At 43.3% G+C, this 121,896-nt stretch overlaps 1 protein-coding gene and 1 pseudogene across 1 annotated transcript; one reads left to right on the top strand and one right to left on the bottom strand.

Moving 5' to 3' along the window:
* The first annotated feature begins 6,506 nt into the window (after positions 1–6,506).
* On the top strand, positions 6,507–120,851 carry Pde6a (phosphodiesterase 6A). Its single transcript, XM_004664767.2, has 22 exons — positions 6,507–7,266; positions 28,365–28,517; positions 32,607–32,696; positions 34,327–34,467; positions 37,736–37,810; positions 46,021–46,085; positions 57,443–57,509; positions 62,716–62,763; positions 63,304–63,453; positions 72,038–72,181; positions 78,768–78,833; positions 78,993–79,139; positions 81,297–81,404; positions 85,304–85,413; positions 87,449–87,536; positions 87,650–87,750; positions 88,077–88,184; positions 111,857–111,920; positions 112,197–112,271; positions 115,433–115,516; positions 118,349–118,496; positions 120,417–120,851. Exons 1-22 carry the CDS (start codon positions 6,793–6,795, stop codon positions 120,491–120,493), a joined length of 2,583 nt encoding a protein of 860 aa, XP_004664824.1. The 5' UTR covers positions 6,507–6,792; the 3' UTR covers positions 120,494–120,851.
* LOC105944503 lies at positions 96,918–99,665 on the bottom strand (annotated as a pseudogene).
* Positions 120,852–121,896: the final 1,045 nt, after the last annotated feature.

A 121,896-nucleotide genomic window follows, 5' to 3' on the forward strand; every position in this document is an offset into this window, starting at 1 on the left:
GGGCCTCCAGACACATGTGCTACCTTGTGCATCAGACTTATGTGGGTCCTGGGGAATTGAACCTGGGTGCTTTGGCCTTGCTGGCAAGCATCTTAACCATTATGCCATCTCTCTAGCCCCGTTTTTCATTTTTTGAGGTACAGTCTCTCTGCAGCTTAGGCTGACCTGGAATTCACTATGTAGTCTCAGGGTGGCCTCAAATTCAGGGCGATTCTCCTCCCTCTGCCTCTGAGTGTGGGGATTAAAGGTGTGATCCCTACTCCCGGCCTTTTTACTGCTATCTCCATGCACAGCTGCATGCTTCTTTCTCAAGCTAGTCACTTTCTGCTTCTGGAAAACTTGCTTATAGCAGACTTAAGGTGCCTGGCACCAAACAGATGCTCTGAGGTCCACCAATAATGAAAAGAGGCTTAGATGATGTGTAGAAACTTTGAACTATCAGAGTTCACTATCCAGGCTTTGAGAGAGATTCCCCTGAGCCCATACTGGTGTGATAGTAAACACTCATCTTGATTTTCCACTCAGTCTCTGATGCAGGTTCTTTGTGCCTCAGTTTCCTATAACAGAGCTAGAGATCTAACTCGGGACTTCAAACAGGCAAGTACTTTATTACTGAGTTACAACTTCAGTCCTATTTTGCTAATAATATGAATAGCATTTTACATGAACTAGATATTTTTCTTCTGCCCCCTCACCTCCAGTCCTTAGGTGGGGGATGCCTTTCCAAGCTACTGTGTAGCTGGGCTTAAGAAAGTAATCATTCTCACTATTGGTATGGGAGGGAATTTTTTCCTGAATGGGAAAGAATGAAGGGCCAAATCCCAACCAAGGAACTTTTTGAGAACCTCCTGTACAATTGAGAAAAGAGTTGAAAGAGTGCCAAATCCTAACCACTAGATAACCAGGGAACATGAAAAAAAGAGTTGGAGGAAAGAAAGGAAAGAGCCAGGTGTGGTGGTGCACACCTTCAATCCCAGCACTTGGGAAGCAGAGGTAGGAGGATTGTTGTGAGTTCGAGGCCAGCCTGAGACTACATAGTGAATTCCAGTCCAGTCTGGGCTAGAGTAAGGACGTATATTATAAAAAAAAAGGGGGGGGGGAGAATTGGGCTTTGCAGGGTCCTTAAGTAAAAAGACCCTGGGTCTTTTCCTTCCCTAGCGAAAAAGAAAGGTCTTCTCTGTGGGTGGCCCACAGGGAGGGATCCTGGGAGTAGGAAAGCCTAGTCAGAGCAGACTCCTGAGCCCCAGCTCAGAGGAGACTGTTGGCATTTCATGGTCACACCATCTTGGGTAGGGGCATGCTTGTGGTAGCATAATGGCTAAAGCTCAGAGGTTCTTATGGGCTGGCCAAGTTGTACTAGCAGGCCATCACATGACCATATAGGGTGGGTCATTCATCATAACTATTAGGATTTAATACACTGTTATAACTATGTGGTAGAAATTTGGAACACACAAGATTTTGTTTATTTTAAAGCAAACACAACAGACTAGCCTTTTTATGCAAGAGAGAGAGAATTGGTATGCCAGGGCCTCCAGCCACTGCAAACCAACTCCAGACACGTGCACTACCTTATAAGCATGTGTGACCTTATGTGCTTGCATCACTTTGTGTATCTGGTTTATGTGGGACCTGGAGAGTCAAACATGAGTCCTTAGGCTTCACAGGCTAGCATCTTAACTGCTAAGCCATCTCTCTAGTCCTAGAACATATAAAATTTGATTTGGAGAAAGAAAATAAATGTGACTGTTACACCCAGGGTGAAGGAGCACAAAACACTCATAAATATTTAGGTACAGAAAATGATCTGTTATTTGACATCTCATGGCAATCACAATCCCAGCACCCCCCCACTTGTTCTTTCTGGAACATGGGCTAAAAACTGTGAGAGATGGATATTCAAAATGAAACATGATCTTTGCATTGAAATATTGATTTTCCCATTATTTCTTTATTCAAACCCAAATTGTTGAATAGCCAAGATAACACCCTAAAAGACTAGAAATGAATTTGTTCTATCTTTCTGGTCAAGCATTTGATTAAGAACATAAGAAAATAAGCAAACATTTCATGACTTATTGTTCATTAAATAGCAACAAGTTTGCCATATTGGTACATGACTATAATCCCAGCACTTGTATGGCAGAGCAGGAAGATTCCAGTTGAAACTAGCCAGGGCTACATCAAGACTCAGTTTAAAGCAAATAGCCAAACAAGGCAAAACATATCACATACAGAATGAAACAGCTTGAATAACAGTTGTTAATACTATGAATACATTAAGCTATGTTGCAGGCTATCTTACACCATGCAGTGAGACCCTGTCTCCAAAGATGGAAGGAAGGAACAAAATAAGGAAAGGAAAGGAAGGAAGGAAAGAAGGAAGGAGAAGAGGAAAGAAGAAAGGAAGGGAAATGGGAGGAAGGAAAGGAAGGGAAAGCAGAGGGAAGAAAAGAGCCTGACATGGCAGCACACACCTGTAATGCCAGCACTTTGGAGATAGAGGCAAGGAGGATCCAGAGGCCAGCCAGGGACTGTCTAAAAAAATAGAAAAATAGGTATATTATTACCTTTACTTTGCAATAAGTATTACTGCTTCATAACTTAGCTTACACTATCATTTTTTTTATTTCTTTATTTGATAGAGAGAGGAAGAGGCGGGGGGGGGGCACACCAGGCCTTCAGCCATTGCAAACAAACTCAAACACAAGTGCCATTTTGTGCATGTGGCTTATGTGGGTTCTGAGGAATCAAACCTGGGTTCTCTGGCTTCACAGGCAAGAAAGGAAGGAAGTGGCCTTAACTGTTAAGCCATCTCTCCAGCCCAACATTATCATTCTTCTTTTAAAATACTTTTATTTATTTATTTATTTATTTATTTATTTATTTAAAGAGGGAGAGAGAGAGAGAGAGAAAGGCAAGAGAGAGAAAGGCATGCCAGGGCCTCCAGCCACTGCAAACGAACACCAGACGCATGTGCTCCCTTGTGCATCTGGATAATGTGAGTCCTGGGGAATCGAACCTGGGTCCTTTGGCTCTGCAGGCAAACACCTTAACTGCTAAGCCATCCCTCCAGCCCCATTATCATTTGTACCACCTATATTTGGGAGCCAACTGTCAATGAAGTTCAAAGCATAACTCTCACAAAGTTCTATTCATAAGTATTATTGTAATCTACAATTTGCAAATAAGGAAATTGAGGCCATAGATTAAATAATTTTTCCCAAATAAAAATGTATAACTTGCATGATTTTTTAATTTTAATTTTAATTTATTTATTTGAGAAAGATGCAGAGAGAGAAAGATTGCGCGTGAGAGAGAATAGGCATGCCAGGGCCTCTAGCCCTCGCAAATGAACTCCAGATGCATGTGTCACCATGTGCCTCTGGCTTACATGGGTACTTGGGAATTGAACCTGGGTCCTTGGGCTTTGGAGGCAAGCACCTTCACTGCTAAGACATCTCTCCAGCCCTTTCATGACATTTTAGATTTATCTTGGTATGGTTTATATATGGTTTGAATGTACGTTTGATGTTATGGAAGACTGGTCTCTGGTGTGGTGAGGCTGAAAGATGTTTATGATCTATTGTAAAGAGGGAAAAACCATGTTAGATTCTGGTATGGATAAGTATTCTCAAAAAATTAAATATTCAAAACTTATTTGTCAGCCATGTATGGTGGTGCATGCCTCTAATCCCAGCACTAATGAAGCAGAGGTAGGAGGGCCATTGTGAGTTTGAGGCCAGCCTGAGAGTACATAGTGAATTCCAGGTCAGCCTGGGCTAGAGTGAGACCCTACCTTGAACCCCCCCCATATATATGTCATATGATTATGTTTGTTTATTTTTAAATTATTTTTTATTTTATTTGAGAGAGAGATAAAGATGCAGAGAGAGAGAGAATGTAGGTGTGCCAGGGCCTTCAGCTACTACAAATGAACTCCAAAAGCATGCACCATTTTGTGCATCTGGATTATGTGGTTCCTGGAGAATCAAACCTTGGTCCTTTGGCTGTGCAGGCAAGTGCCTTAAATGCTAAGCCACCCCTCCAGCCAGGATTATGTTTTATTTTTATTTTCTCCTTTGTATTTTCATATTTTTAGTCAAGAACACATAAGACTTATAGACAAAATTAAAATAAAATAAAGGTGTGGTGGCACATGCCTTTAATCCCAGCACTTGGAAGGTAGAGGTAGAAGGATCGTTGTAACTTCAAGGCCAGCCTGGGACTACAGAGTGAGTTCTAGATCAGCCTGGACTAGAGTGAAATCCTACCTGGAAAAAAAAAAAACAAAAAACAATCAACCAACCAAACAAAACCAAAGATATTCCAGATAGCATTTTAGGGACTGAGGGATCACCTCTGACTGGTCCCTGCCCTCACAAAGCTCCCCAAAGACAGACACAACCCAGATAATTTCTCATAGGAATAAATGTGATAAAGGAAATAAATAGGACATATGAGAGGCACAACTAGGAGATTTTCATTGGATTAAGAGAACTAGAGATCATAAGTAGGGCCAGAGGACAATGGAGAATCAGAGTTGTCCAATGTGGCTGAAACCTCACAGTCTGCAGATAGCGTGTGCAGAGCTGGGGAAGTGTCTGGATAGGGTGCTCAGGTTAGTTATGATGGCAAATTTGGAGTTCAAGTGGCTGTGTAGGCTGCCAGATAGAGACACTTTTCCCTTCCTTCCTTCCTTTCTTCCCTCCCTCCCATACTTCCTTCTTTCCTTTCTTCACTCTTTTTGTCTTTCTCTGTCTCCCTTACTTAATTCCCTCTCCCCTTCCTTCCTCCCTTCCTTCCCTCTTTCTTTCTTTCTCTCTTTTTATCTCCCTCCCCTCTTTCCTTCCCTCCCTCCATCTCCCTTCCCTCCCTTCCTTCCTCCCTTCCTTCCTTCCTTCCTTCTTTCCTTCTTTCCTTCCTTCCTTCCTTCCTTCCTTCCTTCCTTTCTTTTTCTTTCTTCCTTACGGATAAATAAATGATGACTTTTTCATTTAATGAATACTCTAAAACAAGAATGAAGTACTACACATAAGGATATAGAGGAATGTCACAAGTGTATATTGAATTAAAAATCTTGCAAAAGGGCAGGAGAGATGGCTTAGTGGGTAAGGCACGTGCTTGAGCAGCCTGAGAAACCAGGCTCAATTCCCCAGAACCCACATAAGCCAGATGCACATGGTGGTGCGTGTGTTTGGAGTTTGTTTACAGTGGCTAGAGGCCCTGGTGTACCCATTCTCTCTCTCTAATGAATAAATAAAAATAAAATATAAAAAATCTTGCAAAGCTAGTCTATGCCGAAGTCATAATGTTTACCATTGTGTGCGGAGGGGTACCTTTGTACACAGTGTTTAATGGGTGCAGTGATTCCAAGGATTTATTACAAAGGATAAAGGATAAAGTCACTTTACAAAGTTCAAAGGGCCAGCAGTTGCTTATAATGATGCATTCCACAGTGTTTAAAAGATTTGAAGCATAGAGATGTCATGGAACCTAAAACAAGGTTTGTCCAAAAGAAAGGTATTCTTTTCCACCTTCCTGGTGTGCAGAAGGGGCACATTAATGAGCATTCCAGTGTTTCCAGATTTATTCAAGTTGATAACCCCTGGATGTGCATTTCTGATAAACAACCCAAGAAAAATACATATTAAAGCACCGGGGAAAAGATTAGGTGGGAGAGAAATGGTTTTTAAAAATATATATATTTTTTAATATTTTGTTTTTCTTTCTTTCTTTATTTGATAGAGGAAGGGGGGGAGAGAGAGAGAGAGAAGAGAGAGACAGTGTATGGGCATGCCAGGGCTTCTTGACACTGCAAACAAACTCCAAACACATGTGCCACGTTTTTTTTTTTTTTGTTTTTTTTTTTTACATGTGCCAGTTTGTGCATCTGGCTTTCCTTGGGTCCTGGGAAATTGAACCCTGGCTACAGGCTTTACAAGCAAGTACCTGTAACTGATGAGCCATCTCCCCATCCCCAACAAACAGTTTTTTAAAGATAATTTTCCTTGGAGTGTACAACAACTAAAATGTTAACTAAAGGTTACCTCTGAGCAGCAAAGTTATGCGTGATTTTAGTTGTCTTCTTTGTGATATTTTCTACAGAGTACACATATTACTTTTGTAATAAAAGAAGAACTATGCAAGCATACTGTTATTATAAGGGCTCTTAGCATGCTAAAATTAGAATTATTGAAATCTAAAGCCAAGAAAGCCCTGTGTGTAGTGATCAGGAGCTCAGCATGAGGAGGCGGTGCCAGTTACATGAGCAGGCTGGGTAGCGGCCATGGAAACTGAAGCCCACGCTGGAGCCTTTCCAGAGGGGAATGAATAGAAGGCTAAAACAGGGGCTTGGGGAGTCAGTTAGATCCAGCTATTTCTGCATGAAGGAATATGAACAGAGTTGTTAGCTCTTCTGATTGTCCAAAAGGACCCATGAATAGGTGGCAGGCTGCTCTGCCCTCTCCGGCTGATTGCTGTTTAAGCCTGCTTCCTTCTCTGTGTGGAAGCCTCTTCTCAGCTCTTAGCAGACCTAAGTAGAAAGGGGTTACTTAGCTTCTCTCACCTGGGGCCCAGCAATGTCTGGAACCCCTGATCCTCATAATCCTTACCCTCGGGAAATATTAATAACTTAATTCCTCAGTTTGCTCTTGCTCCACTGTGAGGCCTTTACAGTGAGATACACAAGACAGAGAAGTCCACTTGAAGCAGAGTGTCACAGACCATAAAGTTACCAGTGAAAGGCTTCAGTCTCACCCCTGTGAAGAAGTGCTAGAAGGATCTCCAGCCATGGGAGACGTGACAGCAGAGGAGGTAGAGAAGTTCTTGGACTCAAATATTGGTTTTGCCAAACAATACTACAACCTCCACTATCGGGCTAAGGTCATCTCAGACCTTCTTGGGGCCAAGGAGGCAGCTGTAGATTTTAGCCACTACCACTCAGTGAACAGTGTGGAGGAGAGTGAAATCATTTTTGATCTCCTGCGGGACTTCCAGGAGAACTTACAGGCTGAGAAGAGTACCTTCAACGTCATGAAGAAGCTGTGTTTCCTCCTGCGGGCCGAACACATGAGTCTGTTCATGTACAGGACCCGCAATGGCATCGCAGAGCTTGCCACCCGGCTCTTCAATGTCCACAAAGATGCTGTCCTGGAGGACTGTTTGGTGATGCCCGACTCAGAGATCGTCTTCCCTCTGGACATGGGCGTCGTGGGCCACGTCGCACATTCGAAAAAGATCGCCAATGTCCCCAACACAGAAGAGGTACTCTCATTCCCATAAGAGTGAGACACAATGGCACTATTCCTGCAGTTCTGGGATTCAACTGGGCTGGGGGCGGGGGGTTGCTGGCCACCAAAACCAGGTTAATGATAACATGGCTCCTCTATTTTTATTTTATTTTATCTCTTAAGTTCCCCAAGTTTCAGTACTTAATTTTTTTTTAGTAGGAACCTTTTTTTTTTTTTTTGCATATGCATAGCATGTGTGGTGTGTAGTGTGTGTGTGTGTGTGTTTGTGTGTGTGATTTCTCACTGATTCTGGTGCTTGCTGTTCTCAAGCCCCTCACTATTCTCCCATCTCTGTTCCCCACCAGACTGGGGTTACAGGAGCACATGGCCATGCCCAACTATTTTTTTAAATTAATTAATTAATTTATTTATTTGAGAGTGACAGACACAGACAGAAAGACAGATAGAGGGAGAGAGAATGGGAGCGACAGGGCTTCCAGCCTCTACAGACGAACTCCAGATGCGTGCACCCCCTTGTGCATCTGGCTAACGTGGGACCTGGGGAACCGAGCCTCGAACCGGGGTCCTTAGGCTCCACAGGCAAGCGCTTAATCGCTAGGCCATCTCTCCAGCCCCCATGCCCAACTATTAATGGAGGTTCTGGATATTAGAATTCTAGTGGTCTCAAAAGCTCCTTTAAGAAGGTCCTCATGCTAGTGAAGGAAGCACACTCAACCCTTGAACCTCTTTACATTTATTTTTATTTTATTAATTTATTTAGTTGAGGGAGGGAGGAAGATGCAGATAAAGAAAGAGAGGGACATGCAAACTCCAGGTCCATGTGCCATCTTGTGCATCTGGCTTATGTGGGTTCTGGGGAATTGAACCTGGGTCCTTAGGTTTTGCAGGAAAGCTCCTTAACCACTAAGCAATCTCTCCAGCCCCTCTTTATTTTTTTCAATGTTTTGTTTATTTATTTGAGAGAGAGAGATAGAGAGAGAGAATATGAGAATGGATGTGCCAGAGCCTCTAGCCACTGCAAATGAACTCCAGACACATGTGCCACCTTGTCTATCTGGCTTTATGTAGGTACTGGGGAAATGAACCTTGGTCCTTTGGCTTTGTCTGTAAGTCCTTAACTGCTAAGCTATCTCTCCAGCCCCTCTTTACTTCTTATTAGTGTATATTGATTATACATAATAATGGGTTTTACTTGACATTTTCATACATAATGTTTTTGATCAGATTCTCACCCATTACTCCTTTTTGTTCCCCTTCCACTCTAAATGATCCTTTACCTGTTTCCAGCTAGACCCCCCTCTATTTTCTTTTCTTTTTTAAAAAAACTTAAAGTATTGATAACTTCCATAATTATAGACAATAAACCATGATAATTCCCTCCCTCTCACTATCCCCTTCACAACTCCACTCTCCATCATATCCCCTCCCCCTCTCAATCAGTCTCATTTTTTAATGTTTTTGTTTATTTTTATTTATTTACTTGAGAGAGACAGGCAGACAGAGAGAAAAAGAGGCAAAGAGAGAGAGAGAATGGGTGCAACAGGGCCTCCAGCCATTGCAAATGAACTCCAGATGCATTAGCCAACTTGTGCATCTGGTTTACGTGGTTACTGTGGAATCGAGCCTCAGACCGGGGTCCTTAGGCTTCACAGGCAAGCACTTAACCACTATACCATCTTTCCAACCCTATTCTCATTTATTTTGATGTCATCATCTTTTCTTCCTGTTCTACTAGGTAGTGCCATGCATTGGGAGGTCATGGATAACCAGGCCATTATGTGTCTGGAAGAGTGCATTATAAGGAGTCCTATCCTTCCTTTGACTTGTATATTCTTCCCACCACCTCTTCTTCAAAAGACCCTGAGCCTTGGAGGGTATGATAGAGATGTTTCAGTGCTGAGCACTCTTCTATCACATCTTCTCAAAACTGTGGTGCCCATCCCAGAGGTCATCACCATCTGAAAAGAAGCGTCTCTAACCAAAAGTGACAGCAGCATTAATATATGCATATGAACATTAAGAAACGTGCTTAGCAGGCAGTTTGGTGAGCATAACATAATGCATTTAGCCAGAAAACAGCAGATATTACACCCCTAGGGCTCATGGCTTGCTCTGTCATAGGTTTTTAGTTTCAGGCATATATTCCCTCTCATGAAGTGGGCCTCCAGAACAATTAGAGAGCAGTTGGTTTACCCCATGACAGACATGCCACTATTGCACCTGTTGGTTCATTTGGCCTGGCTGTCCCAACTTAAGGCTTGCAGTGTCTACTGCTACTTATCTTCACTGTTGACTTCTCTCTCTCTCTCCCTCCCATGGAACTGCATGCAGTGTAGATTTTTCCAGCTTTCTGTCAGCTGGTCTACAGGGAGGAGGTTTTCAACTTAGCTCCCACATGATTTCTCAGTGATATTGCAGCCCAAGCATGTGCAGTCTTCAGCAATAGGGTCTTACCATCTATTCCTGGTGGTAAACCAAGAGCCTTGGCAATGGCCTATACTTTTTTTTCTAGGGACCTTCTTGGACTTTCTTGGACCTTCATGGCACTGAAAATTTTCTAGTAATAATCTATGGGCTTCTGGATATACCATTGTCCAAAAAAGTAGGTTTCCATATGACTTACTCATACCTCCTTAGATTTTGATTAACCTTCCCTCTATCTTTCCTTCACTCAGTCTCTTCCCCTGACCTCACTTAGGTCTTTCCACCCTGAGTAATCTGTTTTTCTACTTACAGATATACAATATCATCCCTTTAAATCCTCCCATCTCCTCCCTCCCTTAAAGCCCCCTTTCCAGGTTACTGGCCTCTGCTACGGAGTTTTATTCTGACTCATATACAAAGTCCAAACATTTGTATCTAGGATTCACATATGAGAGAAAACATGTGGCACTTGTCATTCTGGGTCTGGGTTACCTCACTAAGTATAAATCTTTCCAGGTCCATCTGTTCCCCTGAAATTTTCATAATTTCATTTTTCTTTATGGATGAATTGAACTCCATTGTATAAATGTAACACTACATCATTAACCATTCATCAGTTGAGGGACATCTAGGCTGGTTCCGCTTCCTAGCTATTGTGAGTAGAGCGGCAATAAACATGGATGTGCAAGTATCTCTAAGGTAGTATGAAAAGCCCTTAGGATATATGCCAAGGAGTGGTATAGCTGGGTCATTTGGTAAATCTATTTTTAGCTGTCTCAGGAGCCTCCACACTGATTTCCACAATAGCTGGACCAGATTAAATTCCCATCAACGGTGAAGAAGGGTTCCTCTTTTTCTGCATCATCAGCAGCATCTATTGTCATTTGATTTCTTGATAATAGCCATTCTGACTGGAGTGAGATGGACTCTCCAAGTAGTTTTAATTTGCATTTCCCCGATGGCTAAGGATGTAGAACATTTTTAGATATTTATATGCTATCTGTATTTCTTCTTTTGAGAACTCTCTATTTAGTTCCATAGCTCATTCTTTAAAATTTAATTCGTTATTGACAACTTCCATATGGACAATAAACCATGGTAATTCCCTTCCTCCCTCCACTTTCCCCTTTGAAATTCCACTCTCTATCATATAAGTACTGCACACTAACCGATTGCACCACTGGAGCTCTGGCCTCTCCACTGTCTATCATACCCCTTCCCCCTCTCAATCAGTCTCTCTTTTATTTTGATGTCATCATCTTTTCCTCCTATTATGATGGTCTTGGGCAGGTAGTGTCAGGCACTGAGAGGTCATGGATATCTAAGCCATTTTGTGTCTGGAGGAGAATGTTGTAGGGAGCCCTACCCTTCCTTTGAATATTACATTCTTTCTGCCACCTCTTGTGCAATAGACCCTGAACTTTAGAAGGTGTGATAGAGATATTTCAGTGCTGAGCATTCCTCTATCACTTCTTCGCAGCACCATGGTACCTTCTTAGTTATCCTAAGGTCACCACCATCTGAAAAGAAAAGCTTCTCTAACCAAAAGTGAGCGTACCATTAATATATGGGTGTGAACATTAAGAGAAATGCTGGATTGGTGAGCATAGTATATACATTTAGCCAGGTACCAGCAGAAATTACAACCCTGGGGCTCATGACTACCCCTGTCATTGGTTTTTAGTATCAGGCATATATTCCCTCCCCCTGGAGCAGGCCTCCAGTCTTATTAGAGAGTGATTGGTTTCCACATAACAGACATGATGGCACTATTGCATCCATTGGCTCATTTGGCCTGGCTGGCCAAATTTAAGGCTTGCAGTGTCCACTGTTGAGTATCTCTACTGGTGGCTTTTCTCTCTCCTCCATAGACCTCTTTTTTTTTTTTTTAATTGGGCCGTTTGATTTCTTTCTTTTCTTTTTCTTTTTCTTTTCTTTTCTTTTTTTTGAGGTAGGGTCTCACTGTAACCCAGGCTGACCTGGAATTCACTATGTAGTCTCAGGGTGGCCTTGAACTCACAGTGATCCTCCTACCTCTTCTTCCAAAGTGCTGGGATTAAAGGCATGCACCACCATGCCTGGCTGGTTTCTTAGTATTTAGGTTTTTGAGTTCTTTGTTTGTCCTGGATATTAATCCTCTGTCAGATGTATAGCTGGCAAAGATTTTCTCCCATTCTGTAGGTTGTCTCTTTGCTCTATTCACAGTGTCCTTTACTGTACAAAAGCTTTTTTAATTTCATGAGGTGCCAGTGGTTGAGTAGCAGTTTTATTTCCTGAGTCACTGGGGTTATATTCAGAAAGTCATTGCCTATGCCAATATGTTGAAGGGTTTCCTCTACTTTTTGCTCTAACAGTTTAGAGCTTTGAGTGTGATATTGAGGTCTTTGATCCATTTGGGCTTAATTCTTATGCATGGAGAGAGATAAGGATCTATTTTCATCCTTCTACATATAGATACTAGTTTTCCTAGCACCATTTGTTGAAGAGGCTGTCTTTTCTCCAATGAGTATTTTTGACATTTTTGTTGAATATCAGGTGGCTGTAGCTGCTTGGACTTACATCTGTGTCCTCTATTCTGTTCCATTGATCTATGTGTTGTTTCTGTGCCAGTACCATGCCATGCTGTTGTTAGTACTATGGCTCTGTAATATAGGTTAAAATCAGGTATGGTGATACCATCAACCTTATTTTTGTTGCTCAAAATTCTTTGGTCCAGTTGATGTTTTTTGTGCTTCCAAATGAATTTTAGGGTTGTTTTTTCTATTTCTGCTAAGAATGCCATTGGAATTTTGATGGTATTTGCATTAAATGTGTAGATTGCTTTTGGTATGATTGAAATTTTCACAATATTGATCCTTCCAATCCAAGAACATGGTATGCTTTTCCATTTCCTAGTGTCTGCTGCAACTACTGTCTTGAATGTTTTAAAGTTTTCATTGTAGAGATCCTTCACTTCCTTGGTTAGGTTTATTCCAAGGTACTTTATTTTTTTCAGGCAATTTTGAATGGTTTCCTCCTCAGCATGCTTTTGGCTAGTATATGGGAAACCTACTCATTTATTTTGTTTGTTTGTTTGTTTTGGTTTTTTCGAGGTAGGGTCTCACTCTGGTCCAGGCTGACCTGGAATTAACTCTGTAGCCTCAGGTACTCATTTATTTTGTATCCTATTGTTGCTAAAGGTGTTTATCAGTTCTAACAGTTTGATGGTAGAGTCTTTAGGATACTTTATGTATAGAATCATATCATTTGCAAATAATGATAATTTGATCTCTCCTTTTCAAATTGTATCCCTTTTATGTGTGTCTCTTGCCTTATTTCTGTAGCTAAGACTTCCAGTACTATACTAAATAAAAGTGGTGAGAATGGACACCCTTGTCTTGTTCCTGATTTTAGTGGAAAAATTTCAAGTTTTTTAGATTTCTATTAATTTCTGTCCTAATCTTTATTATTTCTTAGTATCTACTGATTTTTTGTTTGCCTTATTCTTCTTTTTCCAAGGTGGACCATTAAGTTGTTTACTTGCAACCTTTCTAATTTCTTAGTAGAAGTATTTAAAGGTATACATTTCCCTCTTAGGACTGTCCTTATTGTGTCCCAAAGTTTTGGTATTTTGTGTTCTCATTAACATCTGATTCTATGAATTTTTTGATTTCCTTAAAAAAAAACCATTCATCATTTAGTACTGGAATGTTTAGTTTCCATGATTCTGTGTATGCTCTGCAGCTTTTCTTGCTGTTTATTTGTAGTTTAATGCCATTGTGATCAGATAGAGTGCAAGGAATTATTTCTATTTTCCTGTATTTGCTAAGGTTTGCGTTATGTCCTAATATGTGGTATGTTTTAGAGACTGTCCCATGTGCTGTTGAAAGGTATGTTGTATTCTGGAGCATTTGGGTGAAATGTCCTATAGATATCTGTTAGGTTCATTTGTTCCATGACTTCATTTAGTCCAGAAGCATCTCTGTTTATTTTTCACAGACATGATCTGTCAACTGATGAGATTGGGGTATTAAAGTCACCCACTACAACTGTGTTTGGTGTTATCTGTGACCTTAGTTCTTTTCTTTAAAGTTTTTGTTTATTTTTATTTATTTTATTTATTTATTTATTTATTTATTGAGAGAGAGAGAGAGATAGGGAGAGAATGGGAGCGTCAGGGCTTCCAGCCACTGCAAAGGAACTCTAGATGCATGCGCCACCTTGTACATCTGGCTAATGTGGGTACTAGGGAATTGAGCCTCAAACTGGGGTTCTTAGCTTCACAGGCAAGCCCTTGCCCACTAAGCCATCTATGCAGCCCCTGACCTTAGTTCTAGTAGTATTTGTTTGATGAAATTGGAAGCCCCGATGTTAGGTGCATATATGTTTAGGACTGTAATGTCCTCCTGTTGGAGTGTACCCTTAATCAATATAAAGTTACCCTATTTTTCCTCACTAATGTTGGACTGAAGTCTACCCTGTCAGACATTAGGATAGCAACGCCTGCTTGTTTTCTAGGCCCATTTGCTTTCAGTACCATTTTCCAGCCTTTCACCCTAAGGTAGTGCTTGTCTTTATGAAAAGGTGGGTTTCTTGGAGGCCACAAATAGAAGGCTCCTGCTTTTTAACCCAGTCTGCAAACATGTGTCTTTTGGTTGGGGCATTGAGTTACTACTGAAAGTTGTGTATTTATTCTTGCCATTCTTCTTGTTTTGTAGTTCATCCTGTTTGTCCTTTAATCTCTTTTATTAACTAGTATTTGACTATTGTTGCAGTCTGGTTCGCATTGCTGGTAGAAATCACTCAACCGAGCACAGTTTCTGGGAAAAAGAGGTTTATTTTGGCTTACAGGCTTGAGGGGAAGCTCCACGATGGCAGGGGAAAACGATGGCATGAGCAGAGGGTGGACATCACCCCCTGGTCAACATAAGGTGGACCATAGCAACAGGTGAGTGTGTCAAACACTGGCAAGGGGAAACTGTCTATAACACCCATAAGCCCACCCCCAACAATACACCATGTCCAGTAGGGGTTAATTCCCAAATCTCCATCAGCTGGGGATCTAGCATTCAGAACACCTAAGTTTATGGGGGACACCTGAATCAAACCTCCACAAGTATGTTTTTTCTTTTTTTCTTTTTTCGTGGTTCCTTATGTGTGTGCTTTCTTTCTCTTCCACATGAAGATCCTTCCAAGTATTTTCTGTAGAGCTTGTTTAGTGATCATATATTCCTTTGGCCCATTTTTGTTGTGGAATGTCCTTATTTCTCTGTCTATTTGGATGGATAGCTTTGCAGGATAAAGTAACCTTGTTTGACAGCTATTATCTTTCAGAACTTGGAATACATCACTCCAAGCCCTTCTGGCTTTTAAAGTTTGTATTGTGATCCTGATGGGCTTGCCTTTGTATGTGACTAGATTTTTTTCTGTTTTCAATATATTTTCTTTGTTTTGTTGTTTAATCATAATATGACAGGGAGAGATTCTTTCCTGATTTTGTTCATTTGGTGTTCTAAAGGCTTCCTGCATCTGCACTGGCATCACTTTCCCTATTTGGAGGGAAGTTTTCTTCTATGATTTTGTTGAAAATACCTGCTATACCTTTGGAGTGAATTTCTTTTCCTTTTATTAAGCCCTGAATTCTTATGTTTGATTCTCATTTATGTCTTTCTCTTTGTTAGCCTGTATTAGATCTACCACCTGGTCTTCTACTTTAGATATTCTGTCCTCTCCTTGATCTATTCTACTGGTGAGACATTCTGCAGAGTTTTCTATTTGATTTACTCTGTTTTTCATTTCTTCTTCTCCTCCTCCTCTTCCTCTTCCTCCTCCTTCTTATTTTGTCAGGGTTTTACTCTAGCTCAGACTGACCTGGAATTCCCTGTGTAGTCTCAGAGTGGCCTCAAACTCATGGCTATCTTCCTACCTCTGCCTCCCAAATGCTAGGATTAGAAGTGTGCACCACCATGCCTGGCTCTGTTTTTTATTTCTAATATTTCTGATTGGTATTTTTTCATTATTTCTATTTCTTTACTCATGTCTTTCATTAACCTCTTTATTTCATTAAGTTGGTTTCCTGTGTTCTTTTTCAGAAGCTTCTTTTCTTCTTTGATTCCTTTGATTTCTTCTTTAATTTATTTGATTATAGATATAATCATTTTTTAAAAATCCTTCTCAGGCAGTTCATCTAAAATAGTCTCACTTCAGGTCATTTCTGATGGATTTATATTTTTGGCAGGATTGTATTGTCTTTGATTTTTTTGTGTTTCTTATATTATAATGTACAGATTTTTGCATCTTGAGTTAATTTGATGCTTGGGTTTTGTAATTACCTGCAGGCTCTTAGCTGTGTAAATCTAACTTTATATATCTTCAGTGTAGTAGTTTAAGGTGCCAAGTGTAGCTCTTACACTGCAAGGAAACAGCAGGAATGATCATATGTATTGTTTGCCTGCTATTCAAGTGTCCTAGTAGACTGGGTGGAGCAATTTATTGGCAAATTCTAATATTAAACTGAGCAATATACACACACATTCAATTCAAACCACAGAGTATTTATGCAGTAGTGGGGATTAAAACAAACAGATAATCTAATAAAGTCAAAGTCCCTAAGGGTGTGTGTTGCCCCAAACCCTTAATCCTGTCAACTGGAGGTTAAGATTTCTGGTCTGAAATGTATGACAAAATGTGTGACAGATCAGCTGGAACCGACTCATACCCAGCTCCCCATGACAGAAGAAAAAGACAAAGGCTCTATGAATCAGGAAACATCAAAGGCAACAATAGTTAACCCCCAAATATAGCTTATTTGAGATTGGCAAAGCCAACCAAGAATATATAACACATAACCTGACCTGGCCTGGAAAAAGATTAGCACTTCCAATGCAGGCCTATGTACCTGTGTTTGTATAAGTAGGCTTTGTTACCTTTTGGGATGGTTTCCAATCTCACCAATACTGTGTACCCACCTCGATCCCTCTCTATTGCACTGTGGATCTGGTGTTCTGATCATCTGTGCTCAATGCCCTGTGGCTGGGGGTGAATGAGTTGCCCTGACAGTTGGGGATGGGAGGCTGTGCAAGGTGCCTGGAGTTGTACTGGAGCTGCTCAGCTGGTCCCTCTGTGTTTTCCCTCAGCTCCTGCTCAGCTGGTCCCTGCTGTCTTCCCCTTCAGGTTTCTTGACTTTGCAAGGAGGCTGCTGTGAGTGGAAAATCCCTCCACCTGGTTTCTGCTCCTGTAGCTCTGTGCTGGGCAGGCAGTGGGCGTGGACTGGGGCACCTTGGTAAGATTCTGGCTGGTTTCCTCTTTTCTGGAAGATCTTAGTCTCTCCTGCTTCTCTGCTGTGGTTGATGATAACTTCTACATCTTCACTTTTCAGTAGAAGAGTGCATTTTGTTCTTTTTCTGCTTATTTCCCTGTCGATACTGCTTTGGCATGGCTATACTATACCACCACCTTACTGGAAAGTTGATGATTCCTTTTCTTTTCTTTTTTGTTTTCTGGAGGCAGGGTCTCACTCTAGCCCAGGCCGATCTGGAACTCACTCTATAGTCCCAGGTAGGCCTCAAACTCACAGTGATCCTCCTACCTCTGCCTTCAGAGTGCTGGGACTAAGATGTGCACCACCACTTCTGGTTTCCTTTCTATTTTCATCTGTTTTCTTTCATCTAAAAATTTGTATATTTATTTACTTGAGAAAGAGAGAGAATGGGCATGCTAGTGCCTCCAGCCACTGTAAATGAACTTCAGAACTTCAGATACATGCACCACCTTGTGCATCTGGCTTACTGGGTCCTGAGAAATTGAACTGAGGTCCTTTGGCTTTTCAGACCAGCACCTTAACTACTAAGCCATCTCTCCAGCCCTCTTTTCTTTTCTTTTTTTAAAAAATATTTATTTATTTATTTGAGAAAGAAAGGGAGGGAGGGAGGGGGAGAGAGAGAGAGAAAGAGGCAGAAAGAGAGAGAGAATGGGCATATCAGGGCCTCCAGCCACTGTAAATAAACTTCAGACACATGCGCCACCTTGTGCATCTGGCTTTTGTGGGTCCTGGGGAGTTGAACCTGGGTCCTTTGGCTTTGCAGGCAAGTGCCTTAAGTGCTAAGCCATCTCTCCAGCCCCTTATTTTCTTTTTTTATATTTAATGGAGAGGCAGAGAGAAGGGGGGAGAGAGAGCTTTTCTTTTCTTTCTTCCTTCCTTCCTTCCTTCTTTCCTTTCCTTCCTCTTCTTCACCCTTCTTCTCTTTGGTGACCTAGTAGGTTTAACTGAGATCCGTTGAGTTTCAATGGGATAGATTACATGAACAAAGGTGAGAGGTTATTTACAACAACATGGGCAATTTACCAATGGCTACACCACTGAAAACAATATCTCCCTTCCTCAGCAAACATTAACTGCCAATAGCTCCACAGGGAAGGGTGGGGACTCATGGTATTCATAACAGAACGTTGATAGCCCCAATCTTCTGCAGGTGATCACAGCTGATGTGAGTTCACGATGTAATGGATATGGCCCCTCTCTTTATTGACTTAAAACTTTTTGTTTAGAAAAAAATTGAAAGTAGCAGGAGTTTAAAATAATGGAAAGATGGGATGGAGAGATAAGGACTCATATTCGATTCTCCAGGTCCCATGTAAGACAGACACTCAGTGAGTGACATAGGCACACAAGGTTGCACATGCTCACAAGGGGGTACACGTGCCTGGAGTTCAATTGTAGTGGCTGAAGCCCTGGCACACTAATTCTTTCTCTCTCTTACTCTCTTACATAAAAAGGCCAGTCTTTTGTGATTGCCTCAAAAATAAAATAATACAAAGAGAGCTAGAGAGTTAGTTCAGTGGTTAAGTCACTTGACTGCAAAGCCTGATGGCCAGGGTTTGATTATCCAATACCCACATATAGCCAGATGCACAGAGTGGCACATGCATCTGGAGTTTTTTTTGCAGTGGCATAGGCCCTGGTGCTCCTATTCTCTCTCTCTCTCTTTCTCCCTCACTCTCTCTCAGCAGTCCTCCTGTCTCAGCCTCCCAAGTGCTGGGATTATATGTGTGAGCTACCACATCAGGCTATTCCATATTTTTCATGGTTAAATTATTTTTTTGCATTCCTGACAAGAGTATCTCTAGGCAAATATTGTTTTTCTTTATATTCTACATTAGGAGACATGATGGCTGATGTCCTATTACTGAAAATGTTAACACTGATCACTTAGCTAAGAACCTACCTCTTTCTTCTAAGAATACAGTAGCCTAGCTGGGCTTGATGGCTTAAGTCTGTAATCCCAGCACTCATGAGACTGCACTAGAAGAATCATTACTAGTTTGAGGCCATAATGGACTACAAAGTGAGTGCCAAGCCAGCCTGGGCTACAGAGAGATCCTGCATCAAAAATACCAAACCAAACCAACTAAAACAAAATGAATTTAGCGGTCCATAGGCAGTTCTGAAAAAGACCTCTCCATTTTCTGGATATTAAATGAAAGACAACAATACATTTCTTCCCATAGTCCTCTGCCCAGTCCAACTCCTACTTATCCTAAAGATCTCAGCTTAACTTCTTAGTCACTGCACTGTGATACCTTCTGTTACAGTAGTTGGCTTCCTGAAATCATTAAGCAAAAAAGCTCTGGAGTCAGGCATTATGCCTGCCTTATTCACCAAACATTTATTCCAGGATCCAGAACAATGCCTGACATAAAGCAGATGATAGGCAAATAGAGCATGGGAGAATCACACTCAAGTAAGTGTGCAATGATTTCATATCTCACATCCTCAGAATTTGCCCCCAAATGTCAGGGCCCGTGTGGGTATCATTTACAGTTACACTGGCTATACCGAGAGCCTGTGTCCAATCATTTTCAAGATGTATACCCTGGAAAATCTGTAACCTTGGTCCTTACCTGACCTCTGGCCTTATTTCAGATTAAGAATCTTAAAATTGGGCTAGAGAGATGGCTTAGTGGTTAAGGCGTTTGTCTGCAAAACCAAAGGATCCCGGTTTGACTCTCCGGGACCCACGTAAGGCAGATGAACAAGGGGGTGCATGCATCTAGAGTTCATTTGCAGTGGCTAGAGGCCCTAGCATGCCCATTCTCTCTCTTAAATAAATAAATAAAATATATTAAAAAGTTGGGCAGGGCATGGTGGTGCATGCCTTTAATCCTAGCACTTGAGAGGTAGAAGTAGGAGGATCACCATGTGTTCGAGGCCACCCTGAGACTACGTAGTAAATTCCAGGTCAGCCTGAGCTAGAGTGGGACCCTACCTCAAAAAAAAAAAAAAAGGAAGAAAAAGATGGGTTGGAGAGATGGCTTATCGGTTAAGGCACTTGCCTGCAAAGTGTAAGAACTCATGTTCTGATCTCCAGTCCCATATAAGCCAGATGCACACTGATGCAATCGCACAATGTCACACATGTGCACCTGGGGGTGCACACATCTAGAGTTTGTTTGCAGTGGCTGAAGGCCCTGGAGCACCCATTCTCTTTCTCTCTCTCTCTCCCTCTTTCTCTTTCTCTTTCTCTTTCTCTCTCAAATAAAACAAGTTTTCCCACCCCAAAATAGAATCTAAAAGTTAAAAGGAGAGGAAGAGGCTGGATAGATGACTCAGCTGTTAAGGCACTTTTGTGCAAATCCTAAGGACCTGGGTTCAATTCCCAAGTACCCATGTAAGCCAGATGCACAAGGTGGTACGTGCATCTGGAATTCATTTGCAGTGGCTAAAGTCCCCTGGTACATCCATTCTATCTGTCCCCTCATAAATACATACATACATACATACATACTTTTAAAAGAGGGGAAGAAGGGGACCTCAAAGCTTATATTAAAAAAAAATTTATTTATTTGCAAGTAGAGAGAGAGAGAAACAGAGAGAGAATGAATATGCCAGGGCTCTTAGCCACTGCAAATAAACTCCAGACACATCTGCCACCTTGTGCATCTGGCTTTATGTGGGTACTGGGTACCTGGTCCTTAGATTTTGAAGGCAAGTGCCTTAACTGCTGAGCCATCTCTCCAACCCAGAGCTCATCTTTTTAACTGCCTTATTAATAGTTAAGGAAATGAACCTGGGAGATGTGTGTGTGTGTGTGTGTGTGTGTGTGTGTGTGTGTACACATGCATGTACTTGACACCAAGGGACTCTTCAGGTGTTGTTCCTTACATGCTATCCACCTTTCTTGAGATAGTCTCTCTCTGACCTAGAACTTACTAAATAGGATGACACTGTGGCCAGCAAGCTGATCTACCTGTGTCTGCCTCCCCCATGCTGGATTACAAGAGTGAGCCACCATATTTTTATATGGTTACTGGAAATCAAACTCAGATCCTCATGCTTAGAGGAAGATACTTTAGCACCTGAGCTATCACCCCCAGCTCTTAGATCCAGCAGTTCTTGAGAAGGGGCTTACCCACAGTCACCAGAATATTGCTTCCAAGCTAGGACTTCGAAGGGTCATCAAGCTCAGTTTCTATAGGAAACACCAGACAGATGCCCCCTCATAGGATGCCCTTGGCATCCGGGGCTGGGGCAGTAGCTCTGTACTCAGTAGCTTTCAGGAGGACTTGTTGGACTGGATGGAGTCTGTGTTTTTCCAGTGTTTAATTGCACCCAGTATGGTTTATCTCTCTCCCTTTTCCTTCAGAACAATGTTAGGTCATACTCTTATTATCCCAGTATTATAGATGATGAAACTGAAACCCTCGTTCAGGGTCACAGAGGAAAAAAGGTACAGACAAAAGGAATTTAACTCCAGGTGCTTTGACATTGAGTCCATGATCTTAGCACTCTGCTATTCCACACTTTCTCCTTGTCTATAAAGGGAAATCATGGAACCTAGTGTCATTTGGAAAAGGTCATTTCTAACCACAGACCAGGAGTTAAGACCTTATTCTTTGAACTTAGAGCTGGGTATGAATCATGTTACTTTCTAGGAACATGGCCTTGACAAATCATTTAGCTTTCCTGGGCTCACAGCATTGGAAGCATTGAACAAGAGAATTCTTTTGGATGTAGCTGTGTTCTTGGTGTATTGTGATGGCTCACATTGGCAGCACCTTTAATATCTCATGGTTGATGGAGAAGTTCTATTCTAAGTAACAGATGCCATTTCAGGTCTCTATGGAACATGGAAAAGCATTTAACCTTTCCTTCTGGAGCTCCCATTTGGACTCTGTGGTAAAACAGAGAGCACAAGTGCTGAGAGTTCCTTAGACCTTGGAAATTGGGATTGAGGATTTAGGAAGATTCTCTGATTCCACAAGATCCAGATCTAACAGCTCACTGAACCTCTATGTTGCCATATGGCATATTGCTATGTTCATCTCTCAAAGTTCACCCTGGAAGCCACACCTATCTCTCCCTGAAAGCCTATAGGCCTGGGTCACTGTCCCTGGCTGTGACTCAGGCATAGGTGTGAAGTTAGTCAAGGCCAAGAAGTCCTGTGTGCTCAGCATTTTCATAGTTCTGTTCTCCCTGGGAAATCCTACTCCATTCTTATCTCTGGGAAGGACATAGTTCTATTAATAGTAATTAGAAGTTGAGTGGAAGAGGAGGAAGATGGTGCGGGTTAGGATCTGTGTTGCCCCTGAATAACCACCAAGTCAGACTTTTAGCCTCCATTGCCTTCAAAATTCTGGGCAACAGTTACAATCCTGTGTTGTTGGGCTATGAAATGACAAAAGGAACTTCTAAGGGCTCTACTGAACTTCCATAGCCCTAGAAACATCCCTCTGATCTTTGGGCTCTCGTTAGAAGATTTGAGATAAGCACTACCAAATAAGATGGAAGATGATCAGCTACATTTGCCCTTTAAATATTTTATTATTTATTTATTTTTATGCAGACATAGAGGGAGAAAAGAGAGACAGAATGAGCACTCCATGGCCTCTGACCACTGAAAATGAACTCCAGATGTATGTGCCACTCTGTACATCTGGGCTTTATGTGAATACTGGGGAATCAAACCCAGGTCATTAGGCTTTGCAGGCAAACACCTTAACTGCTGAGCCATCTCTCCATCCTGTCATTTGGCTTTTAGATAAACAGAGAATGTTTTAGTACAAGTATGTCCCAAGTGGCACATACTTCATAAAATAATTTATTATTTACCTGAAAATCTAATTTAACTGGGCTTTTGTATTTTTATTTTTATTTTATTTTATTTTATTTTGACTATCTCATTTTTTTTTAATTTAATTTATTAGTTTTCTTTTCAGTAAATACAGGCAGTTTGGTACCATTATTTAGGCTCATCTGTGATCTACCCCCTCCCATTAGACCCTCCTTATTATTGAAAATGGGTCGTGCATTGTGGAGTTAGCCCCCAGTTATTAGTATGATAAATGTCTCTGAAAATCATGACCCAACATGTAACTCTGACATTCTTTCCGCCCCCTCTTCCGCAAGATTTCCCTGAGCCATGTTGGGTTCATTTTTGGTCTGCTTCAGTGCTGAGGTGTTGGGGGCCTCTGAGGCTCTGGCTCTCTGATTTGGTAGGAGTTGATTTTTCTCTGCATTGATCTCCTTCCCCTTTGTGCTGGTATCCAGTTCACAGGAAAACATCACCCTTGCTTATTTCGCCAGTTGTCCTTAGTTTCAGTTGGGCCCCTTCTGAGGTATGTTGGGGCAGCTCTCTTCTTAGGATCTGCATCTATCTGGAAAAGAGAAGCAGATTCTCCAACGGAGAGTAAGTTAGCACCCAGAAAATTGAGATAACACTTACTTTTTTGATAGACAGTTTGATAGGTGTAGGCCCTCTTATACCCCGTGATTGATGGTAGCTTGATATTGTAGAGTGGGCTTGTGTTTGGGTATGGTTCTGACTTGTTTCCCAGCTCCAGCTAAGGGTCTAGTACCACTGAGTGGATCAGTTAGCCAAATCAAGAGCAATTGATTCCTCACCATGGCTGTGTACCACTATTGCACTTGTGTGGGTATCACATCCGGTTAATTGTTGCTACTTAGGTTAAACAATATTCTACTTGCCAATCAATATTTACTTCTCCTAGCAGCACAGTCCATGCAGCTATCTGTCCCTTTGTATCACGTTCACTGTGTGTCTCTGACACCTAGTCTTGTGCCTGGGACTGAGTGGGTACTCACTGCAGTGGACTGAATGAGTGACTAAATAAGTGACGGCTCTTTGGGGCTCTGCTGTGGCTTACCAACTCCATTTCTGAAGGCTGAGCCAGGGAGGACTGCCAATTCCAGGAACTCTCTAGTCTGCCTCTGTTCTCCCTTCCTGGAGACCTCAAGAAGGACACCATCCATCACTCTGACTTTACCACAGGGGAAAGTGAGGAGGTGTCCTGAGAAGCCCCTGAAGCCAGTAATGACAAATTCTTTCCTTTCTAACACCCCAGTTTGTCACTTGACTCACACTATGGCTTGAATTGTGGGTTCATGTTTAACAGTACACCCAACTAAACGGAGTTCCTAATAAGAATAACCTCATAGAACTGTTCTTGACATATTCAGTGCTTGACACAGAGCCAAGGCTCAATCAACATGAAAGGAGTGGATGAATGAATCAATTGATGACTAATTCAATGATCAATTAATGAATGAGTAGCTGTACTACTTACCAACAAGGGGCTTGTCCAGAAATGAGGAAGAGAATATCTCTATGTGGCAGGGCTGGTGAGATAATATATGTGAGTTGTCTGGCTCTGAGCCTAGTATACCCTGATTATTCAATAGATAATGGATCTCACAATGGGGTTCAAAGAGCTTAGCACCATGAATGTATGAAAAGGAGAACTAGGGATTAGAGAATGGGAAATAGAATTGCAGTGTAATTTAAATCTAAACTCTTAAACCAGCCATAGTGGTCCATGCTTATAATTCTAGCAGTCAGGAAGTTGAGGCAGGAGGAAAGTGAGTTCTGAGGCCACTTTCAGCTACACCGTGAATTACAGGCCAGCTATGACTGCATAGTGATCCTGACACTAAGTTAATTAATTAATTAATTTACAAAACCATAGCCAGGTGCCTGGAGAAATGGCTTAGCAGTTAAAGGCACTGTTGCAACATATGATGTACCAGGTTTGATTCCCCAGTACCCACAAAAATGCACAAAGTGGCACATGCATCTGGAGTTTATTTGCAGTGGCAAGAAGCTATGGTGTGTCTATTCTCTCTCTCTCTCTCTTTCTCTCTGTCTCTCCTTCTATCTAAACAAATAAATTTTTTAAAAATCTAGCTGGGCATGGATACATACATACCTTTAATCCCAGCACTTGAGAGGCAGAGATAGGGGGATCACTGTGAGTTTTTAGCCAGCCTGGGACTACAGAGTGAAAGGTCAGCTAGGATAGAGTGAGACCCTACCTTGGAAGTACCAAAAAAGAAAAATATTGTTTGAGTGGAATAGTTGATCCTATGAGGTTCTATGACATGGTTGTCTAGAATGTATATTATATTGCAAATACAAGATGATAACAATTGTGAGGATGTCTGTCATTTGATAGCTGGAGTGCTCATGATGGAGTTCCCAGGCTCAGTGGATGTGATGATCAATATTATTGTTAACTTGATAAGTTCTAGAATCTCCCAGGAGACAGACCTCTGTGAGAAAAGTTTTAGATTGAGTTAATTTGTGTGGGGCAATCTACTTGTCAATGGGCTGAGATTCTAGATAGGTTACATAAAAATGAGAGCAAACTAATCATCAGCATTCACTGCTCTTTGCTACCTGACTATGGATGCAATGTCAGCTGCTGCCTCCTGCTCCTGCCCTGTGATTTCCCCACTGTGCTGGTATGTAATTCCTCCAACTATAAGTCAAAAGGAACCCTTCTTCCCTTAAGTTAGTTTTGTCAGGGATTTGATCATAGAAACTTGACAAGTAGTTACAGTAGGAAAAAAGATTCTGGTAGGTTTAAAAATATCTGCCTCAGATGCAAACGAGACCCAAGTATTTGCTTTGCCAGTTAGAAGTAAATATTGCAAAACTGAACTGACTTCATGAAATGAATCTGAGCATGTCCCATCTTGATCTGTGCCCAGGTATTTGTCAGTGTCCTTGGAGAATAACACAGAACACTCACTGTCCTTGGCTAATGCTGCTTTAGAGATTTTGTGTAATCCTCAAATGCTAATTCAAGTAGAGCATTACCAGCTCCTCTTAATGCCTTTACCCTCCCTTTGCTTTGGAACTGCTTCACTGACCACAGTGCTGTTGTCTGTTTATTTAATTCCACCGTACATGGAAGATAACCCAAAAACACAGAGCATAACATTCAGAATTTATGAACTGTGGGGGAAATTCTGCAGTCTTAGTTCTAGAAGGTGACTCTATGAAACACATTTCATTCTCAGGACAGCACTCACTGTGAAAGTGTGGGTAGGCTCATGTCCTTCGAAATGTGGGAAGTCAAGAAACAGAAAGGCGTATTCTTTCAAGCATAGAAAAACAATCTAGCCTCTGTTTCGTCCTCCTGACCACATGGACTGCACCACAGCCTCTACTGGCTTCCTAAGTGCTGAGGTGAAGGTGTGTCCTCCTCTGCATTCCACAGCTTTGAGCCAAACCCTTATGTTCTGTATTACTGTATTACTCTCTCTTGCATCATTGCAACCAATACAGTCAGGGACAATTGAAGGGAGGAAGGATTGGTTTTGGCTTGTAATTTCAAACCTTTCAGTTCATTAGGATGGGGAAAGTGTGAAGGGACATAGGTTTGTACCATGCTGGTCAGCAAGCAAAGAAAGGTAATGCCTGTGTTGACTTTCTCCTCTCCCCCTTTTACCCTCTCTGGATCCTCAGCCTATATGGAATGGTGCTATGCATATTCAGGGGAGAGCTTCCCTCCTTACTTAATCTCCAGTAGAAGTATCCTCATAGCATACCCAAAGGGGTATGTTACTCATCTCCTAGGCACTTCTCAATCCAACTGAGTTAATAATCAAAACTAACTAGATGGGTTTAATCCCAGTATGCGGGAGGCAGAGATAAGAGGATTGCTGTGAGTTCGAGACCACCCTGAGACTATATAATGAATTCCAGGTCAGGCTGGGCTACAGGAGAGACCCTACCTTGAATAAAAAACAATTAACTTCTGGTCTAGAGAGATGGTTCAGCAGTTCAGGGCACTTCTTACATAAGCATGAGGGCATGGCCAAGCACATTTGGAACCACAGTCCCACAGGGGAATAGTGACCTCAGAATGGAATTAGTAAAGATAGACTTCAGCGCAAAAACAAGACCAGGTGGAGAGGCAATGGGGTGACTCACCAGACATTCCTCTTAGGTATCTATCTACAGGCAAGCAACACCTGACGCAGGCAGCTCCCACAATGCTGGGACGAACCTCCAAACCAGACAGTTTATGGAAGGAAGTGATTTATTTCAGGCTTACAGATCCAGGGGAAGCTCTATAACAGAAAAAGAGAAAAACCACCACCAGCACCACCAAATGCCAGAACAAAGCCAATAGGGATGCTGGCAGAGCTCACTGCATACCTTAGGCTAGAATTCAGCCAGGGACACCTTAGGGCTGGACCCAGGATCTGCCCACAGTGATGCTTCTAGCCAGGTGGAGATCCAAATTACAAGGTTTAATAAAAACATCTGATTCTATTGGGGGACGTATGTTCAAATTATTACAGCTCTGAATCTTAGTCACTTGGCATAGGCCTGACATGTAGTAGGGCTTCCATTGAGATTTGTGGAATGGCTGTGTGGTACTACAACCAGACTTTTAGAGAAGATGTAAGTACCCCACCTATGGTCCTGCAAGCAACCTTAGTTAAATTCAGTTGATCACAAATACACACACACACACACACACACACACACACACACACAGACACACACACACACACTTACCTACTATGGGTAAATAAATAACAACAAAAGGGGGGAAAAAAGCTAAAAATACCAAATCATTTTGCTGAAGACCAAGTTTGAGCTAGACCCAAGCTTAGCCTTATCAAGAGTTCTGTGAGAGGCAGTAGAGCTGAGCACAGGTTATAAAGACACCAACAAGTGTGGCATTAACTTTGAATTATAGGTCCCACTTCTGTAGGATGAGATAATGGTACCTAACTCAAAGGTTATTGGGAGGGTGAAAATGAAAGCATGCTAGTAAGTTCAATGCACACTGCCTGCTAGCAATCAATATGCTGTGCCTTCTGAGGTGCTTCCCCTTACTCCCTCTCAGCTCCCACTCAACTTTCTCTTTTGGGCTTCATTGGCATGAGCTTAGCAAAGCATTCTCATACCCTCCCTTTCTAGTCACTGCCCCCCCCCCCCAAATAACTTTGTGTGCACTTCCTCCATACCCTGCTGGGCTGCCCCTCAGGCCTTCTTCTACTGGATTTTTCAGGCTTCTATAGTCACCTCTAGTTGCCCTACCCTTGCCCAAAGAGAGGACGTAGAAATGCTTTCATTGCTTTGTCAATACCTTCACCATTCTTTTATATTAATTAATTAATTTATTTATTTGAGAGAGAACGAGGCAGATAGAAAAAAAGGGAGAAAGAGAGAAGGAAAGAGAATGGGTATGCCAGGGCCTCTTGCCACTGCAAACAAACTCCAGATACATGTGCTACCTTGTGCATCTGGTTTTACATAGGTACTGAGGATTTGAGCCCCAGCCATTAGGCTTGGCAGGCAAGTGCTGTAACTGCCAAGCCATTTCTCCAGCCCTGCTTTACTGTTCTTGTACTTCATTTGCCCACCTGTGTTTGTCTCTGCCTTCCTTTAGGATGAGCATTTCTGTGATTTTGTGGACAACCTCACAGAGTACCAGACCAAGAATATCTTGGCTTCCCCCATCATGAATGGGAAGGATGTGGTGGCTGTAATCATGGCTGTGAATAAAATAGATGAACCTCACTTCACCAAAGGAGATGAAGAGGTAAGACTACTTGAGAAACTTCTGGGGTAGGCTATCTTATGAAATATCCTAAGTCTTGTTATTTGGCTTGGCTTTAGTTTCCCTGTGTGAAGAAGGGAGATAAGCTAGGCATGGAAGCTCATACTTTGTGGTGGCTTGAATGTGGAAGTATGTCCCACATAGCCTGAGATATTTTTTTAATGGCTTTTCAAGGTAGGGTCTTACTGTAGTCCAGGCTGACCTGGAACTCACTATCCAGAGAGAGAGAGAGGGAAAGAGAGAAAGAGAATGGTCTCACCAGGGCCTAGCTGCTTCAAACAAAGTCCAGATGTATGTGCCACTTTGTGCATCTGGCTTATGTGGGTCCTGAGGAGTTGAACCTGGGTTCTTTGACTTTGCAGGCAAGTACCTTAACTTCTAAGGCATCTCTCCAACCTCTGAGGCATTTTTTAGTAAGCTTGAAACTTATGTCTCCAGCAGCCTGCTGGAGGAGCTGTCACTGAGGGCAGATCTTTTAGTCCCTAAGCTGTGTACAGAGCCTGTTTGTGCTTGCTGACTGTTGGTCATGTCTCTTTGCTATGGATCTATGGAAGTGAGCCAGCTTCTTCCACCATGATGGAACTTTCCCTGAATCTATAAACCTGAAATAAACCTTTCCTCCTATAAGCTGCTTCTGGTTGAGTGCATGTTCCAGAAATGAGAAAGTAACTGCAACAGAAAATTGGTACCAGGAGTGAGGTTATTGCTACAGTGAATCTGACTATGTGGGTTTCAGTCTTTTGGAACTTTATTGCAGGAGAAATGATGAAAGATTTGGTACTGTGGACTGGAGAAACCTTGCAGTTCTATAAGCAGAGATTTATTAACTATTCTGGTAAGCATTTGAAAATGCTAAATACAGAGAGAATTGTGGACTGTGGAGACTTGGGTTATGAACTTTTATAGGGGAAATGTGATAGCTTGAATTTATTCCCCCAAAAGACTCAACAGTTTAGTAAAACTTATAACTTGAAGTTCCAGCTACCTGATTGGAAGAGGTGTCACTGTGGGCAGATCCTGGGGTCCAGCCTTAAGGTGTTACTAGAGGCAGATCTGAATTCCAGCCTAAGGTATGCAGAATGAGTTCTGGAGGTTCTGCTTCTGCACACTTGTACTCTTGCTTGTTTGTGGTGCTGGCTGGCTGGTAGTAGCTTTTTGTCTTTGTGTGGGTCTGTGAAAGGGGCCAGTTTCTTCCACCATCAATGGAATTTCCCCTGGATCTATAAACTTCAAATAAATCCTTTCCTCCCATAAATTGTGCCTGGTTTGGAAGTTCATTCCAACAGAGTGGAGCTGAACTATGACAGAAAGAGATAACTTTGTTGGAAATGGGCTACTGGTAAAAAGGCTGGTTGCATTCCACCTATGCCCTAAGAATCTGAGCAAGGTTGACTTTAAAAGTAATGGACTGGGCTAGGCGTACTAGTGCATACCTTTTATCCTAGCACTTGGGAAGCAGAGGTAGGAGGACTGCCATGAGTTTGATGCTGCCCTGAAAATACAGAGTGAATTACAGGTCAGCATGGGCTAGAGTGAGACCCTATCATGAAAAACAACAACAAAAAAATGTAATGGACTGGCTGGGTGTGGTGGTGCATGTCTTTAATCCCAGCACAAAGGAGGCTGATGTAGGAGGATTGCTGTGAGTTTGAGGCCAGCCTGAGACTACATAATGAATTCCAGGTCAGCCTGGGCTATAGCAGCAGACCCTACCTCAAAAAAACAAATAAATTAATTAATTAAATTAAAGGACTAGTGTGCTTGGCAGAAGGTATAGAACAGAAAGATATGAAAAATGTACAGTTTATCACAGGAAAAAAATCAAGACAGGTTTGAAATTACAGGCACAGAGACAGGTTTTAAGTTACTGGAGCTAAAATTGTTAAGTTGATTACCACCATTAAAGGTGGGCCAACTGCTTTGTATTAGAACAATGGAAATGATGCCAAGGTTGAGCCATTGAAGGGAGCCAGAAGGAAGACTGGTAAAATAGTATGCTACTCTTCAAGATCAAGGCTTATTCCCCCCTGGATTTACAAATTTGGCTATGCCTCATACCTGGTGCTGGTTTTGGAAGCATGGAAATTGCAGAGAGGTGGGTCATGAAGTGCAACAGTTTTGCTTTTGGGAATGGCCCCTGGGAAAAGTGAAGCAGGATTGAAATCCCTGTATGAAGACCCAGTAGAACCATCATATTAAGGTGAGCTAGTTTCAGAAGCCACTGAGATGTAACATGTGAAACAGGGTTGAAATCCCTGTGTGGAACCAAGTAAAGACATTGTATGGAGCTATAAAGATGAACTGTGGCTTGCAGTGTAGACCCAAGGATGTTTTGGATGTACCAAGACTGTGGAACAACTGCCGTGGAGCACTGCTGGTTTGAGATGGAATTTTCCCCATGGCTACTCAGCTCAGCTGGAAAGGCAGAGTTGAGAATCAAGAGACTTTTGTCACTGGTTATGGATGTTGAACTTGAAGTACAGATGTTTGATGTTTTCCTACTTGTTATTGATTTTGCACTGGTCTCTCCTTGCTATGCCTTTTAGCAAAGGAAATGTTTACTCTGTGCCATTATGTGTTGAAAGTGTGTAAATTGTGTTTTGAGTTTACAGGACTTACAGTTCAGAGACAGTCTTAAATCTCAGATGAGGTTTGAGACTTTTCAACAATGTTGAAGTTGGTAAAGGCTATGAGTGCCACATAACCTGAGGTATTTTTTAAATATTTAATTTAATTTATTTATGAGAGAGAAAGAATTTGTCAGGGCCTCCAGCTGCTGTAAATGAACTCCAAATGTGTGTGTTACCCTTTGAATCTGGCTTAAATGGGTCCTGGGGAATTAAACCTTGGTCCTTTGGCTTTGCAGGCAAATACCTTAACTGCTAAGCCATCTCTCAAGCCCAACCTAAGGTATTTTTGGCTAAGCTTTCAACTTAAGTCTCCAGCAGCCTGCTGGATGAGATGTCATTGGGAGCAGATCTTTCATTTCATGTATAATGAGCCTGTTTGCTCTGGCTACTTGTGCTTAATAGCTGCTGGTGGTGTCTTTCTGCCATGTATCTATGGAAGTAAGCCAGCTTCTTCTACCATGATAATCCTTCCTCTGGTTTCTATGAAGATGAAATAGAACCTTTTCCTCCCATAAGCTGCTTGTGGTCAGATGTTTGTTGCAGCATTGAGAAAGTAACTGCAATGCACCTATAATCTTAGCACTTGGGAGGCCAAGGCAGGAAAATCACCACAAGTTCAAGACCTGCCTGGGCTGCAGCTAAGACTATCCAAAAAATATTTTTAAAAAGCTGGGCATGGTGGTGTACACCTTTTATCCCAGTACTTGGGAAGAAGAGGTAGGAGGATTGCTATGAGTTTGAGGCCATCCTAGTATTACAGAGTGAGTTCCAGATCTGCTGGGCTAGAGTGAGACCCTAGCTCCAAAAGCTAAGGAAATGGGCTGGAGAGATGGCTCTGCAGTTAAGGTACTTGCCTGCAAACCTAAAGACTCAAGTTCAATTCCCTAGTACCCATGTAAAGCCAGATGCATACTGGTTTATTCATCTGGAGTTCAGTGACTGGAGGCCCTGGAATGCCCGTTCTCTCTTTCTCTGTTTCTCTTTGTATCTCTCTCTGCTTACAAATAAATAAATAAAATAAAAATATTTAGAAACAAAACAATAAACAAATGACAGGGAGTCCATCTGCTAATCTGTGGAGGCAGGAGGCAGGTAGGATGATGGTCTAGACACTGGGTTTATTTAGGTAATTATTCTTTTTCTTTTGGCATCTTGCTATTTAGCTTCACCAAATTGTTTAGGTAATATACATACACAACATCATAGGGGCATCAAATTCCATTAACATTAGCCGTCTATTAATGCATTCACTTTAATAAATCAACATGCTACACTGTGAGTTTACATTCACAATGCAGCATTTTGAGTATGTGTGCCATGTCCCATCTGTGCAAATTGTCTCTGTTGAAGCTGTGGAAATATTCAGACATTTGCTGGTGGTAGATGGGGTTACAAAGGATTTCTTTTTTCACCTGCCTCGTCTTGCTATTTGGTATTTTAGATTCTTCTCAAGTACCTCAACTTTGTGAATCTAATCATGAAGGTGTTCCATCTGAGTTACCTGCACAACTGTGAGACTCGGCGTGGCCAGGTAAGAAGCTTGGCTCCAGGGAATCGACTAGACTGGATATGTCCTTCTACTGACACATTCATGTGGTCAGGGCAAGTGGTAAGGAAAGTACCTGGGAACCATTGTGCATTGTCTGATAAGAGTCCCTAGCAGCATGAGGTGGTGGGTGCTTGTAAATGTTTGTAAGATTGTAGCCCAGGGTGTACAAGTTTTCAAGTAAGAATATTTGGATTTGAATCCTTGCTCATTAACTAAGCACTTACACTCTAAGCAAGCCATTTAGCCTCTCTAAAAGTGGGAAGCTATGAGTGGTGACACAAGCCTATAATCCCAGCACTTGAGAGGTAAAGGCGGGAGGATCAATGAATTCCAAGTCAGCCTTAGAGGCACAGTGATTTTTTAAAATATTTATTTATTTATTTTAAATAGCTTTATTATTTATTTGCAAGGAGAGAGAGAAAGAATGAATGAATGGTTGAAGCTGGGCACACGGGAGCCTCCAGCCACTGCAAATGAACTCCAGATGCATGCACCACATTGTGCATCTGGCTTTAAGTAGGTACTGGGAAATCATACCCAGGTCATTAGGTTTTGCAGGCAAGTGTCAACTACTGAGCCATCTCTCCAGCCCTTATTTATTTAAGAGAGAGAAAAGGAGACAGACAGGGAGAGAGAGAGAGAAAAGAACATGCCAGGGCCTTCTGTCACTGCAAATGAACTTTAGCCATATGCACCAGTTTATGCATCTAGCTTTATGTGGCTACTGGAAAATCAAATCCAGGATGTCAGGCTTTGCAAGCAAGCACCTTTAACCACTGAGATATTTCTTTAGCCCCTACACAGGGAGTTTGATGCCAGGCTGGGCTACATGAGACCCTGCCTTAACAAAAAAAAAAAAAAAAAAGGATATAATTACATTCTACCTTCAAAAGATTGCTAGTAGGGCTGAGATGGGTCAGTGGTTATAAGCTATTGCTTACAAAGCCTGACAATCTGGGCTTAATTTCACAGTATCCACATAAAGCCAGATGCACAAAGTGGCAGGTGCATGCATCTGGAGTTAATTTGCAATAGTAAAAGATTGCTAGCAAAGTAATATAATATATGTAGGGCACTTTTGGTCAATTAATGTTTGTTACTTATTGTAATTTTACAGTTTTTGCAATGTTAGACATCAAACTTAGGGCCTTGTGTATATAAGGCTATCATTCTACCACTGAACTACATTCCCAACCCCTTGTTTTTTGTTTTTTTTTTTTGTTGTTGTTTGAGGTAGAGTCTCACTCTAGCCCAGGCTGACCTGGAACTCACTATGGAGTCTCAGGGTGGCCTTGAACTCATGGCAATCTTCCTACCTCTGCCTTTCAAGTGCTGGGATTAAAGGCGTGCACCGCCACGCCTGGCTCCCTTGTTCTTTTTTATTTCAATTAATAATATATGAGATACAAGAAATAGGAAAGAGTTGAGCCTAATGTAAGCCAGGTAGCTACTGTATCTCTACAAGCCTCAGTTTCTCCAACTCTAAAATGGGGCCAGTGAGGCTATTTCCCTAGGTTATTATGAGAATTAAATGAATAAACTCTACAGAATTTTATAAAATTATTATTCTCTAGCTAAGTGAGCTACTGATTTGTACCATTTTTTTTTTCAGATACTGCTATGGTCTGGGAGCAAAGTCTTTGAAGAGCTCACAGACATTGAGAGACAGTTCCACAAAGCCCTGTATACAGTCCGTGCCTTCCTCAACTGTGACAGATACTCCGTGGGTCTCTTGGACATGACCAAACAGAAGGTGAGAAAACTTCATAAACAGACCTTTCCAATAAAAAGCTAAAAAGCTGGGTATGGTGGTATACTCAGGAGGTAGAGGTAGGAGGATCACCGTGAGTTCAAGGCCACCCAGAGACTATATGGTGAATTCCAGGTCAGCCTGGGCTACAGCTAACCCTACTTTGAAAAGTGTATATATATATATATATATATATATATATATATATATATATATATATATATATATATATATATAACATAGACAGAGACCAGAGCACAATCAATCTTTTCACACATTCAGCTAGCAGGAATTTGGACAGCTGAAAGTGGTTTTACCCAGGTCTTTACCGAAGAGAGGCATACAGCCTTTAGAGGGGAAAGTCAATCTAGAGCCTGGGTGAGTACAAACAAAACCAAAACCTAGACAGAAGAAAGTATGTTCCTTCATCACTGGTGGAGAAAGCATATGTGAGGAAAAGGTGGGTGAGGTGGTAAAGGTGAATGATGGAGAAGTTTCTAACCAGGCACTTGGGAGGCAGAGGAGGACAATTGTGCCACTTTGAGGCCAACTTGGTCTACAAAATGAGTTTCAGACTAGCCAGAGCTACATAATGAGAACCTGTGTCAGAAAATAAACAAACTGGGCTGCAAAGATGGCTTAGCAGTTAAGGCAGTTAAGGCACTTGCCTACAAAGCCCAAGGTTCCAAGTTCAATCCCCAGTGCCCATGTAAGCCAGATGCACATGGTGAAACATGCATCTGGTGTTCATTTGCAATGGCTAGAGGCCCTGGTGCACCCCTTCTCTCTCTCTCTCTCAAATAAAGAAATAAATATAAATATAAAGAAAATAAACAAACCAAGTTTCTGAGCAAGTTGAAAGTCCAGAGAAAGTTGCTGCCTTCAGAAATTCTTACATGTACTGAAGGGCTGGGACAAGGGCTAAGCAGTTAAAGATACTTTCTGTTCGAGGCTATTTATCTCTGTGATAGAATACTTGATCTAAACAATGTACAAGGGGAAGGGTTTATTTTGGCTCCAAGTTTCAGAAAAAGGGCATGGTAAAGTAGAGCAGGTGACACATTATGGTGACCGGAAGCAGAGAGTGAAAGAGAATGCCTATGTTATTGGTTTTCTCCCTTTTCCTAATCTGAGACCCTCAGACTAGGGACAATACCACCCCTTCAGGGTGGGGCCCTCTTAGTTCATCTCTTTTTTTGTTTGTTTCTTTATTTTTATTTATTTATTTGAGAGGACAGACAGACAGAGAGAGAAAGAGGCAGAGAGAGAGAGAGAGAGAGAGAGAGAGAGAGAGAGAGAAAGAGAGAGAAAGTGGGCCTCCATTCTCTCAGTGTCTCCAGCCACTGCAAATGAACTCCAGATGCATGTGGCACCTTGTGCATCTGGCTTATGTGGGTCCTGGAAAATCGAGCCTCGAACTGGGGTCCTTAGGCTTCACAGGCAAGCGCTTAACCACTAAGCCATCTCTCCAGCCCTTAGTGCATCTTCTGTAGGGCATGCACTGTGTCTTACTCATTCCTGCCTATTGAGTGGCTAATGGGATATAGGTCTCAGATAGACCTCCAATTCACAGTCTCACTAAAACTAAGTTTCTGTCTGTTGTGAGTAATCTAGAAAAAGAGCCCACCTGGGCAGAAAGCTGAGGACATTGAGTCTGAATTTCATGTGGACTCCCTTCTGCTCATACTGTGGATGGTTATTGGACTAAGCAAATCATTGTGATAAACTGTTCCAAAATGAGTAAATAACTTGACTGACTACAAGTTAGACATCTGCTGTGTTTAGGTGTGATTTAGTCCATGATCACCTGTGATTGGCTGAAACTGCTATTCTTTACAAACGTACCTCCAACTTAACTTGTTAGCCAGTGCTAGGAATAGAATCCAGAGCCATGTGTAGGCCACTGAGGGTTAAAGTGGGCCTAAGCTGCCAGGAATGGTTAAGACCCGGGAGCCACAGGAGGTTGCAGCTGGCCTAGACCTCAACAACTTCGGGTCCTGAGGCTGGCAGGAGTGGGGCTGCTTCCTCTCAGAGGATGTAGCAAGCCTAGACCTGGATAACCTCGGCCGAGGCCCGCAGGAGTGAGGAGCTCCCTCCTCCAGCCCAGAACACCTGGACAGCCTGATAAGACTTAGGTTCCGGGGGCTGGAGAGATGACTTAGTGGTTAAGCTTGTCTGTGAAGCCTAAGGACCCCGGTTCGAGGCTCGATTCCCCAGGACCCACGTTAGCCAGATGCACAAGGGGACGCACGCATCTGGACTTCGATTGCAGTGGCTGGAGGCTCTGGCATGCCCACTCTCCTCTCTTTCTCTGTCACTCTCAAATAAATAAAAATAAAAAAAAATTTTAAAAAGACTTATGTGAATGGAATTTCAAAGGAGAAAGTGTCAGGGGAGAGGGAGGGAATTACCATGGGATTTTTTTTTTTTATAATCATGGAAAATGTTAATAAAAATTTAAAAATTAAAAAAAAAAAGGGCCAGGAAGTTGGCTCAGCAGTTAAAGCAAAAAAAAAAAAAAAAAAAAAAAAAAAAAGACTTATGTTCTGCTTTCCCCAGAGCCTTGTGACCCCTTGCTGCTTGCTGGGCATGTCCCTATATGTTAATGAGGTATCAGCCAGCAGCCTTCAATCAGCCAATCCCCCTGTGACCCATACCCTATACCTTTTCCTGCCACTACCTAGACCTTGTGACCTTTTCCAGCTCACCCATGACATCACTACATGCTAGTTAGGCATCAGCGGGACCTTTATACTAACTGATCCCTTTATGACTCTTCCTGCTCTTTCACAAATGCTTATAAACCCATGCCCCTGACGAATAAATGAGCAATACACAGAATATCTTAACTCAGCTCCCTGTTACAGGTATTGATCAGACAGGCATGTTTATCAGTATTTTACAGATTTATTTAATCTCTGACTCTGCTCTTCCAAGCTTAGGTTTCTTCCCACCTTCAGATTTCAGTAATAGGCCACTCATATAAGTTGGGCTTCTTTTTTTATTATGTCTTTCAAATTAATTAATTTATTTGAGAGAGAGAGAGGCAGATAGAGAAGGAGAGAACGGGCCTCTAACCACTGGAAGCAAAGTCCAGATGTATGCTCCACCTTGTGCATCTGGTTTACATGGGTACTGGGAAATCAAACTTGGGTCCTTAAGCTTCTCAGGCAAGCATCTTAACCGCTACTCCATCTCTCCAGCCCTGGGCTTCTTAATCTCTTTTTTTGATCTATTTCAAAACATGTAATTAATTTTTTCTCACTTCTAGGAATTTTTTGATGTGTGGCCAGTTCTGATGGGTGAGGCTCCACCCTACTCTGGTCCCAGAACTCCAGATGGAAGGGTAAGTTTCTTTGTCACCTTTTCAGTTGAACAAATGTTTACTGAAATTCAGATGTGAGACCCAGTAGACCCTACTGAAGGACATTTCTTTATAACATATGTATTTATCCTCTCTGGATTAGGTTGTCTCCCTTGAGCTGTAATAATTCTTCACAATAACCAAGCCCTGTCATTTGCAAATGTTTTTAATTCCTTTCTGGATTTTCTCAGTGAGAAGCAGAAATCAATACTCATAGGCAATTAAGAAAGGTCAAGCTCAAGGATTTACTCAGCAGGAAGTCAGAATCAATTAGCACTAGGAGGAAGCTTCAAATCAAATCAAGCATGTTCAAATCAGTAGCCAGAAGGCCAATTCCAGCCACTAGATAAATTTGTTTGGCTACATCAATTTAAAGTTTTTTCTTTGAACTTATAAAAAGGAAATTGTTGGGCTGGAGGGATGGCAAAGTCAAAGGACCCAGGTTGGATTCCCCAGGACCCATGTTAGCCAGATGCACAAGGGAGCACATGCACCTGTAATTTGTTTGCAGTGACTAGAGGCCCTGTCATGCCTGTTCTCTCTCTCGCGCGCTCTCTCTCTCTCCCCTTCTTTCTCTGTCAAATAAGTAAATAAATAAAAATTTTTAAAAATGAATAAAAGAAATTGCTAGTATTTAATAATAAAATATTGCCAATAAGTATTTGGATTCTTAATTTATTTTGAAAAGTATTTGGAAGGTCAGTCAAAACTAGACCTATAATCCCACAAACTGGACTTGTTTGGAGCTGCGTAACACTCGCCTCTTTGGAATGCAGTCTAAGCTGGCCACAGTCTATACCAGTATGCTTTTCTATTCCTAGCCCTGTGTTCTCTTTCTTTTCTTTCTTTCCTTCCTTCCCTCTCTCTCTTTCTTTTTTCTTTCTCTCTCTCTCTCTCTCTCTTCCCTTCCCTTCCCCTTCCTTCCTCCTCCTTTCTTTCCCTCCCTCCTTTCTTCCTTCCTTCTCCTCCCTCCCTCCCTCCCTCCCTCTCTCCCTCCTTCCCTCCCTCTCTTCCTTCCTTCTTTCTCTGAGTCTCCTAGAGTCCAAGCTGGTCTCAAACTTCCTATGTAGCTGTAATTATAGGTATGTGCTATCACACCAAGTTTATGTGGTATTAGGGATCAGCTCAGAGCTTTGTGAATGCTAGGCAAGCACACTAACAACTAAACTATTCTTAGTCCAAGGTCAGCTTTTTAAAGTCCAACCTTTTCATGTTAGCAGGCAATCCCACAGAGTTCTTTCATGGGTTCACATACAAGCTAAACCTGTATACTGTGGAAAGTTAGAAGCTGAGACAGCACAGTAGAGACTAACATGGCCTTCCGACAAGCCAGCTTCAGTTAACTCCCAGCCTTGGCTGCTCTGCTGTCTAGCTCTCTAAGAAGAACTCTTAAATCAAAAGCCATTGGTCATCTCCAGTGTCATGATTGTCAGCCTCCGATTCCTCTGGTTCTTTCCCCTCAAATGCCACGTTGATGGAGAATGAGCTGACCAGGACATTTTCTCACAGAGACCAGACCAGGAAGAGCTGCCCAACGTTGACCACTTTAAGAAGTGTCATGGAGGTGACTGTCTCATCCTTGGTTAGGACTTTCGTTTTGAGGTCTTTTGTGAACAGATTGTGACACTGGCAGGGACTGCAGAAAGGGATCCAGGTGGAAGGAAGAGTGAGGAGAAAGGGCAGAGAAGAAAACCGAAGGCCCTAATACTGCTTACAGAAATAGAAATCTACAAGGTCAAGAAGCTGCTTAGGAGCCAACAGCTGGCCACAGCAAAGGTACCAGTCTGTCACTGGCCATTTTTCTCAAGGACTGTCATGAGCCAGGTATGGTAGTGCACACCTTTAATTCCAGCACTCAGGAGGCAAAAGTAGGAGGATTACTATGAGTTCAAAGCCAGCCTGGGCTAGGGTGAGACCCTACCTAGAAAAAAAAAAAATTAAAGACTATTGTAACAAAAATGTCAGCAAGTGAATTTGGGACTTCATCTAGCATGAAGTCACAAACTGTCTTTCAGTATTAGGAGGCATTATAGGCACCTAACAAACTTTATAATGAGGTATTTAAATGCTGTGATTGCTCAGAAGAACAGAAAGTCAACATCTGCTCTGAGCCTTTCAAATCAATTAATGTATCACTCTGGTTTTTGTGACAAGAAGTTCCATAGAGCCCTGCTTTCAGATAATGGTTAAATACAGTTTCATTGTAATAGGTAACAGTGTGCACTTTTTGGTATGCTCTAAGGAAATACAAGAGAAGTCCTGCACACATGTGTACATATTCCAGAGAAACATGACAAAGGTCCCTCAGCCTTGTGCTGCCCATTCAAGAAGAAAAAAGCAGGCAAAGGCTGGGGATGGGTATGTGTAATTCTAGTACTCAGGAGGCTGAGACAGGAAGATTACCACAAGTCTGAGGACAGCCTGTACTACATCGTGAGTTTCAGACTGGCCTGGGCTACAGTGAGAAACTGTCTTAAAACAAAACAAAGCATCCCAGCTGTTTAGGAGAGTGAAACAGAAAGATCATAAGTTCAATGCTTGTGTGAGTGTCAGAGTGAGTTTAAGGCCAGCTTGGGCAACTTAGTGAGACTGCATCTCAAAAAAGGTAAAAGGAGAGCTAGGGATAGCTTAGTGATAAATGCTTGCCTAACATGTATAGACCCCTAGGTTCAATCCCAAATACTGCTGAAAAAGAAGAGAGAGAAAAGGCACATAGTTATGTTCAGAAAATAGTGAAGACTGCTATATATCTGTTTCTGGGGACAAAGTGAATGTGACTGATCCTGTTTTATTTTTATTTATTTATTTATTTTTATTAATTAGTTTGTACTCAGTGAAAATATCTGAATTAAATTAAGCTGATATGCTTGGTCAAATGTTACAATCTCTCTTTCAAATAAACAAGTTTCAAAAATTCACAGCAGTAATTTCTTTTTTTTTTTTTTATGTAGAGTCTTGCTCTAGCCCAGGCTGACCTGGAATTCACTATGTAGTCTCAGGATGGCCTCAGACTCACAGTGATCCTCCTACCTCAGCTTCCCAAGTTCTGGAATTAAAGGTGTGTGTCACCACGCCTGGTTAAATTCATTTTCTACAAAGCCCTTTTATTTTCCTAACTGTTTCCCATCTCAGATAGCAAGGGTTTAGTCCTTACAAGACTATGTGACATAAAGTTGTGACAAAAAAAAGGCCGTAGTTAAGGAAGCTGGAGAGATGGCTCAGTGGTTATAGGCACTTGCTTATAAAGCCTCACGGTCCATGCTTGATTCCCCAGTACCCATGTAAAGCCAGCTACACAAAATGACATGTGTCTAAAGTTTATTTTCACTTGCAGTGGAACTAATACTCCCCTTTATCTTCTCTCTCCCCTTCTCTCTTTGCTTGTAAGTAAATAAATTTTTTGGGAGGGGGAGCTTTTTCAAAGTAAGGTCTCACTATAGCCCAGGATGATTTGGTACTCACTCTGTAGTCCCATGCCAAACTCAAATTCATGGCTGTTCTCTTACTCTGCCTCCCAAGTGCTGGGATTAAAGGCATGCACCATTATGTCCGGGCTCCTAAAGTATTGTTTTTAAAGACTATAGTTAAGATGAAAGATTCAGATTTTGCTTGGTTGCTCACCTGTAGAGAGATTGAATTTGGTCCAATAATCCTTTGGCTCCTTCATATTCTTACCCACTGGATATTATCCATGAGTTAATCTCCAAAGTCAGTTGCAGGTCTAGGACATCACCATGAGGGAGAAACACACAGGCCTGAATTGGGCCCAGAGACAGGATGAACCACAGGTAGAGCATCTGTAAAGAATATGGGCCTAGGCTAGGCATGGTGGTGCATGCCTTTCATCCCAGCACTTGGGAGGCAGAGGTAGGAGGATAACCTACTTCAACCCCCTCCCCCCCAAAAAATAAAGTGGGTCTAACAGGGCATGGTGGTGAATGCCTTAATCCCAGCACTCAGGAGGCAGAGGTAGGAGGATTGTCATGATTTTGAGGCCATCCTGAGACTCCATAGTGAATAGCCCAGGTCAGCCTGGGCTAGAGAGCAAGATACTGCCTCAAATAAACCCAAAAACAAAAAAGTATGTTGGTGTAGTGTGAAGACACCTAAGTTCTGACCCCAGCTAGTCTTATAGCTTTGGGATATATGTCCAGAAGTCTCCCTTCCTCATTTGTCATACTGGGGTAGTTTATCTTGTACAGCTGCAGTCACTGATGCCTGTCTCACTCCAACGTGCAGTCAGCATACGGATGGACAAAACCAAAGCTGGCTAGGGTTAGGTTTGAGCCTCACTGTCTGCTGGGCAAGTTACCTGTATTGGGTCACTTTTTCTTGTTTTGTTTTTGGATTGAACCCAGAACCCTACACATGTTAGCCAAATGGTCTACTACTGAGCTATTTTCTTTTTTTTTTTTAAATGCTTCCTGCAGACTTATTTTTATTTATTTATTTATTTATTTATTCATTTATTTATTTGAGAGCGACAGACACAGAGAGAAAGGCAGATAGAGGGAGAGAGAGAGAATGGGCGCGCCAGGGCTTCCAGCCACTGCAAACGAACTCCAGACGCGTGCGCCCCCTTGTGCATCTGGCTAACGTGGGACCTGGGGAACCGAGCCTTGAACCGGGGTCCTTAGGCTTCACAGGCAAGCGCTTAACCGCTAAGCCACCTCTCCAGCCCCTGAGCTATTTTCTTGACCCTTTTTGCAATTAAAAAAAATTTAAAAAAAAACTTGTTTCTATTTTAAGACACTAAGTTGCCCAGGAAAGCCTTAAATTTACTATGTTGTTCTAGCAGACCTTAAACTTGCGATACTCTTGCATTAGCCTCTCAAATAGTTGGGGTTATAGGTCTGAGTCACTGGGCCCAGTTGTCATATATTCTTTTAAATAGTTTATGAATGAATTATCTTTACTTTCTCCATTTGACAGTTGAAGATATTGGGAGAAAAAAAGAGAGAGAAAGAGAGTTATTTTAAATTATGGAAACTTAGGCTTCATGGAAAAAACCTAAAATCTAGCACTTGTTTTAAAACTGCCATATTTCATGACTCACGACTTGGCTGCTGTATATTTGTGGCTCTTTCAAAGACTCTTGTGTCACAGTGCTCACTGCTCAGTGGAAGGTAACAAAGGTGCTCTTGATGGCTCAGGTTTGATTTTCCAGAGTCTGTGAATTCATTCACGAATTAATATACCCTTGAAGACAACATAACTCGGCTGCAGTGTATAGTAAAAGCTCTATTAACCTAAAGCACACCGATTTTGTTTTTGATCCTCCTATGGGTTTGAAAAGAATATCTCTTCCTAGCTTTTTCAAAGTTAGTGACTAGCAGCCTGCCAGACCCGGGACCCACCACGCCTGGATGTGTAAAGTAGGCAAGCCAAGACTCAGACAAAGACACCAAGGTGGTCAAGACGGTCACTCTGTGCTCCCCTCCCAGTGACACAGCTTCCCCAAATCATATAATGTTTGGTTTTCAGAACCACTTGCAGGCTATAGTTTCACTATTTAAAAATGTTTTGGGCTACAGTAGAAACTGCTCAGATCCAGTGGAAAGTATACTTGGACAGTGGGTCCTTGCTTTAGCTAGTGGTAGTATACTTGGTTCGATGCTCTCTCAACCATCCTGGATGGCAGTAGTGGCCACGTGATCTTGGGAGGAAGCCACCTATGCTCTACAACAGACCATGTTGCCAAGCTAGGCTGTTTAGGCATTTGGGTGGGGGGGTTAGGGGCTGGGGGAAAGGGAGAGAAGTGGTGTGTATATAGGTTGAGATAGGGTCTTTTGGGCTGGGGAGGTTGCTCAGTGGTTAAAGTGCCTCTGGAGTTAGTTTGCAGTGGCTAGAGGTCCTGGTGCACCCATTCACTACATATCTATCACTTTCTCTTTTTCAAGTAATATTTTAAAAAAAAAGATTATGTGGTTCAGTCTTATCCCTCCCCCAAGTGTTCTTACAACCCTAGAGTTGGGAGCAGCTGCCTTAGCCATGGATTAGTGGGTGGGGGTCAGGAGCACAGGGGCCGCAGGGTCTCTATGCATCCAACTCAGCTCTGTCTTTGGCAGCTCTGTATGACGAGGGTCTGCACTTTGGGAAAACAGGATCAGCAAATAAGTAAACACACACCATTGAATTAATTTTATAGCTCAGGAAATGGGCCAGAGAGCACACATTGTACAAACAAGTGAGTGGAGTCTTAGTCATCGTCCACGGGATCATTCTGCTAGACGCTTCCTGTTCTAGGGGCTCCTTACCCCTGGCAGCCCACACCATTGGAGGAGTTCCAGCTTCAGCTTTGTTTGGCCAGTTTACCTCCCCGAAGTGTTCAATCCAAGTGCTTTGAGGAGTGGGGCCTCTTCCTCAGGAGGCTGAAGAACACATGATCACTGGTCTTGTGCCAACTAAACAGACATGCAGAATCCCATAACTGATCAGAAATTTCTCTCTGTAGAAGTTGAGTCAGGAAGCTCAGGACCAGGCATCTGCATCTAAATTTCTAGGGTAGTACTTCTCAGAATATCTGTAGCAAGGACAGAGATTAGTTTGTTTAATAGTCTCATATTTTGGGGGGCCAATGCTTCTCAAAATATGATAAAGCTTTATTGTCAAAAGGGGAACTTCATAAACACAAAGTATAAGTCCCCTTTCTCTAAATTAGATTTCACAGACTTAAGCTAACTAGATCACATCATTATAAAACTTGCTGAGAGGTGACTCTCAATGTCTGTTTTTACTTCATTGTGCAAAGGTAATGTCACTGTGCATTTAGATTCATTAAACCACTGTATAATTTCCCAGGACTAATTGTAGTCATAAATTCCTAACACATACCAAATAATTCATTCTACTTGGTAAAAAAGCACTCTTCCCAAATCATTTTAGTATGGCTAGACATAATGAGACGAATGCCTTTATTTAACTTTATTGGGAATGGGGATTGGAGAGATTTGCTCTCTAGCGCCTCCCATCACCACATCCCCAGTGGTCTGCACAGCTCACCCCATGGCCCAAGGTGGGGAGCTTATGGTTTCCTCACTCCAGGGCCTGGAAGCAGGTTTGCAACATTCTTTCACTAAGGACAGGCAATTATGAGTCCATTTAGGATCTGCGAAGGGACCTAGAGAGGAGGGGAAGAGGCACAGGGGTTGGTTCCTCCAGGAGGAGGAGCTGGGGGGCAGGATGAAGGAAAATTTTTTAAAAAGTACTAATTTTACAAGAGTAAAAAGATGACAGTCTGATAGCCAAAGGGAGGGGTACAAGCAGGGAGCCAGTGCTTCTTACAAAAGCTGTTTGTAAGTGCCTGTTTCAGTAACAAGTACTTTATGGGATAGCATCAGTCCAAAGACCCACCGTCAGAGTAGCTATATTCCAAATAGTGAGGAAGTCAATGTCCTAGGCTCTGGTGTTAGCTCACTGTCTCACTTTACAGAAGTCCTTCCCCCCCATGAACCTTAGTTTTCTCTGCCTGCAAATTGTTGCTAAAGTGCCCATCACACTTGGATCTGATAAAGTCATGGGATTTTCCCTGAAAAATGAGGCAGCTGAAGCCACTTGTCCATAGCTATGTGCAGACTAGGGAGTTATATAATTGAGCAATCTACTTTCAGAGAATGGGAGGGTTAATGATGCAAGAAAGTAGGAGGGATGGAGGAAGGGGGAAATTATCTAGAGGTGATGACACAGGAGAGAGCCATTGTGTGAAACTGTGACAGAGGGGAGTGTTCTGCACAGCAGCTGGTGAGGTTGACTGTGTCTCTAGATAGATGGGAACCTCCTTCCCAGCTCCTGCTCTCTGGACTCCATCTCTTTCTCCTTACACTGACCTGCAGATCCCCTTGGAAAATTTCACATCCCTCTTCCCTGTCTCAGATTCCAGCCTCTGCCTGACTGCTGCCAACTGGCTCCACAAAGGACCATGCTGAATTCTGTGGGCAGGTTGAGGGCAGAGAGTACCAGAGGCTGTAAAACCACCCTTAGAGTGAGCTGGGGACAGGCTTGGTGCGTCCTGACAAATGCAGGATAGGCGACAGTACACACGATGCGGGGTGATACTCCCTAGGCATGGGCTACATTTTGTGTGTTCTTTTTCTTGTTAAAAGAAAAAGAAAAGAACAGGACCTGCTTCATGGTTGCATACATGTTAGCGCACGCTCTCTCTCATTGTGTAACTTTTCTACCTCTTTTGCCAGGAAATTAACTTTTACAAAGTCATTGACTATATCCTGCACGGCAAAGAAGACATCAAAGTGATTCCGTAAGTTGCATCTCCGAGCATGCAGAACAGCGGGCATATTATCAACCACCATAAGCCTATGGCTGCTCGTTCCACGATAAGAGCTAACTAAACCCAGTATGGACATGCCTTTTGTTAGAGAAACAGGGACAACAGTGTGAAGTTCTGCAGACTTGGATGAGGTGGAAAATAAGGAGAAAAGGAAAAGGAAGAGAGGCTTGATTAAAGCTATGACATGCTAGATTGTGTATGAGATGGAGTCCTAGCCCATAGCCAGTGCTACTAAGCAGCCTGTCTGGGCCTCAACTTCCCATTTGTAGGATGAAACGACAGCATCAAATGAGGGCTTTTCAATCACTTTCTGTGGAGCTACTCCTGGGGCCCAAAAAAGATGAAACTGGAAAAGAAAGTGACTCAGCCCCAACATTTACTCTCCTCCTACCTCTGCCTCCTGAGTGCTGGGATTAAGGGCATGCACCACCACACCTGGCTTTTCATATGCATTTTAAAATCATTCAAGACCAGCTAAGCTATGCTTGGTAACAAGATTGTGTGCCCTCCCCTCTAAGGAGGGTCATGAGAAGGACAGAGAAGGACAATGAGCAGAACTGTAGGGAATTGGGACTCAAGGACCATTTTGAGCAGAGCCTTCCAGAAAGTTTCAAGGCCTTCTCTCAAGTTCCTCTTGCTGCTACAAATGAACTCCAGACACATGTGCCACTTTGTGTATCTGGTTTTACATGGGTACCAGGGAATTTCAGGTTTTAAAAGCAAGTGCTTTTAATCATTGAGCCACCTTCCCAGCCCCCCAGTGCCTTCTTATCTATTTGAATTTCACTTGTACCAATAGCTAAACCCAGAGCTCTGTTTTGGCATGTGACTGGCTTTCTCAGAGGTGTAATTGCAGACTCCTTGAGGTGTAGACAGGCTCTGTAGAAGAGCCACACCTTAAGTAACACTGAGGCTTTCCCTAGCTGAAGAGCTGAAGGGATTTACTGCATGCTGCCCTAATCCTCAAACCATAGGTGCAGTTGGAAATGCTGACTCAGCCTTCATCACCAGGCCAAATCCTGACACCCTTCTGTCACTCAGACAAGCAAGCTCTTGGGTTTCTCTTGCTACTGGTTGAGGATGAGAGATTGCATCTGATTCCTCTGATTCTTGGGTTTTCTATTCCCTTGCATGCCTGCTTGCATAAAGACTGATTCATTCTCTCTCTACTCCTTTTCTTCCCTCCCCATTCCCTCTTTCCCACAGGGTTTCAGTACATAGTCCAAACCAACTCATCATAATCCTCCTGCCTCAGCTCCCAAGTGCTGGGATTGTAGGTGCACACCATCATGTCTGGTTCTCTGATTATTTTCTGAGCTCATGTCTTTTTCTTCTTTTACTTGTCAAATGCACACTCTTCAACCATTCTGCTTTCTGTAAAAATTTTTATTTACTTATTTGATGAATGTGTGTGCACACCAGGGTCTCTTGCCATTGTCTGGCTTTACATGGGCAGCTGGAAATTGAATCCAAGCCAAAAGGCTTAGCAAATAAGTGCTTTTAGCCACTGAGCCTTTTCCCCAGCACTAACCATTCTACTTTCTAACCCCTTTACTAGAGTTTCACATTTATTAAACTCAGTTTATCTTCTTAAAAAAATATTTTATGGGGCTGGAGAGATGGCTTAGCAGTTAAGCACTTGCCTGTGAAGCCTGAGGATCCCGGTTCGAGGCTCGATTCCCCCGGACCCATGTTAGCCAGATGCACAAGGGGGCGCACGCGTCTGGAGTTCGTTTGCAGTGGCTGGAGGCCCTGGTGCACCCATTTTCTTTCTCTCTGCCTCTTTCTCTCTCTGTCTGTCACTCTCAAATAAATAAATAAAAATTTAAAAAAATATATTTTATGTATTTGAGAGAGGAAGAGTATGGGTGCACCAGGGCCTCGGGCCAGTGCAATGAACTCCAGACACATGTACTACTTCATGCATGTGGCTGTACGTGGGAACGAGGGAATCAAACCCAGGCTGCCAGGTTTCGCAAGCAAGTGCCTTTAGCCACTGAGAGCTAGGTCTCCGGCCCTCTTTATCTTCTTTTAATGATCACTGGTCACTAATTCCCCTGATGTTTTATCTGCACTTATCAAGTATTACATCTCATCAGTTTCAGGTAACAGTTCCTTGTTCCTTCTAGCCCTAGTCCTATGTCCTCTGTTTTAAGCTTTTTAAATGGCAACACCCTGTTTCTAAACCAAAAAGTAAATAAATAAACAAAAATCAGCCAGGATAGGCTGGGTCATGCTGTAACCACAAGACCTTAAAATAAAGCCCAAGAGCAACAAAGCTTTATTGTGCCATCCCATGACATGCTCTTTGCCAATTGGTGGGTGTAGCAGACAGCTTCAGGTTCGCTGAGATAAACTTCCAGACCAGGCACAGTTATGGAGGAAGGGATTTATTGAAGCTTACAGATCCAGAGGAAGTTCCATAATGGCAGAAGAAGCTGGCCTGCCTTCATAGGCCCAAACAGAGAGAGAGAGAGAGAGGGAAGTACAAGCCTAAAGGTCAAAAGCCACACAGCTAGACACACTTTGCATATCTTTAGATTGAAATCTGAAACCTACCACCACAACTTAAGATCCACCCACTGACATTGCCTCCAGCCAGGTAGCCAGCAGATGCAAACTACAAACAAACAACTGAATATATTGGGGGCCATCTATTCTATTCAAACCACCACAGTGGGTATGGTTGGGACTATTTTGCAAGGATTCTCATCAGTCAGGGACCAAGGCTGATAAAACAGTCACCATTTTGAACCTTAGAAGACTGACAGACATTGCCACAGGGAAGGGAGTACATAGGAAAGTTCACACTAGTTCTTAAAATGCCCACCTGGAAGTGACATACATGACTTTCACTCACTTTTCTTTGACCAAAGCCGGTCATATGCCGTATGTCACCTCAAGTAATTAGAGAATGTAACCTGACCATGTACCCAGAAGGAAAGACAGCCAGAATATTTGCAAGCATCAGTGATAGTAGCCATAGTATGTGCCCTGCAAACTAACAGGAGAAAACTTAATAATAAATAATCACACCAAGGGAAGGCCAAATGACAGTTTGGGCAGGAAGCAGGACATAGAGCAGATGGGAAAATAGAAAGCACATGTTAAGTTGATATTCAAACCCAAGTACATCAGTAATTTTTTTAGCCAGGTATGGTGGTAAACACTTTTAATCCCAGCACTTGAGAGGCAGAGTAGAATAGCTGTGAGTTCAAGGCCAGCCTGGGACTACAGAATGAGTTCCAGGTCAGCCTGGGCTAGAATGAGACCCTTTCTTGAAAAACCAAAACAATAATTTCTTTCAACATAAATCAAGGAGCTATTTCAATTAGGTAGTATCACTGCCTGCTGAAGTATGAACTTAGTCATAACCACTTGTATTGTAATTTCAGTTGAACTGATGTTGAACAACCACTGCTGGCTGCTATCTCACTGAATTTAGTTGCCACATAAAAAGTAACTTGAAGATATTGTGCTACTATGTGGCACTGACATAAAAAAGCTGTCTTCTTAAAAAAATATATATATATATTTATTTATTAGAGAGAAAGAGGCAGAGAGAGAAAGTTTAGTTATACCAGGGCTTCCTGCCACTGCTAACAAACTCCAGACACGTGCCACATTGTGCATCTGGCTTTATGTAGATACTGGGGAATCAAACACAGGGATGTCAAACTTTGCAAGCAAGTGTTTTTAACTGCTGAGCAATATCTCCAGCCCCTAAAAGTTATGGCACAAAAGGACAGGAAAATATGTATGATACTATATATATAATTTTTGAGGTATAGTCTCACTCCAGTCCAGACTGACCTGGAATTCACTTTGTGGTCCCAGGGGGCCTTGAATTCATGGTGATCCTCCTTCCTCAGCCTCCTGAATGCTGGGATTAATGTCATGTGCCACCAAGCCTTGCTATAACCTTTCTTAACTTGCTTCTGGGTAGGTGTTTTTTCTCAGCAATGAGTTAGAGCCTAGCAGGGATAAATTGCAAAGGAATGGGTTGAAAAGGAAACTCTAAATGAATATGGCAGTAGTGGACGGAACTGTTAACCTTCTGGCCACCAAGGGCAACTTCTAGAACCTGGAAGAGGAAAGATAATCCACCCAGATGTTACAGAAAGCATCATAGAAGCACTTTCAGAAAAGGAATGCATGGATGTAGCTCAGTTGGTTGGTAGACTGTTTACTTAGCATGATCAGGGGTCTGGGTTTGATCCCAAGCATTGCATAAACTGGATGTGGAGGTGCATACCTGTGCTCCCTACCCTGAGTAGGTGGTGTAAGACCCCCCAGAACGAGGACCCCATGCTCTGCCCAGAAATGGTGACACCCCAAATCACTCACGAGAAACGGTCTTGATGCAAACTGCAAGAGGATTTTATCCCAAGCGTGCTGGGGCCCACAGTCATACACCATGCAGGGGTAGAGGACTGCAGAGCCCCGAATGCAGGAAGGGGACAACTTTTATATGATTTCTAACAAAGCCTGTGCATTAAAACCAATCATTCCTTAGCATCAGGAGCCCACGCAGTACGGGCCAGTCGGTTTATGCCACTCCATAGTTTCTAAGCCAATCATTTAAAATTACTCAAGCCCACGCTCCGTGGACCAATCAGTTTCCTATAACCTCGGCGGTCAGCATTTGCGCGGGCTCTTGGGTGGGGGTGACAAAGTGTGGTTAAGACAGGCTACTAGGGCTTATGGTGCGAGCAGTTTACAGAAGCCAGATAAGCGGTTTAATCCGTTACTCACTTCCCATCCTCAAGGGCCTGTCTTACGCCCTTTTACCTAGTTTTATATCGAGAGCGGGCTCTGACACAATGAGAAGAGTGACTTTCTACTTACTTTCTAGCAGAGAGTAGGGCCTGGAGTTTGAGGTATGCAGGGCCCCGCTAAAGCTCCTTTTGGAGCGTGATAGTATTTCTAGGCTCCTGGCTTCTTGGGCCTTTCAGTGGGATGGAGGCAGGAGGATTAGAAAAATTCAAGGTCATCCTTGGCTGCATAGCATAATCAAGGCCAGCCTCGGCTACATGACACCCTGTCAAGAGAGGAAACAAATTCATTGTACATGATAGGACCAGGCATGTGGGAATTCAAAGACTCCAGGTAAAATTTTGGTTTACAGGCTCAAGGAGGAAGCTCCATGATGGCAGGGAATGGCATGAGCAGAGGGTGGACATCACCCCTGGCCCACATAAGGTAGACAACAGGAGAGTGTGCCAAACACTGGCATAGGGAAACTGGCTATAACACCATAAGTCTCCACCCAACAATACGCTGCCTCCAGGAGGCTTTAATTTCCAATTGCCATCAGCTGGGGAGACTAGCATTCAGAACTCCTAAGTTTATGAGGTACACCTGAATCAAACCATCACTTATCTGGAGCTCATTTCAGTGGCAGGAGGCCATAGTGAGCCTTTCTTTCTTTCTTTCTTTCTTTCTTTCTTTCTTTCTTTCTTTCTTTCTTTCTTTCTTTCTTTCTTTCTGTCTTTTCCTCCCTCCTAAAAATAAATAAATATTAAAATGAAGGGCTATAGAAAAACAAGAAAAAGACATTAGTAAGAAGCTTACAAAAGGCAATTCATACAACGAATACTTTTATCTTTTCAAATAACCAACTCTTTGTTTCATTGATTCTTTGGATTTTTTTTGTTTCCATTTCATTAATTTCTGCCCTAATCTTTATTATTTCTTCCCACCTACTGATTTTTGGTTTGCCTTGTTCTTTTTCCAAGGCTTTAAGGTAAAGCATTAAGTTGTTTACTTGAAAGCTTTCTAATTTCTTAATATAGGCACTTAAAGCTATGAATTTCCCTCTTAGGACTGCCTTCATTATGCCCCAAAGGTTTTGGTATGTTGTGTTCTCATTATCATTTTACTCTGTGTATTTTTCGATTTCCTTCTTGATTTCTTCATTGACCCTTTCATCATTTAATTCTGTATTGTTTAGTTTCCCTGATTTTGTGTATGCTCTGTAGTTTTTCTTGCTATTGATTTGTAGTTTGATCCCATTGTGAGCAGATAGTGTAAGGAATTATTTCTACTTTCCTGTATTTGTTAAGATTTGTTTTGTGTCCTAATATATGGTCTATTTTAGAGAACGTTCCATGTACTGCTGAAAAGAATGTGTATTCTGCAGCATTTGGGTGAAATGTCCTGTACATATCTGTTAGGTCCATTTGTTCTATGACCTCATTTAATCCAGATGCATCTCTGTTTAGTTTTTGCTGGGATGACCTGTCAATTGATGAGAGTTGGGTGTTGAAATCACCCACTACAACTGTGTTTGGTGTCTAATAGCATTTGTTTGATGAAGTTGGGAACCCCCATGTTTGGTGCATATATGTTTAGGATTGTAATATCCTCCTGTTGGAGTATGCCTTTAACCAATATAAAGTGACCTTCCTTATCTTTCCTAACTAATGTTGGACTGAAGTCTACCTTGTCAGATATTAATATAGCAACCCCTGCTTGTTTTCTAAGCCCATTTGCTTGAAACACCATTTTCCAACCTTTCACCCTAAGATAGTGTCCATCCTTTGTAGAAAGGTGAATTTCTTAGAGGCGACAAATTGAAGGATCCGGCTTTTTTGCCCAGTCTGCAAACCTATGTCTTTTGCTTGGGGCATTGAGGTCGTTGATATTAAGAGTTATTATTGAAAGGTGTGTGTTTATTTTTGCCATTTTTTTCTTGTTTTGTAGTTCTTCTGGTTTTACTTCTGCTGTCTTGTATTAACTAGTATTTGAGTATGGTTTGTTTTCTCCAGGTTCCTTATATGTGTGCTTTTCTTTCTCTTCAGCATGGAGGATCCTTCCAAGTATTTTCTGAAGAGCTAGTTTTGTCTTCAAATATTTCTTTAGTCTGCTTTTTTTGTGGAATGTCCTTATTTCTCCATCTTTTTTAATAGATAGCTTTTCAGGACAAAGTAACCTTGGTTGACAGTTGTTATCTTTCAGAACTTGGAATACATCACTCCAAGCCCTTCTGGCTTTTAAAGTTTGTGTTGAGTAATCTGCTGTGATCCTGATGGGCTTGCCTTTGTATGTAACTTGATTTTTCTCTCTAACTGCTTTCGATATATTTTCTTTGTTTTATGTGTTTAGTAGTTTAATTATAATATGGCCAGGAGAGGTTCTTTCCAGGTTTTGTCTGTTTGGTGTTCTAAAGGACTCCTGCATCTGCACTGGCATCTCTTTCCCAATTTGGGGGAAGTTTTCTTCTGTGCTTTTCTTGAAAATGCCTACTGTGCATTTGGAGTGAAATGCTTCTCCTTCTACTATACCCTGAATTCTTATGTTTGATCTTTTCAAAGTGTCCCAAATATCTTGAAATTCCTATTCATACTTTCCTATTAGTTTGTCTTCTCTTTGTTGGACTGTATTAGATTTGCCACCTGGTCTTCTAGTTTAGATATTCTGTCCTCTCCTTCATCCATTCTACTGGTGAGATTTTCTACAGAGTTTGTATTTCATCGACTGTGTTCTTCATTGCTAGTAATTCTGACTGGTTTTTCTTTATTATTTCTATTTCCTTATTACTGTCTTTTGTTTTGTTTTGTTTTGTTTTTTGAGGTAGGGTCTCACTCTAGCCCCGGCTGACCTGGAATTCACTATGGAGTCTCAGGGTGGCCCTGAATTCACAGTGATCCTCCTACCTCTGCCTCCCAAGTGCTGCGATTAAAGGTATGCACCACCATGCCCGGCTTATTACTGTCTTGTATTGACCTCTTTATTTCATTAAATTGGTTTCCTGTGTTTTCTTTGGTTCCTTTGATTTCCTCTTTCATTTGTTAGATTTCCTCTTTGACTTCTTTGAGCATATTTATAATCATTCTTTTGAAATCTTTCTCAGGCATTTCTTCTAACTCATTCTCACTTGAGGTCAGTACTTTTTGGTGGATTCATATTGTCTTGATTTTTGGTGTTTCTTGTGTTACAATGTACATATTTTTGCATCTTGGATTAATTTAATGCTTGGATTTTCTAATTATCTACAGTATCATTAGATGTATCAATCAATCTGATGTTATATATCTTCACAGTAGGAGCTTAAGGTGCTAGGTGTGGCTCTTAAGACTCTCAGAGTAACTACAAAAGTGACCCTTGATGTTGGGTTTGCCTGCTATGGGAGTATTCAAGTAGACTGAGTGGAACAAAATAAAGGCAGATTCTAAAATTTAACACATTCAATGAAAACAGCACAGAGCATTTATGCAAGAGAAGGTATTATGACAACCAGATCCTCCAACAAAGTCACAATCCCTTAGGATGTGTGTTGCCTCTTAATCCTGTTAACTAGGATGTTAAGATTTCTGGCCTGTTGAGGGTTCCAAGTCAGCTTGTGACCAAGTGAGACCCTTCCCTAATGAATGACAGAAGAGGAAACAAAGGCACTATAAATCAGGAAGCAACAAATGACAAACCCAAAATATAGCTTGTCTAAGAATGGCAAATCAGACCATCCATCAGATGTAACATATAATTTACCCTGGCATGGAAGGTACAATTAGCACTTTTGATTCAAGCTTATATACCAGGCATATTTGGCAGGTCCTGACCTGGTATAATCCTAGTTACCTTTTGGCATGGTTTTGGTCTCAATTATGCTGTGCTCCTGCTTGGGTCCCTCTTCGCTCCACTGTGGGCTCAGGTAGGCTGGCTTGGTCACTGGTTCACTGCTCTGGTAGCCTGTGCCAGGTGTTATGTCGGTGAGCTCCCTTCCCCAGGTCTCTGGTGCTTGCTGGCGCTTGTGTTGGGGGTCGGGGGAGGCTGTGGATGATGGCTAAATTTCTCCCGCTGGTCCTCATGATCCTCTTTCTCACAAGGTGCTCCTCTGTTAGTCCCTGCCGTCCTCCCTTCACATTTCTTGAGTTTGCGAGGAGCTCCGTATGAGTGGGGAATCCCCTCACCTGGCTTCTCTTGTGGCTCAGGCCAAGCCTGGCAGCTGTGGCCCCGCAGACCTGGTTCCGCTGCTGCTGGAGCCACTTCTGCCTGCTTCTGTAGACTCCAGATGCTCTGGATCTCTCCTGCTTCTCTGCTGCAGTTGATAATTTCTTATGCGCCTCACTTTTAAGTAGAAGAGTGTATTTTGCTGGATTTATTTTTGGCTTTTTCTCCCCTAGGCTGCTTTGGCATGGTTCCTATGCCACCATCTTAACCGGAAGTCAACCAATACTTTTACATAAGGCACTCTTATTTCATGAATGTTACAGAGAAATGTAAAACAAAACAAAATTTAAAAAAAGCAATGATATCCTAGAACTCTATCAGAAAAGCTGTAAGTCTGAAAATGCTAAGTATCGACAGAGATATGGAGTAGAGGAAACTTTAACACACCAATAATGGGGTGTAAATTGGTACAATTATCTGCAAAAGAAGTTTTGCCTTACCAAACAATAAAGTTAAAAAAAATACTCATCATGGGACTGGAGAGATTGCTTATCAGTTAAGGTGCTTGCTTGTGAAGCCTAAGGACCCAGGGTCAATTCCCCAGAACCCACATAAGCCAGATGCACATGCTGATGCATGCACCTGGAGTTCATTTACAGTGGCTGGAGGCCCTGACATGCCTGTTCTGTCTCATAAATAAATAAAATATTAAAAATTACACATTTTATGAATTCATATTTCCATTCCTAGGAATATACCATATAGAACTCAGAGAGCAGCACTGTTTGAATTCGTCTACACTGGGCTTGGAGATAGGGCGTGACCCTGAAACCAATCTGTTGTACTGTCACGAGTGGACAACTATAAACCAATTAAAAACTGGATTATAGCAATGTGAAAAAGAAGACAAACAAAATAATATACATTGAAAATTTTCATCCAAATGAAGTTGAAAAACAAGCAAAATCAAATTAAAGAGTACAGAGAAGTGTATCTAGTACAGAAAAGCCAAAATGTTACCATGCTGGAATAGTTGCCTTTGGGGTAGAGAGAATAGTGCAGTTGGGAGGGGCAAGTCTGCTCTGAGGTTCCCAAAGTGCTGACAGTGGCATTCTTGACGTGTATGGAGTTTCCAAGGTGTTTGCTTTCTAGTAACTGATGAGGGTTGGAATGCATTTTTCTATGTATTTTCTCAATAAATAAGCAAAATGTAATCAGATCATGTATCCCTTAAAGAAGGCAAGAAAATTTGAAAAATGCATCGTTGGGTGGCTTTTTCATTGTGTGAACACCAAAGATGGTGCTTACACACACTAAGAAGAACTATAGCATAACTGGGTAATATTGTATGGGACTACTATCATATGTGTGGCCCACTATTGACTTAAATACCATTTTGCAGGGCAGGGGAGATGGCTCAGCAGTTAAAGTGCTTGCTTGCAAAGCTTGTCTGCCAGGGTTTGGTTCCCCAGTACCCATGTAAATTCAGATGTACAAAGTAGTGCATGCATCTAGAGTTCATTTACAGTGGCAAGAGGCCCTGGCATATCCGTTATTTCTGCCACTATCTGCTTGAAAATAAATAAAAATATATTTTAAAAACTAGGCCTGGGGCTGGAGAGATGGCATAATGGTTAAGGTGCTTGCCTGCAAAGCCTAAGAACCCATGTTCAACTCTCCAGGTCCCATGTAAGCCAGATGCAAGCATGCAAGGTCACACATACGCACAAGGTGCTGCACAGCTTCTGGAGTTCAAATGTACTGGCTGGAAGCCCTGGCATGCCAGTTCTCTCTCTCTCATTAAACAAAAAAACAAAAACAAACAAACAACAACAAAAAAAAACCAGTGCTGGAGAGATGGCTTAGTAGTTAAAGCACTTGCCTCTGAAGGACCCAGGTTTGATTCCCCCGTACCCACATAAGCCAGATGCATCAACTTCATTTGGATGCATCTGGAATTTGTTTGCAGTGGCTAGAGGTCCTGGCATGCCCACTCTCCTCTCTATCTCTCTGTCTCTCAAATAAATAAATAAATATAAAATATATTTTAAAAATACCAAAAATTGTGATATTGTTATTTCTAGAAATGAGTGTGTAAAGGAACTTAACTTAGTACCTGTAGGAACACATGGTCAGTGAGCTTTTCCTCTCTCTGCACTATGAAGCTACTAACTTTAGGAGGGAGTGATACTGTCTGCTTTTGCTCAGCTTCCACTAGCAATCAGTGGGATGAATGTTTATAGTAACACTTCATGGGTGATTAGTAATGGGTTTTAGTTATCACCCCATTCTCCATCTCTAAACTCACAGGTTGAGCAGCTTTCTTGGGTCAGCCAGCTGCTGTGAGTGTAAAGTGAGGGTATGGGCCCAGGAGAAGGTAGAAGACGGACAGTCTCTGAACTGAAAGTCACCATTTTTGTCTTTGGTTTTTACAGGAACCCACCTCCTGACCACTGGGCATTAGTAAGTGGTCTCCCCACTTATGTTGCTCAAAATGGCCTGGTAAGTGATAGAGCTTAAGCGGGCAGGGCAGTTGTTGCATCAGGTGGAGAGTGAAAGGATTTCAGATCAAGAGAGTGGGGAGAATGAGGGTGGGTGTAAGTTTCTAAAGCCTGATTCTTTCTAATTCACTTGATGTCAGACCCGCAGAAATGAATAGCAAATTAATACTTGGAGAAATAGAAAACCAGAGAAATAGTCCTTAGATGGTATATTAATTACTTTCCTTGTTGCTTTGACAAAACACACAAGAACCGACTTAGGCCTGGAGATATGGCTCAGCAGTTAAAAGCGCTTGCTTGCAAAGCCTAGGGCCTGGGTTTGATTCTTCAGTACTCATGTAAAACTGGATGCACAGAGTGACACATGCATCTGGCATTCATTTGCAGTGGCTGAAAGCCCTTGCTTCTTTCTTTCCCCCTTCTCTCATTGCAAATAAATAATAAAAGAAGCAACTTTCCCAAGCCAGTCATGGTGGCATGCATCTTTCATCCCAGCACTTGGGAGGCAGAGGTAGGAGGATCGCCCAGAGTTCAAGACCACCCTGAGATTACGTAGTGAATTCCAGGTCAGCCTGGGCTAGAGTGAGACCCTACCTTAAAAACAACAAAGAAAGGAAGAAGCCACTTGCCAGGCCTGGTGGCACATACCTTTAACTCCAGCACTTGGAAGGCCGACATAGGAGGATCACTGAGTTTGAGGCCAGCCTGAGACTTGCAGCTGTTGTAGGCAGCTCCACACTTGCCAGGATGAATTTCCAAACAAGACAAAGTTTATGGGAGACCTGAGGACTTTCCATTGATGTTGGAAGAAGCTGGTTTCCTTTCATAGATCCAAGCTGAGAGACACAACCACACCACAGAGTGAAACTGGCAGCAAAACAGCAGGAACCCAGGCAGAGCTCAAGCACTCTGCATACCTTTAGGCTGGAAACCAGATCTACCTCCAGGGACACCTGTTCCAGCCAAGTGGCTGGAAATCCAAGTTAGAAGCTTTAATAAAACTCTACAATTGGGTTGGAGAGATGCTTAGTGGTTAAGTGCTTGCCTGTGAAGCCTAAGGACCCTGGTTCAAGGCTTGATTCAGCGGCTGGAAGCCCTAGTGCACCCATTCTCTCCCTCTCTCTCTCTGTCTCCCTCCCTCCCTCCTCTCTGTCTGTCACTCTCAAATAAATAAAAATAAACAAAAACAATAAAAAACCCCCACAATACCACAACAGTAAATTCCAGGTCAATCTGGGCTAGAGTGAGACCCTACCTTGAAAAAATATAACATATAGGGCTGGAAGGATGGCTTAGCAGTTAAGGTGTTTGTCTGCAAAGCCAAAGGACCCAGGTTCGATTCCCTAGGACCCATGATAGCCAGATGCACAAGGGGGCGCATGCGTCTGGAGTTCATTTGCAGCAGCTGGAGGCCCTGGCGCCCCCCCTCTTTCCCTGTCAAATAAATAAAAATTAAAAAAAAAAATTAAAGCAAAGATGAGTGCTGCTGGTTAGCTTGCTTTTTCCTTTTTTCTTTTTTCCCCCAAGGCAGCGTCTCTCTCTAGCCCAGGCTGACCTGGAAATCACTATGTAGTCTCAGGCTAGTATCAAACTCCTAATACTTCTCCTACCTCTACCTCTCAAGTGCCGAGATTAAAGGCGTGTATCACCATGTCTGGCTTGCTTTTTCCTTTTTATTTAGACCCAGTCCATGGAATGGTGCCATCCACAGTTAGGGTGGGTCCTCCCACCTTAATTGACCTAATCTAGAAACTCCCTCACATATGTATATCCAGATTTGTCTCCTAAGTGACTCTAGATTCTGTCAGATTGACAATGAGATTAGCCACCACATATGGAAAAATATATAGTCTCAGGCTGGAGAGATGGCTGAGAAGGTAAGGTGCTTGCCTACGAAGGCTAAGAACCCAGGTTTGATTCCCCAGTACCCATGCAAACAAGCTGCACAAGGTGGTACATGTGTCTAAAGTTCATTTGCAATGACTAGAGGCTCTAGTATGCCCATTGTCTCTCTCTTCATCTGCCTCTTTCTCTCTCAAACAATCAATAAATAAAATATTTTTTAAAAGGTAGTATCACTGAGAACTAAGGATACTTATGCAAATGTGTCAGTGCCATGACTGGGTAGTCTACCAGGCTCCCCAGATACTAAGTATCAACCCCTTATACAAGACTTCATTGCAATTCCCAACTTCCAACCCTATCTCATTTCCAGGTATGTCATATACAACCGCACTATTGTATTGCCTCCTCTCATTCCTGTGTTAGTCAGACTTTCCATTGCTGTGACAAAATACCTGGCCAGGAGCCAGGTATATTCTTCTAAGTGACCTACTTCCTCCAACTAGGTGCCACCTCCTGTTTCCATCTCCTCCCCAGACAGACCACTAGCTATGAACCAAGCAGTCCACACACGAGCCAGAAACATTTCATATTCAAACCCACCCCCTCAGGGTCAAAGGTAGCCTGACAGTGTTCTCTGTACCTCAGAACATACCAGCCCCATGTGTGGCCTTAGTTACCATGTAGTCCTTTCCCAGGCACATACTACATAAGGCTGCCTGTAGAGGAACATATTCATTTAATGGGCATTTTCTATATGCCAGGAGCTGAGAAAGGTTCTGTCATACAAAGGTAGATCATGGGTCAGTTACAGTTTCTGTTCTGAAGCTCATAATCAAATGAGGAGATATTTTTATTTTTTTTATTTTTTGTTTTTTCGAGGTAGGGTCTCACTCTAGCCCAGGCTGACCTGGAATTCACTGTGGAGTCTCAGGTGGCCAAATGAGGAGATATTTTTATAACAGATACTGATTTTGCAAAGTGATAAGGCCATAATAGAGATGCACATGGTATATTGTGGGGCTATCTAAGCCAGCCTTAATTTCTTAGAAGTGTGTTGTTCTGAACTGAATTTTAAAGTTAGTAGATCTTAGGCAAGTGAACAGGAAAGCGATTCTGGGACAAGAGAACAATATGGGTACCAGTCAGTTTTCCATGACTGTTACAAATACTAAAGAAAATCAGCTTATTAATAAAAAGGGGTTGGGCATGGTGGTGTACCTCTCAGCACTTGGGAGGATCATTGTGAGTTGTAAGCCAGCCTAAGACTATGAATTCCAGGTCATCCTGGGCTAGAGTGAGGCCCTACCCTGAAAAAAAAAGATTAGGCAGGAGAGATGGCCTAGTGGTTAAAGGTGCTTATTTTCAAAGCCTGATGGTCTGGGCTCAATTCCCCAGTACCCACATAAAGCCAGATGCACAAAGTGGTACATATATCTGGAGTTAATTTGCAGTGGCTGGAAGCCCTGCATGCCCATACTCTTTTTTTTTTTTTTTTTTCTCTCTCTCTCAAATAAATAAAGTTTCAGAAAGAGGGGAAGGGTTTATTTTAGCCACAGTTTTGGAGCTTCATTCACTGCTCCTTGGCTACATTGCTTTTGGCCTGTGACAAAGCAGTGCATCACTGTGGTGGTCAGGAAGCCAAGAAGAGAAAGAGAAGGAACAGATTTCAGCGTTCCTTCCAAGGGCATGTCCCAATGATTGGATTTCAGTATTCCTTCCAAGGGCATGTCCCAATGATTGGATTTCAGCATTCCTTCCAAGGGCATGTCCCAATGGTTGGATTTCAGCATTCCTTCCAAGGGAATATCCCAATAATTGGATTTCAGCGTTCCTTCCAAGGGCATGTCCCAATGATTGGAGAGCTTCCACTACACTCATTTCCACTACTTCCAGCAATGGCTAGTAAGGAACATAGCCTTTAGCCCATGAGCTTTTGCTGGACATTCCATGTCTAGACTCTTGTGATGTGCAGATGTGAGCACAGAGGCTGAAAATAGAGTATGTGATTAGTGTTGCTGGAGTACTAGGTTGAGACAGGAAAGCAGGAAGAGACATGGCTGGAAAAGGAGATAGGAACCAAATCATAGTAGGCTTCGGATGTCACATCAAGGGGTTTGGACTTTAATCTACAGGTGACTTTTGAAATATACGTATGTGCATGTTCAAATGTGTACATATGCCTGTGTGTGCCGGTATATGTGTACATAGATGCTTGTATAGACATACAGGCAAGAAGGCAGCCTCGAATATTGTCCTGCCATCTAGGGGGCAAGAGAGTTGGCTTAACAGTTAAGGAGCTTGCCTACAGAGCCTAAGGACCAGAGTTTGATTCCCAGTACCTACATAGAGCTAGATGCACAAGGTGGTGCGTGTATCTAGAGTTTGTTGGCAGTGGCTGGAGGCTCTGATATGCCCTTTCTCTCTATCTCTATCTGCCTCTTTCTCACTCTCAAATAAATAAAATACTTAAAAAAGAATGCTATCTACTTCTCAAACAAGGTAGGAGGTGAGTACTGACCTAAAAGTTGTCCTCTGACCTCCACACTGCACCCTGTGACACATGCATGCACACACACATGCACAATAAACAAATATCATTTTAAAATAAGAAAAAAATGAACTGAGAACCCTGTCAAATTTGGTAATTGAGAGGTGATTGCTGGCTTTGATGAAAGCAGATGTGGTGGTGAAAACCAGCAGGTAACCTACTGCGGCATGGTGGGTAAGGAGCCAGCAGAGAATTCAAAAGGAAGGAGAAGAATGCCTGCCTGGGTAGTTGCCGTATTGACCATGGTCTCTAACTCACCCAATTCTCCTACCTCTGCTGGTTAGAAACCAGCCTGAGACTACAGAGTGAATGCCAGGTCATCCTGGGCTAGAGTGAGACCCTACCTTGGAAAAAAAAAGGAGGAAGGAAAGAGGGAGTATAAAAGTGAGAGAGAGAAAGAAAAAAGGAAAAAAGTAATGTTTGTAAGATGATTTTTCTTTCTTTCTTCTTTTCTCTGTCTCTCTCCTTTTTTTTTTTTTTTTTTTTTTTTTTTTTTTTTTTTTTTTTTTGAGGTAGGGTGTTGCTCCAGCCCAGACTGACCTGGAATTCACTATGTAGTCTCAGGCTGGCCTCAGACTCACGGTGATCCTCCTACCTCTGCATCCCGAGTGCTGGGATTAAAGGCGTGTGCCACTACACTCGGCTTGTAAAATGATTTTTCTATCCAGTAACCTCAGTTAATAACCCCCAAACCATTGGGAGTATGCCTGCTTGATGGTGGCAATGCCTTGGGCAAGGACATAGCATTCTGAACAGAGCACTTCCCTGGGTGCTAGCTCAGGTCTAACTAGAGCTCCTTTATTTCTTCTTTCAGATTTGCAATATCATGAATGCACCTGCAGAGGACTTTTTTGCATTCCAGGTAAACCATTTTGGTTTGTTCTCTAAGTCGTGTGACTTTTTTTTTTGTCTCCAGAAAGAGCATTAGAATGCATTAGGATCCATTTACTTTCTTGGGAAGCAGTCTGAATAAAGGAAAAACCTGAATAATTAAAAAAAAAATGTGCCAGTGGAAGGGGGAGATAGGATAATTTTCCTTGTCAGTTTTATTCCTCACAGGCTTTTCTTTCTGACCGTGGGACTTTGCTTGGTTGGTCACTGTCTGAGATGTTTCTTGCCTCATTGTGTCCCTGACATCTACTACTCTGCCGGGCACATACTGGCCCTGACATCCTGGGGATGACATCACTATCTGGTTTAAGGAGTTGCAGACTCCAGGGCTATTTGCTCAAAGTGTTTACAGGTGGCTAAACCTAACCCCATGCAAAGACCACCAAGTTCTAGCCTTCTCACCACCTCTCCTCAGCTACTTAACCAAGGTCCTGCCCCAGCCCCGGTCTATTCCAGTTGCCTGTGCAGGCCAGAACTAATGGAGGCATAAAGCCCAGCTGTTCTTTTGTAGAAAGAGCCTCTGGACGAGTCTGGATGGATGATTAAAAATGTCCTTTCCATGCCAATTGTGAACAAGAAGGAAGAAATTGTCGGGGTGGCCACGTTTTACAATCGCAAAGATGGAAAGCCTTTTGATGAAATGGACGAGACCCTCATGGAGGTATGGGGTACTAGGCGGCCCTTTGCTGCTAGTGAAGGGTAGGAGAAAGCTAGCTTTTTATAGCCAGCATCAGTTAAGGATTGAGGCTCAAGAATAACCTGGAGGTGCCAGCTGGCATGCCACCTCACTGTGAAACAAGAACAAAACTCTTGACAGAAATGAGACTCATCTCATCACGACCTATCTGCAGTGCCCCTTGCTGCCCATAGTCTGCACTGCCTGGGTGGGCTGACCCAGATGGGCTGACCCTCAGGGTTGTCCTTCAAGTTTACTAGCCAATCAGTTCTTCCCCTTACGTACCTGAATCTGATGCTATAAAGGCAGTGGCCTTTAAGCCCTTCCCTCTGCTCTCTAGACATGGTTCTTTGTGCATGTGTGTGCTTGTACGTGTGTGTGCATGTGTGTGTGTATGGTTTTCTTCAGCTCTTATCCTGTGCTGTTCAAACACATGTGAGTCTGGCCTCTATCCCACCCAGCCTGGCTGGATAGGATAGGAGAGCATTGTGTTGTTTCTTGATCTAAACTTTTCTTTTTACCTGTGTTTTATAGTTTGGGATAACTTCTCCCTTTAGTTACATACATGTATGATTTTTCACTGATCTCCAGATCTACCACATGTGTGCTCTGACCAACTCTAGACTTGCTACCTGTGTACTTACACTAAACTAGGGTAGCCATGAGTGTAACCTCTTCATCGCTCATTTCTCCTCTGAATCTCTTACTTTCTTCTTTGATAACCCTCTCAGTTTTTTTTTCCATTGAGCCTCATTGTTTGTTCTCTCAATGCCTCTAAAAGCACATGGCAGATGCCTCGTGGGCTCCTCCCAGGTCTCCCTACACCAGCTCTTAGCTTCTGGTTTCCCTGTGCCAGCAGCTTTACCCTGATTTCTCTTTAAAAGCCTCAGTTTATCTCAAGTCCATGTGCTTACAGCTTTACCCTAATTTCTTGCTAAAAGCCTCAGTTTCTCTTCAGCTCTACCCTAATTTTCTTTAATGCCTCAGTTTAGGGCTGAAGACATGGCTTAGCAGTTAAGGAGCTTGCCAGCAAAGCCAAAGGACCCAGGTTTGATTTCCCAGTCCCCATGTCAGCCAGATGCAAATGCAAATGGTGGTGCATGCATCTGGAGTTGATGTGCAGTGTCTAGAGGCCCTGGCACACCCATTCTCTCTCTCCTCTTAAATAAATAAATAAAATATTTAAAAGTCTCAGCTTAACTCCCTCCATGTTTTTTTTTTAATTTTTATTAACATTTTCCATGATTATAAAATATATCCCATGGTACTTCCCTCCCTCCCCACCCCCACACTTTCCCATTTGAAATTCCATTCTCCATCATATTACCTCCCCATTACAATCATTGTAATTACATATATACAATATCAACCTATTAAGTATTCTCCTCCCTTCCTTTATTTACCCTTTATGTCTCCTTTTTACCTTACTGGCCTCTGCTACTAAGTATTTTCATTCTCATGCAGAAGCCCAATCATCTGTAGCTAGGATCCACATATGAGGGAGAACATGTGGCACTGGCTTTCTGGGCCTGGGTTACCTCACTTGGTATAATCCTTTCCAGGTCCATCCATTTTTCTGCAAATTTCATAACTTCATTTTTCTTTACCGCTGAATAGAACTCCATTGTATAAATGTGCCACATCTTCATTATCCACTCATCAGTTGAGGGACATGTAGGCTGATTCCATTTCCCAGCTATTATAAATACACTTTATTATAAAAACACTTTCTAGTGTCTTCTGCAATTTCTTGCTTGAGTGTTTTAAAGTTCTCATTGTAGAGATTCTTTACTTCCTTGGTTAGGTTTATTCCAAGGTACGTTATTTTTTTTGGATGCAATTGTGAATGGGAGTGATTCTCTGATTTCATCCTCTGTGTGTTTGTTGTTAGCATATATGAAGGCTACTGATTTCTGTGTATTTATTTTGTATCCTGCTATATTGCTGTAGGTTTTGATCAGCTCTAACAGTTTGCTAGTAGAGTCTTTAGGGTCCTTTATGTATAGAATGATGTCATCTGCAAATAATGATAACTTGATCTCTTCCTTTCCAATTTGTATCCCTTTTATGTGTGTCTCTTGCCTTATTGCTATGGCTAAGACTTCCAAAACTATACTAAATAAAAGTGGGAACAGTGGACACCCTTGTCTTGTTCCTGATTTTAGTGGAAAAGCTTCCAGTTTTTCCCCATTTAGTAATATGTTGGCTGTAGGCTTGTCATAAATAGCCTTTATTATATTGAGATATGTTCCTTCAATTCCCAGTCTCTGTAGGACTTTTATCATGAAGGGATGTTGGATTTTGTCAAATGCTTTCTCTGTGTCTAATGAGATGATCATGTGATTTTTGTCCTTCAACCCATTTATGTAATGTATTACATTTATAGATTTGCGTATGTTGAACCATCCCTGCATCTCTGGGATAAAGCCTACTTAGTCAGGGTGAATGATCTTTTTGATATACTCTTGTATTCTGTTTGCCAATATTTTGTTGAGAATTTTTGCATCTATGTTCATGAGGGAGATTGGTCTGTAATTTTCTTTTTTTGTTCTATCTTTGCCTGGTTTTGGTATCAGGGTGATGCTGGCCTCATAGAAGGAGTTTGGTAGAATTCCTTCTTTTTCTATTTCCTGGAAAAGCTTAAGAAGCAATGGTGTTAGCTCTTCCTTAAAAGTCTGGTAAAATTCAGCAGTGATTCCATCTGGGCCTGGGCTTTTTTTAGTTGGGAGATTATTGATAACTGTTCGGATCTCCATGTTTGTCATAGGTCTATTTAAGTGATTAATCTCATTTTGATTTAATTTAGGTAGGTCATATAGATCAAGGAAATCATCCATTTCTTTCAGATTTTCATGCTTTGTGGAGTATATGCTTTTATAGTATCTCCCTATGATTTTTTGAATTTCTCTGGAATCTGTTGTGATGTTACCTTGTTCATCTCTGATTTCATTAATTTGTGTCTCTTCTCTCTTTCTTTTGGTCAGATTTGCTAAGGGTTTATCAATCTTGTTTATCCTTTCAAAGAACCAACTCTTTGTTTCATTAATTCTTTGGATTGTTCTTTTTGTTTCAATTTCATTAATTTCTGCCCTAATCTTTATTATTTCTTCCCGTCTACTGATTTTTGGTTTGCCTTGTTCTTCTTTTTCCAAGGCTTTAAGGCGAAGCATTAGGTCGTTTACTTGCGACCTTTCTAATTTCTTAATATAGGCACTCAAGGCTATAAATTTACCTCTTAGAACTGCCTTCATTGTGTCCCAGAGATATTGGTATGTTGTGTTCTCATTATCATTTGACTCTATAAATTTTTTGATTTCCTTTTTGATTTCTTCATTGACCCATTCATCATTTAGTAGTGTATTGTTTAGTTTCCATGATTTTGTGTATGCTCTATAGCCTTTCTTGCTACTGATTTGTAGTTTAATTCCATTATGGTCAGATAGAATGCAAGGAATTATTTCAATTTTCCTGAATTTGTTAAGATTTGCTTTGTGTCCTAATGTATGGTCTATTTTAGAGAATGTTCCATGTGCTGCTGAAAAGAATGTATATTCTGCAGCCTTTGGATGAAATGTCTTGTATATATCTGTTAAGTCCATTCCTTCTATGACCTCATTTAGTCCAGATGCCTCTCTGTTTATTCTTTCCCGGGATGACCTGTCAATTGATGAGAGTGGGGTGTTAAAGTCACCCACCAACACTGTGTTTGGTGTTATCTGTGACCTTAGTTCTAATAGTGTTTGTTTGACGAATTTGGGAGCCCCCATGTTAGGTGCATATATGTTTAGGATTGTAATGTCCTCCTGTTGGAGTGTGCCCTTAATCAATATAAAGTGACCTTCCTTATCTTTCTTGACTAACGTTGGACTAAAGTCTACCCTGTCCGATATTAGGATAGCCATCCCTGCTTGTTTTCTAGGCCCATTTTCTTGAAACACCGTCTTCCAACCTTTCACCCTAAGATAATGTCTATCATTTGTAGAAAGGTGAGTTTCTTGGAGACAACAAATTGTAGGGTCCTGCTTTTTAACCCAGTCTGCAAATCTATGTCTTTTCGTTGGGGCATTGAGGCCGTTGATATTAAGAGATATTATTGAAAGGTGTGTATTTATGTTTGCCATTTTTTTTTTTTTTTTTTTTTTTTGTGGTTCTGGTTCTACCTGTGCTCTCTTCTGTTAACTAGTATTTGAGTATTGCTTGTTTTTTCTAGGTTCCTTATATGTGTGCTTTTCCTTTTCTTCAGCATGGAGGATTCTATCAAGTATTTTCTGTAGAGCTGGTTTTGTCTTCAAATACTCCTTTAACCTGCTTTTGTCATGGAATGTCCTTATTTCTCAGTCTATTTGAATGGATAACTTTGCAGGATAAAGTAACCTTGGTTGACAGTTGTGATCTTTCAGAACTTGGAATATATTACTCCAAGCCCTTCTGGCTTTAAAAGTTTGTGTTGAATAATCTGCTGTAATCCTGATGGGCTTACTTTTGTAGGTAACTTGATTTTTCTCTCTAACTGCTTTCAATATTTTTTCTTTGGTGTGTGTGTTTGGAAGTTTGATTATAATACGGTGAGGAGAGGTTCTTTCCAGGTTTTGTCTGGCTGGGGTTCTAAAGGCTTCCTGTATCTGCATTGGTACCTCTTTCCCAATTTGGGGGAAATTTTCTTCTGTGATTTTGTTGAAGACACCTACTATGCCTTTTGAGTGAAATTCTTCTCCTACTATGCCCTGAATTCTAATATTGGATCTTTTCATAGTGTCCCGAATATCTTGAAATTCCCACTCATACTTTTCTATAAGTTTGTCTTTCTCTTTTTTGGCCTGTATTAGATCTGCCACCTGGTCTTCTAGTTTAGATATTCTGTCCTCTCCTTCATCCATTCTACTGGTGAGATTTTCTACAGAGTTTTTTATTTCATTAACTGTGTTCTTCATTGCTAGTAATTCTGACTGGTTTTTCTTTATTATTTCTATTTCCTTATTTATGTCTCATATTGCCTTCTTTATTTCATGAAATTGGTGTCCTGCATCTTCTTTGATTCCTTTGATTTCCTCTTTAAGTTCCTCTTTGACTCCTTTGATTTGTTCTCTGACTTCTTTGAACATATTTACAATCATTCTTTTGAAATCTTTCTCAGGCATTTCCTCTAACTCGTTCTCACTGGAGGTCATTTCTGATGCATTAATACTTTTAGGTGGATTTATATCGTCTTGCTTTTTAGTGTTTCTTGTGTTATAATGTATATATTTTTGCATCTTGGATTAAGTTAATGCTTGGATTTTCTAGCTAGCTGTGTATTCTTAGCTGTATCAATTGATTTGATGTTATATATTTTCAGGGTAGGAGCTAAAGGTGTTAGATGTGGCTCTTGAGACTCTGAGAGTATCTACAAAGGTGCTCCTAGGGGTTGAGTTTCCCTGCTATGGGGGTATTCAAGTAGGCTGAATGGAATAAAATACAGGTAGATTCTAAAAGTTAACTAAACACTGTACCCATTCAGTCAAAAACAGCCCCAAGTATGTATGCCAGAGTAGTTATTATAACAACCAGATCCTCTATCAACATAGAGGTTAAGATTTCTGGTCTGTTGAGGGATCCAAGTCAGTTTGGGACCAAGTGAGACCCTTTCCTGGTGCAAACCCAGTTACATTGGATGAGTTTGGTCTCAGTCAAGTTGCTCCCTGGGTAATCGGGCTGCTGTTCTGATTTCTGGAGCTGGGCACTGGCTTTTCCTGTGGGGCAAACCAAGCCTGGCAACTGTGGCCCTGCAGATCAGCACCCCCACTGCTGGAACTGCTGCTGCAAAAGCTGCCTCTGCTGGGTCTGTCAGCAGCTGAAGCTGCTGCTGCTGGGCCCACTGCTGCTGTTGCCTCTGCTGCTGCTGCTGCTGTAGCTGCCACTTCTGGAGCCACTGCTGTTGCTGAAGCTGCTGCTGCTGCTGGGTCTGCTGTTGTTGCCGCTCCTGGGTCTTCTGCTGCTGGGGCCGCTGGTACCGGTTCCGGAGCTGCTGATGTTGCTGCCAAACTCTGCTCCTGCTTGGGTCCCGCTGTCGGCTCAAGTTGGTGTGGCCGGGTCCCGGGCCGCTGCTCTGTTCGCTGGAGCTGGGCTCAGGCGGTGGGGGAGGGGAGGGAGCCGCAGCTGCTCTGGTTCTCTCGCTGCTCCAAGCGTTCTTCTACCTCGCGGTCTGCTCCTCCGCTGCTCACTGCCGCTCTCCCTTCACGTTTCCTGAGTTGCGGAGAGCGCGGTGTGAGGGGAAAATCCCGCACCTGGCTTTTCCTGCGGCTGGAGCCGAGCCTGGCGGCTTTCTGGTGCACCCCGCTGCTGCCGTGGTTGGCGGAGCTGCCGGGGCCGCTTTTGCCGGCCTGTGTGGGCTCTGTATGCTCTTGAACTCTCCTACTTCTCCGCTGCTGCTTCAACTTCCTATACACCTCACTTTTTAGTAAAAGTGTGTATTTTGCTGAGTTTTTTTGGTCTTTTTTCCCCCCAGGCTGTTTTGGCGTGGTACCTACGCTGCCATCTTAACCGGAAGTCCCCCTCCATGTGTTTTGTGGCTCTACTCTATTTTCCCCAAAGACCCTCAATTTCTTTCGGGCTTTGATACTTCCCTCTTCAGGAAAGCACAGGGCAGATGCCGTGTGTGTTCCGAGTCACTCTACAAACACATCTAAGTGCGACTTCCCATGTGCTTACAACTCTGTTCCTTTTCTAAAGTCCTCAGCTTCTCTTAAATGTACCTCATAACCTAGACAGTGATTGTTTCCACATGAGAGCATGTTTCCTTTTTTCCACATGTTTAGCCTTCCTTCCCAACCTCCTTTAAATAAACTCCACAATTTGTGATTTCCCCTTAAATAAGCTTAATGATTCATCCTTCTTAAGTCCATCTTTATTAATTGTTTATTAAAGGTAGGACAGAACCCAAAAGTTGGGATTCATAACTTCTGGGGGACCCCTCATGAACCCCAACATCATGCATCACTAGGGTTCAGAGTCTACCAGCTTTGAGCTGGGCCTCCAGAGCTGTGCAATGGGTCCCTGACCATCTGGAGGAATGGGAACTCACCAGTGGCACCATCCTAAATATGGCCAATTTCTCCACTCTCACTTCTGTACTGCCCCATGCTGCCACAGAAGTTCACATTGCTTGTTTTTTTTTTTTTGGTGTTTCGAGGTAGGACCTCACTCTAGCCCAGGCTGACCTGGAATTCACTATGTAGTCTCAGGGTGGCCTCGAACTCACAGTGATTCTCCCACCTCTGCCTCCCAAGCACTGGGATTAAAGGCATGAGCCACCATATCCGGCTCACATTGCTTTTTTAAAAAATATTTTGATTTATTATTTATTTGCAGGCAGAGAGAGGCGGGGAGGATATGGGTATGCCAGGGGCTGTAGCCACTGCAAATGAACTTCCCGACACATGAGCCACTTTACTCATGGGTACTGGGGAATTGAACCCAGGCTGTTAGGCTTTGCAATTAATTGCCTTTAGCCACTGAGCCATCTCTCCAGCCCCTCTACATTCCTTTTAAAAATTATAATCAAGGGGGCTGGAGAGATGGCTTAGTGGTTAAGGCAGTTGCCTACAAAGCCAAAGGACTCAGGTTTGACTCTCCAGATCCCACATAGCCAGATGCACGAGGCAATACATGTGCATACAGTGATGCATGCACATAAGGTGGCACAAGCATCTAGAGTTCTATTGCAGTGGCCAATAGTGGAATGTCAATTCTCTCTCTCTCACTCTCTCACTCTCATAAAATGAATAATCATTTAAAAAAATGTAATCAAGGAGCCGGGGAAATGGCTCATGAAAGTGCTTGGTGTGCTCTTGCAAGCATGAGGGCTTGAAACAGCCTAAGTTCAATCTCTAGCACCCACATAAAATCTAGGCATGGCCATGCATGACTGTAACCCCAGTCTGGTGGTGGGAGGGAAGAGACAGGAGAATTACTGGTGCTCATCCCAGGAAAAAAGTGGAAGAGTAATAGAGGAGGACACCAAATGTTCTCCTCTGGCCTCCCAATGTGTGTGCATAGGATGTGCACATGTGCCCACAATACTACGCATTCCAAAGTATGTAACCAGTGACCTTCATGGGGGGGGGGAAGTTTTAGGTTCACATGAAAACTGAGAAGAAAGCACCTATACCTCTCACTCACCATGTAGGTCAGAACTTTATTTAAAATGCATTTATAGGCAGTATTTTTACTTATTTGTTTTCAAGCAGAGAGAAAGAGAGAGAGAGAAAATGTGTATGCCAGGGCCTGTAGCTGCTGCAAATGAACTCCAGATGCATGTGCCACTTTGTGCCTCTGGCTTTATGAGGGCACTAGGAAACCGAACCCAGGTCTTTGGGCTTTGTACGCAAGCACCTTTACTGCTGAGCCATCTTTCTAGCCCCTACACACAGTATTTTATTGTTTCTTCACAAAATCTCTGCCTATTTGGCAGCACACAGCTTATCAAAACCATTTTATAGCTGCAAAAACAGACACCTTGAGAATCCTGCCCTAAGTTAGGGTCGGGATCAAGCCTGCTGCTGTCTCTAATTCTACCTTTTTATCTTTACAGTCTTTGACTCAGTTCCTGGGATGGTCTGTCTTAAATCCTGACACTTATGAGTCCATGAACAAACTTGAAAATAGGAAGGATATTTTCCAGGACATTGTAAAATATCACGTGAAGTGTGACAATGAAGAAATTCAGAAAATCTTGGTGCGTAACTCTCTTTACTCTTTCACTTTGTGCCCGGGAGGGACGGGCAGACTGAGGCAGGCCAGGCACCTGTCCAGCCTGCGTGCAGGTTACCACCGTCCTTTCTCTCCTGCCTAGCCCACATGCAGAAGGCCTCAGAGTCGGATGGATGGGTGGGCGAGTGGCAGAGTGGTCACTAATGACAGCCCTTTGTGGCCTGAAGTCCAGTACACCTCGCAGAGTCACCAGTCTTGAGGCCTGACTCTGGCTTGATAGGTCTAAAGCCTCCAGTCTTCACTCAGCTCAGGGTTGACTTGGTACTGGACACAGAGACAACCAACATCAGCCCCTATTATGACAGAAATGTTTATGTGACACAGCAGCGGATGAGGGTCTGTTCTTCAGAGCCCCCTCCTATGGGTCAGCTCAATTAGAAGAACCCCAGTAAGTGACAGAGAGCGGTTGGTGAGCAAAGCAGTAGTTCGAAGGGGGCGGGAGTCCTCACTCAGGTCTCTCACTTCGCAGTTTAGGGATGAGGAAGTAGCTCAGTGGCAGAGCACTTGCCTAGCATACATGGGGTCCTAGGATCAGTCCCCAGCACCAAATTTAAAAAAAAAAAGTGTGGTGGTACAGGCCAGTAATCCCAGGACTGGGGGAGTAGGTGTGAAGGCAGGAGAATCAGAAGTTCAGGTTAATCCTTGCCTGCATAGTGAGTTTGAGGCTAGCCTGGACTACAACAGACTGTCTTAAAATAGAACAAGGGCTGAAGAGATGACTTAGCAGTTAAGGCACTTGCCTGAAAAGCCTAAGGATCCATGTTTGATTCCCCAGTACCTATGTAAGCCAGAGGCACAAGACGGCACATGCGTCTACAGTTCATTTTTTTGTGGCTAGAGGCCTTGATGTGACCATCCTCTGTCTCTCTCTCTCTCATAAATAAATAAATAAATAAATAAATAAATAAATAAATAAATAAATAAAAACAAAGTTAGCCAGGCGTGGTGGCACATGCCTTTAATCCCAGCACTTAAAAGGCTGTGGTAGGAGGATTGCTATGAGTTTGAGGCTAGCCTGAGACTACATAGTGAATTCCAGTGAACTGCAGGTCAGCCTGGGTTAGAGAGAGACCCTACTGTAAAAAAACAAAAAACATGGCTGGAGAGATGGTTTAGCTGCTAAGGCATTGGCCTACAAAGCCAAAGGACCTAGGTTTGATTCCCCAGGACCCATTTAAGCCAGATAAAATGGGGCATGCCTCTGGAGTTTGTTTGCAGTGGCTGGATGCTTTGGAGTGCCCATTCTCTCTCTCCTTTTCTCCCCCTCTGTCTCTCAAATAAATAAAATAAAATAAATATTTTTAAAAAAACCAAAAAGCAAAACAAAAGTAGAACAGTTTATAAAACAAATTTTCATTTATGATCTTGTTTGATGCTTTATAAACAGCCTAGAAAAGTGGCAGGGTATGGATTTCTAAAATTGAGCTCAAAGTGGGAGAAACTTGTCCCCACATCACCTAGTGTGTGATTAGTTTTCACTTAATCAGGAAAATGAACAAATTATTTGCCACTCTTCTGAATGAGATGCTTCTGGAAATGGCGAGCACCCCATCCAAGAGTGATCCAAACTGATGCCAAGTGGTCAAGTATCCAGATGCTATTATGAGGAATCCCATTGGAATAGGAGAGGGGTATCCATTCTGCTGGAGGGGTTCTCTGCCTCCAGGGTGATAAAACATTAATATTCTGGGCCCAGAGATATCCTCAAGGCCAGTAGAGGAATGTGTAATAGGCTTTGTTAAATGAGATTTAGAGATTACAGTCAGGTAGAAACATCACATATGCAAGAAAGCATCCATTGACTAAACAGGAGCCCCAAAAGTGGGAATTTCAAAGGGTGAATTTGGGGGTTAAAGTATGTTGGGTCTGTCTCTACCTATAATTGAGAGTGGCCTAAGGTTATTGAAAGTTTAGTAGTAATCAGGAATTCTTTTGTATTGAGGAAGGCACAGGGAACAGGGCAGGCTGATCACAGAAGCAGTGATTAACTGCGCTGGATGACCAGCTTTTTTGTTTGTTTGTTTGTTTTGGGATGAATTCCCAGAGCCCAACCATATAGTTTTGCAGTCTCCAAGCCAGCCATACAATTTCTATGTTTCTTAACTATATAATTGAAACAGTGAGGGATTTCTTCCTAACTATCTGGGGTGGGAAATTGGATTAGATGTTCAAATATATGTGAGAATCAGTGGTTCATTATTCCTGAGGTTTTGATGTTAAAGAGACCAAGATTCTACAAGCAAGTTGAATTAGTCAAATGTCCTGAATATGATACTCCATGGAGCTTTCAAGTCAGTGTACACTCCTCACAAGTTGAAATAATACAAGCCAATATCCTCAGTGACTGACCCTTCCTTCCTTTCTTCCTTCCATCCCTCCTTCTCTAGCTTTCCTTTCTTTCTGTCCTTCTTTCCGTCCTTTCTCTCTCTCTCTCTTTCTTTGTATTTATTTATTTGAGACAGGGCCCCATGTAGCTCAGGCTGGCCTCAAATTTGTTATGTAGCTCAAAGATTACTTGGAACTTAAAAAAAAATATTTTATATGTATTTGCAGGCAGAGAGATAGAGAAAAGAGAGACAGACTGAGAGAATGGGTTGTCAGGGCCTTCAGCCACTACAAATGAACTCCAGATGCATGTGCCTCTGTATATCTAGCTTTATGTGGGTCCTGGAAATTAAACCCAGGCCATTAGTCTTTGCAGGCAAGTGCCTTAGCTGCTGAGCCATCTCTCCAGCCCTACCTTGAACTTCTGCCTCCATCTCCCAAGTGCTAGGATTACAGGTGTGTGGCATCACACCTGGTTTATGTGGTGTTAGGATTAAACCTGTGGCTCCCTGCTACTTAAGCCCTCTGCCAACCATTCTTAATCTGGGAAGATATCAGAGCAAACACAATCATTTTTTACCCATACCCTATCAATTTGGAAGAGAAGACATCTGGTTTAGATGAAATGCTTCATGGTTTGCTTGATTCCATCCATAATCTCAGCCAAATGATGGATATATGTACTCAATGAAGGCACAGCTTTCATGAACCAACTAGAATTTGACAGACATTTCTCTGGATCAAAAAAAATCAGAAACAATGGGCTGCAGGGATGGCTTAGTGGTTAAGGCATTTGCCTGCAAAGCCAAAGGATCCAGTTCAATTCCCCAGGACCCATGTTAGCCAGATGCACATGCATGTGAAGTTTGTTTGCAGTGGCTGAAGGCCCGGGCACATTCATTCTCTCACACTCTGTCCTTTCTCTGTCAAATAATAATTAAATAAAAATAAAATATTAAAAAATCAGAAACAAGCTGGGCATGGTGGTGCTAGGGAGGCTGAGTTCCAGGTTAGCCTGGGCTAGAGTGAGACCCTGCTTCAAAAATCAACAACAATAACAAAAAAAAAGTACCCAGAAAACTAAGTGGGTTAAGTCCCCTACTCTGGTACGTGGATGGTCCAGAGAGGGAAAAAAGTTGCCCCAGATCATCTAGCAAATGAAAGGAGGACCCAGGACCATGGTCAAAGTTTGTTCATTCCCAGTCAGGAGTAACAATAAAACATAATGACATGGTTTTATCTCAGTGCTTTTCATATACCATGCCAGGACAATGTCCCTCATATGTATTACATATGCGTACACTATCCCTAGACAGTGTATTCTAAGCACTATATATGCACATACCATACCATGACAATGCCTCATGTACATTACTTTAGCATCAATTTTGTTTTTTCATCTTTTTATTTATTTATTTTTACTTATTTGAAAGCAGAAAGAGAAAGAGAGACACACAGAGAGAGAGAGAGTGTGTGTGTGAGAGAGAGAGTATGTGTGTGCCAGGGCCTATGGCTGGAGGTCAACAAACTCCAAATGCATGATCACTTTGTACACCTGGCTTTATGTGGGTACTAGGCACTCAAACCTGTGTTGTTAGGCTTTGCAGGCAAGGACCTTAACTACTGAGCCATTTCTTCAGCCCCTACCCTGTTTTTAAAAATTTTTTATTGACAACTTCCATAATTACAGACAATAAACCATGGTAATTCCCCCCTCCCCATGTTCCCCTTTGCAACTCCACTCTCTATCACACCCCCTCCCCCTCTCAATTGGTCTCTTTTTAATTTTAATATCATCATCTTTTCCTTCTATTATGATGGTCTTATATAAGTAGTGTTAGGCACTGCAAGGTCATGGATATCCAGGCCATTTTATGTCTGGAAGAGTGCATTATAAGGTGTCCTACCCTTCCTTTGGCTCTTATATTCTTTCTGCCACCTCTTCTGCAATGATCCTGAGCCATGGAAAGTGTGGTTGACATATTTCAGTGCTGAGAAATCCTCAGTCACTTCTTCCCAGCACCATAATGCCTTCTGCATCATCCCAAGGTCACCACCATTTAAAAGAGAAGCTTTTCTAACCAAAAGTAAGAGTAACATTAATATATGAGTATGAACATTAAGAAAAGTGCTTAGCACGCAGTTTGGTGAGCATAGTATATACATTTAGCCAGACACCAGCAGACGTTACACCCTAGGGCTCATGACTTCCCTTATTGCAGGTTTTCCATATCAGGCATGTATTCCCACCTGTGGAGCGGGCCTCCAGTCTAAGTGTGGTGGTTGGTTTCCCCCATAACAGACATGCCACCATTGTACCTGTTGGCTTATTTGGGCTGGCTGGCTAAACTTAAGGTTTGTAGTGTCCACTGTTATTTATCTCCACTAGTGATTTCTCTCTCTCCCATTGAACTGCATGCAGTGTTGTAGCTTTTTCCAGCTTTCTGTAAGCTGATCTACATAGAAGAGGTGTTTAGTTCAGATCCAGCAGGATTTCTCAGTGACCTTGCAGCCCAAGTATGTGGATACCATCTATTCCTGGGGGGAAACCAAGAGCCTTGGCAATGGCCAGTAATGTTTTGGGGGGGCATCAGGGACCTCCCTGGCCAGCCACTCACTGGAAGGTATCCCATCCCTGGCACTGAAAATTTTCTGGTAACAGCCTATGTACAGCCCCCCTTTTTTGAGACAGAATTTTGGTATATAGTCCAGGCTGCAATGACATTCTCTACAGAGCAAGGCTGGCTTCGAGCCTGTAATTCTCCTGCCTTTCCCTCTGATTGCTGAGATTATATGTATGTCACCACATACAATTAACTGCACATATTTTGCTTAAAAACGAGTTTGCAAGCCAGGTGTGGAGGTACATGCCTATAATCCCAGCACATAGGAGGTTGAGGCTAGAGAATCAAAAATTCCAGGCCATGGGCTGGAGAGATGACTTAGCGGTTAAGGTGCTTGCCTGCAAAGCTTAAGGACCTACGTTTGACTCTTCAGCTCTCATGTAATGCAGACACACAAGATGACACAAACATGCAAGGTTGCCAATACGCACAAGGTAGCACACATGTCTGGAGTTCTATTGCAGTGACTGGAGGTCCTGGCACGCCAATTTTCATTTTCTCTCCCTCTTGCTCTTGCTCTCTTGCATTAAATAAAAGGCCAGTCTGTTGGGCTTGCCTCAAAAAAAAAAAAAAAAAAATTCCAGGCCAGTCTGGGCTACATAGCAAGGCTGAGGCCAGCCTGGGCTGCTTAGTGAGACCCTGTCTCAAAGATAAAAGCCTGAAGAGTAGCTGAGGGGTTGAGTGCTTGTCTAGCCTGTGCAAGACCCGGGAGCCATCCTCAGCACTGCCAAAACCAAAACACAAAACCAAACACAAACACCCCAAAAAACAAACCAAAGAACCCTGCACTATCAAGTATATCAGTTAAAGACCTTTATCATCCCCATTTTTGTTTATTTTATTTATTTATTTATTTATTTATTTGAGAGTGACAGAGAGAGAGAAAGAGGCAGATAGAGCTAGAGAGAGCAAGAATGGGCGCGCCAGGGCCTCCAGCCACTGCAAACGAACTCCAGACGCGTGCGCCCCCTTGTGCATCTGGCTAACGTGGGTCCTGGGGAATTGAGCCTCGAACCGGGGTCCTTAGGCTTCACAGGCAAGCGCTTAACCGCTAAGCCATCTCTCCAGCCCTATCATCCCCATTTTACAGATGAAGACATTGAAGTTCAGAGGCATTCAATAACATTGCAAGTAAGTGGCAGATGCAGGTTCCCATGGCTCCAGGGCAATTCTGTTGCAAGGATGTTGGAGGAAGAAGCAAAGTGGAAATGGAAGAGTGGAGGCTTAGAGTTCTTGGTGATTCTACTACCTCCACCTTGGGGAGTGCTAGGATTAAAGACATGCTCCACCATGCCTGCCCAGCTCCTAGTTGAGCTTTTTTTTTTTTTTAAAAATATATATTTTATTTATTTATTTGCAAGCAGTGAGATACAGAGAGAAAAGAGAGAGAATGGGCACTCCAGAACCTCTAGCCAATGCAAATGAATTCCAGATGTATGCACCACTCTGTGTATCTGGCTTTATGTGGGTACTGAGGAATCGAATCCAGGGCATTAGGGTTTGCAGGCAAGTGCATAACTGCTGAGTCATCTCTGCAGCCCCCTAGTTGAGCTTTTGATATAATAACCTATGTCTTTTTCTTTATTTTTTTGGCCCTGGCAGAAAACCAGAGAGGTGTATGGGAAGGAGCCTTGGGACTGTGAGGAAGAGGAGCTGGCTGAGATCCTGGTGAGTGGCCTGGCCCTGAGGCAGACCCGGCTCAGGTGCCTGAGTGTGTATTGGTGGCTGTCTGTGTTCTTTCACCCTTCCCTGGTTATCCTGGCAGAGCGGGGCTGGGGACCAGGACAGTTCCTGTCGCCTCATCAGTTGGTTCCACTTCTGATACAGCAAGCAGAGCTGCCAGATCCAGAGAAATATGAAATTAATAAATTCCACTTCAGTGACCTGCCCCTTACAGAACTGGAGCTGGTGAAATGTGGGATTCAGATGTATTATGAGCTCAAAGTGGTGGATAAATTCCACATTCCACAAGAGGTAAGGTCAAGATCTTTCATTTTCCCCTTTTCTTCTCATTTCTTCCCTTCCCCTCCTTCCTTCCCTCGCTCCCTTCTTTCCTTCCTCCCTTTTGTTTTTGAAACAGGGTCTCATTCTGTGGCCCAGGCTGTATATCACTATGTATGGTTAGCCTTGAACTCCTGGCTGTCTGTTCACCCCAGTCTCTAAGTGCTGGCTTTACACGTGTGAGCTGCTGCACCCTGCTTTTTCTTGTGACCCTATTTTCAGATAACAGCTCTAGCTGCAGAGCACTGTGGAGAGAGCACCCCGTGTTTGGACTCAGAGCTCAGGCCTTGTGGGCTGGGGTGTGATACTCCTTTGTGCTGCAGCTCTCCTGCTGGCCCTGAGCTCTGAAGTTCTCACAAGGAGGGGAGAGGTGGGTTGGGCCACATCTTTCCCTGCAAGACTCCTCATGAGGTGCTCTGGGGGTTTAGAGCATGGGGGATGGGCAGACAAGGGGTATGTGTATGGGGGATAGTACACAGAATTTTCCAGGCTTTGATGAAAGTAGTAGTTTTAAAAGTGCTGTCCCTGGGCTGGTGAGATGGCTTAGCAGTTAAGACACTTGCCTGCAAAGCTAAGGGACCCAGGTTCTATTCCTTAGTACCCATGTAACATCAGATACACAAGGTGGTGCATGTGTCTGGAGATCATTTGCAGTGGCTAGATGCTCTGGCCAGCCCATTCTCTCTCTATGTCTCTTCTTTCTCTGATTGCAAATAAATAAAAATATTTTATTTATTTATTTTTTATTAACAATTTCCATGATTATAAAAAATACCCCATGGTAATACCCTCCCTCTCTCCCCCACTAACCCCTTTGAAACTCCATTCTCCATCATACACCCTCCCCATCTCAGTCAGTCTCTCTTTTACTTTTGATATCATGATCTTTTCCTCTTGTGATGGTCTTATGCAGGTAGTGTCAGGCACTGTGAGGTCATGGATATCCAGGCCATTTTGTGTCTGGAGGGAACATGTTGTATGGAGTCCTACCCATCCTTTGGCTCTGACATTCTTTCCACCACCTCTTCTGCATTAGACCCTAAGCCTTGGAAGGTATGATTTGAGATATTGCAGTACTGAGCACTGCAGTCATTTCTTTCCATCACCATGATACCTTCTGAGTCATCCCAAGGTCACTGCCATCTGAAAAGAGAAGATTCTGTGCCCAAAGTGGGAGTAGTATTAATATAAGGGTGTGAACATTAACAGAAGTACTTACTGGGCATTTGGTAAGCATAGTATATACATTTATTCAGACACCAGCAGACGTTACACTCCTAGGGCTCATGACTACCCTTGTTTTAAGTTTTCAGTATCAGGGATGTATTACCACCCATGGAGTGGGCCTCCAGTCCAATTAGAGGGCAGTTGGTTTCCCCCATAACAGACGTGCCACTATTGCACCCATTGGCTCATTTGGCCTGGCTAGCCAAATATAAGGCTTGCAGTGTCCACTGTTGAGTATCTTCACTGGTGATTTTTCTATCTGCCATGGCTTCTTCCAGCTTTCTGTCAGTTTTTCTACATGGAGGAGGTTATCAGCTCAGATCTAGCAGGATTTCTCAGTGGCCTGCAGCCCAACTATATGGAGTCTTCAGCAATAGGGTCTTACCATCTATTCCTGGTGGGAAACCAAGGGCCTTGGCAATGGCCTATAATGTTTTGGGGGCATCAGGGACCTCCCTGGCCAACAATTCACTGGAAGATATCCCATTCCTGGCACTGAAAATTTTCTAGCAACAAACTATGGCTCCTGAGTGTTGAGCTGGGTGTGGTGGTGCATACCTTTAAGCCCAGCACTCAGAAGGCAGAGGTAGGAGGATCGCTGTGAGTTTGAGGCCACCCTGAGACTACATAGTGAATTCCAAGTCAGCCCAAGCCAGAGTGAGACCCTACCTCGGAAAACAAAAAACCAAAAAGAAAAAAAAATGCTGCCCATCTGAGATAATATCAGTCTTGAATTCATTTCATACACCCCCACCCACACCTGAACACTCCCAGTTCTAATAAATCCAAAACTATTGAACAAGACCTCTCTTTCTCTCATTCAGTGATGGGGTTGGAGGACCTTAGGCAGGTCCTGGGTACCTGTGCAGGTCCACTGCTCCATAACACAATGTTCGTTTACAGGCGCTGGTGCGATTCATGTACTCCTTGAGCAAGGGCTACCGCAGGATCACCTACCACAACTGGCGGCACGGCTTCAACGTGGGGCAGACCATGTTTTCCTTGCTGGTGGTAAGGAGGGGCCATAGGGGACAGGAGACCAGCTCTGGCTTTGAGCAGGGACCACGTGGTAGCCCTGGCATTGTCATTTTTATTTCTCACCTTCTAAGAATTGTAAAAAGAATACATGCATAAAAGAATTCCAAGAGCAGGCTGAGTGTGGTAGTTCCCCTATGCAACCCTGCAGTCAGGAGGTGGAGCAGGTTGGCTGGGGCTGGGCAGCAAAAGTCTATCTCAAAAAGCAAAAAGGAAAGATTGAAAAATGTATAAAGATTGTTAAAGTTTGGTTATTTGGAGATAACTAAGGCAAAACTCCTTCCAAAGTTTCTTTTTGTATACAGAAAGAGAGAAACATGCACACTATTTTTATAACTAATGGAATATTATTCTGTAGTCTTTTCATCTGAAAATATATAATTATTACATTTTTCTGTTAAACATAAATATACCAATAAGATTATTTCACTGTATAAATACACATATATGCAACACATTTTCTGTTATATGTAAGACATAAAATTTACCACTAAAACCATTTTTAGATACACAATTACATAACATTAAGTATATTCACAGAGTTCTACAGCCTCCACCACTATTCATTTCTAGAAATTTTCATCACCTCAAACAGACACTCTGCACTGTAAGGAAAGAGAAAAGCAAAAGAGAATACCGGATTTGATCTCTACAGACAAGACTGTTTATTGGGAGAAACAGCAAGGGCCCTCAGTTTTCCAACAGGGTGAAGGCTGAAGCACTGGGCCGGGCTGGGGTGTAAGGTTATAAGGAGGATCCTAAGAAAAACAGACTGGACCAGATACAGTTGATGAGAAAATTGTAGCTGTTTGTGTCCTTGTTCAGATTAGGCTTCTTCAGCCAGGAATGTCTAAGGGAGGATACTCAGATGGTCTCTGGTCCTTCAAGGCCAGCTAGGCTAAGGGGAGGGCATCAGTCAGGGAAGGTGCCAAACTTCTGTATTGTCTGCAAGCTTTAGGGACAGCTATTAACTCTTTAGTTCCCTTTAATTTTCAGGGAAGGCTATTAACCCTTCATACACCCACTAAACAATAACTCCAATTTCTTTCAGCCCCTCATTCCCTCTCTCCTATTTTCTTTCTCTCTGAATTTGACTACTCTTAAGTTCTGCACGTAAGTGGAGCCATGGCACTTGTCCTTTTGTGTGTCTTCAAGGCTCATCCATCTCTCAGTGTTGTGGTGCGCGGTACCATTGTTCCTCGTTATCTTGGGGCAGGGGCTTGTTATTCCTCATAAACAGCATAGTATTTGCATATTACCTATGCATATCTTCCTATCTACTTTTTCATTTAAGACAGGATCTCACTATGTTGCCCACACTGGCCGTGAGGTTGATCATCACGCCTAGCTTCTGCAGTGCTTGCCCCTGCTCATCCTGTGCGCTCCCAGTCACCTCTAGCGGCCTACGCTGCCCGCTGCAGCAGCGATGCTACAAGTGGTTGTCATACTTGGGCACTGACAGTAGAAAGTAAAGTCTGTACATATCCAGTGCAGACATGTTTCTGAGATAAGGTCTCATATGCCAGGCTGGCCTTGAACTCACAATGTAGCTGAGGGTAATCTTGAATTTCTGACCCTCCTGTCTCTGTCTCTAGAGTGCTGGGATTACAGGTGTGTGCCCACTATACCTGGTTATATGGTACAAGGGATGGGACTTCAGGCTAGGCAAGCACTCTACCAATCAAGTCACATCCCTAGCCCCCAGACACAATTTAAAAAATATACTTTTTTGGTCCACAATTGTTTGGGCCCAGAGATACAGAGGGCTGACTGTATTTAAGCAACTGTAAACTGTTGCTTAAATATAGCATAATTTCTTTACCTACTCCCTATTGTGGAATGTGGAGGGTTGTTTTTAATCTTTCACTATGACAAATATTGCTACACTGTTTTTGGATAGCCTTTGTATATTTGTTTCAGTTTTTTTTTTTTCTTTTTTAGCTCAGAGTATTCAGAACCCATTATATCTCACTACATACTTTTCCCCACCTAGGCCATCTACAAGTGTCTACTGTAGCTCAGGCACCATGTATCCATTCCTTTCCCTTCAGGCCAAGCAGGTGTTAGGGTAGGTCTGAAGGCAGGAGTTCTGACCAGGCTACCAGAAGGTGACCAGCATACTTAGTTTAGTTTCCTTCCTCCCTACTTTTCTTTTCTTTCCTTTTTTTTTTTTTTTTTCACTATGTAGTCTCAGGGTGGTCTCAAACTCATGGTGATCCTCCTACCTCTGCCTCCCAAGTGCTGAGATTAAAGGCGTGTGACACCATGCCTTGTTCTTTTTTTTTTTTTGAGAGAGGGTCTCATGTAGCCCAGGCTGGCCTCCAACCCTCTATGTAGCTTGAAGATGACCCTGAATTCTTGACCAGTCTGTCTCCACCATTACAGGCATGAGCACCACCACCCCTGGAGATGTGGTTTACTTCCTAGGGTCACAGCATTAGCTTTCCCCACCTTCACTCCAATCCCTGCATAAATAAGGAAGTTTGAGGGAGTCTGGTCTCAACTGGTAGACCAGGTTTGGGAAGTTTGTTTTACCAGTTTGGCAACATTCAAAGACTTACAAAGTTTCCCCCAGGTGGTGGCTGCAAGTGTCTCTACACTCTTCTGGCCCAGCGCCCTCCACCTCCGATGTGCTGAGAGTGAGGAGACAGAGGCTAAGGAGGACATGGGCCCAGCTGGGTCACGGAGAAATAGGATGACCAGCTGTTCCTATCTACTTGGGACTGTCCCAGTTCTAGTATCTTAAATCCCACATCCCAGGAAATTCCATAGCCTCGGACAAACCTCTAGTCACTTGGTGAAGCAAGAGATAGAATAAGATCAGACCTGGCTGGGATTTGTAGCTCAGCTGACAGAATGTTTGTTTAGCAAGCACAAAGCACTGAGATCAGTCCTCAGTACTGCCTACATTGGATATGGCACATGCTAGTGATTCCAGAGCTCAAAAGGTAGACATAAGGGCTGGAGAGATGGCTTAGCGGTTAAGCACTTGCCTGTGAAGCCTAAGGACCCCGGTTCGAGGCTCGGTTTCCCAGGTCCCACATTAGCCAGATGCACAAGGGGGCGCACGTGTCTGGAGTTCGTTTGCAGAGGCTGGAAGCCCTGGCGCGCCCATTCTCTCTCTCTCCCTCTATCTGTCTTTCTCTCTGTGTCTGTCGCTCTCAAATAAATTAAGACTGGGCATAAGACCCTGCCCCAAAACAACAACAACAACAACAACAACAAAAAAAAAAAAACAGAAGAAAAAGAGGTTGGGGAAATAACCAGGTGTGGTGGCACATGCTTGTAATCCCAGCATTAGGGAAGTGGAAATAAGTGGATCCCTGGGGCTCATTAGCCAGCTAGTCTGGCGTACTTGGTGAGTCCAAGTAATGAGAGACCGGACTCAAGCCTGCGCTTGTTGTTCTCTAGCCAACACACTTACACACACACACACACACACACACACACACACACACACACACACACACACACACACTGTTGCAGTCAGTTTCATGTTGCTGAACTAACACTGGACCAAAAGCAGCTTATAGGAGGAAAGGGTTCATTTGACAAATTCCAGAACACCATCAATGGCAGAAGTGGGCTCATTTCCATAAAGTCAAGCCGAGAGACACCACCAAACAGCCAGCACCACAGAACCATCAGAGCTCCAAAATTTTCTTCATACACCTTTGGGCTGGACTCAAAGATCCACCCACAGTGACATACCTCTTCCCCAGTAGCGCTCTGCCATACATGCAAACCATTACATACATGCATGTAAAATTATCCCCGTATGTGTAAGCTACAGGCTCTCTCCTATCCATGCACTTGCATCCCTGCTTCCATCCCACGAAACTAATAATGACTTGTACCTCCAATTGCCTTTCCAGACAGGAAAATTGAAGCGATACTTCACTGACCTAGAGGCCTTGGCCATGGTCACTGCTGCCTTCTGTCATGACATTGACCATAGAGGCACCAACAACCTCTACCAGATGAAGTAAGTCAGCCCTTACTGGCCCCCCACTTTCCACGTAGCCATTAGTCATGTCTGCATAGCCCCTAGACTACTATCCACAGCATGCACTTCCTCCTGCACTTCACCTCTAGCAGTAAACAGAATAATGACTTCCCAGAGATGTCCACATTGCAAATCCAAGCAAAGGACATTGCAGATGTGGCTAAGGAGTTTGGATACAAACTAGGACAATGTATTCAGCAACTGTAATATGAAGGGTCCTGGTAAGAGGAGACAGGAGATCAGGAAGAAATAAGAGGCTACTGCTATCTTTGAAGACAGTAAAGGAACCATTTGAAAGGAATGTAAGCAGCCTTCAAGAGATGGAGATAGAGGACTGGAGAGATGGCTTAGTGGTTAAGCCCCTGCCTGTGAAGCCTGAGGATCCCTGTTCAAAGCTAGATACCCACCCCCCCCCCACACATAAACCAGATGCACAAGGGAGCACACACATCTGAGGTTCATTTGCAGTGGCTGGAGGCCCTGGTGCACCCATTTTCTCTGTCTCTCTCTCTCTGCCTCTTTCTCTCTCTGATGCTCTCAAATAAATAAATTTTAAAATGAACAAAAAATTTTTTTTAATAAATAAAAACAAGAAAAGAGACGGAGAGAGGGTTGGGGAATGGCTCCATGGCTAAAGGCACTTATTTATGAAGTCTGATGGCCTGGGTTTGATTCCCCAGCACCCACATAAAGCCAGATGCACAAAGTGGCACTTGTGTTTGGAGTTCATTTGCAGTGGTAGGAGGCCCTGGCATTTTCTCTTTTTTTTACCACTCTTTGAAAATAAATAAAAACATATTTTAAAATTATTTATTTGAGAGAGAGAAAGAGGGGGAGAAAGAGAGAATGGGTGCACCAGGGCCTCTAGCAAAACAAACTCCAGGTGCATGCACCACCTTGTGTATCATCTGGCTTACATGGATCATGGGGAATTGAACCTGGGTCCTTTGGCTTTGCAGGCAAGTACCTTAACCACTAAGCCATCCCTCCAGCCTAAAAAAAATATTTAAAAAGATGGAAAGAGCAAAGAAACAGTCTCCTTCAGGGTTTTCTGAAAGAAGGCAGCCCCAGGATACACTTTATATGTCTGAACTTCAGAGCTATAAGGTCGTACATTGTTGCTGTTTTAAGCCAATAAGTTGGTGACAGTTTGTTACAACAGCAATAGGAAACTTCTGTTGTCTTCCTTCCCTGTCTTACCTGTTGGACTAATGTGAGCCAACATGTCAGTAATGGGAAACTGTTCATTTAGTCATCTTCTATTTGTCATGCTCTGATATGGCATGGTGAGCTATCTGTCAAACCAAAGACCCTGCCCTACCAGAACCGATATTCTAGTCAGCGTCTGAAGCATAGACCCTGGAGCACAATCTCCTTGGAACCTCTTGGTAGCCTTTTGGCTAGGCAGACCAGGGACAAGCACTATCCCCATATTACATGAAGACTCCGAGACCATGCTTAGGGCCCTGAAAGGTAGGATGAACACTAAAAGTCATGCTTCCCTGCCTCTTCTCAATGTTCCCAGGAGCTCTAAGGCAAGAATTTACTTTTTACACTGTGGGACTCTGAATAGTAGGCACAGCTTTTGACACATATTCAAAACTGTTATTTATTAAATAAAGGAATAAGCACATTGCTTGTGGGAATTCAGTACCTTCCCCTAGGCTCAGGTATCATCAAAGGATAGCTCAGGGCTAAGGCTACAGGGAAACTAAAACTCTAAAACAGCATGTGGCGTTGTGTGTGCCCATGCCATTTTCCGGAGTAATGGGGCCTTGAATAGTCCATGATCCAGAAGAGATTCACATTCCCTTGTGGAGAAGCCAAAGACAGTCAGGAGAGTTGATGTCTACTCTGTTTGCCTCACTGTGTGAGCTGGAGTGACTCCTCCTTGTTTCTGGATTTCAGTCTCTGCCTGCAGAATTAGGAGGCGGCTGGCCTGGATGATGATGTCTTTAACCTCCATCTTGCCCATGCCTTGTTGAGATTCTGTCTTTCTTTCTCTCTCATTCAGGTCACAGAACCCTCTGGCTAAGCTCCATGGGTCCTCAATCTTGGAAAGACACCACTTGGAGTTTGGCAAAACACTGCTGAGAGAGGAGGTAGGATGAGGTCTCTTCCTATTGGCGGGGGCTGTCATTCTATGCACCATCTAGAGTGGCCACTCGTAGGTGGGTGACTTTACTGCCAACATATTTTTTACTTTTCTCCTCAGAGCCTGAATATCTTTCAGAACCTCAACCGCCGTCAGCATGAGCATGCAATCCACATGATGGACATTGCAATCATTGCCACAGACCTTGCCCTATATTTCAAGTTTGTATTTCTTCTCATTTTAATAACAATGATCATAATGACAAACGCTGTGGTTCCACCTGACCTTTGCTATGTGCTGGGCCCATACTACAATTATGTATAAGATGGTGTTACTTCCATTCTCCACATAAGGAAAGCAAAATCAGATAGTAGATCTGTGCAATCTAGTCTAGAACCTAGGTTTTCACTTCTAGGACTTGGCTCTTTGCACATTGCTTTGTTAATTATGTTAATTTAACAAGCCCCACCTGAACAAAGCATGTTAGAGGCCCAGATGTTGCCTCATTCTAACACATGCCACCTTAACAAACTGATGTGTTTTGTAGGAAGAGGACTATGTTCCAAAAGATCGTGGACCAGTCTAAGACGTACGAGAGTCCCCAAGAGTGGACCCAGTACATGATGCTGGAGCAGACACGGAAGGAAATCGTTATGTGAGTGGAGGCTGGTCTGTGTCAGTCTGGGGCCAACGGGGTAGTTTGCGCTGACAGCTCGCAATAGAGCTCTGAGACACTTGCCAGTTGGAGGCTTCTTACATATGAAAGCATGAAGATATGCCCCAACTGAATAGCACAAGTTATGGTATATGATGTTTTTCTTTTATTTTAGCAGTAAAATACAATATAGTATTGCTCCGTTTCTCTGTATACAAAAGCCCAGTAATTGAAGAATTTCAGTGGTAAAATCTAAGTATTGAGTGGTAAAATGATGTAACTTTCAAGGATCTTTATTTGTTTCTTTTTGAGATAGGGCCTTACAATAGCCCAGGCTGACCTGGAACTCACTCTATTGCCCCAGGCTGGCCTCAAACTCACAGCAATCCTCCTTAGCCTCCTAGTTCAGCCTCCTGTGTGCTGAAACAAAAGGCATGTGCCACCACACCCAGCCTCAAGTTATTTTTTAAAATATTTTTTCCTTCCTTCTTTCTTTCTTTCTTTCTTTCTTTCTTTCTTTCTTTCTTTCTTTCTTTCTTTCTTTCTTTCTTTCTTTGAGAGAGAATGCGGCACATAAAGATAGACAGGGAGAGAGAATGGGCATGCCAGGGCCTCCAGCCACTGTAAACAAACTCCAGACGTATGTGCCACCATGAACTGGGGAATCAAACTTGAGTACTCAGGCTTAACAGGTAAACGCCTTAACCACTAACCAGCCCTCAAGTTTTTGTCTTTTTTTTCACTCTGAGGTAGCATCTCACTCTAGCCCAGGCTGCCCTGGAACTTACTCTGTAGTCCCTGGCTGGCCTCATACTCACAGCTGTCACTCTACCTCTGCCTCCCAAGTGCTGGGATTAAAGGCTTAGCCTCCAGTTTGTGTTTTTGTTGTTTTGTTTTTTGGTTTTTTGAGGTAGGGTTTCACTCTAGCACAGGCCTTGGTATTCACCATGTACTTTCAGGCTGGCCTCAAACTCACGGTGATCCTCCTCCCTCTGCCTCCCAAGTGCTGGGATTAAAGGCATGCACCATCATGTCCGGTGCCTCCAGTTTTTGATGAAATGAAAAATATTTACTAATGATGATTCAAATGGTAGCTATGTCACTCAAAATACATAGGCTTAATTTTTAGGTGTTCCTTTATATATGATAATCTTCTGTAATACAGTTATGCTATTCATTAATTAGTTATGAAATGTATAAAGCATATGTACCTGTGAGTGGGATTGTAACAGGACTCAAACTTACACTGCCTGTTGTCAGTTCTATAATATGCTACCATAATTCAACTCAATTACTGGAAGGGGAAGAGATGAAGGTGTGAGTGTTTCTGAGTATGTAGCCCATGTTGAATGGTCCCTGTTTCTCTGGGAGGGGTCCTAGACATCAATGGTGATGGTCAGGCAGGGTTTTTTGTTTTGTTTTGTTTTATAAGGTTTGCTTTATTTACACAAAGCAGGTTAATGAAAGAAAATACATCATACTGATAGTTAAGCCTTCGAAGTACTTTATAGGGAAGAGGAATTTAAAGAACTGGGCAAATTAAGGGCTTAATAAAACATGGGCCCATTGAGTCTACTGCTTATGTGAAAATAAATTTCAAACAAATCTAGGACTCCATTTGTCATCCGAGACAGCATTCACCTGGGAATCCCCAGAGAATGCCTTCCAAATGTAGACCAAGAAGTGGGAAGAAAGATGAAAGGAGGAAGGCAGGCCTTGGGTGCCACGAGGCAGGCCCATAGGAGAAAAGGAGACCATGAACAATTGACAAGAGTCATCTATCCAGAACTTTCACCTCCCTCTTGCCTGTGCAGAAGGATACGGGGAATCCCCCGCTGCCTGCTCCACTGACTGCCCATTGACCTTCTCAGCACATCCCAGGTGATCACAGATACATCCTGGCTTTGGTCCCAGACTTGCAGCAAGGTGACAGTAGAGGCCACATCACTCAGCAGTGGCAGCAGGTCTAACATTTCAGGAAGGTTTGTTTTTTTTTTTTTTTAATAATAAGTTATTAGCTTATTTATTTAAGAAAGAGAGGAACAAAGAGGAAGAGGCAGATAAAGAAAGAGAATGGACACACCAGGGCCTCCAGCCACTGCAAATGAACTCCAGATGCATGCACCACCTTGTGCATCTGGCTTACAGAGGTACTGAGGAATCAAACCTGGGTCCTTAGGCTTCACAGGTAAGTGCCTTAACCACTAAGCCATCTCTCCAGCCCTCAAGAAGAGTTTTAAGTAAAGACAGCCTAGCCCTGATCCTAAGAAAACATTGTTATCCCCAGGTGCTTCCAAGGAAATGACTGGTAATCATGTCACAAGTGTTAAAATCTTATCGGAGGAGGCACGCACTAAGATAGAGCTCTAGACATGTAGCAAGTTGACCTCCCCTTACAGGCCTCCAGAGACATCCTCTAATGCTGGGAGCAGTGTGACCTGTTTCCTCTGAACAAGGGTAACACTGAACCTGTGGCTACTCCCAGGCTGCCAGAAGCTGCTGCGGTGGCATTTCAGCACGGCACAGCAGAACTGACTGTGTGGAAACGGCACACTGTTTTCGGTTGAGGGACTTAAGATTAGAACGTAGGGCTAGAGAGGTAGCTCAGTAGTTAAGGCACTTGCCTGCAAAGCCTAGCCATCCAGATTCAATTCCCCAATACCCATATAAAGCCAGATGCACGGAGTGGTGCATACATCTGGAGTTTGTTTGCAGTAGCAAGAGGCCCTGGCACACACATTCTCTCACACTCTTTCCATCCCTCTCTCTCCTTGCAAATAAATAAATAAAAATATTTTTTAAAAAGATTAGAACATAAACTGGGAGTGATGGCCAGTTACCATTACTGTGGAGGCTGAGGCAGGAGGGTCATTGTGAATTCCAGGCCAGCCTGGGCTAGAGTGAGGCACTGCTTCAAGAAACCAAAAATTGGGGTGGCTAGAGAGATGGCTTAGTAGTTAAGTTGCTTTCCTGCAAAGCCTAATGGCTCATGTTCAACTCCCCAGATCCCATATAAAAAGGACACATAATGTGACACATGCTCAAGGTCACACATGAGTCCAAGGTGGCACATGCGTCTGGAGTTCGATTACAGTGGCTGGAAGCCCTGGTGTGACAATTCTGTCTCTCCTTCTCACTTTCTCACTCTTGCTCTCTTATACTCTCTCTCATTTAAAATAATCATAATTTTTAAAAAGCCAAATGTGGTGGTACATGTCTTTAATGCCACCATTTGGGAGGCTGAGGTAGGAGAATCACTGTGAATTCAAGACCAGCCTGAGATAAATATAGTGAATTCCAGGTCAACTTGGGCTAGAACAAGACCCTCCCTGGAAGCCCCCCCCCCCAAAAAAAAGTAAATTCTAGATGACTCAAGAATTTTTAAATAATGAGTGGGGAGAGCATTTATTAAAAGGAATAAGTTCAGAGTGAATTTTCCTGTGTGGCCTGAAATTCATAAGCTATAACATAGGTGGATAAATTTGACTACATAGAAATCAAGAATCGCTATATCATACATACTGACACATACACTAACATGCACGCGTGTACACACACACACACACACACACAAATTGAAAGTCAAAGTGAAAATGCAAGTGAAGGGCTAAGGAAAAACTACTGGTTTTTGTTGTTGTTTGTTTGTTTGTTGAGGTAGGGTCTTGCTCTAGCCCAGGCTGACCTGGAACTCACTATGTAGTCTCAGGGTGTGGCCTTGAACTCACAGCAATCCTCCTACCTCTGCTTACCAAGTGCTGGGATTAAAGGCATACGCCACCATGCCCAGCTTGCACCATATTTTTTGATGGTATTAATCGCTTTAACAACCACATCCTTGTCCAGAACTTAATTTATTCTTTTTCTGTCCAGACTGTATGTTCTCAAATTCTTCTGTTATTCTTTTTGCTCCCAGTTCTTACTCTAAGCCTGGATAAAAGAATCCAGAAATCTCCATGCCACAGCCTGAATGATACACTGTTTTAAAATTTCTTCCACAAAATTAATTCGTCCTTACTTAAAATAATGTATTTTTAAATTTTTATTTGTTTATTCGAGAGGGAGAGAGAAAGAGGGAGGGAGGGAGAGAAGGAGGGAGGAAAGGAGAGAAAGGGAGAGAGAGAGAGAATGGGCACTCCAGGGCTTCTAGGCACTGCAAAGGAACTCCAGACACATGCTCCATTTTGTACATCTGGCTTACATGGGTCCTAGGGGGTCAAACCTGGATTTCCTCAGGTAAATCCTACCTCCTAAAGTTTCCAGAACCTTCCAAAATAGCACCAACAGCTGGGGATCAGGCATTCAATACTGAGCCTGTGAGGGGACACTATATATTGAAACCATAACACCATCAAAATTACAAGTGCTCCTGTTCTAACCAGCAGGCCTGCTTCTAGGATGCCCCCACTAGTAAACGAAGTCTCTCGTTGCCACATGATTTCTTTTCACAGAAAGTTGAAAATGATTTATATACCTACTAATTGGGCCAAGTTTAGTAAGTTACATTACTTTCAATAATCATATAGACCTTGCAAAGACATACTATTGTACAAAAGATACAACATCTAATTCTTTTCAAACAGAGGCAGGATTTCAGTCACTGTAAGAGCCCAGGTAACCTAGGCAGCAGGTATAAGAGTGAGCATACCTCTCTCCACAAGGACCTAAAGCCTTCCATGAAAAAGGTGCCTTTGAGAGAGACAGAGCCTTATCTCAGCTCCTAAGTGGGATTACCTCGGGAGCCACGGTGTGGGACTCTCAGCGCTTTCAGAGCTAACTCAGCTCTGACTCAAGCTCCACTGAGCCAGAGACTCAAGGAATTTGAAGAATGAGTATCATGGACAGTAAAGGATGAGTTGTAAAGGAGAAACTGTTTCAAAGGAAAGCAAGTTTAGAGAAAAAGGTTACTGCAGAGAGGGAGCAAACTTTATTGTAAAGAAATAGTGGAGAGAGGGAGCTAGGGAGATGGCTCAGCAGTTAAGATACTTGCCTACAAAGCCTAACGACTCAGGTTTGATTCCCCAGTATCCATGTAAAGCCAGATGCACAAACTGGTGCATGCATCTGGAGTTTGTTTGCAGTGGCTAAACACCCTCGTGTGTCCATTTTTCTCTCTCTTCTTTCTCTCTCCACTTGCAAATGAATAAGTAATATATCTATAAAAGCACGGAGAGAAGAGGTCTCACATGGGGAGAGTCCTTCCCATAGGTGACAGAGACAAGTCACCATCCAGCACTCTGGATCAGAGATTTAAGTACTGAGGATGAACTGGCCTTTGGCCCATATGAAGATTAGACATCAAGTTGGGATGAACTTTATTGGTTGTGTTTAAATGGAATAGAGGACTTTGACTGTTGTGTCAGGGAGGAGAGCACACACTGAGTCTATGGGAAGGAGTTAAGGGTTGAGCTTTAGTGGAATAGAGGACTTTGACTGGTGGGTCAGGGAGGAGAGCACATACCGAGTCTACAGGAAGGTGTTAAGGGTTGGGTGATTAATAGGAGCAGCCAGAACCCTGCTCTTCCCCTTATCTGCTCTGTTTTGTCATCTCATACCCTACTGTAAGCCTTCTTACTCTTCTCTGTGTTCCCAACTTTACTGTTTTAACTGTCATGTTCACATATTTAAAAATTTTTTGTTTATTTATTTATTAGAGACAGAGAGGGGGTGGGAGAGAGAGTGAGAGAGTGAGAATGGGCACAACAGGGCTTCTAGGCACTGCAAATGAACTCCAGATGCATGTACCACCATGTGCATCTGGCTTACATGGGTCCTGAGGAATCGAACCTTGGTCCTCCTGGTGATGAGCCCCAACACAGGGCTCTCTAGGGACCCCATTGCCCCAACTTAAGTCACCTCATTGGCATAAAATTAGATGCAATAAAAGGAGTTTATTGCTGGGTGTGGTGGCGCACGCCTTTAATCCCAGCACTCAGAAGGCAGAGGTAGGAGGATTGCCATGAGTTCAAGGCCACCCTGAGACCACTAAGTGAATTCCATGTCAGCCTGGGCTAGAGTGAGACCCTACCTCAAAAAAAAAAAAAAAAAAAAAAAGGAGTTTATTACAAACAAGACACTCCTATTATTCAGAAAATTCCAAGGGTTTTAGAAGCTATATTCAAAGAACTAGGGACAAAGATCAAACATATTTCCCAGTAGTCCACATTACATGAAGCATTTTTTAAACCTTTAAAAACTTATTTATTTATTTATTTACAAGAGAGAGAGAGAGAGAAAGAGAGAGAGAGAGAAGAAGGGGAAGAAGAAGGAGAAGGAGAAGAAGAAGGGGAAGAAGAAGAAGAGGAAGAAGAAGAAGAAGAAGAGGAAGAAGAAGAAGAAGAGGAAGAAGAAGAAGAAGGGGAAGAAGAAGAAGAAGGGGAAGAAGAAGAGGAGGAAGAAGAAGAGGAGGAGGAGGAGGGAGAAGAAGAAGGAGGAGGAGGAGGAGGAGAAGAAGAAGAATGTGCCAGGGCCTCTAGCCACTGCAAATAAACTCCAGATGCATGCACCACTTTGTATATCTAGCTTACTTGGGTATTGGAGAATTGAACTTGGGTCATGAGTCTTTGCAGGCAAGCACCTTAACTGCTGAGCTATCTCTCCAGCCCCTATTTTTTTAACTTTATATTGACAACCTTTGTACATACAGACAGTATACCATGATCATAATCCCCTCCCACCATTGTCCCTCTCCCCCACCCAAATCTCTTCTCCACTGAATCCCTTCTTTCCAACTAGTCTATTTTCTTGCTTGTTTTTTCAAAGCAGGGTCTCTCTTTAGCCTAGGCTGACCTGGAACTCACTCTGTAGCCACAGGTTGACTTCCAACTCATAGTGATCCTCCTACCTCAGCCTCCTGAGTGCTGGGACTAAAGGTGTGTACCACCACACCTGACTCTAACTAGTCTGTCTCTGTTTTCATGCCACCATTTCCCTCTGATTGCGCAGGTCTTGAGCGGCAGTGCCAGCCACTGTGAGGCTGCGAGCTCACGGCTACTTTGTGTCCAGAAGACAGTGTTGCAAAGCACTCCTTTCTTTCCTTCGGCTCTTACATCCTCTCTGCCACCTCTCCCACAATGCTCCCTGAACTTTGGAGGGTGTGATGGAGATGTTTCACTTAGTGCTGAGCACCCCACTGTCACTTCTCAGTGTGTTGAGTTTTGAGTCTTCCCAGTGGTACCTCCATCTGAAAACAGAAGCTTCTCTAGCCAAAAGTGAGAGTAGCACTAATATATGGGCAAAACTGTAAGTATTTAGAGGGCAGTTTGAAGGGCATTATTTATCCATTTAGCCAGACAACAGTAGTAGTTCCCCTCTAGGGCTTATGAACTCCCCAACACAGGCTTTTCATAAGCGATCAGTGCCAGGCAGCAATCCCTCCGTGGAGCCAGCCTCCGGTCCAGCCAGAGAGCAGCTGGTTTCCCCATAACAGACACGCTCCCATTGTATTAGTTGGTACATTTGGCCTGCCTGACCAGCCATAGCACTTGAGAGTCCACTGCTGGTTAAGACCGTTGATGACTCTTCTCCCCCCAGCAGGCTGCATGGCTCTTTCTGCAATCCTGACAGCTAGTCAGCAAGGAGGAGGCTTCTAGCTGAGAGTGCAAAAGGTATTTAATAAATTACTCTATCAACAGAACACTTAACAATAATACATACAAGCCTGAACTTTGCTCTTTTAAGAACATGCTGAAAGCCTTAATCAATTTAAGACATGGCCTGTGAGCTTGAATCTTAGTACGTATACTTTGAAAAGGATGATGTTGACAGTCTACTTGTTACAGCTTTATTCATTAAGCAAAAGTAAATTATTATTACTATTATGTCTGTCTCTGAAAACGATAAGATCTAAAACATGACATTTTCTATTACTGAACAGGCTGTTAAAGTTACTCAGAGTAACTCATACTGAGCACTGTTTAAACAAACAGGAATTGTAGAGACAGAGGCAGGCGATGTAGTTTTTTTCTTTTCTTTTCTTTTCTTTTTTTTTTTTTGAGGTAGGTCTCACTCTAACCCAGGCTGAACTACAATTCACTATGTAATCTCAAGCTGGCCTTGAATTCACAGTGACTCTTCTACTTCTGCCTCCTGATTGCTAGGATTAAAGGCATGTGCTACCATGCACGGCTTTTTTCTTTTTTCTTTTTTTCTGAGATCTTACTATGTGGTCCTGGTTGACCTGCATCTCAATACATACACCAGGCTGGCCTTGAACTTGAAGCCATCCTCTTGCTTTTGCTTCCCAAGTGTAAGGGTTATAGGTGTAATACCAGCCTCAGATATATTTTTGAGGTTACATTTCTTGTCTTAAATGAATGCCCTTGAAACCAGTTTCACAGATAATTGTGTGCAAGTAAATTAAATTCAGATGAAACAGTACATTTTAAAGATTATTTTAAGACCAGATTGAATGGTAGATAGAAATCAACAGATATGCTTGTGACCCATTCTCTATCTATAGTAATAGTGTCATTCTACTTTACTAAAACTTTAATCCTCATAAAGTGCTACGAATAAATAAGATGAGAAAAGCTTTGAAGATTTATATACAGTTTTATGATTAAGATAAATTACTGATTATATTCCTTATAGCATTTTAACTCTGTAAAAGCTGCTGCATACATTGGCACAGGTAAAATAATGATTTTTATGCCCTTTAGATCTGTCTAGCAGTAAGGAACAAATAACTTAAGGTTATTCTATAGTTCAGAGTTTGAGGAAAGGCACCTTTGCCTGTTACAGACTAAATCCATATATGGTTAGGTGCTGAGCATTATTCCTGGCTTCAAAGTAGGACATGTCTGTTTTGTTGTCGGGCTGGGGTATAAAAGGCATGGCTCCATGCTGCAGATGTCCCCAGTGCTTGTCACTGAAGAGAGGATGATGCTTCTGTGCTTTCATTCCAGCTCTCTTCTTACTAGCAATGGTTCAAAGTAGTCTCATTGCACTTTGAGCATTATCAAATGGCTTTTCTTCACCTTCTGGACAAGGGATATCTCTGTCTAGAATATTCTGGAATACTTGGTGTGGTGTTTCACCATTGAAAGGGAGGATTCCTGTCAGAAATTCAAACAAGCAGACTCTGAGTGTCCAGTCTGCTACAGGACTGTGAGCTGTGTCCATTAAGAGCTCAGGTGCCAGGTAGTATGAGGTTCCTAGAATTCTCCCATCATCCACTGGAGCTGCCTCTCTTCTTATACTCTGTGGCAGACAGCTTCAGGTTTGCTGAGATGAACTTCTAGACCAGGCACAGTTATGGAGGAAGGGATATTTATTAAGCTTACAGATCCAGGGGAAGTTCCATAATGGCAGAAGACGCTGGCCTGCCTTCACTGGTCCAAGAAGAGAGAGAAGCACAAGCCAAAAAGCCACACAGCATAGCACAATTCAGGAACTCCAGCTAGGCACACTTTGCCTATCTTTAGATTGGAATTTCAAATCCACCACCACACCTTAAGTTCTTCCCAGTGACACTGCCTCCAGCCAGGTGGCTGCAGATCCAAACTACAAGCTAATAGAACATTGAATATAGGGCTGGAGAGATGGCTTAGTGGTTAAGCGCTTGCCTGTGAAGCCTAAGGACCCCGGTTCGAGGCTCAGTTCCCCAGGTCCCACGTTAGCTAGATGCACAAGGGGGCGCACGCGTCTGGAGTTCGTTTGCAGTGGCTGGAAGCCCTGGCGCGCCCATTCTCTCTCTCTCCCTCTATCTGTCTCTCTATGTCTGTCGCTCTCAAATAAAAAAAATAAAAAATGAACAAAAAAAAAAATTAAAAAAAAAAACATTGAATATATTGGGGGCCATCTATTCAAACTACCTTACACTCTTTGGTATGAAGTTCCTGTCTTGACCTGATTTGGATGATGTGGTATACAGGCTATTCCTTTCTGCATCAGGCTTACAGCCATGGGATGAGAACATGGAATGTCTATCGTCTCTAAAGAAGCAATGCTCATTTTGGATGGAGCGGAGTTAGTGGATGCATTAATATGACTGCCAAAAGTGTGAAAAGCTACAGCATTTCTCTTTGAAAGGGTTAATGTTTTCACCATCTTTGGAGGAGCTAACATTTGGTTAAAGTCTTGAAAAGCACAGTGCCAATCATCTTTGAGTAGGGAATTTTCTTGGCAGTTTGGTAATAAAATACTTGTTTCATTATTTGATCCTTCAACATGTGATTCTTCAAAAGATGCTTTTATCTGATCAAAGGGCTGTCTTGCTAATGAGCTTTCCATTCTGTAAATCCCAGAGAGAGACAAATCTGAATCCATATAAAGTATCTTAGGAGCTCTATCTTTGTCAGAGCAAACAAGATGAGAACCAAGACAGTTCATTTTACTAGTCATTTCACAATCTTCATCCAGCTCAGACAACAGGCTTTTTGCTATCATTGGTATATGTAATTTTTCTGGTCTTTGTTTCTCTGTAAGATAATGGACAATATTCTCCTTATTGGCAGTCATTCTGATGACGTCTGTACATTTACAGCTTAAGATTTTGGACTTCATTAGTCATGCCTGTATTTTGATTTGTATAGGAATGGATCATTTCATTGTTCTGCTTTTATTCTTGGATATAGTTCTTATGTTGTATAATATCCTGACAGGGACTGAGCCCAACAACTGGAAGTTTCTTTTTAAGTTTCTTTGCCCCATGTGTTCTTCAGACACATCACTAGAGTTCACAGTCCATGGATCTGACTGACGGGAACCAGACTGGCTTATGTCAATAGCCAGGTTTTCACTGTTTATACCCACTTCTCTTGCTTCCCAAGAAAGTTCCTCAGAGAAGCATTTCTTAGTAAGGTTTACATAAAAGCTTCCACCGTCAGGAATGGCACTGCTGTCATGAATGGGAGAAAGGACTAATTCAAGATCCTTCTTGTGGAAACTTTTGGTCTCAATGCCATTTGTAGATTTTGCACCTAACATTTCAACTGCATTCTAACTCAGTATAGAACCTGATGCCTCATCACTTCCTGGCAATCCTTTTCCCATGTGGGACTGCCATGGCATTCTGATTCCATACTTCATACAAGGGGGTGGGACTGACTACTGGCAGTAGATGTAAACAGTCTTTTCCTAGACTGGAGTAGGTTAGAAGTTAGACATTTTGCTAGCACTTCTGAATTGCATGCAAATATTTCATATATATATCCACACAATTGCAGTAGTTTGCTAGAATAGGCAGGGTCCTTTTGATCTATAGACATGGGACAGGTTAATCCTTGAGAAATCTGTGGCTCAGACTGATGGGTTGAAAGGATGCCTGAAGAGTCTTGATCTTTTTCTGCAACAGGTATAAAAAAAAATCTCAAAGAACTAATGAAAGTGCTTGTCCTGGGGTCCTTGTTTAGGTTTAGCAATCAAGGATGTGATAAGGATAGCCAACATATCGATCTCTCTATTCAAAGTAACTTTGGAAAAGCCAAAATCAGTCAGCTTGGTATGATCTTCATTAGAAATAGGCATATTGGGCTGGAGAGATGGATTAGTGGTTAAGCGCTTGCCTGTGAAGCCTAAGGACCCCAGTTTGAGGCTTAATTCCCAGAAGCCACATAAGCCAGATGCACAAGGTGGCATATGCATCTGGAGTTCATTTTCAGTGGCTGGAAGTCCTGGTGAACCCATTCTCTCTCCATCTGCCTCTCTCTCAAATAAATATATATAAATAAAGATTTAAAAAGAAATAAGCATGTTGTCTGGCTTCAAATCCCAAGTAGATGCTGCTTCTCACTGAGTGCAGTGAGTGATACAAATGGACAACAAAAGGACTTTTGCTTAGTGCCAAAGTGTCTCTCTCAACTTGAACCTGATGAGTCCTATTTTTACTGATCATGTCTGTTTTTTGAACACCCCTCACTTCATACAACTTGCCACCTTTCTGTCCCAGGTACACCTTACCAAAAGCACCATAGCTAATGATTTTCAAAATGGTGAACTCCTCCATGGAGGCGCACACTCCTCTGTGGCCAAGCCTTCTCCACTCTCCATCTCATTCTCTGTTCCCAGTGAGGGCTCCGTTGCCAGGCCGCTACCACAGAAGCCTGTAGCAGGTCATAGGCAAAGCTGCTTCGGACTCTACTATTTGGAAAAAAATTATTATTTTCAAGGAGAGAGAGAATGAGTATGGGTGCACTGGGACCTCGTGCCACTGCAAACAAACTCCAGATGCATGTGTCACTGTGTGTCTGGCTTTAACTGGGGAATTGAACCCAGCCACAAGGCTTTGCAAACAATGTGCCTATAACCTATGAGCCATCTCTCCAACCCAAAGACTGTACTATTGATTTTCACCCTCAAGCAGCTTCTGCTTTTATACATGTCTATCTATCATCTATCTATTATCTATCTATCTATCTATCTATCTATCTATCTATCTATCTATCTATCTATCATCTATCTCCTAGCAATCTTCCTGTTTATCTTTCTGTTTGTCTGTCTGGCTATGCTAGACAGCTTTCTGTCACTGTGACAACTTAATCAAGTTAAAAGGAGGAAAGGGGCTGGACAGATGGCTTAGCAGTTAAGGCACTTGCCTGCAAAGCCTAAGAACTCATGTTCAAATCTCCAGGTCCCACATAAGCCAGATGCACAGTGACACAAGCCCACAATGTCACACGTGCACAAAGGGGCACACGCATCTGGAGTTTGTTCACAGTGGCTGAAGGCCCTGGCGCACTCATTCTCTTTCGCACTCTCAAAATAAATTTAAAAAGGAGGAAAAGTTTGATTTGTCTTGCAGTGCTAGAGGCTTCAGTTCATGGTCACCTGGCCCTATTTCTTTGGGCCTGTAGCTACACAGGATATCATGGTGGCATTAAGTGTGTAGAGGAGGCCAACTCACTTCATGACAGCCAAGAAAAAAAGAGAAAGGAAGAGGAGAGACAAGAGTACAAATATCTCTTCTAAGGGGACACTTCCACAGACCTAAGTTTTTTCCACTAAGTCCTGTCTCTCAAAGATTCTACCAAATGCCAATAGTGCCATGGGTTAGTGCCATGGACTGGCAAAGCTGGGACCACCAGTCCAAGGGAAAACAGGGCCTTGGGAGGTGGGCAAGGAGTCAGCTAAGTGACAAACACACACACACACAAGGTTAACGTATCTGAGTGTATCTTACTGAAGTAGAGCATCAAGTTATATACAATTCTGGCTGCATAAGCTTAGCCTTTGTTTATTCATGAGGTACAATTTCTATGAATAGCCTGCTTCAAGCATCAAGTATTTTTAACAAAGTTCTAACAGGATGACTTCATAACTCTAATATATTTTCTTCCTTGAACCATGCCATAAAAATGTAGGGGTATCAAAGCCTGCCTTCTCATAATTGGATCCCAGTTGTTTCCTAATGCTTTCTCTGTGCTTTCGTAAGCAAGCACCAAGGTGGCCTCGACCTAGCAAGTCCACAAAAGCTAAAGATTACCAAGAAACATGCTTCCCACCATTGTTTACTAGTGTATCCCCATTCCTATACACTCCTGTATAAGGTGATGGTTCATCGACTGGTTCAGGTCCTCGGAATTCTGACTATGGCTTGAAACAACAGTGGGGTCTCTGGAGGAAGCGCCACACCATCAGGTGACTCAATTTTTTGGAAACTGTTCCATATCTAATTTTTACTAAATTGTGAAAGAACATCATGCCGCTGTCATGTGTCAGGGACAGAACAGTAGTAATGAAGAAAACAGCTATTAGAGAGCAGCACAAGGCACTACAAGCCTGGAGAATGCACGTCCTTCCAGGAGGCTTTCTTCCTTGAAGCTTTCGCCTCGGCCTGGTGAACAGGTTACGCAGACTCCACTGGAGTTGGCGTGGCAGGTTAGAAACTAAGCCTTCAACACAGGGGTCTTAGGAGTACATTCAAGATCCAAGCCATAGCATTGTCTGTCTGTCTCCTGTTATCCAACCATCCATCCATCCCATATTATCTATCTACCTCTCCCTTTCTTAGAATTAAAAATAAAAGGAAAAAAGTATAAATACTAGATTAGTTGGGTGTCATTAGGATGTATTCTAATATGTTTACTTACTGAAAACTTGCCAGTAAGACTCTTTCTGAGGGAAGTAAGCCTGATTTGGCTACTTCAGCAGACAGTACAAGCTGGCATTTCCAGTGATGTTATGTGGCAAACATTTTCATAAACTAGTGAGTTAAATCTATAGCTTCAAAGTTTGGATGAGAACATAATTGAAGATTATTTTAAGATAAAAGCATTTTATAAAAAGCATAACACTGGAAAGATATATTAAAATTAATAATGTTTAAATTTAACTAATGCAGCATCTTGAGCCAACACAAGTGCTTCTGAGAAAATATCAGAGGTGTAATTAAGAGTCCTGTGAGAAGTCTTTCTTCTGTCTTCGTGGCATGATTCCCAGAAATGGGAGAAGTAAGATTCTAGTGCTGACTTTCAACAAAATGGAAGGAGAGTCTAACTGGACTGTTGCTGCTAGGTCACTCAGCACAGTCATCACAGTAGGGTTTTCAACAACTGAGTCACAGGACATCCAAGAAGTGAGTGACACTGTTGTAACCACACTTCCATTTCTAGGGTTTTGAGTACTTGCATTTATAAAAATAAAAAATGGACAGAAAATAGGGATTGATTTTATCTCAGCCTAGCAATAAGAAATACTCATTCAGTGACTTATATTTTCTTTCTTTCTCTTTTTTTTTTCTTTCGGGTTTTCGAGGTAGGGTCTCACTCTAGCTCAGGCTGATCTGGAACTCACTATGTAGCCCTAGGGGGCTCTTGAACTCATGGTGATCCTCCTACCTCTGCCTCCCGAGTGTTGAGATTAAAGGCATGTGCCACCATGCCCAGCTTATGATGGGCTTTTAAAAAATATATTTTTAAATTTTTATTTATTTATTTATTTATTTGACAGAAAGAAAGAGAGAGAGAGAATGGGTACACCAGAGCCTCCAGCCACTGCAAACAAACTCTAGACACATGTGTCACCCTGTGCATCCGGCTAACACAGGTCCTGGGAAATCAAACCTGAGTCCTTTGGCTTTGTAAGCAAATAACTTAACCACTAAGCCATTCCACCAGCCCTAGATGATGGGCTTTTTAGTGGTATCAAATTATTATTCTGGGCTGGTGAGATGGCTCAGCAGTTAAGGCACTTGCCTAACAACCCGAGTTGGATTACCCAGTACCCACGTAAAACTAGATGCACAAAATGCTGCATGTATCTAGAGTTCATTTGCAGTGGCTGGAGGCCCTGGCATGCCCATTTTCTTTGTTTCTCTTCTCTCTCTGCTTGCAAATAGATAAATAAAAATATTTAGGGATGGAGAGATGGCTCAGTTGTTAAGGCACTTGTCTGCAGAGCCTAATGACTTGAGTACAATTCCCCTATACCTACATAAATCCAGATGCACAAAGTGGTGCATGTATCGGAGTCCATTTGCAGTGGGTGGAGGCCCTGGCATGCCAATTTTCTCTCTCTCATTTAAAAAAAAAAAAAAAAGCCAGTCTGTTGGGCTGCCTCAACAAAAATATTTATAGAAGTGAAAAAATTACTATGCTATTTAATTACTTTGAATTTATGCTATATTGTAATATATTATCTTTTGCTGTTTATATTTATAATGTGCTACAAACTAGATCCTTTGCAGATACTTAAACCTATAATGAAATAGTTTTAGTTATATAAGAAAGTTATCAAGGGAAGAGAAAGGAAGGGAGGAGGGTACTTAATAGGTTGATATTGTATATATGTAAGTACAGTGATTGAGATGGGAGGTAATATGATGGAGAATGGAATGTCAAAGGGGAAAGTGCGGTGGGGGGAGGGAGGGTATTACCATAGGATATTTTTTATAATCATGGAAAATGTTAATAAAAATTGTGAAAAAAAAAGAAAGTCATCAATTTTCACAACTATTTAAGTAGATTGTCCATAAAAACTGCTGAGACCTACAAAGTAGGGTTTTGCAACCTTGGCAGCAACTGACAACTTGGGCTGATTAACTTTGTTGTGAGGTTGCCCTGTACAATATAGACTGCTTAACAGCATCCCTGGGCTTTACCTGCCAGGAGTCAGTAGCAGCCCCTCCTCCCCAGCTGTGTTGATCAAAAAATGCTTTCAGGCCGAGCATGACGCCTTTAATCCCAGCACTCGGAGGCAGAGGTAGGAGGATCACCGTGAGTTCAAAGTCACCCTGAAACTATGTAGTGAATTCCAGGTCAGCTTGGACTAGAGTGAGACCCTACCTCCAAAAAAAAAAAAAAAAAAGAAAGCTTTCCGATGATGGCAAAGATCCAGGCCTCCCTGGCTGAGAATCACCGTGACTCCTTTAGCCATTAGTTGTTGAATTACAACTGCTTCTCCCCTGGGTAGAGCGAGGCAGTTGCACCCTTGGGGCTTTAGTGCCAATTTCTGTCCTCCAGGAAGGGGCTAGAGATTGAGTTAGTCACCAGTGGCTAATAGTTTAATCTATCCTGCCTATGGGATAAAACATTCATCAAAACTTCCAAGCAGAGGTTTCAAAACTCTCTGGGCTGCTGAGCACATGGAGGTGCTGGGAGGCTGGTGTGTCTGAAGAGGGCATGGAAGCCTGAAACACAAGACTGCGCACACCCTCCTGGAGCCGTGGAAGCATGCACGTTTTTTTTTTTGTTTTTTGTTTTTTTTTCTGAGTTAGGGTCTGCTGTAGTCCAGGCTAACCTGGAGTTCACTATGTAGTCCCAGACTGGCCTCCAACTCATAGAGAACCTCCAACCTCTGCCTCTTGAGTGCTGGGATTAAAGGTGTATGCCACATGCCTGGCTTTATGTGTCTCTTTTATCTGGTTGTCCTTCAGTTGTGTGCTTGGTAATAAACTGGGAAGTGTAAGCAATGTTTCCCTGAGTTATGTGAGCTAATCCCACAAATTACTGAGCCTGAAGAGGAGTTGTAAGGATCCCCTATACTTGGTAGCTAACCGAGAAAGACGCAGAATTTAGGGCACAACACTCATAGCTGGCTTTGAAATGAGGGCAGCCCTGTGAGGTAGAATCCTTAAATCTGTGGGGTCAATGCTAATTTCAGGTGCTGAGTATTGGAATTAAATTGTAATAAAGAAATATTCTGAGATGTCCTAAATTTAATTTCAAGGCAGGTAGGGGTGAGGGATAGAGGAGAGGACAGATAATAAAAGAACTATTTACTGAACAGTCTTGTCAAACCAACAAAAAGCAAACAAAATTTGAGTCCACATCCCTAAATGTATGTTGAAACCTGTCTGTAAACTGTAGGAGGAGAGATGGGTGTGGTGGCACTACTCAGGAGGCAGAAATAAGAGGATCACTGTGAGTTTGAGGCCAGCTTGAGATTACAGTGAATTCCAGGTCAGCCTGGACTAGAGCGAGACCTGCTTTGAAAAGCAGAAAACAAAACAAAACAAAACAAAAAGAAGGAAAGTCTATGAGGACAACCACACACAATACACCATCATATTTTGCTTATGACCCCAGTCAGCTGAGACATGACAAGTACTTCTCCATATAGGTTACCCCTACCCCAGATCTACCAGCCCATCTTATCTGTAAGCCAGGCATGTTCCCAAAGCTTATGGAAAGCTGGTGCACTGGACATCCAACATGCCCCAGCCTGGCTGCTGTAGCTGCAGTCTCCTGTCCCAGGACCTGGCCCTTTCTTTTTCTGTAATGCTCTACAAACGCTTATTTCTGAGATCCCGCAGTCTTGAGAATTTCAATCCAACATAAGGAACCCCTAGTACTCTCTTCCGGTGCTCTGATTGTCTTAGTGTGCTTATGGATGACTCCTGTGATCCGAGGCCCACACCTAATCCTTGCCATGTCCTGAGCCAAATCACTTGCGCTAGATCCCTTTCTGGCTCTTGTTTATGATCCCTACTTGTTAACTCTAGAGCCACTAACTCTTCCCACGCCTCCCCAAGCCCTTTATGTCTCAATTTCAGCTTTCATTCTCTGTAATTTCAAAACATATTTTATTTATTTATTTATTTATTTATTTATTTATTTATTTATTTATTTAAGAGACACAGAGAAAGAGAAAGATATAGAGTGGACGTGCAAGACCTCTAGCCACTGCAAACTCCACACATGCACCACCTTGCATTTCTGGGTACTGGGGAGTTGAACCTGGGGCCTTTGGCTTTGACAGCAAGTACCTTAACTGCTAAACCTCTCTCCAGCGCCTATACATTTTGTTTACTTTGGATGTGTGTGTATGTGTGTACACATCCATGTGTCCATGTGAGTATGTGGAGGCCAGAGGTGACATTGGCTATCTTCCTTGGTTGCTCTGCCCCTTACTTTTTGAGACAAGGTCTCTGTCGAACACAGAGTTCATCAAGTCCCAAGGACCCTACTTTCTTGGCCTCACCACTGCTGGAATTGCAGGTGTGAATCACCACACCCAGCTTTTCTATGTGGGTGCTGAAGATCAAATGCCGGAGATCGAACTCAGGTCCTCATGCCTTCATGGCAAGCATTTTACTGATAGCTACCACCAAGGCCCTAGTTCGTTCTCTTTCTCTCTCTGTCTATTTTTCAAGGTAGGGTCTCACTCTAGACCTGGATAACCTAGAATTTACTACATTATGCAGTCTCAGGTTGGCCTCAAACTCACATAATCCTTATACTTCAGCTTCCTGAGTGCTGGGATTAATTAAAGGCTTGCACCACCATGCATGAGAGAGAGAAAATTGGCATGCCAGGGCCTCCAGCCACTGCAGTTGAACTCCAGATGCATGTGCCACTTGCGCGTCTGGCTTATGTATGATCTTGAGAGTCAAACATGGGTCCTCAGGCTTTGCAGGCAAGAACCTTAACCGCTAAGCCATCTCTCCAGCCCTCAGCTCTGATTTCAAGAGAAATTAAAATTCAGGCATTTTCAAGGGTCTCCAAAAGTATGGTGAGCCTTTGGCATTCTGCTGAATGACTAACTCCACCACTCTGCTTATTAAGTCAGACTAAAATAAAGAGATGCAATAGAGAACCTGTCTTTTGTAAAAGTGAAAATGTTCACTGCTTGGCCCTTTGCAGAAAATAAACAAACAAACAAAACCTCACAACTCTGCTTTTTTTCTTTCTCCCTTCCTTCCTTCCTTCCTTCCTTCCTTCCTTCCTTCCTTCCTTCCTTCCTTCCTTCCTTCCTTCCTTCCGTTCTTTCTTTCTTTCTTTCTTTCTTTCTTTCTTTCTTTCTTTCTTTCTTTCTTTCTTTCTTTCTTTCTTTTATGTGTGTTTTGAGGCAGGGTCTCATTATAGCCCAGGCTAACCTGGATCTCACTCTATAGCCCAGGCTGGCCTTGAACTCATGATGATCCTCTTATCTCAGCTTCCTGAGTGTTGGGATTAAAGGTCTGTGCCACCACACCTGGATGGTTTCCCAACTCTTGGCCTATTTTACAAAGGATGAGAGTGAGCATCTGAGAGACAAAGACTTAGTGACACACAGGCATTTGTGGGACACACTAGCCCTCTCCAAACACCCAGTGCACCCTGAGGCTGCTTCAAGGACTTCCAGAGGGGATTTGAGAGAAGACCTGCAGGGCTTGGGTGACCGGAGGTCACAATGCATTTTTGTGGAAGTTGGCTAGAGGGCAGGAAGAAGGCCAGTGGACCTCACAGCTGAGTTCAAGATGCGTTGGCCTTGGGGATGGACACAGAGAAAACGGCTGAACTTCCCTGAAGCTGAAGCAAGCTGAACTCTCCACCCCAGCCACCCTACTAAATGGTAACTTGATAAAGTGAGGACAAGTTGAAACGAGTGCTCCTGACTATGTATTACGTCAGGCCACATGAAACCACTGAAGTTCACCTTCATCCATGACATCAGAATTTCATAGGCTCCAACCCAGGCTGCTTGTTTCATTTTACAGACGAGGCTAAGTGACCTTAGGCACCTTACTCTGGACATAGCAAATTGGGAGAAGATGGCAGACAGGATTCAGCTGGGTCTCATTCCGAAGCACTGAATGCAGTTACTTAACTGTACCTCTCTTGGTGACTCTGGCCTACCAAGAGGATAAGGTTTGGGTTTCTGAGCCCACAGATCTTCCTGACTTTCCTTCCCCTTGTGTCCATACCCACTTTCTCTCTCTTCCATCGCCAGGCCTCCCTCTTCCTCCTGTTTCATGTCTGTTCTACCTCTAGGCCTCACTGAGTGTACTTTTTACAGAAATATTTTATGCTAGGCGTGGTGGCACATGCCTTTAATCCCAACACTCAGGAGGCAGAAGTAGGAGGATCACCATGAGTTCGAGGCCACTCTGAGACTACATAGTGAAGTCCAGGTCAGCCTGGGCTAGAGTGAAACCCTACCTTGAAAAACCAAAAAAAACATACACACACACACACATATTTTCATTTACTTATTTATCTGCAAGGAGAGAGAGAGAGAGAGAGAGAGAGAGAGAGAGAGAGAGAGAGAGAGAGAAGGCAGACAGAATGGTCATGCCAGGGCCTCTAGCCCCTGCAAAAGAACTCCAAATGCATGTGGCACTTTGTGCATCTGGCTTTATGTGGGTACTGGGGAATGAAGCCAAAGTTATTAGGCTTAACTGCAGAGCCATTTCTCCAACCCGAGTTTACTTTTATTTTAAACGTTTTTATTGACAGCTTCTGTAATTACAGACAATAAACCATCATAATTCCCTCTCCTCCCCCACTTTCCTCCTCATACCCTGAGTTCACTTTTGAAGGGCTGTGACTCCCTGACTCTTTTCCTTATCACTTCCTCCATCTCTTGTCTATTCCCTGTACTGGCTTCCTCCTTAGCACCTCACTATGCTCCACTGTCACCCCAAAACTAGTGGTCTCTGCAAAATGCAAATCTGACCACTTCACCCTTCTCTTCAAATCCTCATGGCTTTTCCTATTGCCTTCAAGATGCAAACTTGTCGCTGGCCCAGGGGCCCAGGCTCACATGGTCTTGGCCTGCTTCTAACCTGGGTTCCCACCAGTTCTCCCACTTGCCATCTTTCTGAATGCCAGACTTCCTTTCACCAGGATTTTTGTGCCCGGTGTTCCCTCTACCAGGTTAACAGATGTATCACAACCTCACCCAAAACTAATGACCTTGGAAAGGCCCTACTTCCTAATACAATCATACTGAGCTTAGGGCTTCAACATATAAGTTTGGGGAAACACAGCTTTTCCCAAAGGGGAAAGTTTAGAGGCACACCAGAGAGTGCCTATGCACCCCTCAAAGTCCTGCTATACTGTAACGTCTTAGATGTCCCAAGTAGAGCCAGTTACTCTCCCGTAACCTTTGGGCCTCCCTTTCCTTTTCACTTTGGTACCTTGTGCTTGCTATCTCACTTAGCCTTGTGATGAGATTGTTTTTCTCTGTGCTCCTTGGGTGACTGTGAGCTCTGTATACACCTCTCTGGATCTCCCATACCTGGAGCAGCACCTGGGACCCAGTGCACAACTAGGGTGGTAATGAAGAGAATGTAATGCATCATCTTTAAGGCATAAATAAGGCCTTGGATTTTCTGGGCCTACATGTCCTTCTCCTGGCCCATGCACACACCAAGTCTCTACTATCAAGCACTTGGGTGTGTTTCCCCAGCCTCCAGGATTGTTTCCATGTGATCCTTCAGCTCAGTAAAGCAAACGCCCTGTGATCTCCTGGCCACACCTTTGGATCGAACATGGGCACAATAACAGGTGCCAGGGAACTCTGGCTTTAGTATGCACAACTAAGGATTTATTTCTCTAATGTACTGGCTAATAAGGGTCACGTGTCCACAACACTTGACATTAAACCTAGGACATGTATTCTGCACTTATTATAAAGTATAAAGGTGTTTCTAGGAAATGGCTGTATTCTGAAAAGTGATCCACTTAAAAGAATTATATGCATTTTGAGGGTTTATAGAACTAAAGGTTTTATTTAAACTAGTTAATATTTTATGAATGACTCGTGCAGCGTCCCAGCCCAGCTTCTATAAAATGTCCCAGATAGAGCTTATAAAATCACCCAAGTAGATGAGGTTCAAGCTCTGCCTCCCTTACCACTCCCCTTGTTGAGTCTAAACCAGAGCGAGCCGGGCCTCCTGCAGCCATAGCTCTAGGCCAGCCCCTCCCTCTCTGCTGTCAGCTCTTCCCTGCAGCACAGCTTTGAGGAGGCGGCCCTGCTTAAACCTTCAATTGCTTCCCCTTGTGTATCCCAGCATGTACACCCTCAGCATGGGCTTTTTTCCATGTGTATGTGGTGTGTGTATGCACTCATATGTATGGGGACATGTATGTATGTGGGTGGATGTGTGTGGAGGCCAGAGGTAGGTGATGAGTGTCTACTTGATTGCTCTCAAGCTTATTCTCTGAGGCAGGGTCTCTCACTGAACCTAGAGCTCATCAATTTGACAAGAAGAGTTGGCCAGTGACCAAGGAGTCTCCTGTTTCTGTCCCCAAGTGCTAGGATTGCAGGTATACACCACCATACTGGCATTTATGTTGGGGCCAGGGATCCAAGGTCAGGTTCAGGTTTGTTCAGCAAGCTCTTGACACACCGAGACTTCTCTCTAGTCTGCCCTGGAGGACCATCTGTGAAGTGTCTGCTGAAATTCCTACACTTCCACCTTTTGCTCTGGTTCTACATCCTTGTCCCTACCTTTTTATCGTACCTACCTGTGTAGGAGTGCCTGGGTTAAACTGCTTTGAGAGCAAACTCTGAAGCCATTCTTCCTTCCCTTCCCTTCTGCTGGTTCTCATGCACAGCCCCTCCTTACATACTGGCAATGCTGCCGTCTGCACCATTCATTTGCAGCAGAGTCCTGTGTACTCCAAGGGAGCCGAAGGTGTCTCCTGAGGAAGAGGAGGGCCAGAGATTTCAGTAGTTACAATGGCTTGTGACCCTCCAAACATATCTTTAAAAGTTCATGGTTGGGCCAGGCGTGGTGGTGCACACCTTTAACCCCAGCACTTGGAAGGTAGGAGGATTGCCATGAGTTCAAAGCCACACTGAGACTACATGGTGAATTTAAGGTCAGCCTGGAGTAGAGTGAGATCCTACCTTAAAAATCTAAAAAAAACAAGGTCATGGTAGGGGCAACTAGAGAAAAAATGTGTGAAAGGTTTTTTGGGTAGGGAACAATAATGAGAAGGAAGTTGAAATACATTACTATGCACTAAATAAGAGAAAAGGGACTCTGAACATGGGATGAGATTTAAATGAAATTGGTTACATAATGTCTAGAATAGTGTCTGGTAGACAATAGAAACCCAATGCATGTTTACTGGACACATACTATGTCTGGACACTACATGAAGATTTATTTTTTTATTTTTTGTTTTTTGAGGTAGGGCCTCACTGTAGAACAGGCTGATCTGGAATTCACTATGTAGTCTCAGGGTGGCATTGAACTCACAGCGATCCTCCTCCCTCTGCCTCCTCAGTGCTGGGATTAAGGTGTACGCCACCACGCTCAGCATTACATGAAGATTTTTGCATACATTATCTCCTTGAATCTTGTGTCTGTTCTGTGAGAGAAGCACCATTATGATCATTGTGGACAGGGAAATGCAGGCCTAGAGAGGGTTTAATGACTCAACGTCAAAGCTCTGACACTCCAGAGGCAGGATTCAACCTGACAGCAAACCGCAGGTACAGTGGGGAAGTGAGGCAGACGAGAGTCAGTATATGCAGCTTTCTGTGCCTCTGGGCTGATAGAAAGCGTCCTCTGTATCCAGGGCCATGATGATGACCGCCTGTGACCTCTCCGCCATCACCAAGCCCTGGGAGGTACAGAGCAAGGTATGACGTCTTCCCATTCCAAGAGGAGGGGACAGCACTGCTGACCACAGGTATCAAGGCTGGACTCTCAGCCCAGCTCCACCCATTTGGCCAAGACATGGAGACCAGTCTGGCCAGTAGTGACTAGCGGTGTGGCAAGGCAGGAATGGGTTCATCTTTTTGGCTGAGTTGGAAACCCAAGTAGGGTGGGAATAGGGGCAGGAAGATTGGCGTTGGGACTTTGGTATGTCTCCGTGCGTGAGTGTGTGCATGTTTGATGGAGTCCATCTGTTGCAGGTAGCTCTGCTGGTGGCTGCTGAATTCTGGGAGCAAGGAGACCTGGAGCGCACAGTGCTGCAACAGAATCCCATTGTGAGTAGACAGGGGTGTCATGCATGTGGTCTCATCCTCACCCAGAGGTGTGACCACAGACATAGGGATGTGTGACCCTACCTAATAGTGGTACTCTGACCACCCTCAACTGCATTCCTTGAGAACAGATTGGGAGGGGGCAGTAGCGGTCACTCTAGTTGTAATCATAAGCCCTTCTGACAGTTTGAGGGTCCTCAGCTCACTTAGCTACACAGAGTTTGACTGGACCCAAAACACATAGTTCTTGCCTTTCCAGTGGCGCAGAGCTATCCCATTCTCCCTAGCCCTGTGCTGAGCGTGTGGGCCAGCAAGGAGAAGCTTGTCCCTCACGAACATCATTGACCGCGGGGACAGGAGGAGTTAACTTGACAGGGACAGTCAGCTGCCTTCCCACAGGTAGTAGCACCAGTTAGAGGCTATCTCCTGGAGCCCTGGGGGTGCAGCAGGTTTGGAAAGGATGGGTTAAAAAGTAGTGGATAGCTGGGCGTGGTGGCATACATTTTTAATCCCAGCACTTGGGAGGCAAAGGTAGGAAGATCACCATGAGTTTAAGGCCACCCTGAGACTAATTCCAGGTCAGCCTGGGCTAGAGCAAGACCCTACTTTGAAAAACAAAAACAAACAAAAAAAGTGGCCAATGCATATGGAGTTCCTTTACAGTGGCAAGAGGCCCTGGTGTATCTACACTCTCTCTCCCATCACAAATAATTAACAATCAGTTAATTTAGAAAAAAAGATACATGGTGATCATAGCATTGCTGGAATAAAGTGCTCTACCAGAAGTGGCGGCAGCTGGGAGAAGAAAAGGTTTATTTCCGGCTTACAGCTTCAAAGGGAAGGTTCAACAAAGTGAAGAAAGAAAGCATCTTCATATATTAGCAGCTGGGCAGGATCATCTGAATGAAGTTGTTCTTCATACCCAGTGGGCTGGGCTAAAGCCCAAGGCCCACCCCCAGCAACATACCTCCTCCAGCAAGGCTCTACCTCCTGAACCAGCTGGAGACTAAGTAGGAGGCTCTGGAGGACATTTTGCATTCAAGTCATAAATAAGAACAAACCACTAGCAGGGATGGGCTGAACTATGAAGGTATGCTAAGGTTCAGGGGCCACCACATCAGGCTTAGGCCCAGGGTGAGGGCTGTAGACCAGCTTGGATCCTGAAAATGAGCAAGAGCCCCAAGGACTTGTAATCTCACCCATCTCTCTCTGTCTCTTTTTCTTTCTTTCTTTCTTTTCCTTTTTCTTGTTTTTGTTTTTTTTGAGGTAGGGTCTCACTCTAGCCCAGGTTGACCTGTGATTGACTGTGTAGTCTCAGGCTGGCCTTGAAGTTGCAGGGATCCTCCTACCTCTTCCGTCCCCTAGTACTGGGACTAAAGGCATGTGCCACCACACCCAGCTAAGCAAGCACCTTTAACAGCTGAGTCATCTCTCCAGTCCCTAAGAGACAAGGTTTTATTACAAACTAGGTAGAAAGGCTGGATAGTGGTACATAGGCCTATAATCCTAATGTGCTTATGGCATTGGAAAACAGAGGTAGGAGAACCTCAAAGCTTGCAGGCCAGCTAGTCTGGAGTTCACCAAGCAAACAAGGTGGAAGGTAGGGACTGACACCCACGTCCGGACATTGCCCTCCGACTCTGCAGTGCACTGTGGCACACATGCAGCCACACACACACACACACACACACACACACACACACACACACATACAGAACTTGAACACACACACAGTAAGTACATACAACATCATCATCCAACTCACAAAATAAGCAAGGGTGCTTTAATATCATTTCATTCCCAGTCTCTGCTCATGTTCTCAAACTGAGAAGTCTATTGAGTTGCCTAGAACTGGCCCCAAGCACAGAACATGCTGCCCCAGTTTGTTAAATCTCTTTTAAGCATCATCTGCTCCTGGCCTTTCTTTCTCTTTTCTTTCATTCTCTCTTTATAATATGCCATGTGTTTAGTGAACTCAGTGAGTGTCTTGTTGGGCTGAGTTTCCTATATTGTGTATTTGGTCAATTACATCCTTTGCACATTATTGCCTTTCCTCCCCTATTTTCTGTAAATTGCTAGTCAGACCTGAAAGCCTGATTAGTTTAGGTCTTGAATCTTTTTCTGTCTTTTTTTAACTTTTATTTTTCTCATGGAAAATATAATTCATATTAAAAGATGATAGCATTCATGGTTATTTTAAGAGTTTTTCAAATTCCTTTCCAAGAATTTATTTTTTAAATATTTTTTATTATTTAGAGAGAGAGAGAATTGGTCACCAAGGCCTTAGTGGGCATGTGTGACCTTATGCTTGCCTCACCTTTGTGCATCTAGCTTATGTGGGCTCTGGAGAGTAGAACATGGGTCCTTAGGCTCCACAGGCAAGTGCCTTACTGCTAAGCTCTCTTTCCAACCCTTTTTTTAAAAAATGTTTTTGTTACTTAATTTTATTTATTTGTAAGCAGAGAGAGATTGAGAGAAGAGAGATAGATAGAGAGGGAATGGGCATGCCAGGGCCTCTAGCCACTGCAAATGAACTCCAGACACATGTGCCCCTTGGCTTACATGGGTCCTGGGGAAACAAACCTGGGTCCTTTGGCTTCACAGGCAAACGCCTTAACTGCTAATCTATCTCTCCTGCCCCCTCCAGCCCCCCCTTTTTAAAAAAATATTTATTTCATTTTCATTTTATTTTTTTGCGAGAGCAAGAAAATTTCTTTTTTTAACTTTTTACTTTGTGTGTGTGTGTGTGTGTGTGTGTGTGTGTTTTCAAGGTACAGTCTCACTCTAGCCCAGGCTGACCTGGAATGCACTATGTGGTCTCAGGGTGGCCTTGAACTTGTGGAGATCCTCCTACCTCCGCTCCCAAGTGCTGGGATTAAAGGCATGCACCACCATGCCCAGCTGACTTATTTTCTTTTTTTCTTTTTTTTTGGTTTTTCAAGGTAGGGTCTCACTCTGGTCCAGGCTGACCTGGAATTAACTCTGTAGCTCCAGGGTGGCCTTGAACTCACAGCAATCCTCCTACCTCTGCCTCCTGAGTGCTGGGATTAAAGGCGTGCGCCACCACGCCCGGCTGACTTATTTTCTTTTATGACCATGAATGCTTCATCAGTTGGTTGAATCCCTCTTGCTCCTCAAACATGTAGCTCTTCCTCCCATGACAGCCCATGATGGACAGAAATAAGGCAGACGAGCTCCCCAAGCTTCAAGTCGGCTTCATTGACTTCGTTTGCACCTTTGTCTACAAGGTAGGCCCCTGACTTCCTGGGTACCAAATAGAAGTTTTGGTCAATGAGGGACTCCCAAAGACAGCAGGGATTACACACCCTAGCAAGTTTTGTGACAGTTTGCACATGGCTGTCATGCCCAATGGTGCCAGGTCTTGTGGGAGCAGAATGACAGAATCCGAGGCCAAAGCCTAGAGCTGGCACATCTAAGGTGCTCAGTAATCAAGACAAATGACTAAACATGGTTTCAGACACAAAGTCATCGTGAAAACAGAATCTGAAATTCCTCGTTGAGCTCTTCTTCAAGGTCATTCCCCCTCTTGAGAACTTGTTGCTGCCAAATCAGTCTTCACTATCTGTCACAGCCCCTCATTTTGAGACAAAGTCTAGCTACATAGCCAAGGCTGGGTAAAATTTTCTGTGTAGCTCAGGCTGACCTCCAATCCATGATCCTCTTGCCTTAGCCTCCAGAGTGCTGGGAAAATAGGTTTGCACCACCATGCCTGGCTCTAGGCCCCACTTCCCATTTTTAATTTTTCTTTTTGTCTTTTTTTATTTCTTTTGAGCCAGGACCTCAATATGTAGCCCAGGCTATCCTCAAACTCATAGCATTCCTCCTACCTTTGCCTTTTTTTTTTCTTTTTTAATATTTATTTATTTATTTGAGAGCGACAGACACAGAGAGAAAGACAGATAGAGGAAGAGAGAGAGAATGGGCGCACCAGGGCTTCCAGCCTCTGCAAACGAACTCCAGACGCGTGCGCCCCCTTGTGCATCTGGCTAACGTGGGACCTGGGGAACCGAGCCTCGAACCGGGGTCCTTAGGCTTCACAGGCAAGCGCTTAACCGCTAAGCCATCTCTCCAGCCCTACCTTTGCCTTTTGAGTGCTGTGATTAAAGGCCTGAGCTACTACACCTGGTTCCACTTATTTATTTATTTATTTTTGAGGTAGGGTCTCACTCTAGCTCAGGCTGACCTGGAATTCACTATGTAGTCTCAGGGTGGCCTTGAATTCATGGTGATCCTCCTACCTCTGCCTCCCGAGTGCTGGGATTAAAGGTGTTAAACCACCATGACTGGCCAAGAATTCTTTATAGTATATTATTTTTGCTTTGGTGTTTCGAGGTAGGGTCTCACTGTAGCTCAGGCTGACCTGGATTCACTATGTAGCCTCAGGGTGACCTTGAACTCACTGCGATCCTCCTCTGCCTCCTGAGTGCTGGGACTAAAGGCGTGCGCCACCACGCCCGGCTTCCGGCTCCACTTTTAGTTTCTCTTTTGTCCATATTACACAAGAGGACACAGGCCAGAGACGAGAAGTGAAAGGCCATAATCTCTGGATGATCAATTAGGCAGGACTAGAGATAGACTCCTGATACCCGGTGCAGTGGTGCAGTGCTCTCCGCTGAGTGAGCGGCAGTTCCTCTGCGGGGAAGTACGGTGCTCCCACAGGGCTCCAGTGCGCCTATGGCATTAAACAGACCAAGTAAAGTTTCTGGTCAAGATGACTGTGCTTTTCCCGCCTCGCTGCAACCACCCTTTGGTAGATGCTGTTCTTGTCCTAGCTTCTGGATGAAGGTGAGCTTTGGCATCAAGTGGCCCAAGGCCACACAGCTTGTGGTAGGGCCTAAACCCAACCCAGGCATCTCTGAGCCCGGTGACGCTGGCTGGCCTCTGTTGCAGTGGCTCTTACCTGGACAAACGTACTCCATTCATCTGCATCTTGGCCTCCTCACCTGCAATGCAGGAGTGATGAGGCAAACCTGGTTTCCACCTTACAGGAGCCTCTGGAGACCCAAGGAGATAAATTGCCTCACAAACTTGTAATGAGATGTGCTCAAGGCACTGTCTTAACTCTTGGGGCTGGGGAGCTGCTCAGACAGGAAAATGCTTGCTGTGCAAGCATGAGGACCTGAGTTCAGATCCCCAGCCCCCATGTAGAATCTGGCCATGGTCATGCACACCTGCAATCCCAGTGCAGGGTGATGGAGACAGGTGGCTCCCTGAGGCTGGCTGGCTAGATAACCCAGCCAAATCAGTAAGCTCAGTGAGAGACTCTGTCTCAAAAAGTAAGGTGCAGAGCAATTGAGGAAGACATCTCACATTGACCTCTGGCTGTCACATGCACAGACAGGTGTACATGCATACACATATGCATGCACACCACACACACACACGAGAAAATGAATACTCTTTTCAGCAACCTGATTTCCCCTAGTGAAGATTTGCTAACTATCTTCTTGCCCGTACCCTGTGCCAAGCCAGGGCCATCCTAAGGAATGAGGCAGCATTGTCTGCTGGTGGAAAATACAGTGCCAGTTTTGCTAAGGTGTCAGCTTCCGGAAGAGGCAGGCAAAGGATACAATGGTGAAATGACATGTCCTAAGAGATGCCTTAAGAAATCCATGAGGACTCAGTTTACCTAGGGCATTAGAAGAATCCCCAAGAACATGTAAGGAAGTGGGAGCCCCAAGGAAAGGAGAGGGTAGTGTTCCAGCCCAGAGATCAGCTGTGGGAAGCCCACAAAAGAAAGACTTATGAGGTGAGACCTGGAGTGCCTGGGGACTCCAGGTGCGGAAGGGATGTATGGATGCACACAGTAAAGGGTTTGCACTTTATCCTGAAAGAAGGGGCTGTGTGTGTGCATGGGAGGGGGGCTCTAAGCGAGGATCCCCAGAGTCAGCATGCATATCGGGGCAGCTCAGTCCACTGCTGGGCAGACTGGCCCACCTTGAGCCCAGGTCCTGGGGTGCAGACCCCACTCCACAGGCTCTTCTCTTCTTCCTTCTCCCCCTTCTTTCTCTCTCTCCCCCCCATCACCCTCTCTCCTTCCCTTCTTTTCCCCTCCTTAGGAATTCTCGCGTTTCCATGAGGAGATCACCCCAATGCTGGACGGGATCACTAACAACCGCAAGGAGTGGAAGGCGCTAGCTGACGAGTATGAAGCCAAGATGAAGGCACTTGAGGAGGAGAAACAGAAGGAGCAGGCAGCCAAGCAAGGTTGGCGGAGGGGGCGGAGCCCTGGCCCTGCACACGTACTGCACGCATGGGTCTGGGCCTGGACTACTGCCCCCGCTCTGAGATCATGGCCAAGTCACACAGTCAGTACAGCCAGAGCCTCGTCCCCAGATCCCCAGATTGAGGCTGAGGGACACCACAGACCCATGTTCAGTACTGCTACCCAGCAGAGGGCAGACTCTGACTCCAAGACTGAAGACATTTACTCCTATCCCTTGGCCCAGGAGAAAACCTAGAATTCCCAATTGGAGGAAACTGTAGAAGTTGCGTTTCTGGTCTTCAGACTGTTTGAATTTGATCCAGCCCATCATGAACCTTTGCTTTCAAAGTACAGTGGTGGAGAGCCCTCTATCTACCACAACCCCATTCAGTCCCACAGTTAGAAAGAGCTCCCTTGAATTCAAAGTGAGTTTGACTTGCAAAACTATTAGTGATGTCCCCGCCTTTGTGGCTTCCCACACTACCCTGAGCAGAACAGAGCTAGGGCCCTGACCCGGTCCACAGTAAGACCATGTGTACACAGGGCTGTGTGGAGCCCCGTACAGAGATACATGCCTATAATCCCTGCCTTGCAGAGGCTTAGGCAGGAGAATTGCTTTGAATGCAAGGCCAGCCTGGTCTCTCCTGAGAGAGAGAGAGAGAGGGAGAGAGAGAGAGAGAGAGGGAGGGAGGGAGGGAGGGAGGGAGGGAGGGAGGGAGGGAGGGAGGGAGGGAGGGAGAGAGACTGTGTGCAGAGGAAGTAAGTCAGGGTGGAACAGGGACTAGAAGCCAAGTCCTATAAGAAACCAAAGTACACACTAGTAAAAGAAAAAAGATTCCTTGTTGAATTTTCTACCAAGCGTTGATTAAATAGGATGTTTGTCCAGCTAAACCCAGTCACGACACCATCTCTCCTCCCACTCCTTTCTTTGTCTAGCTGCGTACTCTGGTTCTTCATAGAACTGCCCCATGCTGCCTGACTTCCTGCGTCCCTCTGAGCTGTGGGGCTTAGCTGTGGGTCCTCGCTGTGCTCTGGGCAGGCCTCGAGTGCAAGTGCGGCCACCACGGGCAGTGGTCATGCTTTGCACAGTAGTGGGTTATCCTATACATCCTGGGCCCTACAGATGTAAAGATGTTAGTTTCCCAATGAGAGTGAAGTGTACAGAAGAAGAAGGGTCTCTTTAATTTACTTAAACTATCTTTTGGGCTTGCAGAGGTCTGTGTAAACCTGTGGCCTGCAATTTTTCCCTGTTTAAAATAACAGTGCTGGGGATCGAATCCAGGCCTAGTGCGTGCTAGGCAAGTTCTCTGCCCCACAGACCTAAAGCTGTTTTTTAAAAAGTGAATTCAAGCCGGGCGTGGTGGCGCACGCCTTTAATCCCAGCACTCAGGAGGCAGAGGTAGGAGGATCACCATGAGTTCGAGGCCACCCTGAGACTACAGAGTTAATTCCAGGTCAACCTGGACCAGAGTGAGACCCTACCTCGCAAAACCAAAAAAAAAAAAAAAAAGTGAATTCGCTGCCCCATATTTTAGAGATGGGATATCCCAAATTTTAAAAATCCAGATTTCTAGCTTTTTGCTTTCAAATATGGAGGACTGACCATACCAGTCATATTTCTTCATGACAAATGGTTGGAGTTAAGAGGCAACCACCACCTTGAGGTGGCACAGGGACTTTCTCCCCCAGCTGCCAGTGTCCAACACTCATGGTATGTCCCAGACATTGCTGCCACGTGTTGTCTGCCATTTGTCACCCTTAGAGAAGGGACTTGGTTCTCTCAGTGGTGCAAAACTCCGGTTTGTCCTCTGCACACGTGGCTCTGTTGGCTGCGGAAAGCCCTCGAGGTTGGTCCAAACAGGACTAAGGGATTATACTGTAGCCTCCTCTTACCTGCTGGGTTCTTCCCTGTCTTACTGCAGCAGCGGCAGGAAACCAGCCCGGGGGGAATCCTGGCCCCGGTGGAGGGCCCGCGTCCAAATCCTGCTGCATCCAGTAGCACGCCGCCGCCGGGAGCTGATGGCAGACGGTGCTGCCCTCTGGAGGAAGAGTCACCTAGGCCAGTGGAACGGCTACATCTGCTTGAAGAGCAAAAGACTTGGAAGTTGAGAGCTGGTGGAAAATACAGCACGCACCTCACTGAGGGGTTTTTCAAACAGTTTTCTTTTAGCCTTGCAGTGTATGGAGTTAAACCCAAGCATTCTACATTTCATAGACATCAATTAGACTTTTACTTACTGCCAGATTTATCAGCTTGCTGTGAACCTTTTCTTATAATGCTTTCATTTAATGTTTTGTTTAAAAAAAGCTTTTAGCCATTTTCAATAGTAGAGAGGATATTGAATAACCATGGACTCACCCAGATTTGAATATTTAAGGTTGTTTCATTTATCCTTTTTACATTTTCCATTTTCCCCCTTTCTTTCTTTTTTTTTTTTTGTGACAGGGTGTCAGTACATAGCTCAAGCTGACCTCAAACCCTCAATCCTACCCCTACTCCCTAGTGCTGGGCTTATAGGTTTGCACTACCATGCCAGTTTCACTAAAGTGTGGAACAGCAACTTCCACACATACCATTTCGTTCTGCCAACATCTTTAAAGGAATCACACTTTGTTAAGGATTCCACGTCTTTCCAGAGGTGATGGCACACGACTGTAATCCCAGCACTCAGGAGGGAGATAGGAGGATCAGGAGTTCCAAGGAAGTCTGATCTCTACACAGCATGACCCTACCTCTGAGAAGGGAGGCAGGAAATGCCTGCACAGAAATAAGGGTATTTGGGATCCTAATACTGTCACATGGAGAAGAGCACCTTAGATGTAGCTGTCGTGGACACTGTTGAGCCGCAAAGTCCACCCCTTCTTCAATAAAGGACTTGGAATTACAAGAGACAGCTTTTTCATTTACATTTCCAGGAGGATTTATACCCAAGGACTGATCTAAGCCACCTGAAAAGACCTGGCCATTGTGTCCAACATGGGACAACTGTGCAAAGCCATCCAAGGTCCAGGTTTCCTGGGGATCCCCACTGGTTACTCTAGGCTCTCACCTCTCACTCAACCCTGCTGCCCAGAGTCCAGTTAGTCTGCTTTTGCGGGAATTTCACTGTGATCCTCGTCCTGAATCAACTTTCCCCATAATCACCCAAAAACGTTTTTAGGAGTTGGTTTACTTGAATCTAATACAAACAAGTTTCACCCACTGAATTTACTTTTTTCTTTTTGCTTGCTTGCTTGTATAACATATACTTTTTGTGTGTTGGGTGTGTGTGTGTGCAGAAGCCAGAGGACACTCTCTGGTGTTACCCTCAGGAACGTCATCCAAGCCTTCTGTTGTGACAGGGTGCCTCACTGGCCTGAAGCTGTCCAGTTGGGCTATATTGGTTGGCTAAATAGCCCCAG

The sequence above is a fragment of the Jaculus jaculus genome, chromosome 13 (assembly GCF_020740685.1).
Source record: "Jaculus jaculus isolate mJacJac1 chromosome 13, mJacJac1.mat.Y.cur, whole genome shotgun sequence".
Taxonomy (NCBI): Eukaryota; Metazoa; Chordata; class Mammalia; order Rodentia; family Dipodidae; genus Jaculus; species Jaculus jaculus.

Bases quoted from the DNA above. Each gene is read 5' to 3' on its own strand.
- Pde6a (XM_004664767.2), top strand. From the start codon at position 6,793: ATGGGAGACGTGACAGCAGAGGAGGTAGAGAAGTTCTTGGACTCAAAT. The intron at 78,834-78,992 runs GTGAGTGGCCTG...CTTCTGATACAG, and splicing joins AGGAGCTGGCTGAGATCCTG to CAAGCAGAGCTGCCAGATCC. The intron at 87,537-87,649 runs GTAGGATGAGGT...TTTTCTCCTCAG, and splicing joins AAACACTGCTGAGAGAGGAG to AGCCTGAATATCTTTCAGAA.